This window comes from Camelus bactrianus, chromosome 14 (assembly GCF_048773025.1).
Source record: "Camelus bactrianus isolate YW-2024 breed Bactrian camel chromosome 14, ASM4877302v1, whole genome shotgun sequence".
Classification (NCBI taxonomy): domain Eukaryota; kingdom Metazoa; phylum Chordata; class Mammalia; order Artiodactyla; family Camelidae; genus Camelus; species Camelus bactrianus.
This window is the reverse complement of record NC_133552.1, coordinates 22,430,587-22,574,765: the sequence shown is the minus strand read 5'-3', so window position 1 is coordinate 22,574,765 and position 144,179 is coordinate 22,430,587.

Sequence of the window (144,179 nt, the reverse complement as noted above, 5' to 3'; positions counted from 1 at the left end):
GGGATTACCTCCACTGTGGAGTGCTAGATTGACTGTAAGTGTCACCAAGTGTAAGCTCTAGTACTGTTCACCACAGAACAGGCCAATAAATTAAGAAATGAGGTGTTTGGGAAAGGAATTGTGACTCTATACAGAAAGCCAGCAGACCAAGAAGATGGTGGACTAGTGTCCCAAAGAATCACCCTATCTGAGTTAGAATTCAGGCTTCTTTTATACTAAAAGGGGAGGGAGTGTGGCTGATTGTTGCAAACTTCTTGATGGAAGATTCCTTTGTTCTTGTGGCTGTCCACTTATATCTAGTCACAATGTCCTTATAAACCTCCAATGAGGCAATAGTTATTTTCTGTCTGCAACTTTTTATCTCTATATGAATGGAAAAATAGTAAATCTTTAAAGGTCACAGCCTTGAGAATGGATTATTATGTATATTTCAGGCTACAGCAACATTCTTTTACAAAAGGTGCAGAAACAGCATGACTAAGCATTGGCAACAGAGCACAAGGGTTAGAGCTAAAGCACTAGATTCAATATGGAGTCAGGTTTGTTCTCCTTTGTTAAATGAGTAGGAGCACTTGGTTTCTAAATGGTGCTCCTCATGATTAACAGTAGTATCTCACTATTAGTGTTGAGGAATTTGGTTCATGTCATGAATGAAAATACTCATTCGAACTTGGTGTACATATCATAAATCTATAGCTTTGTCAATGTGTCAAACTATTCTCTGGGTTAATAGTTAACAGTGATTTCTTGAATCTTTTCCCCTAAAGAAAATATCCTCTAAAATATTCTAGGCCAATGACACAATCACCTTAGCAAAAAGGAATATTTTATTTTCACACATTGCTTAAACCTTCTAAGATTTCACATTCTTAAGAATATGCTAAAACTAAAAGTTGATGAAAACACAAAAACATGTTTTTTTTATTTTTTCTTCTTAATGTTATGTTATATATTCAGTGATGTTGGGTTTTGTTTTTGTTTATTTGTTTTCGACCGTTAAGGACAGTTCCATTATTAGGCTTCAGTTCTAAAAATGCAGACCAAGAGAATAAAAGGAATAATAAAGTGCATTATATGCTGAAAGTTGTATTTAAGATTGATTCATTTCTGCTACATATTCCAGGACATCTACTTGTTGTTAAACCACCATGTTTTTGTTTTTTTTCCCCATTCAGTCAACTACCACATATGTAAATCTAGTTCCACCACATTAAAAAGCACATATATTAATGTTAAAGCTTCTCAATACATCAAAAATGCTTCTAAGTGGCTCCCAGCAGACATGTCTCTCTCCAGCTAATGAGTCTTAATGTATGATTTTCTTATACCTCATCTTTCTTTACACATCAGTCTGTTCCTGGCATCTGTCATGCAAACAGTTACAGGGAAACCGCTGGGGCTGTCAAGGAAATGACACCTTCCTCCTTTACCGGAGTTGGAAAATGATGCCCAGATTTTTCTGAAATTCTCCAGGCAAACTATGTCTTTCTTTTAAAACCAGTACCATCTGCCCAGGAAGACATCTGTGAGCCAATTGTCACATAAAAGATTTTAGCTGATTTCTGATGTTCAAGCTTGTTACATTAGGTTATCAAGCTTTTACTTAACTAAATGACTCACCTTTCACACTTCAAATTGAAGATGGGTATTATAGAATATAACCACATGGGTTAATTTTAACCAAGCTGCAGAATGGGAACAGAAGCAGCCTTGACTTATATTTCAAAATGAAGTCAGTCAATATTTGTTTCAATTTACATACTTACATATTTGCATATATATGATTTCTGAATTTTTAAGATTTTTCATTCCAAATGGAAGTTAAAAGCATATAAAAGTATATATTATCAATGTTTACAAATGAGTAGTGGCCATTTTGATGTTTCTTGATTAAATTTATATCAGATACAAATTTAACCAATATAATATAATTAAGTGCAATCTCAATTAAACACTCAGCTGCAGCAAAAAGATCCCCTTTAAATCATTTCTAATTGCATAGCTAATTGTATTCAGCAGGTAGTTCATTAATAAGTGTATTCCTTTTACCCTGGTTCAGTTAGTTAATTCTATTAACCTAATTATTTTCCCTAATTCATCAACTTCTTCAAATATTTATCATCTTAGAGAAGAAATATAAACATAACATGTGTTGCATATGTATATGTGTATAATGTATCTTATATCTAACCCTGTACATTTTTTCACTTAAAATAATTGGTATCATTCTATGTAAATAAATATACACGTATTGGACAAATTTTAATTTTGCCCAGGATTTCACCATATGCATGTGTCACATATGTGACCTCTTTCAGGAACTATTATGAAGTTGTAGTGTTTTTGCTGCTGCTAAAACCATTTGATGGTATATTTTTATAAACGTGCACATTTCTCTTTATTTTTATAACTCTCCAAGTTATGATCATTAAAAGGTAGGATTATTCTGAGGATTTTGATATATGTTATCATGTTACTCTAAGAAATTATAAAATTAAGCCTCCTTCAACATTGCATGAATGTATCCATTTCACTATAAATGTGCCAACATTAAATCTTTTAATTCCTGATAACTGAAAAATGTCATTGTTTAAATTGTTTCTTTGATAACTACTAAGATTTAATGTTGTCTCGTAAGTTTCTAGAACATTCTACCTATTGTTTTGTGGTTTGTGTCCTTTGTTATTATTCCATTAGTGTTGCTCTTTATCTCATTCATTTGCAATAACTGTCCACTCTTTAAATATATAAATCCCTTATATATTACAAAATTTATGAAGATTTTCCAGAGTTCCATTTACTTTTTAGTAAGGTTTATGGTCATTGTTTACTTGCAATGTTTGCCAGTCATTTATATCAAATTATTCTTTGTGGTCTCTGTGACTCTTTATGGTTTGTTATCACTTTTAGAAAATTTCTCCCTGCTTCATTACTATACAAATGTTCAAATCTATATTCCTCTAGAACTTTCATAGTTTTATTTTATGTCTGATCTTCTAATAAATATAATTTAATGACTCTTCCAACTACTTATTTCATCCTTACATATGCTACATTTTTATAAATTGTGCTATGTAAATCTCTATATTATATTATTTTAGGCTATTTGTGTACTCCTGTTTTAGCAACATATTCTTTTATTTCATACATTTAAATCTTTACTAGGGAAAATTATTTTCCCAATATCATCCCAAGTCTATTACTCTTTGTTTTCAAGAATTCTACAATTATTTTCACATGTTTATATTTCAGGTCAATTTTTAAAGGATTTGGTTAAGTTCTTCCAAAAACAAAAAAAGTTTACATCAGTTTTTTACTTGGATGCCATGGAAATCTCTAACCATCTCCTATTATCCATTTTCTTCTTCTTCCTTTTGCAGTAGAAGACCCAAAATTCTAGCTGGATACAGGTTGCCTTACCTTGCAAGTTACTACAGCTGTGTAATTAAACTAGAGGCAGGGTGAATGGAAGTGATGAGTACAACTTCTGAGTCATTTCCTTAAAAAGTGTTGCCCTAGACCATTCAACTTTGAATTGATATTTGAGAGGAAAAAAATTTCTAATTTATTTAAGACACCGCATGACAGGATATTTTTTTATAGCACTTTAGCCCCAAACTTAACAAATAAAATTGTCTTCTGGGATGTTGGGATTCTGACAAAAACCTTGAATATGAAGGATTGCCTTAGCAACTGTTTAATAACTAGAAAGAACACAGATATCATTATAGCCCTGCAAATCCAGTCACCAACTTTATGACAAGGTAAAGCATTTGGCAGAACATCTGCTTGTAATAACCTGGAAGTCAGACTCATGAGAACTGGCTGAGAGAATGTAGAATGTTAGTCTGTGATGACTATTCCTCGTTGCTTTTAGCAATATACAGGGAAAGAGACATTCAGCCCCAAATTGGCCAGTTTGCAAGCGGAGATGGAAAGGAAACAAGCACTACTTAAGGGAGGTTCTGGCTGCCAGTGGCCTGAAATGTAAATTAAATGAATGTCCAGCAGTTTGAAGGCTCAATGAGCTTGAAGTTCCAACTGCTTCTATATGGAAACTGCAAGAAGTAAATTTACTGCCCCAAAGCAGACTGGAAACAAAAATCAGATTAAGAGTGTTGCCTTCCCACCTGAACTCATGGTTACAAATCCCTCAAGAGAGCTCGCAAGATAGGGCAGAGGAATGATTGACTAAGTTCAGAAGCCATCCAGAGATTCAGCAAGTTTAGGAAGTGTAACTTGAAGAGATCTATGTGAATGGTTACTTCACATAAAACTGACTGGAATCAAGCTGACCAGTGACTGCCACATTTTGGAGGAAATTGGATTGCCAAATAAATTATAAGCCCAACCTCAGAAGCCTATGATTTTTCTAGCTCCAAAGCAACTCTCGGGTCATCAGACTTCCACATCTTAGCATCTGCTGAAACAGTAATTACAGGGCCTAATAGGTGAGAGAGAATGCGCAAAGGGCCTCGTAGGGGCTATGAAGGACTGTGGAGAAGGAAGTGTCTTCTATAGAGAAAAATCAGTCTTGGCAAGACAGGATTAACCAAGCAAATCACTCTCTCTGGGGCACGGAGTCTTCTTTCAAGCAGGGTTTGAGATCTTCGACAGACAACTGAATGTTTCCAAAAATCCTTTTTTTCCCCGAATAGTCATTTATGTATTTAGGTGTTCTTGTTCCTAATCTTCTGTGAATCTTGGTCTTTTGATATTATTAGTTCCTTGGGCCCTAGAACTCATTCTTGGAATTAACACAAATAAGAGAGCATTAGACTTTCAGATGTGAACTAGCTGAGAAAGTGGGTGGGAACTTGGGTTAACTTTACCTAAAGTGTGTGTGTGTTGGAGGGCGGAGGGAGGGTTTGTCTGTGGGGCCGAGGTACCCAGACAAAAACTAAAAGGCATTTCTCAGTTTCTACTCTTCCATTCTTTCTTTTAATAAGCCTCACAATTTTAAAATTTGGCCCCAAATTTTTGACACTATACCATTTAACTAGAACTAGTTAACTAGAACTAGTGGGTTCTGTGTGTCCTCCTCTTGAATCTGGTGGACCGTGTCTATGTTCACCAATAGAGTACAATACAGATGACATTAGGTGATTTCCTAAGGCTTCTTAAGGCAATTAATTTTCTGCCTCATTCCTTGGAAAATTCTCTGGTCTACCTTGTTACTGAAATGTATCAGTAAGCCTTTATCAGATAAGCCTTTCTTACTGTGGTAAAAAACACATAATATGAAATCTACCCCCTTAAAAAATGTTTACATATACAGTGCAATATTGTTAGTTATATGGACATAGTTGTATAGAAGATCTCTAGACTTTTTTGTCTGGCAAAGATGAAACTCTATACCCTTTGAACAGCTACCACCATCTCACTTTCTGCTTCCATGAGTTTGACTACTTTAGATACCTCATATAAGGGGAATCATGCCATATTTTGTCCTTCTGTGACTGGCTTATTTCACTTAGCATAATGTCTTTACATGTCATCTATGTAGCATGTGTTAGAACTTCATTCCCTTTTGAGGCTGAATAATATTTCATCATACATATCACATTTTCTTTTTTATTCATCCATGGATGGACATTTAGATTGTTTCTACCTTTTGGTTATTGTGAATAGTGCTTCAATGAACATGGATGAGCAAGTACCTTCTTAAGATTCTGTTTTCAATTATTTTGGATAAATACCCAGAAGTAAAATGGCTGGCTTATAAGGTAGTTTTGTTTTTAGTGTTCTTTTGAGGATGCTTCATTCTGTAGTCCTGATTTAAAAACATATTACAAATCTACATTAATCAAAATAGTGTGGTACCAGCATAAAGATAGATTGGAAAACCAGTGGAAGAAAACAGAGAACCCAGAAAAAAACTCATGCATATATGCTCAAATGATCTTTAGCAAGGGTGTCAAGACTACTAATGAGGAAAGGATAATCTCTTTAACAAATAGTGTTGGGAAAACCGGTTTTCCACATGCAAAAGAATAAGACTGAACCCTTATCTTACAACATTCATAAACATTGACTCAAAATGGATTAAAGACTTAAGACTTGAAACTATAGAACTTCTAGAAGAAAACTCTGACAGTTAATTTTATGTGTCATCTTGGCTGGGCTATGTGATGTCTAGATAGCTAGGAAAACATTATTTCTGGATATGTCTTTGGGGGTGCCTTGAATAGATTAGCATTAGAACCAGTATACTGAGGAAAGGAGATCACCCTCACCAATGCAAGTGGGCATCATCCAATCTGTTGAGGGCCTTCATAGAACAAAACACAGAGGAAGGGCACATTTTTTCTGTGTACTTAAGCTGGGACATCCATGTTTTCCTACTCATGGACTTCTGTACTCCTTGTTCTCAGGTTTTCTGATTCAGATCGGCTTTCCTGGTTCTGTAGTTTGCAGATGGTGTATTTTGGGACTTCCTGACCTCTAGAACCCATGAACTAATTCTTATAATAAATCTCCTCTTAATCTATCTATCTATCTATCATCTATCTATACATCTATCTATCCATCCATTCATCCTATAGGTTATGTTTCTCTAGAGAAACTTAATAGAAAAACAGATGGGAAAAACTTCATAATACTGGTCTTGGCAATGATTATTTTTTTAATATAACACCAAAAGCACAGGCAGCAAGACCAAAAATAGACAAGTAGGACAACAACAAACTAAAACACCTCTGTTCATCAAAGGAAATAGTCAACAGGATAGAAAGATGTCCTAAGGAATGGGAGAAAATATTTGCAAATCATATATATGATAAGAGGCTAATTTCCAAAATGTATAAGGAACTTCCATAACTCAGTAGCAGAACACCAACTAAGCTGATTTAAACATGGACAAAAGGCCTGAATAGACATTTCTCAAAAGAAGTTATACAAGTGGACAATAGGCATATGAAAGATGTTCAGCATCATTAATCAACAGGAAAACGCAAATCAAAACCACAATGAGATATCACATCACATTTGTTAGGATGGCCATTATCAAAAAAACATAAAATAACAAGTGCTGGATGTAGAAGATATGAAGAAACTGGAACCCTTGCGCACTATTGGTGAAAAAGAAAAAATGGTACAGCTGCTGTGAATAAGCCTTTCCTTGACTGACATGTTGATATTGTGTCTCAGGTGTGGGTATTTCTGTGATCGTGGCAAGAATAGACAGCATGTGAAATAGAGCATATCTTTTATCAAGTTTTGTGTGAAAATAAATAAACCAAACTGGATGAAGAAAGGGATTTCAGAGATGTTTTCTTGACTCATGGCCTCAATTAAGATTGGAACCCAAGACTCAGCTAAAGATAAAATATACATTCCTTATTCCTCCTCTGTATTATAGTGAGGACTTTGTGAAGAGAGTCTACAGATGATAATCACATTCAAATATCAACTCTCCTTTCCACGTTTCACTTAAGATTTTCATATGTGCTTAGACTTGATTGACAAATATTTTGCTCTAAATTTTTGCATCTTCATTCACACGATATTTGTCCCTAGCAATTCCTGACATTTCTAATCTCATGTTTGTTAAGTTTTGTTCAACGTCTGGGAAACTTGGCAAAGACAATTTTTTAAAATGCCAGTATATTCTAAATGACAAAAAAAATAAATAAATAAAGCCTAATTCTGGAAGGTTTGAATGAACATATATATAGAATTTTCTGCATCAAGTGCAATTCTGAACAATTTTGATATGTTTCTTAATGTCTTTAGGTATAGAGGTTACTTTAGGTTTTCTGTATGATCTTAAGTCATTTGTCATATATAGTTTTCTCAAAAAGCACCCAGGTCTTTGAATTTTTTTTAACAAATTTAAAAAAATGCTTTTGTTTAGAGAAAAAATCAATAGAAATAACAAATCTTTTAGAAAATGACATTAACATTTTTGGGTATGGCCAAATCTGTAGAAAAAATCATTTAACTCTACATATATATTTAGCCTTTTTTTTGAAGTATAGTTGATTTACAATATTATGTTAGTTTCAGGTGTATGGCAAAGTGATTCTGTTTTATATATACATTTATTTATTCTTTTTCATTATACTTTATTACTACATATGTAATTTTTAATAATTATACATATAATATAGCCTTTACAGGAAATTTTGGGTCTTACTTCTTTTCTATATGCCACAGTCTCTGAGTTTCTCCATATCTGTATCTTTTTGTTGTCAATAGGATCAACTTTGTTGTGTCATTTCAAGTTGTTGTCATCGGATGCTTTAAAATACATTATAAATACATTGCCCTCTATAATATCCCTGACTAATGGATGGTCAATGAGTTGGTCTCATAGTATAAAAAATAAATCATTGACCATGAGACTATTTAAGAAGAGATAAGAAGTTGTGGTATATTTATACAATGGAATACTGCCCAGTGATAAAAAAAGAAAGAATAAAATAATGCCATTTGAAGAAACATGGATGGACCTGGAGATCATCACTCTAAGTGAAGTAAGCCAGAAAGAGAAAGAAAAATACCGTATGATATCGTTCACATGTGGAATCTAAAAAAAAGAAAAGAGAAAAGGAAAAAGAGGGCACTAATGAACTCATCTATAAAACTCATGCACATATAGTGGAGACATAGTAAACAATCTTATGGTTACTGGGGGAAGGGGTTGGGAAGGGATAAATCTGGGAGTTTGAGATTTGCAAATGTTAGCCACTATATATAAAAATAGATAAAAAACAAATTTATTTTGTGTAGCACAGGGAACTACATTCAATATCTTATAATAACCTTTAATGAAAAAGAATGTGAAAATGAATATATGTATATCTATGCATGACTGGGACATTGTGCTGTACATCAGAAATTGACACATTGTAAATGACTATACTTAATTAAAAAAAAAGAAGAGAGTACAGAGTAGCCACCACATTCTTATGTATGTGTAAAGTCATCAGTGTGCTGCTTTTTTTCTCCTCTCAAATTTGAATTCTTTGTGTTCCTCCAGATACCTTCCATGCTTATGGCTATAAATCATTAATCATGCCCTTATAAATTTTCTACCTCTTGATCCATTGCTAAGAGACGATGTTATGCATAGGACTTTTGATGTGGTCTCAGTATTACCCCCTCACCACTTCAAACTGTAAAGGGATTACAGTTCTCACAAAATTTACATTAATATATATCAGAAATACAAGAAATATCAGTGCCATAATTACAAGCAAAAAAATGCACCGAAAGATAATTGTACAACATCTCTGGTTTTTTTCCTTCCAACAATTCTAATAACAATGAAAATTCACTGTTTGTCAATTCCTTTAGAGTTTTTTTTTTTTCAGTAAAACATTAACTAGTATGAGACATTTAATTAACATTAATTTTTCTGCAATCTGCTTCTAAGAATCAGCACCATGTTATCAGAAAACCAACTGAAATTGAGGATTAAGTCAAGGAAAAACACCCTCTGGAGTATGTTCCATGGTAAATGTAGACTCATCCTAACAAATGAAATCTGAACTACCTTGCTTTGCTCATTTTAGAGCTCAATAGTTTGAATCGAAAAGCTTCTGTAGCAAAGGGAAGCAGCCCTGAATAAATGCACCATTTGCCTTTGTTGATTTTTTTTTTTTGTATTTTTACTTTAAACAATACTGAAGAGAAGTTTACTTTAGTCCCCCAGATTTGTTTTCACGGGAACGTTTGCTTTACATATGCAAAAGCATCTCCCTATAGCATTAATATGGCTTATTAATCTTCAAAGAAATGACGCCTTTTTATGCACGATACCAGCCAGGTCTGAAATGAAAGCTTTCAAGTTTGTTGACTCCGGAGCTATTTTGATTCTTTTTTTTTTTTTCCCACGCTGCCGTAAATGACCTTTTTCTGATTTGACACTGGGAATAAAAAAGCAAATTCTGTCAGCATAAGTCACCTGAGGAACAGCATTTGGGCTTGTCTTGCTCAGAATTTTCTAGCACCCTAGACATTCAGAATAACTGAACTTCCTGGAACCCTACCAAGTTATCTATCTCTGACGGTTGCTGTGCTGTAAATTCATACCCAAAACTATTATTTTGTCTGGAATTGCTGCAGCTCCCCAGATAAAATGAGAACTCTTTCACAGATTTTCCTGTCAACTTCAACCTGGAGGTAGGATTTAGGAATGGTGCAGGACTTAGTCTACTGACAGAGAGTGATTTCCTCACCATCTTCCTCAAACTCAGCATTAAAAGAGAGCACACGCATATTCTGGTAATAAGGCTTTGCTGTAACAGGTCCAGAGAGGTTGTCTTTAGGCATTTTCATTTTTTAAAGTCCTGATAAGTTGTCTGGGCAAGGACTCGCAGTGGTTTCTTGTTAAGTAGCCTTCCAGCGTGTGGTCTAGTAATTTGGCAGTTATCGTTCCACAGACTCATTAGCTTATGCTCTAAGTCACTCATTTGCAGATTTAAAATGTTTGAGTTTCTTGGGATGAAAAATAGCTTCTGCGTTATACTTGAGATGGGCCAACATCTCTTTGAACTGATACTTCAAAGGGTCTTGGCGAATGGGTATCACCATTTACTCTCAACCCCAGCTCCATGTAGAGGCTCAAAAACATATCTAGTTTGATCAAATACTTACTTACTGATTAACATGAAGTTTGCTTTGGTTAGAGTATTGAGAACTTTATAAAAAGAGGAAAAGCAGAGCAGAGAAAGGAAAAAAGAGAGATAGGTAATCAACTTTCCCAGACCTGGTACTTCCAGTGCTAAAGATAGGGAAAGTTCTAGGCAAACCAAATGAGCTGGTTACCCTAAGTCTTTTATTTTAATTTATGCTATTTTTATTTTCCCTAGTTTTTTTTTTTTTTTTTTTGAGAGGAGGTAATTAGGTTTATTTATTTATTTTTGATGTAGGTCCTGGGGATTGAACCCAGGACCTCGTGCATGCTAAGCATGCACTCTACCACTGAGCTATACCCTCCCCATCCACATTATTTTTAAATTTATTTTAATTTTCTTTCCTTTTCTTTTAATTGATTTTACTTCATTCTATTTTGTTTTATATTCTTTTATTCCAGGTTTCTTGATGTATGGTTGACAAAAATTGTGTATATTTGAAGTACACAACTTGATGTCTTGATACACTTGTACATTGTGAAATGATTACCACAATCAAGCTAATTAACGTATTCATCACCTCACATGGATATCTTTTTTTTATATTGTATACTTGAATCAGTGACCCTAATTCTGAAGTGTCCTCAAAATGAACTCTAACCCTTCCTATTTAGAGTCCACTTTTAGGAAAAATTGGCATTTGCCTTTTTAACAAAAAATTGCCTAGGATGGAACAAAATAATATTCCTTCTTACCAATTCTGCTAATTAACAAACATTGTTGCAACCTGTTTCTCTTTCTTTGTTGTTTAACTTAAATCTTCTTCAAAAGAATTTTTCAAATGAAGTTGTTGCGAAGCATGTAAAGAACATTCTAGTCTACACTGGTTTAAATTCTAACTGTCCCACATGCCAGTGCATACCCACACTTCAGAATCCAGACTGACTAAGAAAGCATTGGTCATCTCTGTTTATCCTATTAGGTTTCCACTCCACAGTAGAGAAGATATGGAGTTGTTTGAATGTCACTTCAAGAGAAAAAAAAAAAACCTTGGATATTTTGTAGGCTATCAGTTTTGACAGTGAAAAGGAAAAACTTAACCCTCCCTGTTGCTGTTGCCTCAAGGTATACTTGTAGAAAATAAACAAGAATTGTTTCCACAGGTAGAGCTTAGGTAATAAAAAACAAAGCAACATCTGTGTCAAAGGAAATTCTAAGAAAGTTAAGTCTGCGTAGTTTGACCTGAAAACGACCACAGCTTGTTTGAATTACACAGCCACCTGTCACAACTGTGCTCGAAATTCTTCTAAAACAGTAGGAGTTTGTCACATAAATGGGATGTGCAGGATTTAAATGATTGGAGACCAGGAGGCCACTCCAATGAATGTGAATGTTTTCAAAACAGAAGTGACAGGGCTCAGTGTCTCCTAAAGCCATGTAGTACTTCTTGCTGACAGCTGCCCAGATTCCTACAGGGAGATTGAGGATTAAAATGACAGTCTCATCACTGGATTTCTAACAAAGTTAACTTGTACCACTTAATAAGATTAAATTCTTAAAGGCTCACCTTGCAGATACAGAAATCATTTGCCAATGATCCTTACAGATTGCTGAAGCAGTTCTTAGTGTGGGCATAGTAGGTGATCAGCTAGATGGTCTGAAGCATCACCTAAGATATTTCTCTTGAATACATTGATTGTCTTACCATAACCACCAGGAGAGGCTGAAATTCCACAACACATGAACCCATCCCTTGAGGGTTACTTCATCTTATGTCTGTCTTTTAAAATACCTTAGAAAGGTGACAGTCAATGTCTCTGACACTCAGACTGCACTGGCTTAGGAAAGTGCTGGCTTTTTCTTGCTCTCCACTCTCCTTGCTGTCTTCTCAAATACCTCCCTGTTCCTAGGGATGGGGATGATAAAGCTAGTACCTAAGAAGCAGGGCATGAGCAAGGAGGAGGAACTATATAATCAGTTAACTCCATCAGAGAAATCTTTTACATGCTCCATCTCTAACATGACTACTTTCCATAGAGGCACTCTGTACCCCTTATCCAGTCTCCACCTCAGTTCCCTCCCAAACTGGTCACCTCACCCTACAATGTGCTCTACATTGATCTTCTTGACTTGTCTCAGATAACACATATTTCACATTTTATCTTGGTCTAGGCTTTTATTTCCTGACATGCTCTGTGTTTTATTACTTCTTTTACCCCTAAATCCAATTTTTTTCTTTGAAAACCATGCTCATTATCCCCTGTGGTAGTTACTTCTTTTTCAGGGTTTTCATAGCTTTTTCATTATGTTTATTGTTTTACTTTTGATTGTTAAATGTCATAAGTTATCAACTCAGAATATTAAGAAAAACTAATAAGAATACATTGAGTTTTACCACGCACGTTCTCTGTGTATACACAAATGATCTGAAGTCTTCAGTAAATTTACCACACAAGGAAAATCACTGTTTACATTTAGTGTATGTCCTCCCCGCATATATATGTTTTTTTCTCATATGCTCCTTAGCAGACTGTGTCCTGGCTGACAGCAGACCTATCGTCAACACTCATCTGATTCATCTGTGCTTTGAAATGCTTCGTGGCTCACAGAAGTTAAAGCTAGAGGGAGACTTGGGAATCAGAATCCAACTGCTTGTTTTACAGATGAGTAAAGTGAGGACGAGGGATGTTTACGACCTCACCCTAGATCATGCAGCTTGTAAGGAGCAGAGTTAGAACTTGATTCAGATAAAACCAGCGCATTCAGTTGCATAGATGGTGCAATATACAAGGGACCCTGTATATTTACTGAGCTGTGCACCAAGATCCAGGTCTGCATCATCTGGAGAAAGAGGCACAATCTACTTCCAACGTACTTGTGCAGCTTCCAGAGTCAGCGGTAGCAGGAGGTGGTGAGGAAGATGGGAGTGAGAGAGAGAGGGTTTCTAATTCAACTGATTGCTCTGCGGAGGCTAGCAATGGGCCCAAAGCCAGGCTTATTTCTTCCCAAGCTGATGCTTTTTTTTAGGACCCTTAGTTTCTCACTGCGACTGTGTTCCAAATATATTTTTAATAATCACACCCAGTTAGCTATTAAGCTGTAATTTTGTAATATTTGTCTCAATAAGAAATCCCTCCTAAATCCCATGATAATTAATTTCTATAATCCTAGTCTGAAAAGAGGGTATAAGCAATAGTCAAGGAATTGAATTGATTATTGGCGGGCACACTTGAAAAGAAGAATTGACAGTGTGTCAATAATTAGTTCTTCAAATGACTGTCTCTGACAATGATCTTCATATCATCTTCTGAGCATCCTGCAAATTGACCCACACTCTGCAAATATTTGTTTAAATTAATTCCTATACCACATAACAGGAAATGCCAGTGTTCATGTTGACATAAAAGCAACAGTTTTAATTAGTTCTACCTTGTATGAAGAATAATTTTGATCAGCCAACTTAGAATATGAGTAAGGGAAACATTTGTATAAATTGGAGAAAATTACATCCTGGGGGTCAAAAGCTAAGATCTTGCAATTGCCAATCTTTATCCAAGTCTAGAGCCTGCTACTGGATATTTTCTAACTGTGTGGTCCTTAGAAAATTTATCTATAAAATGAAAATGGTAATACCATCTCTTAGATCTTTTCTAAAAGGTAAAAAAAAAAAAAAAACTAATAATGCATAGTGTGTCATATAGCAAACTCAATAATTGTTTGCTATGTTTTGAGTTTCTGTACTCATAATTTAGACATTTTTGTTTTCTTTATAAAATATGACTCTTTATCAGTAACTGGGAGACTTGTTTAATGAAACTCATAAATAACTAAGGATGAATGATCTCTAACAAAGGCTTACTCCAAGAGGTTTTCCTGAAGGTTTCCATTGATACAGGTAATTGATGTAATCTCAGATTCTTTTGATACTTGTGAACTAGAACCTTGATTCAGAAAATAAGAGAAATAGATGTTTGTCTCCCAAATTAAAACTGGGATACCTAACTTGAGATAATTTAAAGTGTTAAAATATAAATACCATCATGAAAATGTTTCAATAACTTTCTGCATCTCAAAATGGAATTAATTACTTATTATCCAGAAAAGCAGTTCAGCCTATTGAAACAGCATTACTAGATCTTTTGTAGAAAGCAAAAACTGTAATAATTTATGGGAGATTTTATTTGAATTTCCGGGAGTTTCAACCAACCACTTCTACGAGCTTAATTACTTTGTGAATAGGCACAAGGATTAATGAGAAGATCAGTGAATGGTAGCAACACCTTTACTGATATAACAAGTTTAGAGGAGGAAACTCCGCAACCCCCCCACCTCCCCTAGCCTAGACTTAGAATGGATGATCCCAAAGCACACTGTCTATAAAACAGGGTTTCTTGGGCTGATGAACAAATCAATACATTGTTACCCTTTCTCTTTAGAGAAGATGTAAGTTTGGAAGGTTAGAGAGTAAACTCAGAAGTATTCAACTGAGTGGGTATATAAAATTCTTGTATGTTCATGACCTGGAATATGCAGCAACCTTTAAAAAGGGAGGATACACTTTAACATTACAGAATGATTCTTGCTAAGTGATGTAAGGAGCAGAACAGTGTTATGAAATGACACCTTTTGTGTGAAATAGGAGGCCTAAAATAATAGAAGTGTATGTAAGCATAAAATATCTCCAAAGGAATATATTTAAAAATGCTAATATTGGTTGTTTCCAAAGACAGGGTATGAGTGCTTGGGGCACCTGTATGGAAGGAGACTTCACTGAGTATCTTTCAAATTTTGAACAATATGACAGTTTTGCTTATTTAAAAACAAATACAATGAAAGTAAAAGTGAAAGCTCTTTTTATACTTTTTCTCAAGCACCATCTTTTTCTGATGTAGCTGCTGCCTATTTATTGCCTCTTCTCTGTTTTCTTCTAAATATATTAGTAAATGGCATATCTCATAGGATTTCTATACCATTACCTTACAGAATAGCAATACCTTCTAGTAAAAATGTCACATTTCATACTGCAGCCTCTGGAAGCTATATATAACCCAAGTATTAATGTTGCATCAACATTTCATATCAGATTCCTGATATTTACCTATACCTTTCAGCCTGGTGTTTTATGAAACCACCTCCTTTTCTGAAGAATCAGAGCCAGGGTCTTCCTAGACCTTGAACTGTGATTTATTTTCTTCTTCCTAGTTTGACCCACTTCTGCATCTTGGAGACTTGCTAACTCTATGCCCTTGAGGATGAGAAAAAATAAATCCTTGCAGGTTCTTGGAATATAAATTACAAGGAAGTGAACAAGATAAGTGTGGTAGAGAAAATTGACTTCCCCTTCCCTGATGTAAGCATTCAGAAGTCTTACCTTTGTTTTTTTCTAACACATGAATCAAAGAATTGAGGAATCGAGGCACTTTTATAACTAGTGTGTTATTTGTTCATTTCACAACAGTTTAGGTAATTATTTTTAATTTTTTCACCAGAGTTCTGTTTAGAATAGGAAATAATAAATTCATCTGACAAGTAAATTCAAATAAATCCCCTATGACATCTGGGAATGTGGGGAAAAGTCCAATTGCTTGTTATCACTCCCCAAAAAAATCATACTTCGAAAATAATATATGCATAATTTAACTTGAATATGTATGGAAATTTTGCAATTTACATCACAAAGATGTGCAGAGCCTTTTCTGATGGTGGTCCTTGACCTGTGGCTCACATTTGTATGCCCTTTAGTGATAGAAATTCACACATGCTAGTTTCGAAAGTATGGTGTTACATCAGAAAGAATACATTACATCAGAAAATAATAGCTACCAGTATCTTATTTAATTTGTAAAGTCTTTAGATATAATTTTCTAATCTGATGAAAACACATGTGAGATAGATACATCAGGTACCATTTACTAAATACCTACTCTGTTAGTTATTTTCCATTTGTTACCTAATCCTCACAATGAATCTGATAAACCAGTATTAGTGTTCTCATTTTATTGACGAAGGAAGTAAAACTACAATAAGTAAGTCACAATTCCAATTTGGAGGATAGGGGAATTTTATTGGCCCACTGGTCACCACAGATAAGGAGTCCACCCCTAGTACAATTAGTTGTAGGAAGTTTGAGATTATTAAGCACATCCCTGCTGCAATAGCTCAGAGATTGACAGGTAGCTTTTAGAAAATGGGAGCAAGCACGGGCTTGGTAGGTGCCACAAAATGTATGCAGTATGTCGTGTAAAGTTACACAGTTGTGAAACATGGTAATCAAAGCCCTACTCTTTCAACTCTGCCTTGAAATCTAAGAGCATCGTAGATTAATATGATTAATACAAACCCTCAGCCTCAAGCAAGAATGTTATGGAGCACCACTCACTGGGCAGATGATGCTCCAACTCAGATTTAATGAGTGAGGGAGAACTTGCCAGCCAGACAAAAGGGACAGCACATGATGCAGACTGGAGAGCATATCAAGGCTACACAATTACTAGAGAGAGATTATGTTCAGTAAGTGCTGAGTTCATGAACGCACCAAACAGTATGGCGCTGCAGAAATACAAGTGTGATTGGAGGAAGGCTGGTGTGTAGAGTAAAGGGAAACATAGGAAGGCGATACTTGACATACGGCTTTCTATGACTAAGGCACCATGTCTGGAGTAGAAGCTGAAGGTCATGGGAGCTATTGTTGGGCTTGAAGCAGGGAAAATAAACATTCAGATTCGTCTTTTTGAAAAGGTATTCTGAAATCAGTGTGGAAATCACATTGCATGGGAGTAAAATAGATACAAAAGTCCATCTGGAAAGTTATTAGACTACTTCAGGCAGGAAGAGTTGAGGATGAGTGAAAGCACTAATAGTGATAAGGAAGAGGGTGACGATGGATACAAAAGCAGAGTTGACAGGGCTGTTAACTTGTATCCTCAAGGGCAGGAAGAAGTTACACTTGCCTCAGAAGCAGCTATTTCCATCATTGTGAATAGAGTAAAGGGGCATGATTAACCCCTTAACAGACTGTAAATCCCTGGTTTTACAAATAAGTTGTTATTTGCAAAGTAGTATCATTGGCATTTGAGAAAGTTGTTTGGGATTTTATACTTGAAATTTATTTTCACCTGATTAGAATGATTGTATTTATGAATTCTGATCAACTTTAACCATGCTGAATTATTCTTATTTTGCTCTCTCCAAAGGTTGAACCTAAAATCATATTCATATTTATTTAAATGAAGAACAAATTTGTCTAAGTTGAATGCTGAAAAATACTAAGTAACTCAGCTGCTTTTGTTCCACAGGATAGATTAAAAAAGGAGGGGAAAGTCTTTCCTAAGGTTGTCTGAGAGAAAAACAACTTCACAGATTAAATCATGCCTTCATTTAGATCTAAGAGGAAAGTTATGATAATTTGTCTCCATGGAGGCAGAGCACATCTCTGGGACTTATGCTTTGTTCGCTTGTTTGCTGGACTTTTTTTCCCATCTGCTCATTTGTTTTCCTTATTTTATTTATCTATCTGCAAATGGATAATTATCCCCTCCCACCCTTTTTGTCCCCTTACTGTGGATGTTCTGTTTTTTGTCAGATTTGTTTTCCCTTGATTGTTTTCTTACTGCAATCATCATGCAAGAGGCTGATACATTTTTCATTTAATTATAATTTTCTTTATCATGCAAATTTCAAGATTAATAATGGCACCAGCAGATAAGAAAAAGTCTCCTCAGAGTTTCTATGGTTTTACCACATAATGACACATTATTTAGACCAAATCACTCAGACTTTTTATGGATACACATTGAAATCATCAGAAATAAGTGAAATTATCATTTTGGTTAAAAATAATCAGTGGGGCAAGCATGAATAGCGAAGTGCCAGGTAGCCATAAAGTGAAGACCAAAATATTCACAATGTTTCAAGGAGATCTACTTCTCTAGTGAATTAAGATGCTAAAATATTATTCAACTTGTTTTATTTCACATCTGAGAAAATGCTCCTCTGTTGTCAAGATATCAATTACCATTAAAATAATAATAATTCTAAAACCTACATTTAATTTTTAAATATTTCAGATATCAAAATTGTAGCTCCTTGGAACTAACAGATCTTTAGTAGGTTTTTTTTTTTGGAAAACCTAGTCTAGTATCCAATGACTCAAATGGAATACTTTAAATGTAGCAATAGAATGATCAATGAACATCATTATTTAATTTTGACAGGAGAATATTTGAAGATCAACTGAAAGAACCAGTTTTTAAACCGTCAAAATTAAGGAAGTTGATATATTAATTTAGGAATGAAAGGAAACTGTCTCTAGGGCTTACCTATATGCTATACCATCCATGCAGGGAATGCAGATGATCATTTATGGAAATTTTCATGGTAGAGACTAACATACAAATTGCAGACACAAGGTATAATGCTATCTTCTAGGAAGTATATTGTGTTAGTTTTCTAATGCTAATGTAACAAATTACCACAAATTCAGGTGACTTAAAAACACAAAATTTACTACCTTACATTTCTACAGGTAAGAAATCCAACAAGGAACTCACAGGACTAAATCAAGTCATGAGCAGGGCTGCATTCCTTCCAGGAGGCTCCATGGAAGAGTACATTTCCTTGTCTTCCCAGCTTCCAGAGGCTGCCCACATTCCTTGGCTCATGGCCCCTTGCCTTCTTTAAAATCAGCAATGATAGGGAGAGACTTTCTCATATAGCATCACATCTGGCCATTTCTGCTTCCCTCTTCTACTTTTAAGGACCCTCGTGATTACCACTGGGCCCACCTGGATAATCCAACATACTCTCCCTACTTAAAGGTAGGCAATTCACAACCTTAATTCTATCTGCCACCTAAATTCCCCTTTGCCATGTGACTTAACAAATTCCCAGATTACAGAGATTAGGACATTGGCATCCTTGGTGGGAGGAGTGTCATTCATTTTATTTGAAACACATATACTTTATGCATTTCTCTAATTGTTAATTTTGTAATTACGTGTAGATTATAAAAAAGGTCATTTAATTTTTGTCAAATTACAAAGCATTTCCAATTGATATAAATTTGGATTTCTTTGAATAAGTAAATGTTATAAGATTAATGGAAATTACCTGTATTCTTTTTTTTAATATTTTTTATTGATTTATAATCATTTTACAATGTGTCAAATTCCAGTGTTCAGCACAATTTTTCAGTCATTCATGGACATATACACACTCATTGTCACATTTTTTTCTCTGTGAGTTACCATAACATTTTGTGTATATTTCCCTGGGCTATACAGTGTAATCTTGTTTATCTACAGCCATACCACCCTGAACGCGCCCGATCTCGTCTGATCTCAGAAGCTAAGCAGGGTCGGGCCTGGTTAGTACTTGGATGGGAGACCTGTAGTCTTAAAATAGTTAATAACATTTACATTCATATAGTCAATGACTTTGTATTTTAATAAATATGTATGGAGGAATGGAATCTTTAAGGCCAACTTCCTTGATGGTTAAACCAAGATTTAAAAATACTGTTTTTTTAGTTAAAAAGTATTTAATGTAGTTGTAGGGTCTGATTTAGAATTTCATGTCCTAAAAGCTATGTCCTATATCACTTCACACCCTTGGAGAAGATGATGTCATGTAGATTAGTATCTTGCTAATCATCTTTTGATTTGGAGCACTCTGGTTTTAATACGAGAAATTTACATGGCTAAGTATGTTTGTGTGTGTGTGCATGTGTGTATGGTAGGTATTTTGTTTTCTTTGAAGTAATTAATAGTTGAAATTGCATCTTCAATACCTAATATCTTTGCAAATATTAAGCAGCATAACTATTTAACTGGGTTATCATGGGACGAGTCTACATTGACAGTGCAATGAGACCTAGAAAAATTGAGACATGCTATAGAACTGTAGCTGTATGATTTTCATTACAGAGATTTTGCTGAGCACATTTTAAGGCTCTTTCCCAGTATTATCTTTATAAAAATTTCTAGGTTTCATTTTGTTAATTTTCAGTGCCAGAGAAAAAGCTTAACCTCTCATTAGTCACTGGTATATTTTTGTTTTGTTGACATTGAATCTTGTGGCTGGCCAAGTTTTCTTCTTTCCTTGGCTGTCAGGGATCAGAGAACCAAATTTGATGTTGACCTCTGTAAGTGGATAAAACATTGTGCTGTGAATCTTTCTGTCCTAATTTATCCTGGTTGTTAAATCTCATTGTCATTTTTTTCTACTTCTTTATTTTTATGTTGTACCATAATACATGTATTTACATGTCACATCAGATGATTTGAAGAATAAATAAACATAACGTATTAAAGCAGTGTATGAATTAAAATATTTTGGTAACTTAGCTGAAGATTTAGAATAAAGGCGAATTAAGTATCCAGATGTTAAATGTTAAGGTTTTTGTCTCAATTAGCCACACAGATTTGCTAAACAATAATTTAGAGTGAGTTTTACTGGAAGCACAGTAGAGATGAAAGGATATAGAAATTCTCTTTCCTATAGAATTCAAGAATTTGATAGTCATAATCATCTGACTTAATATAGTGCATGCATGGAAGTATTAATTATCTTAAATCGATACTTTGGGTGGAATGATCTGATGAATTTCAAAATATTCATCTTTCCTTTATTGTGACTTTTAGCTGACCCTATAATTTTAATATTGTTGAAAATTTCATCATGTGTGTGAAAAATAGATTTTATATTTTATTCTCAGAATATACTTTTTTGACTTTCTAGCAAGTTACACACATTTTTGAAATAATAGGTAAAATCTTATAACAGAATTGGCTGTAAATGAGAGAAATAGACAAATATATATCTGTGGCTTCTCACATATACACCCTTATTACATGAACATTTATCCTGGAGGATGATATTCCAAAGTACGGGCAAGTAGAGGATAAATGACTAACCACAGAGCACTTAAAGACACTCTTTGGTTTAGTAGTTAAACCTTTTCCTTTGGGGAGAACTCTATCTCATTCTCAACTCCATTATTGACTGGTAAATCCACTATTAGCAATGAATCCTGAATAACAGCCTCACTGGGCTTTTGTTGGATACTCACAGGGAAATTAATACCCTCATGTTTTGTCTTCCCAAATTTCTTGATATATAATATGCAGATACTATGTAAAGGGTGCCAAGTTTTTCAAGAAAGATGCTCAATGAGGGAAAATGGGATGTAAAAACATATGATCAAACACAAAAAATATATATTGATGCTGCTATGTGATTGAAATAAATAATTTTCAACCTCTCAGAAGACATTTGTATGATTCCTCAAGGTCAATCAATGTCACAGACAATCTCTTCATAAACTGAAAGGTGATTAGTTTTCTCCATCACTGAATAGGCTTTAAGACTAGAGTATATGCTTATTTTTCCTCTGTTTTATGTACTTTGATTGTATTTTATCAGCATTGATTTAAAAACTAAATTATTTCATATGTTTAATCATATTTAAGAAACTAAGAAACTATTTTTGAGAGCTTTACCAATTACTTCCTCCAAAGATGTCAAAGCCACAACACAATGAAACATGCAACTGAAAACCTTGCTTAGCACATTTTTCTCTTGATGTAAATTGAATGGGCCAAATTTTATGGCCTAATTTGATTTTTCCACGCTCTTCTAGACACAGTCACAGTCTCAAAGGGATTTTCATCACATTGAATTAGTACAAACCAAAGTGCATTAAGTGATAGGCATTGCAGAAGTCCTCCTTCAGATAAAAACAGCATTTTCAATAAAATGCTGTCTACTTTCCTGCCGAGTATGTTCAAAGGGAGACAAATAGTAGGCTTTGGGCATTACACCTTAAGGTCTTAAAGTCAAAAGCTCTACTCTTGTTCAGTGATAGCTTTTAAAATGAAAGAAGAGGGTTCTGGTTTTCAATGACAATTGTCATAGGATATTAGAGGTCCTTGAAAACCCCGAGCTAGTCATCCTTAACTGTCTTTTAACATAATGCAGCTAGCATTAGATCTGATAACTTGGGCTTGTGACTACTGTCACAAGGATTCTTCCTATCCAGATTTCTAAAGCAGGAATACCTACAACCTGGTTAACACAAAGTAGAATTTTTTTTAGTCCACAGTATTAAAATACTAAGCAAAGTTCTGTTTGAAAGGCAACACCAGGAATCACCATGACAGACAGCTAAGTGGAATCTATGTCAGAGATGGGTCAGGTGGCTCAATCTTTACTTTTCATTTTTATATGAAACCTTTCTCATGGTCTGGGATAGGGAATAAATTTCATTTTTCTCATACTGATAATATAATTATGAGTTAATCAGTCTCTCCATTTTCCCAAACAATGCAGGAATCCTAGGTTTTCATTTCCTTCAAAACTATCCTTGCCCACCACCTCTTACTTCCGACTTGTTAATAATGTCATCAAATTAGTACATGAGTGCATGTGTTTGTGAACATACACTTAATAAATTAAATTTGCCAGTATGACTTATTGATACTTTCATGAAGTAATCTCTTTCTAGGTATTTTTTTAAAAATGTTTTTGAGGAAGTGCATTCTTTAGTATTTCTTTAGACTGAAGTCTGTGGTTAGTAAATTTTAGGAATTTTTGTATGCCTGAAGGCATATTTACATCACCTTCATTTTTGAACAGTAGTTGTGGTTAATGAACTTCAGGTTAGAACTTCTTTTTCCTGAGCACTTTGAAGATATTATTTCATATGTCTTACTGCATCTGTTGTTTCTGGTATCATTGTGTTTCTCTTTCATTTGCAGTAATTTACCACCCCATCTGATACCTTTCAACTTTTCATCATTATCTTTGGTGCATTAAGGTTTCATCAAGCTGCGGTTAGGGTGTGGTTTGCCTTTTATCAATAGTGCTATTGAGCTCGTGTCTTGATTATATTCTAAAAATTCTTACTACTTACTTTGTGGAATATAGCATTTTATCCTCACCTTCTCTTTATCCCTTTGGATTTCTTTAAAGGTTTTGGAATATCTGAAACTATTCTCTATTTGCTTCACTTAATTTTATTTCACATTTCTATCTCAGCTCCTAGATAGAAACGTGGTCAAGCAGATAGAAAAATCCCCCTCCCACCCCATATATATAAAAGTGCTGGATGAAATAATTTCAGGATATGGAAGAGAAAGGTAACTCTTCATATTCCAGAAACAAAGTAGAAACATGTAGACAAACCAGTAAGCAAGAGTGATAGCCACAGATCTCACAAGACTAACACAGCAGCTGGTTTTAGTTCTAGGAATTTATTATCTGTATCACATTGCAATTACAAGAAAATTGGAGAATTAAAAGTGGCTCCCTACATTAAAAAGAAAATGTATGTGGAATCTAAAAGAACTGATACAAAGGAACTTATTTATAAAACAGACACAGACTCGCAGACATAGAAAACAAACTATGGTTACCAAAGGGGAAAGGGCAGGGTAAGGATATTAGGAGTTTGGAATTAACAAATACACATTACTATATAGAAAATAAATAAACAAGAATGACCTACTGTATAGCACAGTGAACTATGTTCAGTTTCTTGTAATAACCTATAATGGAAAAGAGTCTGAAAAAAATACATGTATGTATATGTATAACTGAATCGTTGTTTTGTACACCTGAAATTAACATTGTAAACCAACTATACTTTGAAAAAATAAATAAAAAAAATTAAATTAAAAAAAGGAGTCAGGAAAAGATAGTGTTAACCATAGGCAGGAATTGAAAATTTGATTCCAGATAGTCTAAAATTAACACATGTTAAAATAGAGAACTTTTCAAATCTAAGACTGCACAGCTTAGTCACAGAATCTGTGAATATGTTACCTACATGTTGCAAAACTCATGAACTGAGGAACAAGTGTAAAAACAGGTGTATCATCATTGGATAACCATGAAACCATTCACAATTAAGGCTTTTCAAACTGAGTCCTGCCTAAAGACTCCCTGTGGATAACTCCCACAGAGGGAGCTAAGAGACAAACGATAAATCATTTCAGAAAGTAAAAGGCTAAGAAAGACAGTGCACAGATTTAATGAGTTATGGCGTTTGAAATGTAGTGTAACTGTGAAGTTAAAGCCTAAGTTTCTATCATCAAGAGAATCTAAAATTGCAATATTTTATTTATTATTTAACAGTGGTACTGGAGATTGAACTCCAGACCTCATACGTGCTAAGCATGCGTTCTTACCACTGAGCTATACCCACCCCCCCTAAAAATGTAATTCTTTAAATTTCCAAAGTGAGTGACCCATACTAGCAAGAAAATTCTACCATATACTCCTAGAGAGTCCAAGGTTCTCTGCATCTTGTTCCTCAGTGGCGGACACTGGATCACTGTTAGTTGGGGCTCTGTGGTTTTGAGAGGCTCTTTCCTACTAGAGAATATTTGAGGGAATGAAGTTGGCTTTGAGGATAATATAAGTACAGACTTTGGCCATTCAGATTTGTTACTTCGTTAGGAGTACACTTCCCCAAGATAGTTACAGTTTATTGTTGCCCTAATTGCCCTATCTCCCACTTCATCATTTCAGTGATGACCATCTTTCTGCTCTGTAAAATAATAAGCTTATCTGGAAGACAATGCAGTCACTCTGATATTTGAACCAGGGTGGATCCCTTTATTTGGCTGGGAAGTTTTAATAGAAAACTTTTGAGAAAGGTGCTGAGAAAGTCTTAGTTCATAGTGTTTAGAGAACAGGAAAAATTGGATCTAGTTCTGAAGAAGCCCAAAGATTTAGGTTCTGTTTATTGCAATTTCTGCTTAGAACTCCTCCAAATTTTGACTGCGCTTATCTTTGTTATACAATATTTCGCAAAAATAGCAAGGTGCAACCAACTGCAAATTCTGGCTCCTTCTAATCACTTTCCTCTAGACCTACATACAGGCTTTCACTCTGGCATGTGTTCTAACCTCCAAGTTATTGGAGGCAACGTTGTAATTAATTATTCCTATAGCACAACAAGAATGATGTGTTCCAACCTACTATATTTCTTCTTTCCATTCACTATTTGCCCTCTGTCAATGCCGTATATTTTAGATATTTTTCAGGGATCCCTCTTTGAGGTAAAAAATCCCATTTTATTATGGTAAAGGTGAAGTTACTGTAACAAAAAGATCCCAAAGACAGTAACCTGAATAGTAGAAAAGTACATCTCTTTTTCATATGACACGTGAGTATTTCAGTTGGCTAAGGTCTCTGTTCCACACGGTCATCCAGAGACCCAGGTTCTTTGCATTGGGTTTTCCACCATTTGCTAAGGTATTTGCACTTATCTCTTCTGTCAAATAGGGGTCATCTCACTACATCTAGATTGCAGACTGTACTGTCTTAAGAACAAGTTCTAGAAATGTATTTTACTTTAACTGCATTCTGTCAACTGAAACTCAGTTATATGCTTATTCCTAACTGAAAGGAAGGCTGAGACATGTTGTCTCTAGCTGGACAGTCATGTTCCTACTTAAAATCATGGCTTTATCAATAAAAAAGAAGAGGAGAACTGACACCAGGCCCTTGTTAGCTATCTCCCCCAATGATCTAATGAAATGAAACAGTGCTTTAGAAGAAGCATGCTTAAAATGTTGAAATAAGTAAAAGATGATTTTTATATTGAAACAAGTAAAAGAAGATATATACATATACATTTATTTATACTGTTAAATTAAATAAATAGAAGATAACATAATATTGGAAAATTAAGAAACAGGAACACACAATATGAAAAAAAATTAAGTAAAATGATCCAATATGGAAAAAAAAGAAGAATCAAGTAGAAAGCTCATAAGTGTAAATTTTAGACAATTAAATTTTAAAAAGATACTCAATAGAGATGTTATATAAAAATGAGAGTAAAAGAAACACTTATGCAGTGCTTATATTGTCTGCCATTGTTTTAAGTATTTTACATATGCTAACCTAGGAAGTACAGACTAGATCAGAAACAGCTAAAAAGAGATTGGTGAGTTGAAAGTCATTTACAATATAGCAGTAGAGGTAAGAGAGATGGAGAATAAGAAAAAGAATATAAGAGATATAAAAGTAGAATTAAAAGAACAAAGGGGATTGAAAAGGTATTTGAGGAAATCATGACTGAAAACTTCCCAAATCTAAAGAAGGAATCAGATATCCAAGTACAGGAGGCTCAGAGGGTCCCAAACAGGAAGAATCCAAACAGACCCACACCAAGACATATCATAATCAAGATGGCCAGAGTCAAGGATAAAGAAATGATCCTAAAGGCAGCAAGAGAAAAGCAAAGAGTGAGTTACAAGGGAACCCCCATAAGGCTCTCAGCTGATTTCTCTACACAAACACTACAGGCCAGAAGGGAATGGCAAGATATATTCAAGGTCATGAATGAAAAAAGATGGAGCCTAGGATACTCTATCAAGCAAGGCTATCCTTTAGAATAGTAGGAGAGATAAAGAACTTCACAGACAAGCAAAAACTAAAAGAGTTTAGCAACAGTAAACCCATGCTAAAAGAAATATTGACAGGTCTACTCTAAATAGAAAAGAAGCAGGATGCTACAAAAATGAGAAACTCATAACTGGAAAGGCGATAACTACCATGAATTCCAAATAGAATAAACACAAAATTGTAAAAGAAGACATCTAAATCATTAAGAGTGGGAGAGGGACGCAAGAAAATATAGAGTATTTTTTTTTCTTTCTTTTGATTTTAAATTTTTTGTTCTTGGTAGGATGGGTTTGAGATTACATTACTATCTGTTTAGTACAAACAGTTATAGTAATAGGTTAATAGACTAACAAAAAAGGGTAACCACAAGCCAAAAACTTACAAGTGAGTCACAAAAACTAAATAAAATCCAAGATAATACAAAGGAAAATTACCAAACCACAAAAGGAAGAAGAAAGGAACAAAAAGGAACTACCAAATCAACTGCAAAAATAAGTTCAAAATGGAAATAAACACTTCATCTATCATTAATTACTGTAAATGTTAATGGACTAAATGCTCCAGTCAAAAGACATAGAGTGACAGACTGGATAATAAAGCAAGAACCTTCAATATGCTGCATACAAGAAAGCCACTTTATGGAGAAGGACACATATAGATTGAGAGTGAAAGAATGGAAAAGGATATTCCATGCAAATGGAAAAGCCAAAAAAGCAGGTGTAGCAGTACTGATTTCAGACAAAATAGACTTTAAAACATGGGACATAAAGAAAGATAAAGAAGGACATTTTATAATGATTAAAGGATTAATACAAGATGAGGATATTACAGTCATTAATATATATTCACCCAACATAGGGGCACCTAAGTATATAAAACAACTACTAACAGAGATAAGGGGGGAAATTGATGGGAATACAATCATAGTTGGAGATTTTAACACCGCATTAACGTCACTAGGCAGATTTTCCAGACAGAAAATAAATAAGGCAACAGAGAAATTAAATAATACAATAGAAAAATTAGATTTGGTGGATATTTTCAGAGAATTACACCCCCCAAAAATACGATATACATTCTTTTCAAGTGCACATGGAACATTTTCTAGGATTGATCATGTACTTGGGCACAAAAGAAACCTTAACAATTTTGAGAAGATAGAAATTATCTCAAGCATCTTTACTGACCACAATGCCAGGAAACTAGAAATCAACTACAGAGAAACAAAGGAGAAAAAAAAGGAAACCATGGAGATTAAACAACATGCTATTAAAAAACCAGTGGGTCAATGATGAAATCAAAGCTGAAATTAAAAAATACCTTGAGACAACTGAAAATGAAAACACAACCACACAAAACTTATGGCACGCAGCAAAGACAGTGCTAAGAGAAGTTTATAGCGATACAGGCCTTCCTCAAAAAAGAACAATTTCAAATAAACAGTCTAACCCACCAGCTAAAAGAACTAGGAAAAGAAGAGCAAAAACACCCAAAAGTCAGCAGAAGAAAAGAAATAATAAAGATCATGGAGGAAATAAATTAAATAGAGATGTAAAAAAACATAGAAAAAATCAATCAAATCAAAAGCTGATTTTTTGAAAGAGTAAATAACATCAACAAACCTCTGGCCAAACTCAGAAAGAAGAAAAAAGAGAGAGCACAAATAAGCAAAATAAGAAAGGAAAATGGAGAAATTACAACAAATAACATAGAAATACAGAATATCATACAAGAATATTATGAAAAACTATATGGAACCAAACTGGATAATCTAAAGTAGATGGACAAGTTTCTGGAAACATACAGTCCACCAAGACTGATTCAAGAAGAAACTGACCACTTCAACAAACCGATCACTAGAAATGAAATCAAAATAGCAATAAAAAACCTCCCCACAAATAAAAGCCCAGGACCAGATGGCTTCACCAGGGAATTCTACCAAACATACAGAGAAAAACTCATACCAGTCCTTCTCAAACTCTTCCAGAAGACTGAAAAAGAGGCAGTACTCCCAAACTCATTCTATGAGGCCACCATCACCCTGATACCAAAACCAGGCAAAGACACTACCAAAAAAGAGAGTTACAGACCCATATCACTGATGAACATAGATGCAAAAATCCTTACCAAAATACTAGCAAATTGAATCCAACAGCACATAAAAAAGATTATACATCATGACCAAGTGGGGTTCATCCCAGGGACACAAGGATGGTTCAACATACGCAAATCAATGTAATACATCACATCAAAAAGAGAAAGGATAAAAACCACATGATCATCTCAATAGATGCAGAAAAAGCAATTGATAAAATTCAACACACATTTATGATAAAAACTCTCACCAAAGTGGGTATAGAGGGAACATATCTCAATATAATGAAAGCTATATATGACAAACCTACAGCCAGCATAGTACTCAATGGTGAAAAACTCAAAAGTTTCCCACTAAAATCTGGGACAAGACAAGACTGCCCACTAACACCACTCCTATTCAACACAGTCTCGGAAGTCCTAGCCACAGCAATCAGGCAAGAGAGAGAAATAAAAGGGATCCAAATTGGAAAAGAAGAGGTAAAAGTGTCACTATATGCAGATGACATGATATTATATATAGAAAAACCTAAAAGGTCCACACAAAAACTACTAGAAATAATCGAAAGGAAGAAATACAAATGATCCATAGGCACATGAAAAAATGCTCAATATCACTAATTATCAGAGAAATGTAAATCAAAACTACGATGAGGTATCACCTTACACCAGTCAGAATGGCCATCATTCAAAAGACCACAAATGACAAATTATGGAAAGGCTATGGAGAAAAAGGAACCCTCCTACACTGCTGGTGGGAATGCAGTTTGGTGCAGCCACTGTGGAAAACAGTATGGAGATTCCTCAAAAGACTAGGAATAGACTTACCATGTGACCCAGGAACCCCTCTCCTGGGCATATATCCAGAAGGGACCCTACTTCAAAATGACATCTGCACCCCAATGTTCATAGCATCACTATTTACAATAGCCAAGACATGGAAACAGCCTAAATGTCCATCAACAGATGACTGGATAAAGAAGAGGTGGTATGTTTATACAATGGAATACTATTCAGCCATTAAACCCGACAACATAACGCCATTTACAGCAATATGGATGTTCCTGGAGAATGTCATTCTAAGTGAAGTAAGCCAGAAAGAGAAAGAAAAATACCATATGAGATAACTCATATGTGGAATCTAAAGCGAAACAAAACAAAAACAAACAAAAAAAAACAGAAACAGACTCATTGACATAGAATACCAACTTGTGGTTACCAGGGGGACGGAGGGTAGGAAGGGACTGGGATTTCAAAATATAGACTTGATAAACAAGATTGTACTGTGTAGCACAGGCGAATATATACAGAATCTTGTGGTGGCTCACAGTAAAAGAGAATATGACAATGAATATGTATGTTCATGTATAACTGAAAAATTGTGCTCCACACTGGAATTTGACACAACATTGTAAAATGACTATAACTCAATAAAAAAAGTTTATATATAAAAAAATAAAATAAAATAAAGAATATGCAGCTCATTCAAAAAAAAAAAACTGTAGTAACTAGTACTAACAAAAGTGGTATTAAAATCAGTGGTTGGTTGAGGATTTAACTGTGGGCATAGCAGACTATATTTCATGAAGGTAACAAACACCTCTTCCCTAAAAGTTTAAGTAATGTTACTGTCTTCTTGTCTACTTTCCCAACTCCTCTTCAAACTCCTCTCCCTTTTAAATAAGTTTTTTTTAATTGAAGTATAGTCAGTTACAATGTGTCAATTTCTATAAATGTGCATGGAACTCATTCTTCTCTTTGTTTCTCTCCTTTGACAATTTCAACTACTTTTAGCATTTCAGCTGTCACTTTTATGTAAATAATTGCCAAATATACATCTCTAGTCCTAATTTTATTATTGAGTTTCTGATGTGATTTCGAACTTTTCTTCAAGAATTTTCATATATTTTTCCAGTTCACATAAAACCTGTTATGCTGCAAACCAGACTCATTCATTCCCTGAGTAATAAATTTCAGTTGTTCAGGTTTCTTTCTTTCTGTCAAGAGTCACAGAATTCTTCACTTGGTCAGTCATCAAATCTTTCATTCATTCATTCACTTATCAAATATATATTTGATAGCTACACTAAGATAGGCACTGGTAATAAGATGGAAAATGAGGTGGTTAATATTCCTGTATATGCAGCTTAACATTTGTATTGAATAGAACAATACATAGTTCAGATCTCATGTGTTTGACTCTGTATGCATGTATGTGCACGATGTAGAAATACAGCGTATTGTGATGGAGATCACCAGGGACAAACCACAGGGGTTGCCAGGGAAATCTGCTCTTTAAGGAGACTATTTAAACTGGATGTAAGACCAGCCATTACAAGATCCCAGGAAAAGTGTTGGTAGCAGGAGACAAACTCAGCACAACAGTTCTGACACACGAGAGAGCATTTTATGCTGCTCTAAGAAGAGAAAGAATAACTGGAGTGAGAGAAGGATTAGCATAAAATAAGTTGGAAAGATTGGCAAGGTCTGAGGCATGGAAACCTTCATGAGAATTGGGATTTGATTCTAAGTGCAAAGACAAGTCTGCCCTGGAGACAGCAACTTGTGAATCATTATCACCTAAAGCTTGGCAGTAAGTGAAATTGCCTTGGGAGACTATAAATGGGGAATAGTTTAGGACAGAAACCCCATTTTCTTCAACATTTAGTGGTCAAAGTGGAGGCTCTCCCTTGTGAGTGGGGGGATTGAAAGAGTATTCATAAAGACAGAATGATATCGGGGAGAATTTTACAAATAAGGTAACAGTATTTTGAGGAAAAAGAGTCAGTTGAATACGATGCTACTGAAAGAAAGAATTAGGGTAAAGCTAAAAATAAAAAACATTGTCAACTGGAATTGACAAAATAGATGGTCACTGATGACCTGGGCAAAACCACGACTGGAAAAGGGAAGGACCTTTCATTTAAAGGATCCAAATTTTACCTGTAGTAACTATTTATATGGAAATCTTTCTAAAATACGGTATTTTTATTATTTTCTTAAATTAAGAAATCAGCATATTTAATCTTTCTTTAAAGCTTTTTTAAGCTTTGTCAATCATCATTAGGTAAATTATGACTTTTTAAAATATTACTGCAATGTGATGCTTTGGAGGTATGGGGGGGGTGCTGGTTATTCCCACTCCATCTCTAGATGTGGGTGTGTGCATCTGTGTGTACATCTGTGTCTGTGTATATGTGATGGTTGTCTGGTTGGTTGGTTTTTAAAATGTATTGGCTTTTAAGCTTTTTCATTCTCCTCTCTTTATGTTGGGCTACATGGGATACCAAGCATAACTTCTTGCTTTGTGGGCCTAGTTAAATAAATATATGCTTGATTAAAACCAACAAAGACCTGGGGTTCAAGTTCCAGCTAATACGTACATAGCTTTGTGTAATTTACTGAAATAAGAGGTTAAGGCAAGTTGACTTATCAATAAAAATCCCACACCATCTTTTTACAAAATGGTTGTGAGAAGCAAATAAAGCCCATGAAAGCATCATTAAAACCATAAAACACTATGTCATTATAGACACTGGTATTGGTATTATTAGATACTGAATATTGTTAATTCTGGAAACTTCATCTCTTAATTGATTTACTCTTTGTACTCTTCTGAGCTAGAAATTTAGATGAAGATTTTTATTATGAGTAGTCTCAAATAGGAGGAATGGTTTTCAGCTGGAGAAGCTCAGGCTTTGTGTTAAATGCAAAGGTTACTTTGGTCCACACACCCTCTTCTCCTTTGTGACAGTGTTGTTATGTTGTTAAGGCTCCCTCAGTGACATCTGGAGGGGTTACTGTACTCAGCCTTTGATGAATATTAGGTAACAAGATTCACAAAAACGAAAAGCACTTTTGCCTTTCATTGCACTGTTATGTCTTCTCATTTAATTCCAAAGTTAATAACACAATAAAGACAACATAAGCTGTAAGCAGTGGCAGCTATGTTAAAATATCGATTCTCTAATTCAAAATACTCATCTCATGGGCCCAGGAGCTTTATAGTACAGTTTGTTCCTTAAGAAAATAATTGTTCAATATGCTAAAAGAGCAAAATTGAATTATCTAAACAATTGTCAGAGTGCTAAGGATAAGGACAGATTTCGTTCTCCTTGTTTGTTTTATTTGCATAAAATTGTATGTCAATTCTCCTGTGAAATGGATACATTAAGGTATAGAAATCTTATTATAAGCCAACATTTAAATATGAATTTTTATTTTAATTAATTGAAATAAGAATAAACACCTGTTGAATGACCTCCTAAATGTGGAAATGACAACGTAGACCAGCATTACAGCTTAGGGTGTTGTCAAGACAAAGTGCCTTCTTTCTCAGCTTGTGGCCCTTCTTGATTTTGCAGTATGGAAGTATCTTTGAAGATCTGTATCTTTTCAGAGCAAAATCATCGAAGGCTTTATTTTCTAAAATTATTGAAGCTACTTCTCTATCAGCAAGAGTAGCAGGGTTGCAAACGGTAAACTCCAAACTATGGCAATGAGTTTGGAACTATTATTGTAAGTAATATTTTTGGAGGGGAAGTGTGTACATGACAGTACGAACTTTTCCTTTATCTAGGTAAATGTTGCCAAGAGCTCACAACAGCAAGGGCTACAAAGTAATGTGACTCTGTTGTTAGGGAACTAGTACCCTCCCCTAAGGAGAGGCTTTGTTCTTTGTTTTGTTTTTGTTTTCCCTAGGCTACCAAAAGATTCACTTAAAATTACGCTTTGTAATTTTTATCACAACTGAATTATGTGGAAACAGGCTAGAACCATACGGCAATCTATCAAGAAAGTCAAGTTCCTGAAGACAATCGGAATGATGGCCATTCTAATTGCATTCAATGACTAAACACCTCATTGCAGAAAGACTGCCTTATGTGTGAAGAATTTTATCAAAATCACTGACTAGGAGAAACTGTACCCCTCATTTCTCTGTTTTTGTTTGATTTGCTAAACAAAAGAAATACATACAATTGCTGAAGAATATGTAGGGATAATTTCTATTTTTAAAACATCTTAGTTACCCTGAAAGCAAACTATTCAGAAGTTAAGAATATGATACTTCAGAAATAAGTGAAGAAAGATTGTGGAGAGGTGACAATAAAAACTGACTTTATCTTTGTAGTGTTTAATATTGTGTTTATAATGCACTATAAAGTTGCACGACTCTGATATACCCTCTAAGGTTTGACATGTCGTCCATCTTTAAAAACTGTATGGCGGAGGGGAGGGATAGATTAGGAGTTTGGAATTAACAAATACACACTACTATATATAAAACAGGTAAACAACAAGGACCTACTATATAGCACAGGGAAATATATTCAATTTTTTGTAATAACATATAATGCAAGAGAATCTGAATATATACACATATATAACTGACTTGTTTTGTTGTACACCTAAAACTAACATTGTAAATCGACTACACTTCAATAAAAAATAAAATTACAAAAAAAGAATGCAAAAAAATTGTGACATCAAAGCTACAAGTGTTCAAAGGTCTGGGAAAAGCACACACAATTGGTACCATTTACCTTTAATTCACTAGGAAAGATGTGCATTAAAAAAGTATGATAAATACCTGTTAAAGTTGTCTTGTCTTTCTTTTAATCTTGACTTGATAAAATAAATTTACAGATGTGGTTGTTAATTTTCTTATTTAATTGTTTTTACAAGCATCAGTTTTATCTATAGATGTACTGTCTAATGAGGTTTTTATAGAAAATCAGAATACGTATTTGAATTCCCCTAAGGTTAAATGGGGCTTCACAATTCTTGTGGGTCATCATTAATTTTCTTCTCAATATTAAATGTTGCCAATATGAACAGACACATTACTCCCTTTCACTGTAAGGAGGGAAAAATTAAGTCATGAAGAACAATAGTTACTTTTAGAAGATCCGAGTGTGGCAGGTAGAAACCACTTGAAGAACATTTCTGACAGAATTTATATTCAGCCATAGCTCTTTCATTGCTGTATCACTTGAGTAAAAATTTCCCTGAAGCCCTCTTTTTCTTCAAGGATTGGAATGAAACATTTTACAATACTGAAGCAGATTTGCAATTATTTCCCAAATGTAAGGTCAATGTCTAATAAGGTTATTTAGAGAGAGAAAAGAAAGACAAATAGCAAATAATTCATTATTAGTAGAATAAAAGAAGAAACAAACTTAATCATAAATTTCCTTCTTGTCTTAAAATTATAAACTCTTATGAAATATGGAAAATAGTGGAATTAAAATGATAATTGGGTGAATAACTTCAAGGTAAACATTGTTTATGTATAAATTACTTTCCAGACTTGAATTATTTATTTAAAATATGCCAAAGCCTATATAGTCAAAATTTGAAGATGTTTTCTAGATTACAGTAAGATAAATTTGAAACTTTAGATACTTTCATTCTCTAATTCATGTTTACTTCTCTAACAAGCATCTTAGGTATCTATAGCAACACTGTTTACATAAAAGAAAACAGAGCTCTTAAACAGATTAAGTCATTTACTTAAGGCTACAGATTTGCTAACAATATAAACAAGGTAAGAATATTCTAAGGCTTAATCCATTGCTCTTTCTCATGCATCAGATTGACTCAGCCACAATATTCTTCTCCCTCAAAAACTTTTTCATTGAAGATTGAAAGCAACCACTGTGAAGTTTTTGCCTATGCTGTAGTAAAAATGCTGGCAAATCTTATCCTCACAAAACAAGTATGAACTTGAGCAAATTGTCAAAGACAACCATTTTAGTCCTTCGGATACTGAACAAAGGCAAAAAGAAAATGAGTAATGTTCACACACAAAAGGCAGCTAGAACTTTGGTAAGAAAGGTGGGGGTCTGAGTCCTTTCTGTGTGAAGCTGCTCCCATCCCTTTCTGCCCAGCTCCATTGGCCCTGAGAACTGCAAAAATACTCAGCATCGAATGACTTCATCCAAATCCCTGCACTAAAGAACTTGACTCAACTCTAGCGGGACTTCTAGCAGCTTAAGGCCATGTCCCTAGAATGACCCCCACTCTCCTTAAAATTCCTGACTGAGAAAGCTTACAATTATAAATCTATTTTCTGCCTCTTTGAGATGTACATCTTCAGCCATCCAGAAATATCCCCTCAAGAACCTGGGAGCTGTCCATTCAAACTGCAGACATCTAGAGTGATAACTCTTCCTCTCTTACTTCCCAGTCCCTGTGGGAGGGGCAGTGCCTAACTTCTGTGGATGCCTTGCTCCAACTTGCACAACTCCCTCCCGCCATGAAGATTGAGAGGTTTGTTTCTCCTCTGCTTCATGTCAATCACCAAACCCAGATGGACTGGTTAGATGGTCCAATACCCACCCCCAACTTAAAACCCTTCATTGCCTTTCCTTTAGTTCATCCAAGTATTTCAAAGATCTCTTGCTTTTGTTTTGGTGGAATTAAGCTCAGTTCCATACTGAAGTCTCTTTCCTCTACTATAGTAGAATCTGAATAAAATCGGTCCTTGCAGCCTTTAAGTGGGATCTGGCTTTGCTTCTCTTTATCAGCACAGTCAATTTATCAGGGTTGGTTTCTTTTTAACAGCACAGTAGATTGATTCAAGTTAACTCTAAAAACCAGCAGCTTTGCTGACAGAGGAGAGTGAATTGACACGGACCAAAAAAACAAGTATCCATACCCAACAGCCATTGTTAGTGAGAGCAAACCTGGTAGAAAACAAATAGGGCTTCTAGTTGAGGTAAGTGGAAGAGAATCCAAAAACTTGAGAGATATCCAGTTAATGAGACGTCCATAGAAGGTCTAGATAAGTAATATCTACATCACATATACCTGGGTAACTAGGAAACAACAGGTGTGCAAAGTAAAACCTGAGGCAGATATTCAAATTGTCTGAACTTTAGATGCGCTCTCCGACCCACACAACACTGACCTGCAGTTAGACAGTGAGTCTTGAAAGAGTGACATTACAGCCATGCCCAGTCATCGGCTAACCACTAAGCTAGGCACACACAGGAGCAATTCCAAGAAGTCCATGGTTAAACATAAAAATTAGACAAAATTAACATGCACTGATAAGAGATATCGGGGTTGCATATCCCAGGAGGAAAGAATTTGCAGATTAAATAAGGCAACACTAAGTTTAGAAAAACATCAGAATCTAGAGTTTCTAATTTATAATATCTAAAGATCCACTTGTCAATAGAAAATATGAGTGTAAAAATTCGAAAAGTGTGACCCCTCCTTGGAATAACAAAAGCAGTCAATAGGAACTGACTCTGAATGGGAGCAGATTTGAGATTTAATAGACAATGGCTCCAAATCAGCTATAGTTATGGTCAAAGAATCTTTAAAAGTTATGTTTCAAGTATTCAAAACATGATTAAAATTACACAAATATGGAATTTCAATAAAGAAATAGAAACTATAAAAAGAAATCAACTGGAATTTATAGAATTGGAAACTAAAATAATCAAAATTGAAAATATAGTAGATGAGCTTGACAGAAAGCCGAATAGGGGGAAGAATCAGTGAATATGAAGCTGTATCAGTGGAAATTATCCAACTGAAGGACACAGAGGAAAAATGATGGACAACATAATTATTATAAATGCATGAATACCTAATAAAATATGCCAAAATACATGAAGCAAAAAGTGACAGGACTGAAAAGAGAAATAAGGAATGATCAGTTATATTTGGAGATCTCAGTAAGAACCTCTCCATGATTGAAGGGACAACAAAACAATAAATCAGCAATGATATAAAAGATCTTATCAACACTATTACCCAACTTGATCTAACTGACATATACAGAACATTCCATGCACAGACTATCAAATACACATTTATACTAATTACATTATTTCACATGTGTGTAATGGAACACAGAATCCTGTGTTCTGTGTTCTATTCTGATGGATGGCCTCTAAAATTGGAAAAAAATTAATGAAAGTACAACATATGTATGAAATACAGCTAAAATATGGCTTAAAATGGAAATTTAGGGCATTAAACACCTATATAGAAATGAACAAAATTCTCAAATCAGTAACTAAGCTTTTATTTTAAGAAACTGGAAAGATAAGGCCAAATTAAGCCCAAAGCAAGCAGGAGGGGAGAAATATTAAGATTATAGTGGAAATCAAGAAATTGAAAATACCAAAAAAATGGAGAAAATCAATTTAATCAAAAGTTATCTTTTTGAGAAAATCAACAAAATCATAAAAAATTTGCTTGACAAGTGTAAATTTTTTTTTAAAAGATCCAAAACCAGTAATGAAAGAGAGGACATCACTATCAACCTTAAAGAAACTGAGATATTTAAGGAAATATTGTGAACAGTATTATGTCAATAAATTAGAAAACTTAGATGAAATGAACAATTGCCTACAAAGACACCAACTTCCAAAACTAACTCAAGAAGAAAATCTTAAGAGACCCATAACGAGTAAAGAAATAGCGTTAGTGATTGTAAAACTTGCTGGAAAGAAAAACCCAGGCCACATGACTTCATTGGTGAATTCTATTAAATGTTTCAAGAATATACAATAGCAATCTTACACAACTTTTTCAAAAAATACAGGAGGAACACTTCCCAACTCATTCTATGAGACCAATATTACCACATGCTATAGAGTGAATATTTGCGTTTTCCCAAATCTATATGTTAAAACTTAATCCCTAATGTGATGGTACTTGGAAGTGGGACCTTTGGAAGGTGGTTAAGTCATGAGAGTGGAGCCCTCATGAATGGAATTAGTACCCTTATAAAAGAGACCCCAGAGAGTATTTTTGTTCCTTCAGCCATGTGAGGATATATTGAGAAGACAGCTGTCTATGAATCAGTAAATGGGTCCTTGTCAGACACCAAATATATGGATGCCTAGACCATGGGACTTCCCAGCCTTCAGAAATGTGAGAAATGCATGTTTGTTGGTTATAAGCCACCCAATCTATGGTATTCTGCTACAGTAGTATGAAGACATGCTCTGTTGAGGGCAAAATTCTAAAGATGGTCCCTCCCCCCAAATGCCCTACTCTGGTTACTCACATTATAACTTAGGTACTACTATGAAGTAATTTTGAAAATGTTATTCATGTCCCAAGTCAGTTGACGTTAAAATACTCAGAATATCCAGGTAGGCTGGACCTATTCGCATGAACTATTTTAAAGCAGAGTTTTCTCCAGCGGGTAACAGAATTCAGAGAAAAAGCTCCTATTGATCTTGAAGAAGAAATCAAACAGCTATGTTGTCAACTGCAGATGAAAGATGGCAGCCTCCTAGATATTGAGACTGACCCTCAGTTAACAGCCAGCAAGAAAATTGGGAGCTCAGTACTATAACTGCAAGGAAGTAAATTCTGCCAACAATCTTAGAGCTTGGAGGGGACCTGAGACTTGGATGGGGACCTCAGTACTGACAGACCTCTTGATTTCAGCTTGTGAGACTTGCATAGAGGATTTAGCTAACTGTCCTCCTAACACATGAAAATGAGATCATAAATGGGTGTCACATTAAGCCACTAAATTTGCAGTAATCTGTTACGGTGGGAATAGAAAACTAAAACACTCTGACAGCAAAACCAAAGACACCAGTAAAAAAGAAATCTACAGACTAATACCCCTCATGAACATAGATCTTTAATAAAATATTACCAAATCAAATGCAACCTCATATAGAAAGCATTATACACAAGCACCCAGTAGGATTTATCCTTGAAATACAAAGTTGATATGGTATATATGGAGCCATACACCTCCTGCCAGGCCCCTGATATCTTGAAGTCAACCAAGATGAGACATAGAAAGGTCCTGAGCTCCCCTCCTCCCATGGATACTCCAAGTACACCTGGAGGAATTCCCTCTGAAAGAGTTTCAGAAACTACCTGAGTGATTCCTAAACCTCAGATGAATGGGAAAATACCCACATGGAAACATACTGTCACCATAAACTCCAACCCCTCTACACAGTGCCACTCAGTCAAGAGACAACCTCCAACTCCCAGCTTCTCCCTGCAGAGCAAAGGGATTGGACCCCACATTTGATACCCCAACTTTTAAGACTCCTCCCAGAGGGATAGGTTCCCAAAACACCTAGCTCTGAAAGTCAAAAATTCTTGAATTCACATCACTCACAAGAGTATAGCAAAGAGGAGTGATGTAACCAGCATGGTGACATAGGCTGTGCCTGACTTCACTCCCCATCAGGAAAGAAAGAAAACTAACAACCACTGAAGAACAAGACAGCACTGAGAGAATCCTAGCACATGGGAGGGAAGCTGAAGCACTTCCTGGGCCACAGAGACCAAGACAAGGTGCATTAGAAGGGGTAAGAGAAGTGACTGTGCGTGGACCATACTGCCCTTCCCCAAGGCCAGTGCAGAACCACATGGAGAGGTCTCCCCTGAGCCTCCAGTTCCTCCAGTGGGAAAAGAGAGCACAGGGGGTTACCCAGCTTCCTCTCCCTCCTTGTGGGTTGCTTTGTGGGAGCCCCTACTTTGATCTTGCCCCAGGAGGTTGCAGGGAAATCTGCAGGGCTCAACCAATGGGAATCTGACTGTGATGAAGATGGAGGGAGGGGCTTGCAACTACCACCACATGCACCCTGGCAGAGCAAGCTCATACCTGCAGTGCCCAAGCTGTATTCCAAACCAGCAGCTTTGTTCATCTGCAGAACCAAGCTGGGGGCACAATCTGAGCAGGGCACTCAATGAGATGCGGATTCGCCTGATTCAGTTCCTCAGACAAGGAGTTGTGCTGGCCCGAGAGCCTAATTTGCCCACTCCCAGGCAATAAACAAGTGGGACTACATTGAACGATAAAGGCTCTGTATTGCAAAGGAAACCATCAACAAAGTGAAAAGGAAACCTACTGAATGGGAAAAAAAATCTGCAAACGACATATTTGACAAGGAGTTACTAACCAAAATATATCGCAACTCATGCAACTAAACAGCAATAAAACAAATATCCGATCCAAAAATATGCAAAGGATCCAAACAGACATTTTTCTAAATAAATCATACAAATGTTCAACAGGTAAAGGAAATGTGCTCAATATCACTAATCTTCAGGGAAATGCAAATCAAAACCGTCATGAGATATCACCTCATACATGTTAACATGGCTACTATCAAAAAAATAAAAAGAGAGATAAATGCTGGCAGGGTAGTGGAGACAAGGGAATCTTGTGTACCATTGGTGGGAACATAAACTGTTACAACCACTGTAGAAAAAACAGTATGGAAATTCCTCAGGAAATTAGAAGTAGAGCTACTATATGATCCAGCAGTCCCACTTCTAGGTATGTATCTGAAGGAAACCAAATCATCATCTGAAAGAAATGCCTGTACTCCCATGTTCATAGCAGCATAATTCACGGTAGTCAAAGTATGGAAATGATGTAAATGTTTGTTGACAGATCAATAAATAAAGAAGATGTGATATCAAGACACAATGAAATATTTCCAGCCTTAAAAAGAGGAGGAAATCTTGTTAGTTGCAACAGCATGGATGAACCTGGGGAGCATTATACTAAGTGAAATAAGCCAAAGGAAGAAAGACAAATACTGCGTGGCATCACTTATATGTGGAATCTGAAAAAGAATGAAAGTCGAACGCATAGAAACAGTAGAAAAGTGGTTGCCAGGACCTGGGTGGGTGGGAACAACAGGAAGAGGTTGGTAGAGGGTACAAATTGTCATTTATAAGATTAAGCTTTGAGAATCTAGTGTATAACATGATGACCACAGTATTGTAAACTGAAATTTGCTAAGAAAGTAGAACTTGAAGTTTTTCACCAAGGAGGGAAAAAGTTAAATATGTGAGGGGATAGATATGTTCATTAACTCGATGGGGAGAATCCTTTTGTAATGTAAACATGTATCAAATCACAAAATCTTAAAATTTTATTTGTCAATTATACTTCAATAGACTGAAAAATAATTGTTTTAAAAGTGAGTATAACAAACTGAAGATGAAATTCAAAAAGAAGAAAAGGCCTATACACTGAAGAATACAAATATTATTGATAGAAAATGGAGTATTTCAACAAATGATGCGATATCGCATTCTCATCAATGGGAAAATTCAGTACTGTTAAGATGGCAATACCTCCCACAATGAGCTATAGATTCAGTGTAATTCTTATCAAAATTATGTCAAGCTTTATTCACAGAAATTGGTAAATCACTTCTAAAATGTATAGGATCTGGTTCCTACTAACATACCTGCCTCATCTGTGGCCACGCTAACCCAGACCTTCTTACGCTCCTGCCACATTAGCCTTGTAAAGCCCCATCTATGTCTCATACTACTCAAGCTTTTTGTATCTTGTTTCCTTACTCTGGAGTGTTCACCTCCACCTTCACCTAACTACCTTCTCCTCATTGGCCTTTGTGGTGAGCTGGCTTTTCATTAGTAAAGTCTTCCTAGGCCAATCTCCTGTCTCTGCTGTGGGCTCCCTTATTAACCACTTCTCTCTCCTCTGGGGTGCTTATTGCAATCATGCTTATTGCATGCAGTTATACTTAAAAAATTAATTAAAGAAGTTGTTTAATGCCAGTTTCTCCTACTACAATGTAAGCTTCAGAAAGCCTTAAAAATAACTTCCAATTTTCCATCCCCATGTGCTAGGAATTCAGCGGTGCCGTTGGCTGTGCTGAGAAGTTGGTAAGGGGTTTCACTTCAAGTTGGATGTTCGTTATATGGTTTTTGTCCTCGAGATCCTCAGTTCAGTGATGCCTTTCCCTATGTGCACATCCATTTAAGTCCAAGAGTTTATTACTTGGAGAGTACACATACATTTCTTATGTGTTCCATTAGAAAAGGAACATAACTAAAAATGATCTCCATTTATAGTTAACTGTTTAATACCCAGGATGATTTTAATTGACACCAAATTTTAAAAAAACAGAGAGAACATATTATTTTTGGTATAATAAATGCATATGGAAACCAACAGTTTTGTTAGATCAGGAATTTCAAGACATCCTGTACCTATTATAACTAAATGCGATTAGTTTCTCATCGTGAAAAAAAGTAGGAATTTGGAAATAAGAAACTTGGCAGCTACTTACTATATCCCATCTCTGAAATATGTCATATCTTAAAAGTCCTTCCCCATGAGTTTATATGGAGGATGAAGTGGGATAATGTGCTTGAAATTTCTTCATAAACTCTAAAGCACCATTCAGATGTTAGTCATTGTTTGTATGTCCATCATTGAGAGAGGAAATGAAATAATTCTATTTTATGCCCTCAGTGGACATAGACTTGAAACACATTTATAAGACTGTCAATATTTTCCATGGGAGTTCTGCTAGCATAAGGATCATTTTAGAAATAAATTATTAGACCCAGAGTAAATATTTTATTCATAAAGATCATGTGCATATAGCAATTGTCAGTGCGCTTAACTTTCCCACGTAGAAGGGATGGCTGTGCACACCCACAGTGTCACAAATTCAATTATTTTAAGTTTAAAGTGCAAATGAAATCTTTACATGACCCAATGAAATTTCATACACAACCTCACACACACATTCTCTTTAAACTGAATCAAGACTTTTCTTTTCCTCTTTAAGCCAGACAGAGGGTGCTGATGGACCTACCTATAAATTTCAAGTTTCAGTGGCCCTGTGGGACATTTAAACTGCCTGGTTAATGAGGGAGGAGTGCCTCTTAGTGTAGAACCTAATGTTTCTAACTATTAATATTGACTGCCGCATCAGATTGGAGAGTATGGTAGAAACAGCTAAGTTAATCACTTATGCTGTGTCCTTTGAGAACCAGGAAAATTTGTTCTCCAGTCTACCCCAGAAGTGTACTCCAGTGATACGAAGAGAGGCATAAATTTAGAAGTATTATGCCCTCCTTCTCATAAAATGCCAGAGCTGCTTCATTTTTATCTGAGCAATGATGCAAGACCAAGGCACCGGCCAGTCCCAGGGCATAGAGCATCCCTGAAGGAGAAAGCTTCATTTCACATACCTGTGCCCTGCCTCTGACTCGTTATTTAAGAGGCATCCAGCCATTTTGTGTAAATGTTGACGATAAGCTAAGCTTCAGCAGCTATTTGGGGGAAAGAAGATGTAGGTTTGGAAGAGCCCTGATGAATTCAATGAATATCTAACCTGTGAGCAGGAGTATCGGAACTGACAGCAGCAAAATTACAGAATCAGAGAAGCCAGAAACATCAAAGCATGGCTGGATGACATTTTCAGGACCAGGATTTTAAACGATGGCATGGAATCTTCTGCATATCAAATTAGTCATAGGGTCAAACTGCAAGTGAATTCACCTTCTATGTAAAACTTCGGAATTCCCACCGAGAGGACTTGGAAGGCAAACGCATCCCTAGGTGAGTAGTCAGAGCACCTGATTCCTGTATAATTACATGGAATGAGAATTTGATACATGACAGTAATTACCTAGCTGAAGGTGCAATTAGCCATTTGTGACCTCATTCTGAGTGGCAACTAATTAACCCTTAATGTCAAAAATGTCAACCTTCATCAAGACACCAAAGAGAAGTACTACACGTCAGCTAATACTTGTCCAACCTATTAATGGTTGAATCTGTCATTAGAAATGTGAATATATCATTTTTACATCAGCATTTATGTGAAGACATGGAATATGCTTCATTTCTCTTCTTTTGTGGCTACATTTCCTTCTGTTAACCTGGTGTGGGTTAAAGTCTCTTTCTAAAAGAAGAAAAGCTTTCATATGCATATAAAATAATCATCTCTCAGTGAGATAAAACACAGTCAGGAGGTATGTAGAGAACTATAACTTGTCAGTTGCATGTGCTTTCTCATGGTTACAGAAATGGCACTGAATCCAGAAAGATTTTAAACTGTGTCTTATTATCATTATCAGCATCGTTTAAATATTGGCCTTACTGAAATTTGAGTCTTGTACCTGTTGAAGACATAAGAAGCTTCCTCTGGGATGATATGGGGAAGCCTAAAACCATTATCCTTCTCAACTACCAAATACTGGACCATCATTTCATAATTTTTAATAGTCTGTTCTTTCTCCCTGTCATTTATTATCTATAAAAACATAATATTTGAAAATCTACATAATGTCTATGAGTTTGCCTGAAATAAGGAAAGTGTTACACATTTTCTTCACAGTCCTAGGGTTCATAAGAGGAACCTCAAAGACAGTTGCTCAAATAATTAGCATGGACCTCTAGCCATTTGTTCTGAAATAAATACAATCATTAAATAAGACCAGTGTGGCAAATATTTGTATTATAGGTTGAAAACAGAATCTAGCATTGATATTTCATTGTTTTGGCTTCATCCCTGGAAAAAGTGTGATTTCGTGCTGCTGAAATCTTGAAGGGTATTTGATTTGATTCTTCTCTTTCTTCGAGGTTGTTTCAAGGGTCTAAACTTAATCTAGGTAATTTCATTTTTTTTTTTTTTTTTTTTAGCAGGGAACAAAAATGTTTTCTCAAGCACCTTACAAACTCCTGTTTCTGAAGCAGCAGTGCAAGTCAAAGAAAAAGAGCACACATCTAGCAGTATATTCTTTAACATTTACGTGTGACAGAGTTCTGGTGGCTTTACCTAGAAGTTTAGGAAAAGTAACCAATTACAACTGGTTCAAAATAATGATGATGATTTTTATTATTTAAAATAACTCAAGACCTATTTTAGACTTATGAATAAACATAAAAGCAGAGACATATCACTTTAGTTCCCTTTAAAAAATTCTAAAATAAAGTATTTCTTTGTATTTACTAGATTTAGAAAGGTGCTTCTCCCTCTTTCCCTGACGCTACCAGGGCAAGTCTGCATGGATGGACAGCGCCATGTTTTATTCAAGATGAGAAACACCTCTACGGACTCCATAATTTTTCACACCAGGAAGAAGGTAAAGCCTCTTGTAGAGAGACTGAAAACAAGGGGTAAAAACGAAGAACAAAAGTCAACGACTACTTACTGACCAATTAAATGGAAAGCAAAACTGATTTCTTAAATATGAGAGGCAAAGTCAGGTGATTAGGAGACACTCAGCATCCAAGGGATTTGTTCTTATTTTCCATTTGTTTAGACTAGAAATTAACACAGATGGTAAGCCTAGCAACCAAAGTGGAGACTGAACCAGCCATTTCCACGGCTCGTTGTAGCTTCCATGTCCATAGTTCCAAGGCTCGCTGCCTGACCACCCCCCTTTCTGACCCTTTTCAGTGTTGGAGGGTGGCTCCGGGCTCTCTGAATGGGTACGAACCTCTGCCACTCAATGGGTGTGGCTCACCACTTGTTCTAAATTACAGTATTGGGGTTTTTTTTTATTATTATTTAAAACCGTACATTTCCTTGTAAAAGTGTGTTGGCCAAGGGAGAAATCTACATGCCAAACATGCGCCCAAGCAGTTGATTTTGGCTTTTTCTGATTGAATCGCACATCATAAAATCTGTGAAGCTTGTCCATAGTCACACATTTCATATGTGTGAATGTAAGTCATTTTTTCATCAACAAGGTTTTCAGTGTTAGTGTGTTCTATCTGGATGCTTTTTCTAATTGTTAACTGGGTAAATATTTTAAGAATAAAATATTTTGAAACATCTGGCTCAATATTTCAAAACACTAGCTGTGAATTTGTGTTATAGCTGAAAATATTTCAGTTGGAGAAGATAAAACTTTGCTGCTAGTAGGAAAGAATAAATTACTTTTAAGGTAACTGATAATTAAAGTGCTTAGAAGCTATAAGAGCTTGCAAGTGAATTTCCGCATTAGTCCAGTTTGCAAAGTATGTAGCAACATTTCTTAAATTGATCATTTAGCTATCTCTACTCTTTCATTTTAAAAACGAATGCTCATTTTCATTCATGGAATTAAAATTTCTAATTCTGGAAATACAATTTGCACTATTTTATCACATATTTTAGTAAGCAAGGGAACTGGATTTCAAATATAGGTGGCTACAACAATTTCATTTGCAAATCGTTGTAATAAGAGCAACACTTTAAAAGGATGCAAAAATTTATGAATGGGGAAGAAGTCACCCCTATAATTGAAATACAGAATTTGTCATATTGTTTTCCTTCTGAATATCCTGCAGAAACTTACTTTTTCATTACCTATTAGACGAATCGAAGCACCACAGAGACAATTATATGCAAAAACCATAGAGATGTATATGTATATATACATACCCTATCACTAGCTAAGACATTCTCACCCATTACCATATACTTGTTGATATTCATAAGGTAAGAATATTTGCTATCGGAAAATATATCATAATCTTCTTCCAGATGGTCAGAGAAAAGCTTCAAGGAGAAAGTTGGTTTTGAGAAAAATTTTTGTTGAAGATCATCCAGATGGGAAAATATTATTTGCAAACAAGGAATGGAAGAAAATATTTCTAAAGGGATAATGGTGTGCATGTATGTTTGCGTACTTGTGTGCATACACATGTGAGTGTTGGCCTGGAGAGAGTTGGAATACAGAGGTGACATTCAGAATAGACAAATCCATGCAGAGAATAAATGTTTTCCAGGAGCACAAGGTAGAAGAGAGTGGGGGGGGTTGTAATAGATAAGGAGCTTCTTTTTGGCATGATCAAATTTTTAAAAAATTAGGTAGTGGTGACAGTTGCATGACTTCATCAATATACTAAAAACCACTGAATTGTACATTTTGAAAGTATAAACGTGTGTGGTATGTGGATTGAATTTCAGAAAAACCAATGTATATGATTTGTACTGATATGAATACATAATTACATAATTAATAAAGGAGAAGAGAAAGTTCTTCCTACAGTGAAATTTTGATTAATAAGTATAGAAGAAATGATGAAAGTAGAGAATCCCCATTTAGCAAAGACCACAGTATAAAAGTTTCAGAGAATATCATCAAAGATGCTACAATTAATGAGCAAATCTATGATTAGAAACATAATATTTGCACTGGTGAAAGTATCTGCCCACCAAACACACACATCTGAAACCAAAATGAAACATTTTTTCAGTGTGTATAGTAAAGTTCCCTCTTCTCTCATATATGTGTAAAAGGATCCTCTTTGCAGAGTATTTAAAACAACAACAAATTAACATTAAAGCTAGGTCCACTGTATGTCATGGGTAAAGAGGTCATCAGATTTTAACGTTTATCATCTTCCATCAGTTATAAAAATGCTCTTACATGTAATTATTCCTGTCTTACTCTCACTGTAACAGTGCAATTCAGGTTTCTGTTTCATAAGACTTAGTGGTGTTTCTTCACATTTAGGAATCACCACAAACATGATGTTTTCTTGACTAGAGTCTTCTGCTACAAACTGCATGGACATGTGTTCTGCTTAGGCTGAAATGAAATCCAGTAGCCCATCCTCTTAGTTATTTTGAAAGCCCTCAGTCCCAGTTTGAATATTCTATCACGTTCTCTTTTACCAGGATATTTTTACAATTTTTTTTATAATGCAGAAAGAAGACACATTTAAAATACTTTGTGTTAAGTCATCTAGTGTCTATGATATATAGAGGAAAGTGACTTGATTAATCTTATTTTTGATTCCCAATGATTTTTATGAAAGAAAGAAAAGAAAATCTCATACATCAGGTGAAGATTCTCTTTCTCTTGGATGTTTTATTTCATTTGTATGCTTGTTAAAATAATTTTTATTTGAATTTTTATTCCATTTTATAAATAAGCCAGTATACTAATATCCACTTGAAATTTTAATTATAAAAATTAATTTATAATGTAAAAATAATAGCAAAATTTGAATATGGTGCTTAAATCATGCAGTTATGGGCACTTCTGCAATTCAATTGGATTCTATTGAATTTAACTCCATATACTATACATTTAAATGTGTTTTCCAATCTGGTAGATGATAAAGGTAAAATATGAATAGGATATGGCCAAAGTTTTCAGGGATTTGGTAATCTAGTAATGTGCAATATGAAATAACTAACCAAAATACATTTACCCAGTAAGCAGTCAGTGTGGCGGACAGTGTTAGTGATGTGTCATTATTAAGCCTAATTCATAAGCAACAGAGACAGTCCTATCACCGCTTTATCAATGAAACAGCATATAAGTAGGTTCTGGTTACGGCTATTTATTTACTTGAGTAGATATGTGGATGACATACAATAGATAAAACATATTTTTAAGTAAAGAAAAAACATACGTATTCTGACAAATGGCTCACATTTAATTATGAGCATTCTATAGCATTCAAAATGTCTAATGATCGTTACTATAGAGGCATCATTTTTTGGAGGATGCTTTTCCAAATACTAATCATATTTAACAATGTGACTAAATTGTAGCCCAGGGAAGTGTAGCTCAAGGCAAAATGAAAAATATAGGAGGGTAATTAAAAATAAAAAGCAACCAAATGAGATTTGACAGCTTCAGATCTAAATAGAAGCTTCCAAGAAAAAAAATCAGAGCACAAAAGAAAAGCTAGAATTATATATATGTTTATGTTATATATACATAACTAAAACATATACATTTATATATACATCCTATATAAACGTTTGTAGGAGGAGACAATGGGAGGGGAGCATCCATATGTTGCCCAAACTTCTCAGTCTCCTGCATTCCTGTCGCAAGTCACCTCACCAAGCATGTGGCCTCCTCCCCCGCAGTAGGAAACTTCATTCCAGCCTGCTTCTTTATTCACTTATTTTCCAACAAAACCTGCTCTTCCTACCTTTGTAAGGTTGTCCACACATTCTTCTTTTCATGCCTTCAAACCTTCCTTCCCTTTTCCTTTCTCTGATAGCTTATGACTGTATCTCAAATATATTCCTAACAGCTCCCCAGAATGATTCTCTAAGGATTCCAACCAAGAGATTTTTTTAAGTTGCTGATCTCCTATGGAAAGAATTAAATGTAGTTTTTAATTATTTAGTAAATTATATCTATTTTTTGCATTTATTTAATTTCAAGGTAGCTAGGTCTTGTGTTCAAAAATACTTTAAAAATGTTGCAAGAACAGTAAAGATGCCTTATTTATCATATTCTATATAAGCAACATGCTAAGTAATGCAATGTACAAAGATTTGTAAAATGACTGAAATGAGTGAATGAACGGATGAATGAATGGCTGCAAGTGGTTTCAATGTAGAAGTGATGTATTTAAAAACTGATGTATTTATTTGACACCACTAACGCATTACCAAAGCATGAAGAGAGATAACCAGCAGAAATTAGATGGAAACCTAACAATGACCTACTTTATCTCGTGTGACCTATCAGTGCTCTTGGAAATCCTATAGCCTTAGACAGAGCATCACTAAAACCTTAACAAGCAAGCAAGCTTTCAGGCCCCTTATAATTTATTCAATAAGCTGACCTTTATGATAAATTATATTGGGGGAATGCATTCGTCTCAATGTTCAAATATTTATCTTGAACATGCAATGATCATCTAGAGTTTAATGCCACAGAAATAGGTTGTGATCAACTCAACACTTCTCCAATTGTGCTGAGTCACAAAAATGTATGGTGTCCCAACATCAAGCATCAGGCAGGCAATCATTATGACAACATTTTTTACTCATATGATGCTTTCCCGATAGCTTGGTGTTGGGAATGGGAGATTAAGAAAATTAGTACTATGTTAGATAATTTAACTGTTGGTAGGCTGGCAGCCTATAAGAAAATGTAATCTTCAACAGTAAACACATTGTAAGGAAGAACTCTAACCTACTCATTCTCTTGTGTCCATTATGCATTTAGTAAACTTCAACCTGCAACAATACAGTTTTAAAAATAAATGAAGGATTGGAAGGCTAAAGGAATTTAATTTTAAGATTTTTCTTTTCTTTCCTATAGAATAACTTAACAGAATAAGAAAATCTAAGCTATTATATACATTACATATATATGTATATATGAATTTCAAAGGTATAAAAAAGTACTAACAATTTCCTAAAACTCCTAGAAAGTTATTCAATTATTATTTTAATTATTGTTATCAATTTTTAGCTACCAAGCAACCAGAAAATACCACTGTACTAGGAACTCATAATGGTTTATAAAATTAAATAGAATCCTAATACCCAAGACTAGCTACTAACCCTTAACTCATGTAACATTGACAGATTCACTTCATACCTCACCATGTCACAGAAGAGAGGGGAAATAAGATATAACACTGAAGAAAAACAGCATTGCATTTATTTTATTTTGTCCTTCATTTTTTCTAATGAATGCATTTAATGCATAAAATAAGAGAAAATAAAATTAAAGAGTGATTTGATTTATAGAGTGGTCTTTGGAGTCAGTTTTAGCTTTATGTCCCCAATCTGAAATTTACCACTGGGGCAAATTATTTGAATTTGCTAACTTTCAGATCCTCATCTACAAAATGACAGCAATGATAGTACATTATATAGCTGCAATTTTACTGCTTCCTTGCATCGTTTAAGCTCCTCTCTCGTGTGTACTTGTCACACAGTGTGGCTTGGATTGGCCCTCTCCTGGTCCCAAAGATGGGACTGATGGGTCTAAGCCTCTGTAAGTTACCACTACTCCTGTGCCACTGTGATGTTACATGCGATCTAACCCAATAAGCATATGGCATCCCTTGGCCATGGGGGTGTGTGTGTGTATATTTCAGGAGGGTAAAATCAATACGAAGCCTGGTATTGTACAATGGTGTGCAGAGAACCATTACTTCTCTCTTCCTCTGTGGCAGAGGAGGTTAGAGATCTAGCGACTGCTTAAAGCCACCTTCCAAAGCTACTGCGAAGTTAAAGCCCACACAAAAGTAGAATCTAGAGAACCTTATAAAAACAAGGCCAGAGCTCTTATTGACCCAATCAACCTTTGGGCTTTTCCATCTTAGAATCTGCCTTTCAGGTTAGAGCAGTTTGATCTGAGCTTTTCTGTTAGATGAAATCAGAAGCAGCTTAAGTGTCTTAATATGTTTACTGTGTATAAATAGCTTGTTGTAGGAGATACAGTGATTTTCATACTGTAGAAATCCAATTGCTACTAATTTTATAATGAAAAACATAAGTAGTTACGTTTATATGCACTAAGATATTTTTGGAATACTATTATTCTTTGAAAGAATACCCACCAAGTACTGACAGGCATACCTCATTTTATTGGGCTTCACTTTTTTGTGCTTCACAGATACTGCAATTTTCTGCAAAACTGATGGTTTGCAGCAACTTTGCATTGTCAGATAATGTTTAGCATTTTTTAGCAATGCGATATTTTTAATTAAGGTACCTACATTGTTTTCTCAGACATAATGCTATTGCACACTTAATAGACTACAGTGTAGTGTAAACATAACTTTTATATGCACTGAGAAACAAAAAAATCCATGTGACTCACTTTATTGCAGGGGTCTGAAACTGAATCCTCAATATCTCCAAGGTATGACTGTATATGGAATAAAGCTGTTATGCACATCTTTTAAAAATTAATATACATAATATCTAAAATACAATATATTACATTAGACCCATTATATGACTTCTAAAAAGAACTTCACATCCTGTTTAGGACACAGGAAGATCTCACTTGAATAGCATTTTTCTAATTTAGACGTCAAACACCATTGAATCCTAAATCAAGCTAAATCTAATTTTAGTTCACCCATCTTTAGCTGTGATTGGCAGCTATGAGTATCTCAGGAAACCTCCTGCCTAAACACAGAAGGCTTGAAAATGGCCAGTTATAAACTTACCTCTGAAATCACTCAAAAAGAACTCAAACTGGGTAAGCAAAGCATAGAATGAAATTAAATGCATTCCATATAATGATGAAATACAAGATAAAGGGCAGAGGAATGGTGGGAGATATGAAACTTGGCTTTAATTAGAATGGAGCCTTGGGAGTTAAAATGCACTTATTCTGAAGAGATAAATCCAGAGAGTAAAATTTCAATAAGGTACAATCACAACCTTTGCTGAACAGCACACTAGGAGAGCACTTAAGTGGACATGGCCTTATGGCTAACAGATACCTATCACATGCAGAGGACATTTGCATCACACATATTGTCTCCCTGGCATCACTTAAACATCTATAGTAGAAAAATGCATGTACTGAATTGTCTGTGCTTTTGTTGACCATTTCATCTTTGATGAATTGACCAACTCTGTTGACCACCACAGGCTACTGCATAAAGGTAGATTGCTTAGAGATAATAAGTCCCACTATTGGAAACATTTCAGGTAAGGGAATTCCAAGCAAAACTCATGGAAATAGAAATAATACTTGGCATAATAAGTTGAAAATGATCAATAATCTAAATAAATACAGTTCAATTCAATCATATAAAAAGTAGAGTTAGTATGAATGAATGATACTACAGAAGGGAAAAATGGTGTAAGAAACTGATATTCTTGAAATAAATGGAAAAAGTGGAATTTCTTTCAATTTCAAGTTTAACATTTCTTTTGTAGAATCAACACCAACTATGTTCAGAGCAACACTAAAAGCATCATGGGCCTTGGGTTCAGACAGTTCCAAAATTACATCTTGGTCTGCCACTTTCTGGCTCTGTGATAAAACTTCTCTTAGCTTTAGTGTATTCAAGTAAAAACAGAGGTCTCTCTTTTAGGCTTGCTATGAGGATTAAGTAAGAAAATGTGAGTAAAATGGTTTCAAAATAAAAAGTCACTTAATATCTATATAAAATCCTCAGTCATTGAAAAAAGAAAAAAATAATGATTACAGGTTATATCGGTTAGAAAAGTGTTGGTTCCAGCAAGGAACAACCTGAACACTGTAATAGTTGAACACAGAAGTTTATCTCTTATTCATATACAGTCTAGAATGGGTGCTGAGGTTAACAGAGCAGCTCTCCTCTGTACAATTATATGCCAACAAATTGTACAGCCTATAAGTAATAGATTTCTAGAAACATACAATCTTTCAGGACTGAATCATGAAGAAACAGAAAATCTGAATGGAGCCATTACTAATAAGAAGAGTGAAACAGTGATCAAAAAGATCCCAACAACAAAAAGTAAAAAAAAAAAAAAAAAAGGCCCAGATGGCTTTACAGGCAAATTCTACAAAGCACTGAAAGAATATTTAATACTTATCCTCCTCAACGCTTCTGAAAAACTGAAGAGGAGGGAAACTTTCCAAACACATTTTACAAAGCCAGCATTACCCTGATACAAAACCAGAGAAGGATACCACAGGAAAGAAAAGATAATTACAAGCCAATATCCTTGCTAAATATAGACACAAAATTCCTCAACAAAATATAAGCAAGCTGAATGCAACAATACATTAAGAGGATCATACACCACAATCAAGTGAGATTTATTCTAGGGATGCAATGATGGTTCAACATTTGGAAATTAACCAACATGATACATCATATTAGCAAAATGATGGATAAAAATCATATGATTACCTCAATATAGAAAAAGCATTTGACAAAAGTTAATATCCATTTATGATAAAAAAAAAAAACACTCAAAAAGGTGGATATAGTGGCCATATATGATAAACCCATAGGTGACATCATACTCACTGGTGAAACATTGAAAGCTTTTCCTCTAAGATCAGGAAAAGACAAGACAAGACACTCTTACCTCTTTTATTCAACATAGTATTGGAAATTTAACCACAGCAACTAGGCAAGAAAAAGAAATAAAAGGCATCCAAGTTGGAAAGGAAGAAGTAAAACTGTCACTATTTGCAGAGGACATGAAACTTTTTTCTATATATAGTATTCTATATATAGCATCCTAAACTATAAAGTTTTCTATATACAGACATCAACAATAACTGTTAGAATTAATAAATGAACTCAGTAAAGTCACAGGATACAAAAGTAATATACAGAATCTGTAGCATTTCTATATACTAATAACAAACTATCAGAAAGAGAAATTAAGAAAACAATCTCATTTACAATTGTAGCAAAAAGAATAAAATACCTAGAAATATATTTAACCAAATGGGTGAAAAACTCGTACACAGAAATCCATAAGACACTGATATAAGAAATTGAAGATACACAAAAATGCTTATGGAGTGGAAGAATTAGTATTGTTAAAATGCCCATATTATCCAAAGAAATATACAGATTCAGTGCAATCCATATTAAAATGTCAATGGAATATTGTACACAATTAGGACAAACAATTCTAAAATTTGTATATAAGCACAAATGACCTTGAATAGCCAAAACAATCTTGAGAAAGAACAAATTTGAAGGTATTTCAATCCTTGATTTCAAATTATACTACAAAGCTATAGTAATCAAAACAGTGTGGTATTGGCACAGAAACAGATACACAGATCCAGGGAACAGATTTGAGAGCCCAGAAATAAACCCACATATATGGACAATTAATCTATGACAAAGGAGCAAAATTCCAAAAAATGGTTTTGGGAAAACTGGACAGCTACATGTAAAGGAAAGAAACTAGACCACCATGTTAAATCATAAACAAAAATTAACCCAGAATGGGTTAAAGACTTGAATATAAGACCTGAGCCCATAAAATTCCTAGAAGAAAACACCTGCAGTAACCTCAGTAACATCGATCAGTTTTGGCAATGCTTTTGTGGATCTGACTCCAAAGGCAAGGGAAACAAGAGCAAAAATAGACAAATGGAACCATATCAAACTGAAAAGCTTCTGTACAGTGAAGAAAACCATCATCAGAATGAAAAGGTAGCCTCATGAATGGGCGCAGATATTTGCAAATGACATATCCAATAAGGGTTTAGTATCTACAATATACAAAGAACAGAAAACCAAAACAAAGTGATTAACAAGTGGGCAGAAGATCTGAATAGCCATTTTTTCCAAAAAAGACATACAGAAAGACAATAGGCACATGAAAAGATCTAAAACGTCACTAATTATCAAGGAAATACAAATCAAAACCTCAGTGAGATATCACCTCACAGCTGTTAGAATGCCCATTATTAAAAGACAAGGAATAACAAATGCTGGAGAGGATGTGGAGAAAAGGGAACCCTTGTAAAATGTTGGTGGGACTGAAAGTTTGTTATAGCCATTATAGAAAACAGTATAGAGTCCTTGAAAAATTAAGACGAGAACTACCATGTAACTCAGCTATTCCACTTCTGGATATTTAACTGAAGAACACAAAAACACTAATTAGAAAAGATATATGCATCTCTGTGTTTATTGCAGCATTATTTACAATATGGAAACAACTTAAGTATTCAACTGTAAATAATAAAGAAGATGTGGTATATGTATACAGCAGAAAACTACTCAGCCACAAAAATGAATGAAATCTTGCCTTTTGTGACAACATTGATGAAACTTGGGGGTGTTATGCTAAGTGAAATAAGTCTGTTGGAGAGAGAAAAATACCATATGATTTCACACATGTATGGATGTGGAATCTAAAATAAAAATAACAAAATACAACAACGACAAACTCATAGATAGAGAACAGAGTAGTAGTTACCAGAGGGGTAGAGGGCTGTGGGGTGGATGAAATGGGTGAAGGAGGTCAAATGTATTGTGATGGGTGGAACTAGACTTGTGGTGGTGATCACACTGCAGTGTAGACAGATGCCGAATTATAATGCTGTGCAGTTGGAACAGATAATAAATAATAAAATTTAAATTTAAAAAATGAAATTAAAGACAATCAGAAAAACTTAGCAATTGCTACCAGGTTGGTTCTATAATGAACCCTTTCTCTGGCAATGAGAAAGATTTCTTGATTAAATTCAGATACAACCTGCTCCACAGTCCATTGTTTCTCTCTCTCTCATTCTCTCTCTTTATTCATTCATAGCTACCTTGAGGTTGTCAGTGATGTGGATGAGAAAGGAAACCCTTATTATTACTTTTCTTATGCTTGCTACAAGGCTGTCTCTCTTTTTTTCAATCTGAGAGTTCTTCAGAGGCCTTTATTTATCAAGCATCTTTTCACTTTTATTTCTTGATATTTGAGGTCCATTAGTCAATGGCTTTTCCAATGATTTGAGGCTCTTAGTCTCAAGAATGTCACATACTTTTGTATCTCTGTGTGACAATCAACTGCATACTGCCTCAGCCTACCTTTTTTGCAATACTCTGCCAAAAGTTGTAAGTTGTCAATGCACCATAATCTCCTGCATTTTTCCAATCTCCATGCATAGAGCTACAGTCTTGAACAATAATAGTTAGACCATCTTCCAAGTTGTCACACTCATAATTTTAGCAAATATTTTGCCACAGCGTAATATGGGCCACCAGATTTCCACCCTACTATATGTTTATTTACCACCCACTGCATGCAATTGACTGGTAAGCCAATGTAATGCATGTTAATATTTTTACATTTTTATAACAATTTTACCCTATTTCAAACTATTAATATCATTACAATAGTTAGATTTCATTAGCTTCTAACGTTCAGTAGACTCCAAAATTTCAGTGTCTTAATATATCAGAAGTTTCTTTCTTTCTCATTCAGTTGGTGTTGACTCAGGATGATAGGCATTTCTTGCAGTAGAGGAAGGAGAGCAGAACTCACTCTGAACTCAACTTGGCTGAAACAAAAGATGCTTTAAGGATTGGGTGAGGGAGAGATCGCAGGTCATCTGTGTTTGCTAATCAGCTTTACCCAAAGGAAAAATCAACTTTTTCTTATCTTCATCACAGAAGCTAGGTTTATAAGTTAGCAGAAAGCACCTGGCCAAGTCAGCCTCCCATACTCCCACAGAAACTAGGAGATGGTAGCTTTATCTTCCTCTGTGATTACACTTCAGAAGGATGGCCCCTAGGTCCTTGAGGAAGACATTCCTGGGCTGTAAAACTGGCAAGAATCTTTTAAAGAGATTTACACATCAAAGGGATAGAGAAAGAATTTACAATTACAAGTTCTTTAAAGTAAATGCTTTAAGAAAAGGGAGGTCAGAAGCCTAGAGTCTGGAAGAAATCTGTCTAAAGTTCAGTCAAGTTGAAGAGAACTTTGAGACTTTCACAGTCAGTGGTCACTCAGGTCACCAGGGTGATGGCCATTCTACCATCTTTAATACAAATCTTCCAAGGTCACCCTAGAAGGTCAATGGAAAGACAAACAGCATGTAGGAGTTCACTGGAGAGGTTTTCACCATTTCTACTCACATGTCACTGAATACTTACATAAATATTTAATTAGGGCTAATTTAATAAATTCTTATACATAACCACAAAGAAGAATGGGAAATCTAGCTGTGGAACAAAGCCTATAAATGGGGTTTTGATAGCTTACATTCTCTGCCACGTAAAGAAAAGAACAAACCTGTTAAAACATAGAAACGTTTACTCCTCCCTCACATGAAGCAGCACGCAAGCTGAGGGTGGTCATGAGAACTTAGATTAGGAAGGACTACCGAGTGAGAGAAATTTTAACCACAGTCAATTGGATGTACCATGACCACATCAGACCTTTAAAGATAGTGGACTTTAAGAGGGCATTGCAGGAAATCATACGTATTTCAGACTGAGTATCCTAATTTTCAAGGAGAAAAATCAAGTTTAGGTCATTTAAAACTTTTTTTTTTTAATATTAGGTAGGTAATTCAATCTATAAAATGTCTTGGCAAATACCTAGTTAAAACCAATTCGCTAAATCCAAACAAAAGTGGTCCTGGGAAGAAAACTCCAGGAGAGCTGATGGGGAGAGGCCATGGTTTCCTGCTGATTCTGTCAGCACTGGTCACAGGAGCCGCCACCAGAAACAGTGCTGCTGGTGAATATGGATATCATATATCGTTGCTGGCACCTCACTCAATCCTTCATCACCTGCTTCTCTGTGTCATGGGTGACCCACTCAAAACCGGAAGTGGATGCACCTGACTGAGAGTCCATCGCCATTTCCCATGTCAGTTGCAAGGGAGCCTGGGAAAGTGAGTATCTGACATTTTTGGATTTCATAAAAGAAGATGGGTTCTGCCTGATAATGTAAGGGGTTTCACAAATACGACAAATCTGTTTAGATGCTGAGCTGTCAATAATTAATTAAAGAATGGTGGTATTGGCCCAGTCCCATTATCCTGGCTATTTAATCAGATTACGATGGGAAAACAACCTGTGTTTACAGGAAATAATTTGGTGAAATTTTAAAGGAGACAGATAGGAATTTACCTTTTATGCAAAAATAAAATTACTTTATATAAAAAGTAAGACTTTTTGTTGACATATAGTTGATTTACAAAGTGTTAATTTCTGGTGTACAGCATAATGATTCATTTATATATGTGTATGTGTGTATGTGTGTGTGTGTATTCTTTTTCACATTGTTTTTCATTATAGACTATTATAAGATATTGAATAGAGTTCCCTGTGCTTTGTAGGACCTTGTTGTTTATCTGTTTTATATATAGTAGTTAGTATCTGCAAATCCCAAACTCCCAATTTATCCCTCCCCACCCTCTTTCCCCCCTGGGAAATAAGTTTGTTTTCTATGTCTGTGAGTCTGTTTTGTAAATAAGTTCATTTGTGACCTTTTCTTTTCTTTTCTTTTTTATTTAGATACCACATGTAAGTGGTACCATATGGTATTTTTCTTTCTCTTTCTGGCTTACTTCACTTAGTATGACTATCTCCAGGTCCATCCATGTTGCTGCAAATGGCATTATAAAATAAAAAGTTAGACTTTTATTAATTTAAAAATAACAAATAAAGAGCTTATTTTAGAGGGATCTATAGTCTTTCTTCAAGGTGAGTTACTTGTCCATTACAAGGGGTCTGGAATAAAAATTCGGAAGAAAATTATAATGTATTTTCATTCTTAGTGTTTACTTCATTGTTTTAATGGCATAAAATCTCAACCATCAAATTGATGAATGCCAATATTAGCCTCAGATTGTTGAACAAAACCTGACACAGATATCATTTGCTTAAATTCAACAAGACTTGTTTACCTGTTAGATGCAGAAGAAAGTGGGATCAGGTCAGCAGCCTCTTATGAGACGGAGGAAGGTATGAGCTATAGGATCCCAGGGGTCTTAGCAGAGGGCACACAGGTTCAGATAATGACATCTGAGTCAATGAGAATCACCTTGAACTTCCTGGCTGCTCAAATGCTACTCTTCAGGCCCAATCTCCTATCCATAAAGATGGGTCAATCACAGTCAGAGCCTTTCCTGGATAACGGCTGAAGATGTCAGTCCTGGGCAGGTGCACCACATCAGCCTGCAGGGCTATGCAATGCTTGATATAATTACTAGGTTCTTTACATAGAAAAACTAGGCCTGAACAAACTTCCCATCCATCACTTCCAAGCTAACACAGAGCGAACTAAGAACCTTCACAGATTTTCTGCATTAGGACCAGAACAAGGGTGAGTTACATAGAAATGTCTGAGGTTTATGTTAAGAGAGAGGTACTTCAACCAACCATTTCAGAGGTGGAGGGAAGTGGGTAACAAGCTGGTGGGCAAATGAGCAGCTTCAATAAACCAAGCATGTTAAAAACTGATTATAAACATCTAAAACACTATTAAAAGTACTAATATAATGCTTTTGTGTCATAATCTATGTGTTTCAAAATACCTTTGCATAACAAACTCCTGCAAAGGAATTTAGTTAAAATTGAGACCTAAGGAGATAAAATGATTTGTGCAAGGGGAGAACAAAGGAGAGTGTTAGAACAGACATCAGAAGCTGACTCTTCTAATTCCTGAGCTGGTGCACAGTGCACTCTAAAGCAAATCACTTAACATAGATTCCAGATAGGCGATCTGAAAACTCTTAGACAATTTTGAAAAGCATTAGGATCACAAATCTCAGATTAGTCATTAAAGTTGCATTTGATTTATTTACTTAATGGTATAACAAATAAAAATCTCAAGGCCTCCATCTAAGACCCATGAATTAGGACAGAGTTAGAGCTATATCATCCCTCCAAAAAATCTTCTTTGTTACTAAGTGGATGGAACCTCTAGGATCAACAAATGTCATCTATCTAACCAGAGTGGATAGAAAACATACACTGTGCTGATTTTTTAAAACATAAATTTGGATTGCTTTTAGCACATATAGGAAATACTGATGACAATTCTTTCCTGGCAAAACCACTATCTGGAAATTGACTAAAAAGTAAATTTCCCCTAAGCAGCTACCAAATGATTACTAAGCAGTGTTTCAAGTGAAGACTCAATGGAAGATCCAGAGGAAGATATGATTCAAAAAGATGTATGAACCCCAATGTTCACAGCAGCACTATTTATGATAGCCAAGACATGGAAATAACCCAAATGTCCATCGACAGGTGGTTGGATAAAGAAGATGTGGTATATTTATACAATGGAATACTACGCATCCATAAAAAATAATAAAATAATGCCACTTGCAACAACATGGATGGACCTGGAGAATGTCATTCTAAGTGAAGTAAGTCAGAAAGCAAAAGAAAAATGCCATATGATATCACTTATACTTAGAATCTAAAAATGGACACAAATGAACTTGTCTACAAAACAGAAACAGATTCACGGACATAGAGAACAAATTTATGGTTACTGGGGATAACATGGGTGGGAAGGGATAAACTGGGAATTTGAAAATTGCATTTCTTGGGGAGTGATGGAAATGTTAGCTATCTTGACTGTGGTAGTGGTTTCATGGGTGTGTAAAATCATCAAAATTCATCAGTGTACATCTGAAATATGTGTAGATGACTGTACAGGAACCATACCACAATAAAGATATTTTAAAAAAGAAAAAAGAAAAAGACTCAATGGAAGATACTATAAGAAAACTAGCCATTCTTCCATAGGTCAAGATAGTTAAGTTTATCCCTGGAGCCCTCCCACTTTCCCATTAAGTGTCCTGTCCTCCACCTCCTAGACAGTACCTAGATCAATATTCTCAAGTGACTTCAAACTATGGCATTAACCCATAAAACTCAACCATTACCACTCTAGTAGTATCTGTATCTTAGTAACGGGAAGCTATGTAATATCAAAACAAAGAATTCCTAAATTTGTTATGTGAGACCTGGGGAAGTGTCATGGGAAATGCATTTGCTTAAAAAAGGTCATATTTAGCATCCTTCATATTATACAACCTAATAGCCTACTTGCCTACTCATAAAACTATTTCAAATTTGGAAAACAAACAGAAAGTGTGAGCAAAGAACAGAGACAGAAAAATAAGACTTTAAACAGTAAAGTACATTGGCTATATCTTAACATGTTCCATTTTTATTTTAGATTTTAGATAGGTTTTTATAACTTCATTAGATATTTTTACTATTTGATTTTCATATAAATGCTGTGAAGGGAATAAGGAAAGAAACAAATCAGGCATGTGCTAAGCAGGGGTAGGTGGTGGCTCCAGGGGGTAATTATTATTCCCATTTTAGAGCTGATGAAACTGAGACTGAAGTTTGTGTTCAATAAGCTTCTCCTAGAAATTTATTCCCATCTCATATTGAATGCTTTTACATATATTGTCAGTGTAAACCTTCTCAAGAATATTTAAGTTAGGCATTATTATCTCTACATTTTTACTGAAGTGTGTTGATTTACAATGTTATGTTAGTTTCTGGTGTACAACACAGTGATTTTCAGATATATATATATATATATATATATATATATATATATATATATATATTCTTTCAGTACATATATATTCTTTTTCATTATAGGCTATTACAAGATAAAGAATATAGCTCCCCGTGCTATACAGTAGGGCCTTGTTGATTATTTATTTTATATATAGTGGTTAGTTTCTGCAAATCCCATATTTTATGGATGCTACTACAGTTGAGGCAGAAAGATAAAAGACCTCTTTTGAGAACATACCTGGCATACTGGCTCTTATCTCCATTAAAAATTGACTTTCCATAATCCTCTTGCCACCATTTCATGGACCTATAGTCATGCAGTTTGCAGTTTGCAAATGAGTTAAGGAGGGTTTTGAAATCTCCTGGCCTCATAAACTGTGCTCTTTCTACTACACTTTGTCAAAACAATGACAAACATCCCAGTGAAAAAGAGAGATTTAATTGGGCTGCTTGTTTGCAAGAAGCCGAACATCTGGACATTTTAAACCAACTGGCTGGCTAACTGAATTTTTTATATTTCAACTAAATGTGAAAAGTGAGTTTATATCTATTATATATAGAATGATAACAGCAGAGAAAAATATAGCCAAAATAAACAGCAGTCAAGAGCCATTTTTAAGCTGTAGCTGAGAGAGATGAAGAATATGTAGCTAAGATCTAATGTATAATACTTTTAGCCAACATGTTTAATACGTAAATTAACAAACAAAAGGCCATGTAAACGTGTATTACACAAGGTTCGAATGGGTAACCAGTATTTAACTCCGACTCCTATTTCCTTTGTCGGCAACATAATTTCTACCAGAAACAAAAGAGGAGACTCACTAAGGACTAAGCTGTAAGGACAGAGATGAATAAACAAGGGGGAAAAACAGCCTTCAAAAGTAATCCAACTTCTCTCAAGGATTGTTTTCTCATTTTATTTTAATGACTACTTAATCTAGATGAATTAATTTTTCCTTGAAATGGTCCAAAAAGTCAGGATTGAAATAAAAACAACTGGAGGTCAACTAGGGAGTATTTTAAGGGAAGGAAATCTTAATAAATATGACTGATAAAAGGACAATTTCCACAGCCATTGAAGTAAAGCAGGATATGAGAACATTTTAAACAAAATATGTGTTTAGGGCTTTCAGATGACAAATCATCCACATGTACTAAACTGTGTAATAACCAACTCTAGGGTTTATGAGGCCTACTCGCTGTGACTCCAGGGAGCTCCAGGTTTTCCCAAGGGATGCAATGAAACCTCAAAACATTCTGAAGATGAAGTTAATGTTAAGAGATGCAATATGTTGTAATAACATGAAATCACAAAACAAAACAAAGAAACTATGAGAGATAGAATACAAATTCTATCATTTGGCACAGTACTGAATATATAGTGGTTGTCAATTTAAATAAATACTGATGGAGAAGATATTGAAATTCCAAAAACTCTTGGGTACACCTAGGCAGTATCCGGAATACTACATTCTTTTTCATTTGGTACTTATAGGAAAGCTATATTGACTATTTAAAAATATTTTTTACTACAGACTGTTTGCAATATATCATGTTGTCAAGAAAGTAGTGCCCTTATCAGGAAACACGCTGATTAAGAGCACCAAGCTGCTGGAAAGTGAAATCTCTACTGAACATCACAGTAAGTAGAGTAATCCCATAGGACCAATACCATAGAGGTCCTGGGCTTGGACACCAGACAGACCTGACTGCAAATTCTAGACGCACCACAGGTCCATGCTTTTTTAATCTAAGATCCTTCCCTAAAGTAAAATAAAATAAAAAAAGTAAAATAAAATAAAATCCTCCCAAAAATCTGAAAAAGAAGAAAAATTTTCCTTTTCTGAAATACATTTGGTGACAAAATCTAATGTAAATGGATATGAAGTTATTTATAGACTTGACTATGCATTTATTGTGAATATTTATCTATTAATGAGTTTAACTACAGTGTGTGTCCAGACAGTACCAGGGTGTCTTGTAGCATAAAGCATATATCCTGTATCAGCTTTCTGAAAGCTAGACAATTTTGATCCCCTAAATATACTGATTCACAAAGGTCTGTACTAAAGGGCAGGACCTTTCCCTGGGTACTCGTGTCTATGAACACCCTGACCTTGGATAAGCAGCTTTACTTGCCTCTGGGATAATGATACCTTACAGGATGTGGGGAGGATAAACAAGGTCATGTTGAAAAGTGGCTGGGACATACTGTGTATTCATTACATGGTAGCTAATACCAACTGGATGCTAGAAAGTGCAAAGGCCAAGAGTCCTACTTTTCCTCCAAGGACAGAAATTCTACTGTTATTTCTTTAAACTTCCGTATTCAATCACAAGGTCATAGATGAACCTGGCAGATTTCTGGAAATAAACTGGCCAGATTTAACCTGTTTTACTGTTGGAAACATCTCTGAGATTACATATTCAGTGTTATTAGGTAGAATTTATAATGGGAAATACTGTCATCCTGGTATAACAGGGGAGAACACATCTGACTCCATCTTGGATCTGTTCCTTTGGCTGTAACCCTGTGCTCTGTTGCCTGGGCTTAGTCATGCTGGCGCTGCACTTTTTGTAACAGAATGCTTCCTAAAGTATACAGGAAGACCCAATATCTGGGCTCTGACCTTTAAGAGTATAACACTTTTCCATTCATACAGAGATAAAAAGTTGCAGAACAGAAAATAACATTTATCTTGTTGAAGGTTTATAGGAACATTGTGAACTGACCTAGGTGGACGGCAGCAAAAACAAAGGATTTTGTCACCAAGAAGTTTGCAACAACTAACCATACCTCTTACCCTTTTAATATAAAAGGAGCCTGAATTCTGACTTGGGGAAGATGATTCTCCGGGACATTGGTCTGCCATCTTCTCAGTCTGCTGGCTTTTTGAATAAAGTCATTATTCCTTGTCCCAATACCTCATCTCCCAATTTACTGGCCTGTCAATGCAGCAAGCAGAATGAGTTTGGACTCCGGAACGTTGGACCACAATCAACACAGGATAAGTGGTGACATGGAAGGGATGATGTGACCTTTCATGCAGACTTGCTTAACTCTATCTCCTCTGCCTGACATAAAAATCCTTCTCTTCCTTTATAATCCAGTTTAAATAATTCTGAAATCACATCTTGCCCCACAATCCTCAGGAATGTCTCCTTGTAGAGGCTAGAAGAACAAACAAAAAACAAAAACAGGAGAAGCAGCAGCTCAATGTGGCACGGTGGGGTGGCACGAATACTAGAAAATATGGAGAATGAGAAGCACTGGGTCCAAACTATGAAACACTGTTTTACTAGGCTGAGGAGTATCGATTTTCCATCCTGCACTGGGAAATCAACTCAAGATTTAAAGCAGGACCATAATGATGACCTGAGTTAGAGCAGTAGTAGAGGAAAGCAGAGGAGAAAGGATTAATTAGGGAGGCATAAGGACAACAGAATCAATAGAACAAGGGACTGCCTGCATGTGGAGAGAAAAGAGAAGGCTTATTCCAGGTTCTAAGGTTGGGTGACTAGAATCATGTCTACTCTTTTTGAAAAGAATGTAGAAATGAAGAGCTGAATTAATTTGGAAATATACTGAGTTAGGTTTCTTCTTGTTGGATTTTAATTTGTTATCAACTATGGGACTCCATTGATTAAAAAATTTTTTCAGTGACGAAGAGTAATGGCTTTTCAGCTGGTAGTGGTAAATCAGAAATCCCTGGGGAATTTGGAGAGAGAGTGGGGAAATACAGATTCCTGTGCCCCAATTTCAGAGAGTCTAGTGTAAAAATTTGATGAAGTCCCCAGAAATCTATTCAAAACAAACAAACAAACAAAATCCCCAGATAATGCTAATATGCAGTCAAGTGTGGGAAACACAACTAGAATGTCTCTGCCTTTGGCTAGTTAAACATCTCAGAATTTTAGGGGAATTTATAATGAATAAGGTTGCTGAATAATATAAAATTAAATTAACAGCAAAGCTGTGGGTGTCAGTAAAATTCCAGGGTGAGAGCATCATTTTGGAAGAAAAATAAATAGATTTTTCATAACACACATTTAGTTAAGTTTAGTTTTGTTTCCATTATCTTTTTATTTTTAATTTGAAGCAAAAATCTATTTACTTTATCCTTACTTCCCTTTGTAGTCTTAAATACCTAGCTGTCAATGAATGTAGATTTTTATTCAAGATTGTACAAAATAGCTGAAGGCTATTTTTTTCTTCTTCTTCTTCTTCTTCTTTTTTTTTTTTCCTGTTCCACAAAGGGATTGGTTCATTAAACTGTTGTTTTAGTAAAATGCTATTACTTAATATTTATTGGGTACAAACAATATGTTAGGTGCTGACAAACTGTAGTCACTTCACAGCAGATATAATACAGTTTTTTTCACTTCTTATTCATGCCCCAATTTAAATATTCTCATTCCTTCCTTGATAAGCCAAAGAATCCTCTTCTTGTGTTCACTTTAAATTTTTCTGGCCTTGTACCTTATTTATATTTGCCATGAGAAATTTTACGCTTAAAAATATGATGATATGAAAATGGAATTAAACAACCTTTTAATTTCTTGGAATACAAGATGAAATATTAGGGAAAGGAGGGCAATTAGAAAAGGCATTAAGAACAAATTATATTCATTAAATTCCCTGGCATTATTCCAAATGGAAATTCTTTTGATAAGAGACATCAATGTTATTATTACCCAAGAGTGAAGAATAGCAGGATAAATCCAGGGGAAATATTAAGTTTTGAAATGCTGAGACATGTAGAAAGAGGTTAGTTTAAGAAGAAAAATTACTTCTTACACCCTCTGGATGCATCCACTGAGATACCCAAATTTACCAATGCCCTTTACTTTGGAAATTAACCAAGATTCTACCAGGCACCATCCTCTTCTGCTAACAGAAATGAGCCCACAGGGCAAGGAACTTGAAAAGGCTCCCAGCTTTCTAGAAACTCTGACAGGCTCATGACAAGAGCAGTTAAATGCATGAAAGGAGAAAATGACCCATTCTCACCTCAGAGCTATTTCAGGCTTTTCAAGTACACCCAAAATTACATCTATTGATCTTTATTTTCAGGGATAAAAGACACCAGATTTTGGGAACTCCTGAAAATGTGTAGAGTAACTGTAAACAACATCATCTAGACAGAACTTCTTTTAGAACAGAGGTCCTGAAATGGACCAGGAGGTCTTTTCACCTCTGGCAATACAGACAAACAGACAGATAGACACTGCATTACATGGTTGCCACTGGTCATTAGTTTTCTCAGTCAGGGTGACCAAGTGGACGGAGTCCAGTGTTAAGTCCAGGTCACAGTCAAGTCTAAATTTGGCATCTCCTATGACGTTCCTATTAACCTGAGATCCAAAAGTTAACCCAGAGCAGAGGGGCCCAGCTGAGCATAAAGAGCGGGTCCCATCCCCTTTTCCAGGCATGTTGAAGTGTAGAACCTGTTATTTTTTGGCTGAAGGAAGGTCAAGAGTAACCCAAACTGAATTAGAACAGAATGGCATCAGTTTACTAGTTAGACTACAGGACTGGATCTGACACCCTCTGGAGAAGAAAGGGCAAAGAGTAAAGCTGACGGGGCCATACTGATGGCAGGATGACAAAGAACAGCAGGGCACAAATGAGACGAGCATCCTTTTAATTCTGTGCCAAGATCCACAGCAACGATCTGTGGGCTCCCAGAGAACTGACCTTCTCACAGAAGCTGCATCAGTGGCTGTGCTAGAGGCGAGGAGACTCCTTCCAAAAGTTTGAGGGCAGCACCTTATGAAGCTGCCAGAATGGAACAACAGAAAGCAAGATTGTGTGTGATCCCTTGTACATCACCCCTGAGTATTTCTAGACACAGCCAGCTAGATTTAGTGCAAGAAGAGTGATCTTTAGTAAAAGAAATGTGGTAAGAAGTCAGCGAGATAGTTCATTATTACCTAAAGTGGGTAAGACTCAGCACCATTCAGATGATGGAATTTTGTGGATGTCATCTGACAAGGTAATAATAATAATAATAATAATAATAATAATAATAATAATAATAATAATAATAATAATAAATAATTTATTTCTCATTGGTAATATTTAAATAAACCTTTCATTTTGGAATAATTCTAATAAAACAGAGTTCCCATATACCTGTCATGCAGGGTTCCCTAATGTTAACATCTTACAGAACTGCTGTATTTGTTAAAACTAAGAAAATAACATTGGCACATGACTGTTAACTATACTATGGATTTTGTTCAGGTATCACCCACTTTTCCACTAATACCCTTTTATTGTTCAATGATTCAACCCATAGGAGCACATAGAATTTAGATTTTTTTTGAAATTACAGAGTAGTTAAGTAATTTAAAATACATATTGTGTAACTAGTGTACAGGATATAATCTGTGCCTTTTCTACCATCAAATTTCCTACAGTCAAATTGGAAGAATAAGCAAAAAAGAGGAACTCTATCTATACACATACAATGGAATATGACTCAGCCATAAAAAAGAATGAAATAACGTCACTGGCAGCAATATGGATGGACCCAAAGATTATAATACTAAGTGAAGTAATTCAGTCAGAGAAAGACAATTACATGATATCACTTATATGTGAAATCTTTAAAAAATGACACAAACGAACTTATTACAGAGCAGAAAGACACTCACAGACATAGAGAACAAACTTATGGTTACCAGGTGGGGAAGGAGAGGGAGGGATAAATTGGGAGTTTGAGATTGGCAGATACTAACTACTATATATAAAATAGATAAATAACAAGGTCCTACTATATAGCACAGGGAACTATATTCAATACTTGCATTAACCTGTAATGAAAAAGAATATATATATGTATATATTTGTATGTATATCTGAATCACTATGCTGTAACCAGAAACTAGTACAACACTGTAAATAAACTATCCTTCAATGAAAAATGGAAAAAAAAAAATGTCATTCAGCTGTAGACACAAATGCTTTGAAAACCTGCTTTTGTTCATTTTTCTATAAAACATTGTCTTTTTCATCCTCTTATAATTACAAAAACACAAAAAAATCAGTCATTATATGTGGCAGAGGTGGTTCTTAGTAAATTCATAGGTATTGTCATTCCCCAGCCTAGTTTATCTTATGCGTTCTTAGTTTGGATGCATAATCTTGGGGTGCTGATTCTCAACTTTCTATTTTAATGTTTGTATATTCTTTTAATGTTAATAATCTATCACAAATATTTGAAGCTGTAAACCCCTAGGAAATAATAACCTATTACATATCTCCAAGTGACTGATTTAATTCCATACACCAATGGTCCTTCAGTAAAAACTGTTTAAGAGATTCTTCTTTCCTTCAGTAGATTTGGGAAAGAGGTGATCTCTATGCATATAGTTGTGTATAAGTTTTGGAGAGAGAAAAATAGATTAAGTTCTTTGATATTGGGGTTTTTTTTGTCTGTTTTTTAAGGAAGCACAGGGCTGATAATGATGAAATGGAAGAAGAAAGATTCTGAGCTCCTGAAACAATACCTGAATGTTAAATAGAACCTTGAAAATTTTAGTTTAATAAGGGAGCCAACTAACAATGCCTTAATTTCTTCCAGCCTCCCATTAAAATATCAGTGAAGATATCCACATAATGCTTGTAAAGCTATAAACCAAATCATCCCTAAAATGATGTAGTTGGAAATAAAAAAAAACATCCACGTGGACATACACATCTATTTCATGTCTCCAAACATAGCCTCAAAATAACTAAAACCCTTTGTGTATATTTCTTGAAGACTGCCAAGTGCAGACCTCAGTACTTCTCATTTCTCTTTCTTTTGAGCTTTACAGACCATAGCTGTTCTATCTACTTTCAGAAATTTATCTCCTCACCAGAAAGAATTTTACTCGACTGTCAACAACCATAAAGACATCTGAGATTTTACCCTACTTTCAAGCTAGAAAGTTAACCTCCACAGTTTCATGGATGCTGGCAGAAGATATCAGACTTCTGGGTCAAAGACATAGAACAGTTTATTATTCACAGCAATAGCAGTAGCCAAAATGTCCCCATTATTGTGCGAGTTTCCTGAGTCCCAAGTCCAAAGAAGTGATGCAAAAAATGCTAGATAACAAACCAGTGGATCGTACGCTAGGAAAGGATCACTGAACTTAGGAGACAGAAATATTTTATAATGCACATCTGTCCTTTGCTCCGGAGAGAGAGATCATCTTTATCTTACTGCACATTAAACATGCTTTCCCTTTGCTCCACAGGGGACACTGTCTCTGTCCACCAAGGCTATCCACTATCTAAATATTATTTCAAACAGTCTAGAACCAAAAAACAGCCAGTGCCTCACTTACAAGCAAAAATGTGAGCTCCATGGAGAATTGCCTTCTTAAGATAACCTTTGCCAAACATGCTTCTTACTGTTCTCCCCTTCCTCTTTCTTACTAATTCTTAAGTACAAAACTCAGAGCTCTATCTAGCAAGGACAGATTCTCTATGCAGAGCCGTTGGAAGAGAAGAAATGGGTATGAGCCAGAGATCTCCGTGTGTGTGCTCACGAGGTAGGGTGGAATGGTGGTAGTCTGGGATTGCCCATAAACTACAAATTTGTATGTATCATAAAGAAAGAAGACACATCACAGTTGACAAGTAGTTATGAATCTGTTCAGTGGCATCTTGGGAGAATTCTTATTAACTACTTTTATTAACTATAGTTTTGAATAAAGTATGTTTAGAAAAAAAAATTCTTGACCCAATTATCTGCTAAAACAAAAAATAAAGGGGAGTGGATATAACATATTAAATATACCCATATGTTCACCTCTAACCCTGAGACCACACAGCACATCAGAAGGTGCACTGGACAACAGATGTAGACTACATTTGTCCAGTGCTGTGACCCAAGCGAGGGCAGGACCAAATCAAGCTGAAGAACAAAACACTGAATCCAGAACATTTGCTTTAATCTAGAATTTGCCAGCCATTGAGCTATGCTGTCTCTTTGTGTCCTCATATATAAAATAACAGTGATAACAGGATATGTTTCATTGGAATATTGGGAAGATAAAATGGACCAATAAATGTGATGTTTTCTAACCGTACCTGCACAGAATAAATTCTCAAAACACATGAGGTGATTATCTTCTGGGCCAGCCAATGTGATCACAGCACATCACCCCCATTATCCTTGTAAAATCCCACCCACTCCACCCTTACTTTTCCAGTAAATCTTTCTGTATTTATTCTGATATTACAAAATCTCAGTAGATTTGTGTCTTGTGACTCAATCGTCTTGGGAGCTTAGTACCTGGAAAGCATTGAGTATATTGAAAAAGGATAAAATAATATCTGTGATGTCTGGTGGGTTTTAAAGCAATATAACCATCTCTACCTAAAAGAGAAACTTAATTTGTTGTATTTCTTTAAAGATTCGATTCTATTTTTGCAGTAATTTGAGAGTTATATTGTTTAATTTGTACTTCAAACTTTTTAAGGTGGAGTGTTTTAATCGTATAGAAAAGCACAGTTGATGATAGAATGCACCCTCGCCCGGCTTGAACTATAAATAGGACCAAATTTACTTCCTGGGCTGCCATCTCAGTGACTCCCAATCTCAGACCTTCCAGCTATATCTCAAGATGTCCCCCATACTCCAAATTATTTTGAAAGAAATCCCAGACATCCTCATTACTTCTTCTATATATTTTTAAGCATAAGAATCACATGTGTAACCTGATTAATCTCTTTTATAAGCTGATATGAACTATTCTATTTCTCTAGCAAACCACTTCAATATTTAAAATTATATTTCAAAAATAATGGTGTTTGTGTTATTTAATTCATTTCACATTTCTCTATTACATTTTCTATTCTAATGTCATTTCTATTTTTAAACAGCTTCACTGAGTTATAATTTATACACAAAAGCTACTCATTCACTGTATGTAATTTGGTAAATTTGGACATATGCATTCAACCATGAACATACTACCACAATTAAGGTAACAAACATACATCACCTCCAAAAATTTACTTTCATATGGTAAAAATACTTAACATGAGATTTACCCTATTAAAGAAAGTTGTTGTGCACAATAAAGTATTGCTAACTACAGGCACTATGTTGTACAGCTGATGTCTTATTCATCTTGTATAACTGAGACTTTGAACCAGTGAACAACATCTTCCCCATTTCCCCCTGGCACCTACCCTTCTACTCTCTGCTTTTATGAGTCTGATTATTTTAGAGACCTCGTGTAAGTGGAATCATTCAGTGTTTGTCTTTCTGTGACTGGCTTACTTCACTTAGCAGACTGCCTCCCAAGTTTATCCATGCTGTCATGTGTGTCAGGAGTTTTTTCATTTTCAAAGGCTGAATAATATTCCATTGCACATATATATACCACATTTCTTTTTTTTAAACATATTTTATTGAGTTATAATCATTTTACAATGTTGTGTCCATACCACATTTCTTTATCCATTTATCCATCAATAGACATTTAGGTTGTTTCCATATATTATCAGTTATATCTATTACAGAGCTACAATGAACTTGGGAGTGCAGATATCTCTTTGAGATCCGGATTTCAATCCCTTTGGGTATATACCCAGAAGTGAAATTGCTGGACCATACAGTAGTTCTATACTTGATTTTCTGAGGAAACTCCATACTGTTTTCCATACTGGTGGTACTATTTACATCTCATTAACAGCATACAAGGGTTCCATTCTTAATTTCCAAAATAAAAAAAAAAAGAAGCACACAGGATGTAACTGTGACACTGATAATCAACATGAGAAGACAACATGCCATAGAGAAATAGAGCACTACACATTTATGATCTATGAGTAAACACTGTATCATCTCTACTGATGAAAGCACATTCTAGCAAACCTAAGGACAGATAGATGATGCATTAAAAACTATCAAAATAATTCCATAGGGGAATTAAGTGTGTATTGGTAGAAAATAATAAAGTCAGTTAGCTCTGGTTTGGATATAGCTAGAAGAAAGCCATTTAGGAGATTCTTAGAAACACAAAGAATACTCTAAATAATGAATGCTGAGAGCTGTAGTCTTTCATGTTCTTTACTATGGACAAAGAAGAATTAGATTCCGGCCATGCTACTGTCACAAAAAATAAAGAAATTGACATCCAAAGAGCCTCTGCCCAGGAGAATGGAATAAAATAACTAAGAAGTTCAAGGAATCAGTCTATGAACCAAGCATATCTATTCTGGGAAAGGTAGTCTGCCAGGATCCAGGTGCATAGTTGGGGGAGGGAAGTACAAATGGAACTAAAAATATATATGTTTGCAAATGTCAGTTAGAACATGTGACTTAACTTCGACTAATTAAATAGTACCTTAGTAATTTACAAACTATCCCACAAAAGAAATTACAGTTATCCTGAATAGACAAATATTTGGGAGTAGGTGGGTGCAGGTGTTCTGTATAAAACAGTAGCATGTTTAGGACATCTATTTATTGTTATCAGATATATACATAAAGTATGGCCTCAGGAATAGAACATGACACATACTGAACAAATTTACTATCAAAAAGGCAAAATAAAAGTGAGAACTGTATTAGAGAAGGGAATAAAACCAACAATGAAATAATCTATATTTCTGCCAGCTGAGAGATCACATGTTCAAAGCACTGCTTCAGTGATGGGTGGTGCACAACTGAACAGCTCATCGAGAACACAGCAGAAAGAAGAAAGAAAGGAGGACCTTGAGAAAAAAGTGACAGTTCTGGTGAATTTAGAATGATGTTCTAAACTATAAAATATGTGTGTTCCTAAAGGAAAAATGAGAGGAAATGAAAAGGAAGCAATAATCAACCATACAATATGAAATAAGGAAGCACTGAAGAAGAAATTCAAGTCTATAAGATGAAAGATTTCAATATGATTAAAGCAAAGTTTAAAAAATAATCAGTTAGGACATGGCCTTATAAAAATGTCCCAATTAAGAAAAAAATATATATCATGTAAACAAGTAGGAACATCAAATTAACACAAGGATACAAAAAAATTTTTGCTCAAAATTATTACCTAGAATATTAAGTTTTAAAAAGAAAATGTTGTTTCTAGAATTTGATTTTTTTTCACATTTTTGCTTACAGGTATTTTAAATGTAAGTAATATATGCCATGTTAAAAATTCACACTCATCATTAAGAGAGAAAATTAAATTTGAATTTCTTTCTTCACTCTAGTCCCCTGGTCTCTGACCTGAAGATAACCAATAAGAGCAGTTACTTGTGTATCTCCCACTAAAATTGGCACCTACCAATGTCTAAGACAGATAAATAGACAAATTTCATACTTTAATCCATGCTTATATTGCATTTACTATGCACTGAGCACTGTTTTAAACACTTTAAAATTATTATCTCAAACTACATTATTCTGTAGGCACTATTAGGCATTTTTATATAAATTTTAAAACATAGTTTGTTTTACTATATTAGACCATACAGATGTGTCATTATTTTTAATAGTTACATGGCATTTTATGCCCACAGAATTTGTGAGGTCAAGTACTGTAACCTAAAAAGTTATACCTAGCCAGTTTATTTCTGAAGTCAACAGGAAACCTTCTTAAATGTGTGCAACTCAAAAAATGTACCAATTGTATAAATTCTTGAGAAAATTACTCATGTTGGCAGCCAAAAATAGACACCTCAAAATCATGAATACAACGAGGAGGCCGTATTAACAAGAACTAAAGTGAATATTGGCACCAATTAAATTAATGGGATCAATAGATTGATAAAATTATTGCAAATGGCAACATTAATGTTATAAAAATAATAGTAGAATTCGTGATATATTAGCACTTATTTTAATAAGATAATATTTGTTTAATATGATGCTCTTGGCTAAGTTAACAAATCCCCAAATTGGCATACATAGGCATATATATTGTGTAAAGTTATTTATACACAAGGAGGAAGAAAATATTTATTGTTTTAATTTCTGCAATTAATAAAGAAATAGTTTTAAGCATACAATTGAAATATTTGAAATAAAAACAAAAAGAATTAAGGAAAAATACATAAAACACTTAACACTAAACTAAAAGTCTCATGTTAAAGAAGGCTTAAAACAATGGAAACAGAAAGCAAATTCCAAAAATAAAAGAAAAAAGATGACAATGATAATGTTGAAAAAATATTTAAAAAAAGATTTTAATACACTGCTGTTGGGAATATAGTTTGGTGCAGCCATTATGGAAAACAGTCTGAAGATTCCTCAAAAAACTAAACACAGACCTACTATATGATCCAGCAGGAACTCTAATTCAAAAAAATACATGCACCCCAATGTTCATAGTAGCACGATATACAATAGCCAAGACATGGAAACAACCTAAATGTCCACTGGCAGATAACTTGATAAAGAAGTTGTGGTATATTTATACAATAGAATACTACTCAGCCATAAAAAAGAATAAAATAATGCCATTTGCAGCAACATGGATGGACCTAGAGATCATCATTCTAAGTGAAGTAAGCCAGAAAGAGAAAGAAAAATGCCATACGATATCACTCATATGTGGAATCTAAATAAATAAATAAATAACACTATGAACTCATCTACAAGACAGAAACAGACTCATAGACATGGTAAATAATCTTATGGTTACTGGGGAAAGTGCATGGGAAGGTTTAAATTTGAGAGTCTGAGACTTACAAATGTTAGCCACTATATATAAAAATAGATTTTAAGAAAGTTTATTCTGTATAGCACAGGGAACTATGTTCAACTTATTGTAATAACCTTTAATGAAAAAAATGAAAACAAATATATGTATGTTTATGCATGACTGGGACTTTGTGCTGTGTGCCAGAAATTGACACATTGTAATTGACTGTACTTCAATTTTTTAAAAAGGCTATGATATGAATGGGTTAAATTTCTGTAATAATAAAACTTTGATTCTCTTAATTGAACATGAAACAAAATTCTATTGTTATGAGATGTGCAAAATACAAAATTATGCAAAAAATATAAAAATTAAAGCATGTGCAAACCTACATCAGCATAACACAAGTGAAAAAGAAGAGTAACAATATTAATATCAAAGTAGAATTTAAGATATAAATAAATATGAAAAATACTCCTTAAAATGTATAATAACAATCACAAAACTATATGCCCTGAAAACACAGGATTTATATGTATCTTTAGAAACTATTCAAAATGTTAGGCTTAATCAAGAGAAACACAATTCAGATGACATATTTGACAATTATTGGCAGACCATTTAGGACGTGGGATGAGTACACACTTACACTTACATACATGGATCAGAGAATAAATCTATTTTTAAATCTATCTTTAAATGCCCTTAAACCATATATGGTACAAATCTCAATAAATATTTTATGTAGAAATTGTAAAGTACAAGTTTTTTGAATGCTGTGCAATAAATCTATGAATATATGATAAAAAGCTAACTTAACTAAGTGCCTACTACATATGTCAGTCACTGTTCTTGGCACACTTTACAACACAGGTAAACATCCCTCATTAGAAGCTAACATACTTCAATAAATAAAATAAGGAAAATATATAGTTTGTTCAATAAAAATGAGAAATGCAAAGACAGAAAGTCAGGAAAGATGAATAGGAGAGCAATCTTAATGGGGTGATCAGAGATGTTTTCACCAGGGAGATGACATTTAAGTAAAGAAATACCTGAAGGAAGTGGAAGATCATTTCATGAACCAAGAAGACACTAAGTTTATAATCTTCGGGGGAAAACAGAAGTTACCAGAAGTAATTCAAGCAAAGTAAGAAAAATGAAATAAAACATTGGCTATGATAAAAACCAAAAGAAAGGTTGAAAAATGAGTATTTTACAAGTTCTACGTGCAGGTAATTTATAGTTAAAAGAAAGTACCATTGTTATATGTTATTATTACCACCCAAGGAGCACACTGCAAATTAAATATGTGTGTGTGTATGTGTGTGTGTGTGTGTATAAATACACACTATATATATAGTCAAAATATAAGTATTACAATAAAGGAAGAATTATCTAATTCTGCTTGGAACTATTCCAAGTTCACTTCCAGAGAGGTGATACTTCAGCCAAGACTTGAAGTACAGGTAGAAGTTTCCAAAGCAGATAAGGCAGTAGCGTCAATTTAAACAGAGGGTGTTGAAATATGCAAAGACCCAGAGACATGATTAAGCATGTGTGTGTCTAAATGACACATGGCAAAAGTTAGATATGGTGGATGTCAGGTGGGTGTCCCCTACCTAATCTGGAATCTTTTTAGGAATGGAAAGGATGATTTTAGCAAAAGTTCATTTTTCATGCCAGCTATCAGTTTGTATTCTAGGAAGATCTATGGATGTTTGATTGAAGAGAAGGAAAAATAAGGGAAAATGTGGTCAAAGATGCTGGATAAGAGGCTATAGATATTGTCTTATTGAAGATGATGAAGGCATAACCTGAGTAGTATCTAAAAGAATATATTCATTCAAAAAGACTACCAACCTCTGCATGCCTGCATATCCACTTCTACCAGAATTACTGGGATCTCCATGAGCAAATATAGCCACTCCCTCAGATGTTCTTTCTACAGGGAGTCTTCCTTCATCTAGCTATGAGAGAAGGACTTCCAGATGTTCCTCAGCCATTTCCAACATCACCATATTTCATTTGACCTGCTTAATATACATTTGTTTTCCAGTAGTTAAAGGGTAGATTCCTGTACATCAATTTGAATAGGTTTGGACAACTATTTGAGAGGCCACTGACAACCTGGACAACACACTCATTTCTTCCTATTAGCTGAAATATGAGCTCTGGATCTATCTGAAGACATCCATGGAGACTCCCTGGGCCCACGAAATATCTAGTCAAGGAAGACAACCTCATAATGTCAAAATGTCTGTAGTTTTGGAGCGGGAGTGTCCCACTATAATCAAAGACATGCAGGTATGCTTTCGTACTCATGGTTTGTATGTCAATTTACACTGATCACCTCATAATCAATCTTCTCCAGAAGGACCATGCAATGGCCAAAAGACTGTCGTCTGGTAACTGATCACTCAGTTCACATTCTCTTCAACTCTCAACAATCTTTAACCAAGATGTCCCTACACAGTCATTGGGAGGAAATTCTTTAAGATATGTGAAAGTATTCTTCACTAAATAGGGATATTATGTAGGAAATTTAAGAATCAAACAAAGGGTGGAACCAGATAACCTCTAATGTCCCTTCCAACTCTTTGATTATAAGATAAGCTATCTGTCTTCTAAAACAATAAAAACTTTACTCTTGGGCATGGTTGAAAATATATCTCCATATATCACTGCCATAATTTTACAGGAAACAGCAACTGCACAAGCTGTGACCAATTCAACACGCCAAGGGATTTAATGTGATATATGTCCTGACTCATTGAACTAGACTGCTTTATTGCATTCCCCAATATCAGCAGGCTGGTTGTCAAATGCTCAGAGTATGTTAAAGCTACTTTAAGCACAAAGTATTAAAGATGCAGAAGTATGTTAAATGCCTTTGTTTAACCCCTCTTCCTACTTTTTCTCCTACCTGCTTCCTGACCTATGCATGCATTTCTCTCTGCACCCCACCATTTACAAATATTTACTTTACCTCTTGGGCATTTGGTAACAGTTCTTTTAATTTATTTTGTTGTTAGAGTTTCCACTTCTACTCTACATGGGTATTCTTTCTTCCTTTTCAAAAAAATTTTATTTTTATACAAGTTTAAAGGTTACTTTCCATTTACAGTTATTACAAATATTGACTATATTCCCTGTGTTGTACAATACATCCCTGAGTCTATTTTACACCCAATAGTTTATACCTTCCACTCCACGACCCCTTTATTGCAATAAAGGCAATATTCTTGCCTCCTTTTAATGCAAAGTTTATATCTATGCAAGATATACACACATATGATTTGAGATAAGTCAAATAGTTCTCCAAGGCTTAAAATAAAATGTGGCTATTCCCTCTCTTCCTGTTCCTAAGCTGATCTGCACTCCCCAGAAGTAACTGCTTTTAGTTCCTTGGGCTGTTTTTTCCAGTATCTATGTTTATGTTTATAATTAGCATGTTTATTGAGCGACTTCTCTTTTTATTTTATTTTTTTTTTTCATTTTAGGTATTATCTATCGACTTCCTACTATGGAAAATGAGGACCTAACCTTCTTTCTCTCCTCCCTCCTCATACATAAAATTCCTATATCTTATCCTTAAATAAAGTTCTATCTATGTTTATAATATCAGTATTAGCATTCACTACTGCCTTTCTTTGACAATTTTTTTTTTTTTGCTTTGCTTAAAGGTACTCTCTCATTATTACATGTAATTACAATTCTATGTTCATTCCTAAACTCTCAGACATAGGTATAAATCCTGTCTAAATACATTAAAAAACATCAAATACTTCAGCGATCGACTTTCAAATAACCCTGGTTTTAACCCCCTGCACCTTCACTTTTTGAAATAATGGAGTCTTCTCATTCTTTTGGCATGCCGTAGTACGAATCAGCTGGCTTCTGAATCTCCCTTGTCTTCTAACCCTCTCCCGCAACTGACTTTGTTTCCAGTTTTATAAATTTTGTTGCTGTCATCTCTTTTCTCCTTTTTCCTTGCCTTTCTTGATTTAAGCCTTTAAAAAATCCTTTTTAAATGGAAATCTCAAGGTTGATTTTTTTTTAAATTGAAATCTTCTATCTCGTACAAGTCATGCCTCTCCCATGCAATAATTGTCCATTTTCTATTGCAAGTCTTTGACTGGGCATCTTAGACTCCCATTTTCTTACAGCAAAATTCCACTTAACAGTTGCTTGATTTTTCACAGGTTATTAAAATAGGCCAAAAAAAAAAAAAAAAAAAAAAAAGGTGACCACAATAAGGAAAGGTCTTGTTTACAAAAAGAGATGAATGAAATTCAGTGCCAAAAAAGATAATAATTATAGGTAAAATTATCGAGTACTTTTTCCATCGCTGGTACTGTTTTAAGTGATTTATAGATGTTAATTAGTTAATTCACCTGTTCCTCACTGCCATCCCAAAATATCAGGATTTTCATTGCTTTTTCTTTTCAGTTTAATAAAAATGATTGTTTGCAGTCACTATTATTGGAACTGAGACATTCTGTTACTGGACCATAGGTTATTTTACATGTTAATTTTTACATGAAGACAGACAGAACCAGAGATCTCAGTTTTTCTGCCTGAGTTTAAAAAAAAACAAAAAAACAAAAACTTTTTCCTAGAGACCCCAAGTAGATCATTTACATCTCAAAGGCATAGAAAGAGAAATGCAAATTCCTCCAAGGGTTTATACAAAACCCAATCATCTTGGCTATTTTCAGGGATTTTTTTCCCCCAGTTCCCAAATATCCACTTCAGTTTAAAGAAATAACAGTAATAGACAATTTTATATATCTATCTATCTTTATAACAGTAATAGACAATTTATATAAATATATATATATATATCTTTTGCTTAGATGCACATACCTCACTTTCAGCAAAACTAGGAAGAGAGAACAGAATTTGGACTCAGGTACCAAGACACACACACACACACACACACACGCTTACATGCCCAAAATAAAAGCCAAATTGCAAAAGACACACTTTGGTATAATAGCAGAGCCATTAAGGCCTTATTCTCCAGATGGCAGGGAGTACTGAGGTCACACAGTGTTACAGTAAAAATATCATTTTCTTTCATAGCTGAAGATCTCCCATTTTTGCAAAATATACTCTAGGAGGACTACATATAAGATGAAACAGAGCTCTGATCATCCATACTTAATTATTAACAGCCAATGTTATCAAATATCAAGCAAACAACAATTCAAAACAGTCTCTCAGGGTCATAGTTCCCTAGCCCCAAAAGGGAGATTCCTAACCAGTACCCCACCAATCCAAAAGGGGAGAAGTCCAGCCAGTGCCCCATGAGAGATGAAGCTGAATGAAAGGCCAAGGCTAGAAGGGGAAAATCCCAACCAATGCTCTGCCAGAGGTGAGGTCAATGCAACAGGGAAGGACCCACTGGTGTCATCACATGCAAGTCCCATTACTCAAAGATATCTCAACCAACAAATGAAAGTTCTGACACACATACAAATGACAAAACATTGTCCCACAAACAAAAGATCAAACATGAAGTAGCCCCAAAATTCCACTTCCACTCCCAGGAGACCTCCAAACAGATAGGCCCAGCTCTCAAAAGAGAACGATCCCAGAGTGGCTCTCAATGAGCCCAGAATGGCTCACTCCCTGTGAAGGAAGGAGCCCAGATGGAGTGGGTAGAATTTTCCCATCCTGTGAAAACTGGAGTGGCTCACCCCAAAACCATACACACAAAAACACAAATGACAAATAAGCTGTGTTTGCACAGACAGATGATCAGAGGAGGTGTCATCTAAAAATTCCACTTGCACTCCCAGATGGAGGCCTTCAAACAGTTGGGCCTAACTCCTGAAAGAGAATGGACCCAGAGTGGCTTGAGATAAGCCCAGAGCAGCTTCCTTCCCAGTAGGAATGAGCCCAGGTGGAGGGGAGAGAATCCCCAGCCTGCGACAGCTGGAGTGACTCACCTCCAGGCAACACCAAACGTGGACCATAGCTCTGGAAATTTCTAGACTCCGCACAGCCTCGTGCTGTGGGGCAGACAGCGCCCATCAGGGAGAGTCCCTCTCAGTTCCCTGAGCAAAGTGAGCTCCAGTGCCTGCTGGGACCCAGGGAAGGGTTGCCTCCAGCTGGGGTCGACCTTCCGCAGGCACAGACTCCTGTGCTGGCTCGCCAAAATTGTTACCGAAGGTAGGTTCATGTGCCCACTGCACCATGAAGCCAAACAAACTGAAAACTGAGTTTGGAGCAGAGAAAGGTTTACTGCAGGGCCCAGCAAGGAGGACAGAGCGGCTCAGACCCAAGAAAACCCCAAATTCCCTGGAGGGTTTCAGCAAAGAGTATTTAAAGGCCAGTGGGAATGGGTAGGGGGGAAGGTCACAGGGTATGTGATCAGCTCATGCACAATTCTATGACTGGTTGATGTTGTGTGAACTGGGCAGTCAGGTCAACACTATCAATCCCTAGGGGCCAAAAGGTCTGGGGGCCACATGCTCTGGATCATCATGTAGTTAATTTATTTCCTTTGGCGGTGGTTTTTAGAGTCTGAAAAACACAGGAAATATACATGAGATACTATTATCTGGGGACTTCAGAAAAGAGCTATGGCAGAGGATATGGAGGAGGGGTCTGACCCTGGAAGGCCCCAGAGGGTCCTGCTCAATTACAGTATAACCTGCATGTCTTCAGCAAACATATTTGATTGCTTTCCCCTTTTTAAGTTCAGTTTTATCCCCACTGCCTAATATTGTGCCTTTCTACATAGACCTCAATAACAAATTGTTTATCCAATAATGACCAATCACTTTGCAATATCAGCTGCTTCCACTGCTTGACCATTTTTCAAAGATGGACTATCCATTTTTAAGAAAATAGTCATGATGAAGTGAGAGTAGTTTAGTAAAATAAAATCCTCTCCTTCCTCTTCAATACATTTTCATATTAAGTCTTCTGGAATTTCTGCCTGTTATAAGTCTAGGTTTAGGTTTTTCCATCCACTTATTGTCTTCATTTTACAGGAAGAGGGGAAAAAAGTCTTTTTGCTACTAAAGAAGTCAAGGTATTCTTCTATCTGAAATTATTTTGATCTGTTCTCTAAGATTCTTGAAGTAAGGGAAGAGTAAGGAGAAAAAATATTTTACAAAAATATGACTGAGAAGAGCTTTGTACCCTGCAAAAGTTATTTAAAGTTCCAAGTAGCTCTTCCCTAACAAAAACCCACCAGGCAAATGACTCCTTTTCCTGTGCGCCAATCTGACTGCATAAGAACAAAATTTTGCACTTACTAATGTTTAAGGGAAAAAGTCATCCTCACTTGGCTTTCCTGGTTAACCAATTGTCACTGTTCTACAGTCTTGTAAACAAGCAGATGAGACCACTGGGATTCATTTTAGAGATCATTAGAAAAGAGCTGAGATGGACTCCTTGAAATTTTAAAGTCAATACTTAATCAAGAGAACACATGCCGAGAGATAGACCAGTATTTTCATCTGACAAACTAAACATCAGTTCCAGGAGCATTATTGTAAAACAGAGTTGATTCTTTAACTCCCAGCACACACACAGACAAAAATTCAGCACTGGAGTCTAATTTGATTTCCTTATCAGGCAATTAGGATATTATTAAAAATTCACGGCAGGGTCAGTCTCTTGTTGATTTGCATAATTAAGTTAACTTCTCTCAGTTAAATTAAGGGAGTTTTTATTCATTTCTAGGACAGACTTTTGAGGATGGGGAGGATTTTTTTTTCCACACCATAAACCAAGTTATCCACGGCTATACACACACACAAACACACACACACACACACATTTTTTTTACTTTTAATCCTTCATAAATTTTAAGCTGTCAGATTCTGGCAAGAGTTGCCCAATTCTTTCCATTCCCTTCTCTGCTCACTCACTCTCTCAGAAATGTCTGTAAATAAATAGTTATTCCTTAATACATGCTGAAACATACTTAGTGCTTTCCGAGGAGGCACTTGCTTGTCACCAAAGACGAGGAATAAACACTACTGAAAACCAAACCTCATGAGGTTTATAGGGTTGGTTTAGATAAGAAAGCAAAAAAGTCTTGTCCAGATTGTATTTAAATATCTGGAGTCCCCAAAGCTCGGCTGAAGTCTTCCTCTTTGGGTTTTTCAGTGAATACTTTGCTTGAAGAGAAGAGTTTCATTGTCGAAGTCTGGGGCTCCTGATTTGAGTCTTAGACCCAGAAAATTTTTTAATGGTTAAATTTAGTGATTCTAGAACAGTATAGTGGAAGAAAAAGTTCTCCTTGACCCTCTTAGGGTTCTTGGCAGGGTCTGAAAATTAATCTGACAAAGACAGATTAACAGGAGAAAAACACTACAAATTTATGTACTATTTAGACATATCCAGCAGGCTTCACAAGAGAATAAAGACCTGAAGAAGTAACCAGAGCAAGAAGCTTGTTGCCTTTTAGACAAAGAAACAATAAATTTGTAAAGTCTCTTTACAAGGATGTACAGGGAGGGTACCATGGGAGATTTCCACAGGGGAGACTTATCTCCTGCTTTCAGAGAAGAGGGGCTATAGTGGGGGCAATGGTGAGGAGGTCAGAGTGACCTTCTTGCTTCTGCTTTTTCTGAAACTTCTTTAGCTTAAGATATTTAAGATGCCCAGATGATCCAGAGGGAGCTCAAATTCAAAAAGATACATGCACCCCAACGTTCATAGTAGCACTGTTTACAATAGCCAAGACACAGAAGAAATCTTAATGTCCACTGGCAGATGATTGGATAAAGAAGTTGTGTTATATTTATACAATGGAATACTACTCAGCCACGAAAAAGAATAAAATAATGCCATTTGCAGCAACATGGATGGACCCGGAGATCATCATTCTAAGTGAAGTAAGCCAGAAAGAGAAAGAAAAATACCATATGATATCACTCATATGTAGAATCTTGAAAAGAAAAGAAAAGAAAAAAAAAAAAGAAGACACTAGTGAACTCATCTACAAAACAGAAACAGACTCACAGACATAGTAAACAAACTTATGGTTACCAGGGGAGGAAAAGGGGTTGGAAGGATTACATTGAGAATTCGAGATTTGCAAATATTAACTACTATATATAAAATAGATAAAAAATGAATTTCTTCTGTATAGCACAGGGAACTATATTCAATATCTTGTAGCAATTTATAATGAAAAAGAACATGAAAACGAGTATGTGTGTGTATATGTATGACTGAAGCATTATGCTGTACACCAGAAATTGACACAATTGTAATACTTCAATTAAATACAATACTTCAATTTAAGAAAAAAGTGCCCAGATGCCAAATTTTGGGGTACTATATCCTGAATCTTATCAATAGGTTTTGTTTTTTTTTTTTCAGTATATTCTTCTTGCTTATTATCCAGTGTTTACTGAGCACCAGGCAATATGAAAGACAATGGGGTCAAAAAGTACATTGTCTATTAGCCAACTAAATGAAATAGATTATATATTTAATAAAGAGTACCTGGATCCAAGATGTGCCTCTCTTGGGGATAATAAGTGAGATGGAGCATTTGCAAGGAGTGATTGTTATTTCGGTGTTACTGTGTAAAACATTTAATCTTTATGTCTAAACTGTCCAAACCACCTTCAATTCACCTCTAGGGGGAAAAAAAGATACAAAGAAACCTATTAACAGCAATGCTCAGTGTTTAACATAATTTCTGTGTAAAACTTTATCTCTGCTAAGATGCAGGGCAAAATTTCATGCGTTCCTAGTACTAAGCACATAGTAGGCAGTGCATCAGTGTGGAGGAAAGAAGAAAGGAAGTCTGTACATTCCTGATGACAAATTTATTTACTTTTTTTTAGGACTCACAAAATTAGTGTATAAATTATTCATTATTTGAAATGAAAAAGATTTGCTCAATGCTAGTCAACTAATGGAAAGAGAGAGTAAAATTATGTTTTTTAAAAATACAGTATGCTTCCATATTTACCTGACTACATGATTCATCTTCAGAAATAGCTTCATAAAATTAACACCCACTTTCCCAAGGTCCAGATTTACATTCAGACTCCAGGAACCATAACTAACATGACATGTAATATTGACTGTAAATAATTATGGCGATTGATTGTGTGATTTGTTTCAGAATCCTGGAACCAAATAATTTTTCGGGGTTGCTAAGTAGGACACACTTATAACCTCTATTTATTTTCATTCTTTACCTATGTGCTTCCATTTTCAACTTTGAAGACAGAAGTTTCTCAATTTGATAGACTCGCAATGTAAACAATTAGCCAACATTTACAGAATATTTAGAAAGAAGTATTTGTGGGGGGACGGTAGAGGAAAAGCAGCCCTGCTCAGAATTTATAACCAAGAACACTGAACATTATCATTAAAAATGCTTCATTATTACTCGAAATTGGTCATTTTTGTCCTTTCGTGTTTCCATTACAGGGGAGATTTTTCCACAAGATAAAATAAGGACAGAAAGAATTTTTGATGAAAAGTCAGGGCACACACACCTTAAAGGTGCTCTTGGAAGAATGCTCACTTGAACAGGCAGGGAGTAAATGATTGACACTCTGCATAAGGGCTTTGAAAGTCAAGGCTTTGACGTGTCATTTGTTAGAAACCCTATTATAATAACTGACAGCCATACCCAGCAGATGCACCATAGAGATGTTGTGCCAATTTCTTCCCCAAGAAACATTAAATATTGTGAATTTTAATACGGAATATTCAGCAGCAGAAACCAGTGCTGCTATTTCTTGTTGACAAGGTAAGGACTAAGCATCATGCACAAAATTCTAAAAGGTTTAAAGGTTACAAGTGATGAAAATCATATCAAAGAGTTACAAGAGATCCACTAAGCCAGGCGATTTGAAAAGTGGACAGAATGAAAGATTTAAAAGCCCAGAGACTCCTTTTATGTATAAGAACTTCTGTTTGAGGGACAAACCTTGAAATCAGCATTTGGAATTTACATAAGACTACTGGCTAATGCCAGACATTTTATGAGACAAGATTACGGGTGACTTAGGAATGGACACATGTTTAATATTCTCAATTCACTGCTTAAAATGAGAGATTGGCTTATTATTCAGACTCCAGAAGGTAGCAGCCAAGAAAAAATAAGTAATCTCTTTCCTACTCGCTGAGGGTAAAAAGAATGACCACGGAGAAGAGAGGAGACTGGAGTCAATATCTGTAAAGGAGAGTTAGGCAGCCACGCGATTTATCGCCGCTCCCATTTCTAAACTTTGAAAGTATCCTGTATGTACACAATTTGCATGGCTATGGAAAGGAAGGGTTTGAGAAAACAGTAAGTACATGCTCCTGACCACTAATCCTCCTGTTAAAGGGGCAAGAATGGGCACGCAGACAAGAGCTGAAGAGTCAGAAGAGGACTGTGATTTTCTGCATGTGCCAGGCACGCATGTAAAGGTGAGCTTATTGGAACACACACCTGTCTTCCTCTGCTTGTTCCATCTGCTCTAGCTAGGATACCAAGAACAGCATTTGGCACTCTATAGGCGCCCAGTAAGAATTTGTTGAATGAGTGAATGTAGGACTTTGTTAAAAAGTGATATGACTGCTTTCCATGGCATAATTCAGTCATACTTCTGTTTATTGATCAGGAAACAGAGTCACGTGGTAATTGGGTGACTGTTGGGACACGTCGGGATGTCACACTCAGCTAAGCCTTGCCCCCTACTTTCTCTTTTTCTCTCTCTGAAAGGCTTCTCCACCCCACCCCTTGGTTTATATATCAGATCATAAATTCTGATTTAATATTAATCTCCTTTTGCTGATAGTCAGGCGTGGAATGAGTATTTGTGAGGTCAGCCATTTCCGTTTCCTAAGACCGCAGGAACGTTAAAAGGTAGAAATAGCTCTTGCCCATCTGATAGCAGCAATTTAAATCGATACCGTGGATATTGGGAGGAGGGAATTTCCTGAGGATGACAGCTAGCCTCTGATCTAATTGCAACGCATTTTTAAATGCTTCACTGTGGTTTTCGCCTAATGGCTTATGGAAGCCATTATGCTCCGCATAAGAATCCTTAGATATTGGCACCTGGAATGCAAGCCTAGAAGGCATGTCTCCTATTGATTAACTAAAGAATTAATTAATCCAAAGAGCCTGTGTTCTTTTACCAAAGATCTACGTGTCTCAGTCTTGGATGGTGTGTTTTTTGAGGCGGCGAGGATGGGAGGAGACAGACAATGAATGTCTGAAAACATAAAGATCGATATAAAAATTCACCTTTTTGTTTTCTGCAAAATGTAACCCATAAAATCAGGAGCATAACCTCTTTGCTGTGAGACTGTTAAAGGTGATTTTGAGAACTTTATTAGTAGTCCTCGTGCTCCTCCCATCTGCATGTAACTTCTCCATTAGGGAATTACCTTACAATACCCCTAATTAATGCTAATTTATGCCCATTTAGTGACCATAAAAATGTGTCACCAAATTTTAATTGCATGGGGAGGGTAGATGGATGAAAGTACTAAAGAATTAGTGTGTCATTTCCTAAAGAGACCTTTAGGAACGATAAGGACCATCTGCCTTGTCAATCTTCATACTCTGGAGACAACACTACACCTTATGAGCCAATGATAAATAAAATTGTCCGCCGTCGCAATGAGGGTAAATGTTGCCCTTCTTCATTATTTGTGTCAAACCAGGATAGATGGAACTTTTAGAGAGACAGCTTGTTGCGAATGCTGACTGTTCGTTTTAAAATTAACTTTTACAGGTAGCAAAGCATTTTTATAGAACAAAGGTGACATCTATTATCCACGAAGGTCTCAAGAGTATATTTTTCATAGGTTGTTAATTAAATAGTTCAGAAGGCGGTTTTTGAAATGTACCAGGTGACTTCTTTATTTATGTATGCCCCAGATTCCCAATATTCATGTACTTAAGTGAGAATTTCATGTCAGTAGGTTTTGCAGACCGCAGCAATGCTATTTCTAGATATATCCTCAACTTTCCTTTATATTTAATGTTCTTGGCTTCACTAGCAACTGACTTCGATGCATAAGGAAGCACACCGGCTGTTCCAAGCTTCAAGGAGATCCAGCAGGCAATGAAATGCATCTTTGATTCCTTGTGTCTAGGAAGGAGACTGGTACATGCTAGGGGCTCACTACATATTTGCTTCAGTGAATGAATGGAAATGGATGGACGATTTCAACCATCTGCCAGCGTGGTCTCTATTCTTTGTTAACAGTTCCTGACCATGTGTCAGTTCTTTCTCCCAGCCTTCTCTAAATTCAGGAAGAAAAAAAAAAAAAAACTCAATGACTATGTTCAAAGTAATGACAACTACACCCAAGACCCTGACAGAAACTCCTATTAGGTTATGCCAGGTTAATAACATGATTGCTGAAAACTCTGGTACTCCCACCACCAAACTCTTTTTAACTGGAAGGATTCCAGGTTATTCAGAAGCTCTCCAGGCTTCAGCTGTTCGCAGGGGACCAGTAACCTCTCCACGTATGGCCACGGAGCCCGCTTTCCCAGGTAGAACTGTTCCTGAAATGCTCTTTTCTGTGCCTCCTTGATACAGCCACTGCTGGCAGCGACTGGGCTCAGAGCCCTGGGTGAGGAAAGGGCTGGATGCTTCTTTCACCTGGGTCCCCATCCAGGATGACCACAGCCACCGTAGGCGAGCCTGTGTCCCTAGATCCTGGGATGTTGCCCTGAGAGGCAGAACTGGTGTTCTGATGACTAGGGAAGCACTGTGCTAAAGCTAGTGCTTGTTTGTGCTGAGGTCTGGTTAATCTCCCAGAAGCTGAACCGGGAAGCGACTTTCACAGATGCTCAACCAGGCATGGATTCCCAGAGTAAGAAGACAGAGGCCAGGGCAGCAAGGGAACTTTGATGGGGAGATCTGCAAAGAGTGATTCAGAATGACAAAATATTTATAAAAATCAGCTAAAAGGAGTATGCCCACTATGAGAACAATTTTGTCAAAAAATAATATATGTGTGCAAATGTATATAACTCCTTTCTATGTCTATAGCATTTAAAAATATGCATCCAACTTATAGAATGGTTATTTCTGGGTCCTAGGAATACAGATACATTTTACTTCTTAATATATTTCTGAAGTATTTTATTTTACAAACACCAAGTATAAAATGATCCCTGCAAGAAAGTTACCACTTTGAATACCACTAATAATAATTTAAAAAAAAAAAAACATATACTTGATGACTAAGAGGTTCAGTGATCTGTGGTGGTGATTTCTGTACATTTATGATTTCAGAATATGCAAGTCTTTATTTGGAGGATAAGGAAAATAAACCCCTTTATTCCCCTCTGATCATCTTAACATTCAGAAAATACAAATATTTTAAATGATGCAAGTAGGGAAAAGAAAAGAGACTGAATTTCACTATGTAGTGTCTTTGTGTCACTTTAGAAACACTAGCATTTTATCAAATCAGTCATCTAATATGCATTTACATTCATGTTATTTCTAAAACTCTGCCCTAGTTTGGAAAACTTTCTTTAAAACCTTCAATCAGTGCCTGCGTTAACCTAGTACTTGGAATACCAAATCCTATTGACAACACTGTTAAAACAGGAACGCTTGTGAAAGACAAAGGGCAAATTCTGCAATTTTCCCCGAGTCTCCAAAAACGAATGTCTCTTCCTTGAGTTCTTTGACAACTGGGCATTTATAAAACGTGCTCTCTTTTCCAGGCATTCAGTTCTTTAAACAAACCGGTACCATCAACTCTGTATAAGAATGAGATTAGAACTATTTCCTCCTTATTTTAAGGAGAATCTTTTTTTTTTTTTCTTAAGAGTTGAAGGTATAAAAGGCACAATTTACCATCAGGGGTTTTAAGGCCATTTAGTCCATTGAATCGATTCCCATGTGACTCTAGGGCTGTATCAAAGGGATGACAGAAGCAGAAAACGAAAAAGGTGAAACAAAACAGCAGCAAGGGAATTTCAAAAATAGAAAAGGAAAACAAAAGGAAGAGTTTTGCTCCCCCTTTTAACCAAATTCCCTTGGGAACTGTCTTTAATGCTCTGGAAGGTCTTAGGAAGGAAGAAAGGTTATCTTATTGGCATCAGAAATATTATCCAGGGGATTTTATTACAGGAAAAGTGACAAGGAAGCCCCAGTCCTCTGTCTGGCTCAGGGTCACCTTTGTCTGTGATGGGGCAGAAAGATAAACACATGGCATTTCAAACTATTATTAGTTAAGGATGCAAGTAGAGCCCGGGACTTAAAAAATAAACGTCATCCTTAATTGAGTAACAGGAATATTTAGAGGACATTTCCCTAATTGGTCGCTTCCATGAAAAATATATTTTTGCCCGGAAAAATGTACTTGTGTTCAGTGCTTACATTCATTCTTTCTTTTCCAGCACAAGGTCAGTTTTATACAGACAATATATTGTTTCTCATAAAAATGAAATGGCCCTTCTTCATACGTGCAGGCGATAATTAAAATACATCAAGAGTGTGGCAGTGAACTTTAAGACATTCAGAACACTGACTGCCAGTAACAACGCTAATCGACCCGGAGAGAAACTGACAACTAGAATCTGACTTATAGACTGTGCTGGGACCCATGGAAAAGCATATGGAGTAAAGGAATGCGAGGCAATCTGAGCCATGGAACTGAGACATGCAGATAACCCACAGTTATCTGGGCAGGAACTGCATTCGTGGAAATTGTTTATGGCGCTTAAAGGATTATTTAGGCAATTGGTGCCTCCCAATAACATTGGTTATAACCCAGAGTCATGAAGGCTATATTGATGAATTAATATCACAAAATGGGCTGATAAGCACTAAAGATATTTTATTTATGGTTGTGAATACTCTGAAATTTGCTTTTTGGCTTGCTTGGAATGAAAGGACACACCACTGAGTCTGTGAGGCTGGGGAAATCCAGCCCATGATAAGGAAACTTAAAAAAAAAAAAAAAAGATGAAAGGACCCATCTCAAGATAAAGCAAGGCTATTTGTATGCAAACATGGGTTTTCACCTGGTCATGTATAAAATTCTCTATGGAGTGGAGATGGATGAAGGAAAATTAGGAGACAGTTAATAGAATGCCAACAGCCCAAAGAGACGAGTGGAAGACTCTATTAGAGATTAGGTATATGCTATTGCAAACAAAACACATTTAAATGAGGCAGCACAGGCAGATATTAGAAAGCAAACTGGTTAACAGCTGAGAGCCAGTTGCTAAGGGACGTTTACATGGTTAACTATTCTGAACTTTCGCTCTCTCTCATACACACACACACATATTTACACACATACAAATCAAAATTAATTACCATCTTGTCCTTCAAGTTATTGTTGTTGGGAATAGGGAATGTAATCTCTAGAAAATAGAAAAAAAAAAAAAAGAAGAAGAAAGACAAGGTGAAAACAGTAAGATTCTAAGAATGTATTAAAGCCCTGATCATAGATACTTCTCTAAATAAAACTTGAAAGCCTGATAAAGTTCATTTTCAGTTATCACAATCATTTCAACTCTTGATCATGGACATAGTTAGAGGGGGTCCAAAATGTTTTAATTTTTTTCATTAGATTTTAGCATGCACTCTGTGTTTACATATAAAAAAAAGAGAGAGAAAAATCCTGATGATAAATATGCTTCAAGAACAGGTCACCTGGACTTAAAAAGAGCATGGAAAGTATTTACTTTTATTACCAAAGCTTTCTGCAATTTTGTAAAAGAAAGCAAAATAGTCACTTCTTGGATTACGATTGAACAACAGGCGAGGAAGACTTACCTCTTTTCTTTCTCTGGCTTTTTTTGGGAAAGGTGTTATAGGTTCACATTTCTGAGATGTTTTCCTACTAAGAGATAGGCAGGTAAGAGTAAGGCAGAAAGGTTGTAGAAGTAAACAATGATTGAGGCAGAACAGATGATACAGTTGTCAATCCAAAAAAGTATCTTTGAACACCCACTAAGTACCAGCGACAAAAGAGATTAAAAAAAAAAAAAAAAAAAAAACCACTGTTTAGGTTCTCAAGAAAACTACAAACCTGCTAAAGGGATAAGAAAAGCATGTAAACCATATGGGAAAGAAAGTAAGGTAGGCTCAACAAATAGGTTCAGATAGCAAATCTGGGATGTGCCTTGCAAAATAAGATTTCAATAGGTAGAGTCAGAAAGAAGAGAATTATGGCCACGAGGATAGTATAGTTTGCAGGAAGCAAATGAGAAATGACGGTAATATTTGAAAGTCCAGTGGGATATATATATATGTATAGGGAATATAAAGAGGCAATGTAAGACAGAAAAAAACAGCCTCAAAACTCTTCCAGGAGACTTGATCAGACAGAGAATGCATATGGTAAACATTAGTTTTGCTTTTCTCATAATTTTCTGACTGCTTCTTTTCAATCCCATTACTGGGCTGTTATTTTTCTGATGTTCCCCATCCATGACCTAATATTTGAGACATTAATATGGACTAATTAATATGGACTAATCTCCTTTGCATATAATGCCAAAAATCATTGACACCTTCATGACTTTTGAATGTGTTTCTCAAGCTCAAACATCTGAACCCTTCTGCTAAACTCCAGATCTGTGTTTCCAACTACTTTATGGGTTATTCATCTCAAATATCCCTTAAAGCATCTCTAAATCAACATGTTGCCATTTTCTTCTTCCTTACATTTTGTAAATGACACTATCATTTTCCTGTTATGAAGGCAGTTTCCCTGTTAAGCCCTGAAGAAAACCAACCTGATACAAGAGTAGCCTGGGACCATTTGTTAAGCACAGAGGACCATTTTGTGAATCTTGCAATTCCTTCCTATTCTCATAGGGGATTACACCAGTGACCATCCATCAAGGGAAGCTCTTTGGTACACTGAGCGGTGGCCCTTAGAGAGGTTGCTGCAAAGAACTCAGCAAGTGGCAAAAAAATATTGATCATATTATTTAGTTAATTTCTCGGGTACAAAATTTGACACGTGAGAAAAGCATTAGAATATGAAGCCAGTGACAATGTTCGACGTGCAAAAGGCACTAAAAGACAGGCAGCGAAAGGAGGGTGACTGAGTTACATTAAGGTGATGCACTGGGGCAAAGGTAAAGCCATTCTTGTGGCTCCTTTTTACATCTTTAAGTAAATCACAGTGCATGGCATTCAGCAGCGACTGAATAGTTTAGTGCTGACTTTTTTGTTCTGCATGAGACTATAGCTCCTAGAACTTCTGAATGTCTGGGTCTATGCATCTGAGAGTAATAAGTATCTGGAGCAACTGAGACAAGATAAGAGGTGAGAACTAATCAGAGCCTGGAATAGTGTAAAAAACCAAAAGGAAGGGTACATGTGAGAGAAAAAATGAAGGATAGAATCTCCAACATATACATGATATAGTTAAAGGAAAATTAAAAGTTGGTTCCAAGTGATCAAGCTTGAATATCCTGAGAAAAGTGCTAAATCCTCAATGACATTACATAAGTTTAGAGGAGGAGCTGTTTTGGAGAGGATGTGGATGAGTTCGATTTTGGAAGTTGAGGCTGGAAACAGTTTTAGAGAGTATTTCTCATGAATGAATGAAATATTAATTAAATGAGAGTATTCTCTATGATATTTATTGTTTAAGTATCATGCATAAAGTATGATAAGAAATACAATAATTAAAAATTATATAATGTCATTTTTATTTAATGATATATAAAAGTATATATTGTATTTCATCTAATTTTCTGTATGTTCCCAAGTAGAGAATATGGGATTACTATTTGTGAAATAAATTGAAATATTGTTATTAATTCCACATCACAGAATTATTCTCTCTGATAAATATAGTTTTCTGATTGACTCCTATATTGCAATGCCCTCCCATGTAGCTACATTTTCTTATCTAGACATTAACAATTAACATTTTCAGCTTAATTGATCACCAAGATCCAAAGTCCTTATTTCCTAAAATGAATGGTTGAATTCATTCTATAATTTGCTGAAAGAAACTCATATTTACTTTTTATTGATCTGTTACCACATTAGAAATATTTTCAATAATCACAATTGTGAGTCATTTTATCAAGTATATGCCCATCCTGAAACCAGTTTCAGGAAAGAGTTTAAAATGGAAACAAACAAAAAAAGTGAGTCTTGCATTGGAAGTCCTAGCCACAGCAATCAGGCAAGAGAGAGAAATAAAAGGGATCCAAATTGGAAAAGAAGAGGTAAAAGTATCACTATATGCTGATGACATGTTACTATACATAGAAAACCCTAAAAGGTCCACACAAAAACTACTAGAACTAATCGAAGAATTCAGCAAGGTAGCAGGTTACAAGATTAACGTTCAAAAATCAGTTGCATTTCTTTACACTAACAATGAATCAACAGAAAAAGAAAGTAAAGAAACAATCCCCTTTAAAATAGCACCCAAAGTAATAAAATACCTAGGAGTAAATCTAACCAAGAAAGTGAAAGAATTATACACGGAAAACTATAAACCATTGAAGGAAATTAAAGAAGACTTTAAAAAATGGAAGGATAGCCCATGATCATGGATTGGAAGAATCAATATTGCTAAAATGGTCACACAGCCCAAGGCAATCTACAGATTTAATGCAATCCCTATCAAATTACCCAGGACATATTTCACAGAACTAGAACAAATCATAATAAAATTTATATGGAACCATCAAAGACCAAGAATTGCCAAAGCATTACTGAAGAAAAAGAAGGAGGCTGGAGGAATAACTCTCCCAGACTTCAGACAATACTACAGAGCTACAGTCATCAAGACAGCATGATACTGGTACAAAAACAGACATTTAGACCAATGGAACAGAATAGAGAGTCCAGAAATGAACCCACAAACTTTTGGTCAACTAATCTTTGACAAAGGAGGCAAGAATATACAATGGAATAAAGGCAGTCTCTTCAGCAAATGGTGTTGGGAAAACTGGACAGCAGCATGTAAACCCATGAAGCTAGAACACTCCCTTACACCATACACAAAAGTCAACTCAAAATGGATCAAAGACTTAAACATAAGACAAGATACAATATACCTCCTAGAAGAAAATATAGGCAAAACATTATCTGACATACATCTCAAAAATGTTCTCCTAGAACAGTCCACCCAAGTAACAGAAATAAAAGCAAGAATAAGCAAATGGGACCTAATGAAACTTACAAGCTTCTGCACAGCAAAGGAAACCATAAGTAAAACAAAATGTCAACCTACGGAATGGTAGAAAAATTTTGCGAATGAAACCGACAAAGGCTTGATCTCCAGAATATATAAGCAGCTCATATCACTTAATAAGAAGAAAACAAACAACTCAATCCAAAAATGGGCAGAAGACCTAAACAAGCAATTCTCCTAGGAAGAAATACAAATGATCAATAGGCACATGAAAAAATGCTCAATATCACTAGTTATCAGAGAAATGCAAATCAAAACTACCATGAAGTTATCACCTCACACCAGTCAGAATGGTCATCATTCAAAAGTCCATGAACAATAAATGCTGGAGAGTGTGTGGAGAAAAGGGAACCCTCTAACACTGCTGGTGGGAATGCAGTTTGGTGCAGCCACTGTGGAAAACAGTATGGAGATTCCTCAAAAGACTAGGAATAGAATTACCGTATGACCCAGGAATCCTGCTCCTGGGCATATATCCAGAAGGAACCCTACTTCAGGATGACACCTGCACCCCAATGTTCATAGCAGCACTATTTACAATAGCCAAGACATGGAAACAGCCTAAATGTCCATCAACAGATGACTGGATAAAGAAGAGGTGGTATATTTATACAATGGAATACTATTCAGCCATAAAAACCGACAACATAACGCCATTTGCAGCAACATGGATGTTCCTGGAGAATGTCATTCTAAGTGAAGTAAGCCAGAAAGAGAAAGAAAAATACCATATGAGATCGCTCATATGTGGAATCTGAAAAAAAAAAAAACATAAATACAAATCAGAAATAGACTCATAGACATAGAATACAAACTTGTGATTGCCAAAGTGGCAGGTGGTGGGAAGGGACAAATTGGGATTTCAAAATGTAGACTAGATAAACAAAGTTATACGGTATAGCACAGGGAAATATATACAAGACCTTATGGTAGCTCACAGAGAAAAAAATGTGACAATGAATGTATGTATGTTTATGTATAACTGAAAAATTGTGCTCTTCACTGGAATTTGACAAAACATTGTAAAATGATTATAACTCAATAAAAAATGTTTAAAAAAAAGAAACTAGATCTTGGATTGTTCAGAGGACAAATGCCTATTATAAACACTAGCATGATTCAGTGCCCAACTTCAATATAGCAGCAACTTTTCCTTTTGGAAAGGAAATAAAAGTGGTCTCCTGTGCAGCGTATCTGCACTTACAATGGAAGTAACATCTAGGTCCTCAGATTTCCAATGGGAAAGGGGGCTCAACTCTGAGCTCAAATCAAAGACTCAACAAATACACAAGGGCATAAATCATCATGAGTGAACATCAAGAGGAGAAAACTGATTAAAAGTCTCAAGAAATTACTCAAGAAGATACTGACATTCCTAGAAATCATCTCATGTGATGATTACATCTAAAAGCATGAAAATTAAAATATGAATTCACAAAAAGATCAAACACAAAGAAGTCCAGAAAAGAACAGGCAGAATGAAAGAGAACAGAACAGAATCCTGAACATAACAGTAGTGACATTAAAATATTCAGTGGATAGGATAAACAGCAGACATGGGTAATGAGAGAATTAGTTCATTGCTGTTGGCTGTTTCTGTAAAACACTGAAGATGGAGACCAAAAAAAAAAAAAAAAATGCTGAAACTAGAGCAGGTTAAAAAACATTTTTTTAGAAATGATTCAGAGTTCAGCAGAGACATGAATATAGGAAATATACATTTTTTAAAAGAGAGAGACATGGAGAACAGAATGAGACCAGAAACAGAATTAAGGTTAAGGTTAGCCCAACCTATAGGTGAAAGAAAATACATATGACACAGGAGACTTTGCAGATCGCTTGGGACAATTCCATAGATGATACTGGGACAAGTTATATTCACATGGGGAAAATAAAATTATACACACTACCTCAAACTATACAAGATAACAGTCAACAAAATCTTAGTGAGCAATTACCATGGCCCAGGCACTGACCGATTATTAGACATTCAGCAATCATAGGTACAGTATTTCCTTTCATAAATATATGAAGCCCATGTCTCTCTCTCTTGTCCTATTTGGATTATTGAACCATCCTTCTAGATGGTATTTCTCTTTCCAGTGTGGCTCTCTTTAATCTCCACAATCCTTCCAAAATAATCTTTCTCTAATGTAAATCTGATTATGTGCTTCTTGCTTTAATGACTTTTATTCTCTTTGGAATAAAATAAACACTCCATCGCTTGGCATGCCAAGAGCTTTCTCATCTCTGCTGATCCTCCAGTTTGCTGATGTACCATTAAAATGTGCACCTAAATGTCTTGAGGATTCTATTTTCAGCTCCCTGAACCCAACGATCTCATATTCTCTCATTCCACCACGCATCTGATTATATCCCTTCTTCCCTGTCAAGAGACATCCTGCCACGTCTGGCTCTGTCCTCCTGAGAATTTTTTTCTCATCCTTTTTATTTATTTCTTTTTTTCTAGTCAAGTGAAGCAGTGGGAGTGGAGAAGGAACAAAGAAATCTATAACTGGCTGTGATCAATTAATTGTAAACACCACTGCATTAAGACCAGCCTTTCTCATCCTTTTTAGACTCAGAGTGAGTGTTTTCTCTTCTGTGAAGTAAGCAGGGACTTCTTTCTCTCACTTTCTGAACAGCTTTCTGTCATAGCAATTAAACATGCATCTCTAGTGTTTGCTTACTTTTATATCTCCCCACTGAAATATAAGCTCATCGAGGAAGTTGTGTACAAACCTGTTGTTTAGAAAAATGCTTACACATTTTTAGTGGAATTAAAAAAAAAAAAACAAACAGCAAAAAACCCACCTAAATCAAAACCAAATTTAAGGTATGAACTGATTCTTCTTGAAATGATTCTAAATCATAACCATTCTGGATTTGTTGCATAATATCATACTACAGAAAACTACAGGAACATTAAGTCCAACATAGCAGAATAGTAGTATGACATCTTTGACTTTGATTTTGGTCATGTGACTTGCTTTGGCCAGCAGGTGTTAGCAGAGACACCTCCATCAAGGACACGGCGGAATGTGCTGGAATAGCAGGTGTTGCCTTCCTGTGCTTCTTCTGTAACCATGAGAAGAAAATGTCCTGGCCAGCCCACTCGTGGTTTTTTGTATTTGCTTGTTTTTGTCCTTTGAAAATGCAATGCATAGATATAATTCCTTGCAGGTAATAGGATTCTGATTAAAAGGCTCTACTGAACTGTGACTTATCTCCCTGCTTGGAATTTGCAAATGCTAATGAACTTACATATTTTTCTCATGTGCCTCACAGACATCCAGTTCACTTTGTTCCCACCTGATTTCCAGAAAAAAGCCATAGTCTGATCCCGTGGTCCTAATGTAGGGCTTATTTACTTAGCCAGAAATGTTCATCTCTGGCAGTCACACATAAATCCCAAACCCAAGCTGTGCCAATCAAGATTCTAACTCAGAGGTAGACTATGCCTCTGAGACCAGCACCAGATTTGCTTTTTTATTGAGCACAGTTCTAACAGAAGCCACTGGAATCCATCTGTGCAGAACTGAAAAAGTTTGTCTGACTCACAGGTGCAACCTAAAAAAAAAGACAGCCCTGAGTGAAAAAAAAAAAAAATGAAGTCACAGCAAGAAAGGTGTCTACTCGGGTGACTCAAAAATCTCAAATATCATAAAAAGTAAATCAAAGAGCCATAACGGGATTTCTGGAGACATCAGGGCTTCAGCGATTTGGCAGCTCCGTTTATTAGAGTGATAATGAGGCCATGCTTTAGGGTCCTGAGCGGACGGACCGCTTACTTTGGCTGTGCTCCGAGGCCAAGGATTTCACCCCTGACCCCAATCAGTAGCCGTGAAACATTTGCTGTCTGTCAGTTACCATGGGACCTGGTTGAAACAGTTTGGACGGAGCAAGGGAAATCCATCACTGCCCACTGCAAAAATAGGTCAAGGTACAGATTCTATCGATGGAGCGTGGGAGAGGTAGAGTAGACTCATCTCAGGAAAAGACAAACAATGTTGTAAAGCTGAAAGATTTACCAACTGTCAGTTTTTCCCTCACGTTCTCTGTTAATGTTGCTTCATGTCATCAGCCATTAGCTGAAAGAGGGCAAAGGTTCATTTATGGTCGGGGTTACTTGGCCTCCTTAACCAGGGTCGGATGGGTCCTAGGGTCCGACCAGCCCATAGGAAGAAAATAATCCTTTTTAATAGGCAATAAGTATACATTCCTGGAAACAATTCTAGCAACACTGCCAAAACTACATTTGAGATCACCAGCTGAGTGAAAAGTCATTATGTGGAAGAAGCACAGAGAAATAGTTTTTTTTTTAATTTACTTTATAAAAATGCTGGACTTTAATTATTGATATTTCACTGTGGCCTTAGTAACTAAGTTTCCTAATGAAAGGGGACATATCCAATATATATGGACATATAATCCATATGCAAAATCTCAGAAATGGCTGTTTAGTAGAAAATGCTCTATTAGTGTGGATGTTATAATGAGAAATGTTAGTAAAAATGAGAAAGATATTTATTTCATATATCAAACATTTATATGCACATTCTAACTATTCTTCTACTTTGCTAATTTTATGCATAATTCCATAAATAAACCATTACCTGGGCAAAATATAATCTTTCATTCAATAAATGAGGCTAAGTGTGAAGTAAAACATGATGTAATCAGGAAGTACCACTTGGTAACTTCTGAAAACATTCATTGCTCCTTACAAAACCAGCAGTTCTATGCATGAGACTTAAGTGAAAAAATGAATTTATGCTAGGAATTCATGATTTTGCACAGACTTTTTTTTAAGGTATCCAACAAAACAATACTGAAAAAAAAAAAAAAAGAAAGGAGAGAGTGAAAGAGAGAAATCGGAGAAAGTGTAAGAGTTTTAACAGCAGTGAGGATAGAGAACTCAAATTATTTTCTCGGTCTTCCTCCAGAGTGGTCCTGGCCTGAAAAGTCACCCAAATCTAGAACGAAACCCTAAACCAAGGGGATATCCACACACACATTCAAGTGGGCAACACACATTTTCAATCATTCAATGCGTCAAGTGCCCCTAAGGAAGGTGGGCCATCGAGGAGGGAAATACAATGGGTATAAATGAGCATTATCAAGTTTCCTAATTATTAGCAGATATGAAATGAAGAATTAACTCATAATTATGAATTAGGAAATGAAGATAGAATTCTAGAATAATATAGAAACAAATAATAGTTATCAAAGAATAAATAAACATTATCATGAGCAACAAATAGACACTTGAAAAATGTTTTAACAAATCCCTAATGGGCCTGTTTAGGTCAAAGAGACCTGTACCAGGAGAATATAGAGCAGGTAATCATTAGAAACATATTTATGTGTCATAGTTATGATTTACCTTATTCTTTACCATCCTAACCTGCTTGATTTTAATGAGAGCAAAGTGATGACACAGAAACAAATTAGTCAAGAAACATTTTCATCATTAGAAAATGACAACTTCCATGTACCAGTGTGGACATTTAGTAAATGCCAGTTATGCCATATATATGCCATATGAACCTGAAAAAGAAAGGAGATTTTTTAAAAAAATCAGTAAACATAGGAAAAGACATAAAGTTTTCATTCTATATGAAAATGAGAAATGTTTAAGTAGATTGAATAATATAATTGTCTAAGTAATTATCTCCATAGACTGATAACTTACATGCAAATAAATTAACAAAAATACCCAAATAAAATTGAGGATACACTCAAAACAATTATAGAAAGAAAATGAAAGCTATTAACATAAAGGAAGAAAAATAGCTTCTCAATCAGAAAACAATAAACTTCTAATGATAAAACACATATATATGGCACTTAAACCTCCAAATAAAAAGAATTGAGAATTCCAGGAAAGTGTATTTGAAGTTAGAGACATGATAATATAAATACAGAACAATTGTATAAAAGGGAAATACGTAAAGGTAGAATTATAGTGTCATTTTCTACGCATGTTCAATGGAAAAATTTTATTCACATTTTGAGAATAGATTTTCATAAGAATATAAGACCAGCTCATTAAAAATTCTGTGGAACAAGTTGAAAAGGTATAACTTTTTACTGTAAAATAGCCATTATTCACATCGTTAATATAAAAGAGCATTATGAAGATAAAAGAAGAATGAAAAGGAACAATTTTGAGGCTTGTTCTCTTTTCTCATTGATCCATGCAGCCAAGCAATGACTTGGGCAGATATTTTTTCATCCCCTTTACATTATATATTTTCAGTTCTATAGAAAGAAGTACAGTACCTTGACCTTCCTCACAGGACTTTTGTGAAGACAAAGTTGGGAGTATCATTTACTGCACCTGTTTTCAAAGTTTCTAAGGTCACAGGTGGCTCTGTGCTGTCTTCCTGCCTCCCAGGTGATTGACTCCTAGGAAATCTGCCTGCTTCCCCTCCCAGAAATACGCCTCCCCTAAATGTTGCTCTCACCAAGGGGGACTCAGTTTCGGAGAGGGTTATGAACATAGCCATATCCTGCTCCAGGTTGAATGAGCCCCGTATGAGCAGAGTTGAAATTTATTCTGGAAAGACAGGAATTAAAGTCTGGGCTAGAGATTGTGGACACTAAGATACCCTTTAATGAATCCAGAAAGAAGGAGTCAAACCAGTTGAGTGCTGCTAAAAACAGGCATGAAAGAGGAATTACTCATTCAGCAGTTTTAGGATAAAAAATATTATCTGCCTAAGGATATCATAGCAGCATATCTATACAAATTCAGAAAACCAAATTGTTTGGCTTCATTATATATGATTTCTCTAAATCCAATGAAAGTAACCACTTTTTTTTTATTCTATACCTTATAGTTCTCTTGCTCACTCTGTCCTTTTGGAGAATATTAAAACACGATTCGTTCTCCTTCAATTTGCGTGGAGATGAGATGAGATAGAAGTGCCACAGAGCTGACAGGTCATACTTTAAATTAAGTTTCCCAAATAAGAATTTAATCTAGTTTCAATAAAAGAGTTATTAACCACTTTTAATTAGGAAAAGCAGGTCTGAATCTGGGGTACTTTCTTCAGCTCCCAATGCAAGGACTGATCATTGGTCACTGATGATATCAGTGCTTGTCTTCAAAGGGCTGTGATGCTGAGGTCCACCAAACAAATCCCAGGGGAAAGGAGAGTGTTGAAATGGACAGTTCTGGGGCTAGTCTTCAGATCTCAATTTGACTTGATTTGCAAAGGCCTTATCGTGGTGTCAATACACAGAGAGTTTCTTTCTAAATTGAGTAAAACTTTTGTCAGTCGCTAAGTAAGGCTGATTGGACAACTCATGTCTAATGAAATATACAAGTTCATGATCATTGCAAGAAAGAAAGCTGTATTTACTAAGTACATCCATGTACATTAGCAGGCTAGCAGTTTTACAATTTCTTCATTTTATTTTTCATCCAATTTGTTTGATATCCAGTAACAAGGAGTTTTGCTCTTATTTGTCAGATTACAAATCAATGGCAGATTGAAGCATAAATGGGGTCATGTGACCACAGGCACCATACACGCCTCTCAAAGACTAATAAAATACAAAAATGGGAAAGAACATGTATCAGTGCTGCAAATTTCGAAGGCTATTAGATAGCACTCACATTTCATACACCTTAAGGCATTTCTGCCGGATTAGGTACTGATTGAATTGAAGTAAGGATAAAAGAGACAACTTGTTTCATTAAAAAGCTTAGAAAGTTAGTAGAAGGAATCTTGATAAAGCCTCACAGCCACTTCCTTAACTTGAAAGGGAGAGAACAGACGAAGATCACGGAGAGACGGTAGTATGATGCTAAGACTTCATTTTAGGGAGTTTGTATAAAATGAACACAAAGTCACATGTCAGAGCTGCTGCTTAAAGTGACAGAATACCAGTTTGGGTAGGGTGGTCTTCAGATCAGCTGGGTAACACAAAGTCTACGTCTTCAAAATTCATTTCGATTAGGTGGGGCTACAAGTAGAAGAAAATCTTCAGAGTCTTGATGTCTTTCCAGCATGGGTGATTGCAACACTTGGAAGCAAGCAAGCAGTGTAAATCATCAGACCTGTGAAAAGATATAAGGTACAGGGTCCCCTTGAAGAATCAGAAGTATCAAGAGAAACGTCACTCTGAAATAGATGTTCTGCATAATGTTCTAAAAAATAATGGCTTTGGAGTTTCAAGCATTTTGCACAGTCCCAGTGAAATATTGATCTAAAATCAGGAAAGAATATTTAAAGATGAAAGTCATGGTTGTGAATCAAACTATATTAGAGAGAATGAGAAACATATGGAATACTGCATAAGTGAAAGAGGGAACTGAATAGCATACTCAAGGAATTCACCCAGAACTCTGAGAGATACGTGAACTTATGAAAAAGAAGATGGTCAGATGTGATAGATCCAGGATTTAAAAATTACTAATAATTGGAATTCTAGAGCATTTAAACACTAAAAACAGAGGAAAATAGAATTAAAGAAAATATAAACACACTCACAAAACTTTCCAGAGTTGAAGAAATAACTGAATCTACAGACAAATTGAAAGGTTTTACTCAGTATCAATGGAAATTGATAAAGAGATCACTATATATCAAGATGAAAATTTAGAATTTCAACAATAGAAAATCATACAAAAATCCAAGAAAAGGAATTTAAAGGTACATCAGACATTTTTAAAGCGATACGTTTACTTTAAATGTTTCAAAATGTATGACGATATTAGAGAAAAGTCTACAGGAAGGACTTTTCAGGAAGGAAGAATACATTTTTTATCAGGAATTCTCTAGTTGTCTTTACGTGTGAAAGCTAGATCAAGATAGCCATCAGGATAGTCATAGATATCAAGAAATAGCAAAAAAAAAAAAAAAAAGCACCCATTTTTATGTTCAAAATATACTTAGAGACTGAACAATTAACTAAAACAAAGATGAAAAGAACAGGAAAGTACAGATATAAGACCATGATGACAGCCAATGAAGAAATCCTGGAAATATTAGTTGCATTTTTTAAGCACTGCTATTATGGTGATAAATGACTGCAAGTTAAAAAGCAAAACTTGACCTGGGTTATGTAATATGCAACAGTCATAAAACTTCATAACCACAGTCTGGGTCTAAATGTAAATTAGATCAGTAAAAACTATAAAGTGAGGAGGGAAAGTGGGAAGAAATTAAACACTTAAAATTTTTAACAGAAGAATAAACATACAGGCAGTTGTTTATATTTGGAAAAAAAGATGTCTGTCTAAACATTTGCAGACAATCACTAATAGAAAAAAAGTAGCTATTTACCTTCCAGATCAGTAGATTAAAAGGACAAAAATATGAGGAAGTGAGAGAAATCATAGGGGACAAGCATATCTGTCGCCCTAATAACGCTAAATTAATTCTAAAACTATAATAAAAACACAGATTCTCAGAATGAGGAAGAACTTCAACATTCCACAGTATACTCTAGACAAAATGCATACAAAAAATAAAGTGGCAAATAAAGGGCAATTTGCAAAACAAATCATGTACCTGAATACTTACCACCATGTAACTGACAATAGCAAAATTCTCCATACAATATTAATAAATCTATAGGACCTTGTTAAATAACTTAAGACATGTCCATCTGAAAGGATATTATTTTGGGCATACTATTGAGATATAAGAAAGTGTTAAAAAAAATGTCAGGAAGTCAGCTTACAGAATGTCAGATTGCTTTTAGCATTACACACGTTTCTACATGTCCAGAGTTTTATCTAGCTGGGAGGAATATGGGTGATTTCATTGTTTTTTATATTCTCAATGTTCTGAAATATATTTAGACTGCGGCTTATTTTAGTAATAAGGAAAAAAGTAAAGGAGAGATAAACACATGAACCTTGCCCATCCCAGAAAGTGTGGAAATTCCTGGTTAAGTTTTCCATAATGAGCTGTGGCGCATCTCCTCCGATAAGTGCAGCTTCAAACAGAACAAATATTAAGGTTTTATTTATAGGTTTGTAAGTTCCAGTCTCATTTTCTCTCTTTTTCGTTAATGTTATATTCAGCCACTAAAAGTGAAGGAAATTGAATAAAGGCAAATTTGAAATATGCAATGGCTCACACAGAATAGTTTAAGAACCACCTTAGAAATTGCTTTGCATAAATATAATACCCAACACTTAATTGTCTCTTGCCTCTTAATGTGCAGCTCACACTATTAAAGCCAATTGCTTTCTATATCCCTTATAAAACACAGATGTCACTTTCTCCTCTCCAGAAACTAACCTGATAGACACTTTCTCACTTCAGAAACTTCTGCTTATGTCTTTCTTTAAAGATCCCTCTTCTTAAACCATAGACAACACTTGCCACAGAGTAGAAATAATAAGAATCACAGCACCAACTAAATCTAAACAATCAAAACTGGTCCATCCATACTAAATCGCTCTCTTTACATTATTCAAAACACACAGAAGGAGATGGGAAGAGATAACGCAGATTAGGTACATCCAGTGAAATAAATGAAAAACCTTTTCTTTTGCCTAAAGCAATTCTGGGAATTAATAGGATCATTTTTTGTGAAAGCCCAGAATGACATGAAACAGCCATCAGATGATAGTTTTCTAGGGAAGTTAACCATTTTTTTTTTATTGAAGTACAGTCAGTTTATAATGTTGTGTCAATTTCTGTTGTGCAGCGTAATGTTTCAGTCATACATATACATACATATATTCGTTTTCATATTCTTTTTCATTATAGGTTACTACAAGATATAGTTCCCTTTAAATGACAGCAATCTTTCGTGAAATTAGAATGATCAACATGTGTATTAATTGTTATTTTTTTCCTTTTCTTTAATTGTATAACTTTAAAACACAGGTCACCACACTTTCAGTTCACAGCATGCGACTTTTTCTTTGTTTTCCGTTATTTTTCAGTTTCATCCCATTTTCTCTTCTTTGATGAAAACTAATCAAATCTATTTTAGCTATTACTTTAAATATGCTTGCATCTCTGTATAACATGGAGTGTTGTGCATTTTTAATTTATTCTTTCTTATATTCTCTTATTCATTTTTTCTTATATTTGTCATTCTCTAGTAAGTGTTTTCATTGAAACTATATTTCTAAGCTCTATTCAAATTTCTGTAATTTAAAAATTTGCTTTCAACTACTACATATTATTCCACATGTTACTAGAGTATACATTATTTGTAGACATCTCTGATTCCTAACTCCTAGAAGTCAGAGACAATGCAAAGGTGAAAATAATCATATCTATCTTTCAGACATGGGAGAATTATAAATATATAAGGAATTATAAAATGTATGAAATGTAATTATGTGTGTGTATATATATATATATAGTCATATGCACATACCTGGGAGAAGGACTGCTGGGTCATTAGAAAGAGACATTTTTCATTCCAGTAAATACTGACACATCACTTTGGAGTATGCTGATAATAACGTGCTGTCACAAAGAGGGCTGTTGAGTTTTCTTCTTTCTACATCCTTGAAAATAAATGCTAAGACTTTTCTTTCTACCTTTTGTGACCCTGAAGGAGATAAGAGATTGTTTGGTTTGCATTTCTTTCATCATTAGTAAGTGTGAGCGCATTTTCATAGAGTCACCAGCCTTTGAGCTCCTCTTCTGTGGACTCGTAGCTCTATTCATAGCCCTTTCCACATTTTACTGGTATTCTAGTTACTGTATTTTTGGCTCGTCAGAGTTCCCTACAAATTCTAGCTATCAACCTGTTTTAGACACAGCAAATACTTTATTATAGTATATCACGCATCTGTAAACTTAATGAAGCAAACATTTTTAAATTTGGATGCGTCATTTTTAAACTTGGTTTGTGCTTTCTGAGTCTTGTTAGAGAAGAGTCTTTAACCCTATTTTGTAAGAAAAAGCTTTGCCACTTTCTTCAATTAGCTTTATTGGTATACATTTTTTGGGGGGGGGGTGAGGGAAGGTAATTAGGTTTCTTTATTTTTGGACAAGGTACTGGGGCTTGAGCCTAGGACCTCATGCATGCTAAGCATGTGCTCTACCACTTGAGCTGTACCCTCCCCCTTGACTGGTTTACTATAGTCTATTTGATGCCCACCTTTGTATATGGTAAAGTAGGAGTTAAGCTTTCTTTATTCCCCATGTGATAATACAGCTTTCCAGATATCATCTATTAAATAAATAACCTTTCCTCCACTTTGCAGCATCACTATATTTCCACTTTCTGTACATATGCAGCTCTATCTTTGAGATCTATATTCTGTGATATTGGTTGGTTCATATGTCACCATGCCAACACAATACTAATTTTGATTACAATGACTTTGTAATGTATCTTACGATCTAGTAAGAGAAGTTCCACTCTCTTTGTTCTTTTAAAAACATGCCCTAGCTCATTGTGGGTCTTTATTAAGCCCCAAATTGTAGAATGACTTGTTGAGTGCTTCGAAAAATCCAGTTGGATCCCTTTACCATATGTAATTCTTCAAGTCTTCCTGTTCCTCCAAATGCTGACATTCTGATGATCAGAATATCTAGTTTTTACCCCCAAAATACTAACTTAAGATATCTGGTATGTCAGCAAATTTCCATTAGGCACTGAAACTGACCATAAGTATAAAAGGGTGTCCCTGAGGAGTTTATGAATTGTGTCCTTGTCTGTGTTTGCTCCTAGCCTGGCAACCTGGAAGTGGAGTCCCCCATGAGGTAGGCAGGATGCATAATAAGAGCTACAGTCTGTAATGAACTATCTCACATCTGCATGCCACAGATTCTCAGACTCAGATCCCAGGCAGAGGAATTCTCATTTGCCCCCACTATCATTCCATATCTAATTCTGCATTTTCTTTGTCTACATGCTGCTTGCTATTCTGTTACTCAGATCTATGTCAGATTGAGCAACTGTACTTGCAAGGTTAAAACAAATTCACTCACAGAGCTCAACTGAAAAGGAAGGAGTGAAGCAACAAGGAAGGAAAACCTTGCCTTCTAGGAGGTGGAGCAAGAAATGAGAAAGTGAGAATCCACAGTTTTTCTGGCTACCTGACCTCTCCCTCTCTTGCTTGTTCTAAGGTATTCCATTCATTTTTTCCATCCCCTCTTTTCTCATATGTGTTAGTCTTCTAAGAAGGTCATCTTAGGCCAAATTCTCTATGGGGTAAATTCTCTCAAGAATCTCTCAAGAATGGATTCCAAATTAGACTGAAGCATACCAAACAGAGGCAAGCCTCTTCTCATGGTCTGGGCAGAGAAGATGCTTGTTCAGACAGAAAAATGGACTGATAGTCTGTCCATTCACAACAAAAAATAATAAATGGCAAAAATGGTAAGAGGTCTAGAAATAAAAAGTGTGCTTTAAAACAAAACATTAGATATTTTTTTTCTTGTTGAGATTACTACTATTTACAGATATCTTCTCAATGTTAAGAAGCTTAAAAGCATGATTTAAATTCTAACTTAATTGTAAATTTGTCCTAAGATATAGAATAATTCCATTTCATTGCCTTCAATTGACTGTTCTACTCCTTTCTTTATGGTTGCATATACCACGCTCTATCTATTGTGTAGTACTTTGTAAAACAAAGGCACATTATATAAATGTGAGAAGTCATTATCATGTACTTACTATGCAAGACTGTACAATGCCCAGAGCAGTGAAGGGAAGGGAATTCTCTGTACAGAGCAATTTTTTTTTTTTTTGCATGTTGCTGATACATTTCTCAAATCACAATTATTTCCATGGTAACAGTCTGCGATATCGAAGAGACAGCCACTGTCTTCTAAGATCCAGCAGAAAAAATAATTTTGTCTCTGAATGCAAAAGCTTATTAGTTAATCACAAATATTGTCAATAATTAGCAATAACAGCAAGGGGAATTCAATTACAGGCAAAGCAAATTGCTTTTTATTTAAATGTTCTCTTTTTAATGCATCCCAGTGTGAAAGTCCCTCTTTAAATTAGTGAAAGCATGTGTATTCTCAATACCTCCACCGGGGGGTTGTAGGAATGTATGTAGTCTCGCTCTTCGGTTGAGTATTTAGAGGCTTAGGACAAAACTGTGCTGCTGTTGGTATTTTGTAATGACAGATATCGACAGTAATTTAGATAATTAAGTGTATTCCAGCTTTATTTCAGTTTTCTCCAGTTGTAAAATTCTGGTCTGCTAGCTTAATATATTCATGTTTATGTGAATCTAAATATAATTATAACCACTCCATAGTCATTACCAAAACAGGTTGGGACATCTATATTTCATTTTCAGATGCTTATTTTTAACCTTATGGAAAGGTCCGACAACTGTTCTACTGGAAAAGAGCAAAGAGGACTCATCTCATCTTAGTTCCTGTCAGTTGGGTTTAATTTTTGCAGTAGGTGTCATTTTAGCCAAGAGTACAAATGTGAAAAATTTATGAACAGGAACCATGGCATCTGGAGGAAGAACCCGAGATGTCCTCTCTTCAGTAACTTCATTAAAGAGATGGGAATAAAAAGAATTCAATTTGGGCATCCTGGGGAAATTTGCCTTGAGGTCAAAGTTTATCAACTGGTAAGAGTTCATTTATACCCCTTTTCTTCTTTTCTCTAAAAAGAGGTCAGATTCTTAAAAATGACTTCTGCCCACTGATTTGTAACTTGGCACAGAAGCTTAGGATATGCAAATTAGATCACGAGCAGGGCTGAGAAAATCGAAGTATGGGGAAATATAAACTATGAGCGACTTTTTCTTCTGAGGTGTAAACTCCAGTATACCCATTCTAGCTGACTTAATCTATGTGGATATTAGGAATTGGATTCTGGCTACAATGCAGGCAATTTTTAGTAATGTTAACTATAAGCAGTTTGGTGATTTTTAAATATTTAACTTTTTATCCTTTGCTTTATTATATATTGTTTTTGTCTCAAGAATTGCTATACCTTCAAGGATAGAAACTGTGGCTGAAAATTAACACATTACCTAACTTAGAGTACACTGCGTACAGCAAGAGATGAAGGTGACAGATTAAAGACGGTTGGAAATATTGATACTCTTCCTATTGACAGGTAGAGTCTAATGCCTCTCTTCCTGAATCTGAGCTTGAATTTGTGACTCGTGTGACTAATAAAACACTACAGAAGTCATGTTCTGGAACTTATGAATCTATGTCAAAAGAAGTCTTGCAGCTTCTGCCCAAGCCTTTTGAAACATACACTCTGGGAATTGTGAGCTTCCAAGTAACAAGTTACTTACCCTGAGACCACAGTACTGGAAAAGACCATTTGTGAGACCTGCCGTCGATGGCCCCAGCTGAGCCCAGGCTTCAACCTATCCCTGCCAAGGTGTCAGATGCTTGAGTGAAGCCACCTTGGGCATTCCAAGCCAGTCCATCCACCACATAAATCCAACCATGTTATGCTGGTTGGTGCCATGTGAAGTAGAAAAATATGCCATCTGACTTCTAACAGAATTCTTGACCCACAAAATCTGTACAGATAATAAAATGGTTGATGTTCCAGGGCTTTTAGTTGCAGAGTAGTTGGTTATGCAGCAATAGATAAACCAAAATAAGATTTTTTTAGAGACTGTAAAATGTTTATTCTACTGACCAGCTAGAAACCAATTCTTGTCTTCTACTACTACATATATATGTAAATTTAACCTACCTAATGATTACCCAGTCGTTTTTTCTTCTTCAGCACCATCCTTGTCATTGACATCCTATATTTGACTTTGTTTTCATTCTAAAAGTTATTTTCAGATAAAGTTAATAATGATCTTTTTGCAGGCAAATGAGTGTTTTGAAGTCACACAAAGGTCCTTTACTATATATCTTCGAAAGTCATGTAAAATACTACATTTACATGCTACAAAGTTATAAATTTGTTAATAGCAGAAAACTGATGGTAATACACTTTTTCAAATTGACACAATATTGTAAACTAACTATACTTCACTTTCTGGTGTACAGCATAATGTTTCAGTCATACATATACATATATTGCTTTTCATATTCTTTTTCATTATAGGTTACTGCAAGATATTGAATATAGCTCCCTGTGCTACACAGTAGGAATTTGTTGTTTATTTTATATATAGTAGTATGTATCTGCAAATATTGAAATCCCAGTTTATCCCTTCCCACCACCTTCCCCCAGTAAATAAGTTTGTTTTCTATGTCTGTGAGTCTGTTTCTGTTTTGTAAATAATTTCACTTGTGCCATTTTTTTAGATTCCACATATATAAGTGATATCATATGCTACTTTTCTTTCTCTTTCTGGCTCACTTTGCATAGTATGACAATCTCCATAGTAGGTCCACCCATGTTGCTGCTAATGGCATTATTTTATTCTTGTTTATGGCTGAGTAGTATTCCATTGTGTGTGTGTGTGTGTGTGTGTGTGTGTGTGTGTGTACACATATATACCACAACTTCTTTATCCAGTCATCTGTTGATGGACATTTAGGATGTTTCCATGTCTTGGCTATTGTAAATAGTGCTGCTGTGAACATTGGGTGCATGTACCTTCTCAAATTAAAGTTTCCTCCAGATACATGCCCAGGAGTGGGATTGCTGGATCACATGGTAAGTCTATTTGTAGTTTTTAAACTTTGTTATGGAGGAATAGCGGGCTCAATTTTTTTGAGACAATCCATTATTATATGTAAAATATTATCAAATATCAGGAACATAAAAAGCACAGTATAGTTTATATTTGAAATCAAGGAAGAAAATATTTTGAAATCATGAAAAGAAAAAATTTCATCAATCAGAAGCAAAATGTCTAACTGTAAGCTAGCAGACAGTCCCTCCTTAAGAAGGTAAATAGAAGGCTGAGTGGTGCTTTCATCACCAGCACAGCACCTAGCACATAATTCCACATAAATATTTGCCAAATTAATGAATTAGAGGCTGAAGGATTTCTAGACAGAAGGGAAAATATATTTAAATGAACCATGATAAGACCTTTTGAGAGGCACAGGGGATTCAGAACTGGTATCAAGAGGGCTGGTAAACAAGAAAACATACACAGAAAGCAAACAAAAGCAGAAGAAATTCAACATAATCCATACCTTACTAAGAGAGAAATAGTTTTTCCCAGGGAAGATATATACCTGCTATATAAGAAGCAGCATCCTGCATTCCACATTTTTTTTTTAAAAAAAGTAAAGTGAACATAGACAGTCAGAATGCAGTAGGAAAAAAGAGAACTTGGAGGAAATCAAAATCTCAGTTTCTCCACTTTCTCAACTTTTGACAAGTAACTAAACTTAGAGATTCAGTTTTATTATGAAGAAACATTTCTTATTAATTAATCATCTAGCACCTACCTGAGATATACTATGTAGGCACCCAAGAAATATTACTTTGAGATAAACTTCTTTTTTTGTCCTCAAGATGTTAAATTGAAAAATTGTCTCTAACTTTTCAAGTCACATTCAATTCTCTTTTTCAGCTTATTCAGGTGGAATAGAAAGAAGATTAAAAATAACACCAGCACTTATCTGTTATGCATTTCTATCTTTATTAGTGGAAGTATGGTTAATGTTTTCTTCTCTTTTTTCAATTGAAGATTATGACTTTGGAAAATAATGGCATGCATGCTAAGTAATCATATCTAGAAATGAATCAAAGATTCCAGAAAAAAGCTTTTATTGAATAACAGAAATGAGGAAGACTATTTTGAGACAGTAGTAGAGTATCAAGAAATAGGGTAAAATAAGATGTAAGTTCAACAGATGTAATTTAGAAACAAGCATCATAGAAGTATTGCCCAGCAATTCTTAGATTAAAAACAATGAAATGGGAATGATATTTATGGCCTTACATATCTGAATACCATTGAGTAAAAATGGTCATAGCTAATGTTGATCGAGCATTTACATACAGTTACTCCTTAAAATCGTTATTTACTTAAAAATTTAATTCTCAGAGCAACTCTAGGAAGTGGGTACCATTGTTATCTCCAGCCTTCAAAAGGGGAAAGGTACTATGCCACTTGGATTCAATGACTTCTCCAAAGTGTTCAACTAATGAAAAGTGGAGATACTAATGAAGTTGAAAATTTCACATGAGGAAGTAAAAATGTCCTAGAGATATCATCTCTTCCCGTTGATACAGAATAGTATACAAAAATGTCAAAGTAGATGATTCAAAAGAATCAGATTACAAGGAACCAGTGAGAAAGCAGCTCTCTGATCAAACATACATTGCATGTTTTTCATGAATTTACTTGACCCCCCCCCATCTCATTTCTAAGTTCTGTTGGAGTCACACACCAATTCTAGCCTGCCAAATGTTGCCTAGAGTTAATAGTGATGCAATCCACCAACATAATCGTCAATATTTGTTAGTTGTCTATGTGGAATCAGTCTCCCCCACTCCTAGCTAGTGTGTCCAAGTTTTTCCTTCTAAAATGACCCACTTCCTATTCTCAGCCATGTGACGGATAGGTGAAAGGGATCAAATTCTTAGTCATACATAATCTGGTTCGGGAAGAAACATGTGATACAAGTCTGGCTAATTGGAAGAAAGACACTCATGCTGGCAGGTTCTAAGAAGCTTCCTCTCTCTTTTGTGAACTCTACTGGAAAAATAATTTCCTCTTCCCAAGATGGCTTATTGCATGGGTGTAACAATGTAGGGGTGTAGCAACCATTAGTGCTACCATGAGGAAGCAGATGGAGAACCTAGATGACAGAAGAGGAAAAGCAACAAGGAACTGCAGGTGAAATGCGTTAAGACTGCAAATCTCTGGATCAGATCACGCCAGAAGCCAAGTCTAACTGTTTTTTTCAGTGTGCAAGTCATTAAAGTTACTTTTAAAATTTAAACTAGATTCGATATGACACAATCTCATAGAATAAGATTTCTTAACCTCCGCACTGTTGACACTGGCCCAGTTAAATCTGTTGACTGCCTTGAGCACAGCAGGATGCTTAGCAGAATCCCTGGCTTCTACTTTCTAGATGCCAATAGAACATCTCCAGTCATGACAGTTAACGATGTCTTCACACATTGCCAAGTGTTCCCTGCAGGGCAAAACTGCCTTCTGTTGAGAATCACTAATACAGGGCATGAATAGACATTTTAGGGCACCTTCCCACCAACCATTTTCTCTCTTCAACTATCTTGATTATCCTTCATGCCTTCTCACGTTCCCTGCTGTGATGCCTAGACAAGGCCATGTAAGCCCATTTTTTGGCCATGTTATTTGTTTGGAGGCTGGAAAATGATGACAGTTGGGATGATGAATTTCAGCAAAGGTTTGTGTTTACATCTAGAGAAACAAACACTTCCTTTATCTTCTGAAAACAAGTAATTCTACTAGATTTGTAGAACTATGCAGTCCTGGGAATCACTGCAAAACCCTTGAAACCATGTTGAGAAGGCAGCCTGTAGACTACAGCTGACACAAATCAGAATAGGGAGACAAACCGAAAAACAAGTTTTTGACCAGCTCTGATGCAGTTGACTCAAACCAACTCTGAATTCTTCTAGTGTCATAAGTGAATATATTCCTTTTATTGATAAACTTGTCTGAATTGTTGTTATTTACCACCTGTGTGCCCTATCTCATTCAAAGAATTTGCTTTGTCTTAGGATGTTAAAAAAAAAATTCAGACAAATGAACAGAGTTCAGCTAGTGCCGATAGAAGTTTCTATAATGGTGGGAATGTTCCATATACACACATGTGCTATGCAATACGGCGGCCATGGGTACCTGTGGCCGTTGAGCACTTCAGAGTTGGATAGTGTGACTGAGGAACTGAGTATATTATCATTATTATTATTAAGGTAAGAAGACATAACATGAGACCTACCCTCTTAACAAATTTTTAAGTGTACAATTCAATATTGCTAACTATAAGCACAAAGTCGTTCAGCAGAACTCTAGAACTTAATCATCTTACATAAAATGAAACTTTATATCTGTTCAATACCTAGTCTCTATGTCTCCCTCCCTCCAGCCCCTGACAACCACCATCCTCCTCTCTGTTTCTATGTTTTGACAATTTTGACTATTTCTGTGCCATAAAAGCTGAATTTTTACTATTATTTAACTTAATTTAAATTTAAATAGTTCCAGGTTAGTAGTGGTTGCTGCACTGGACAGCAGAGATCTAGAATAAATAAATGACAATAAAACCTGGCCATGTGTTCAGAGCTCTGGTTAACAACAAGCCCCAGCCTACAGTGATGATTAGTGGAGATGAGGCTCTTAGCAAAATAAACAAACCAAATATAAGACTTGAAACTGAACTGTGGGATGGACCAAACCAATAAATAGGGCAATTTGGCAACTACCAGTGTTCAGAGAGTTCCAAAGCTGCCATGTTGCTCTGAAGGCTGCCTAGAGCAGATACAGAATTTCAATTTGCACAAATCCAAAGCAGAGTCTACCCGGATTTATACTTAGCAAAGTGATGAGCATGCGGATTAGAAGGTCTTGGGTCAGGTGCCCAGTCACGTATGGTCAGGCCAGTGGCTGACGTAATTGTATTCATGACAACACTTGTCTACAATCTCCTCAGTGGCCTTACAGGCATTAATAACTATAAATAGTCTTATCTTTCAGTTTGGATTTCCTCAGCCATGTAACGTATGTTACGATCCTCTCTCCTCCAATAAATAGAGAGGAAAAGTCTTAAGCAAGTGTTATTCCTCCTGCATCAGGACAGCCTCGAGAAATCACAATAAGTGACCATGAATTTTCCCCGTTAGCCTCAAAACTCCTCTTCTTTCTCTTTTAGCCCCCTTTTCATCTCCCCAGGAAACAATTCTAGAAATACTTAGATCAATTTCAAAATGCCATGCTTGTTACTTTATTTAAATAGTTACCTTTTATGGGGCAGGCTGCCAGAGACAGACCCAGCCTGCATCTGTGCAGGTAACCCAATCTTTCTGTCTTTATTCCAAAATGTGAAGTGCACACTTGAAATGAAAACATTGCTGGAGAAATCCACGAGCAACCAGTCACCTGTGCGTCTTTAGGGTGACAAGTGTGGTTCTATACTTGGATTGCAAAATAGTTAACAACTGTGGAGCAGAGACTTTCTCAGAACTTCCCACTTAAGGAATTCTCCAAGGCAGAGCTGTTTCAAAAGCTCAGAAACCAGAGGAATCAGTGGGTGCTTCTCGCTCTGCGTGTTTTCAGCTACAAGAGCCTCAGTACCATGGGGTTTTGCCAGAGAGCCTGAACAGTAAACCCAGTGGGAAGGCAGCTAGATGGCAGGGGTTTGGGGGTTGCCAACAGAGGGGGTACAGTATCAACTGTGAAACTCAGTGCTTTGAAAAAAAAGAGTTGCAAAACAAAGAGCACTTTAAGCAGCCTGCAAGTTCCGAATACCACGCCTTGTGATGCTTTTCTCTGGTACTTTTCTGCCCGTGGCATCACTTATGTAAAATCTGAACATTCAAAAATCTGTAGTTTATGAAACAAACCAAATGAGGGGCAGCATTTCTGGGTTTATGTTAAACACTGTTCCCTCTTTGAGGAAAGAAGAGGCAATGAAACAAACTTGAAATAGTCTGAATTTATAATCAGCTGTGTCTTCAATGCCTTACTAAAGTGTGTGCTACAATTACCTTTTTTACAAAAATGGCCAGAAGAAAGAAATATTAATATCACTGAGGGGAAAAAAGTATTAGAGTTTGCCCAGCATTGTTGGAACATTTGGAGAGACCATGAACAAATATTCAGGCTAGGGAGACATCTGCCAAGGTAAAGGTCTTTCAGTGAAAAGGGCACTGGAAAATTCTGTCTGGAGTATCATACTTTGCCAAATGAAAGTATCAGAAGTGAAAATAAAATGTATCAAAATATTGATGGTTGGTTTAGGGGGATGGGGGAGGATTAAAGGAGAGGAAAATTATGTGTCTATCTGGGCATCCAAATAGAAATAAAATTCTCAAAAACTGAACCTACTTAAAATTATCCATTTTACTAACTATAAGTCTATAAAATGAATGAATAATTTAATAGGGAGAGACAAGAGAGGCTACGAGCTGCCTGCAGAAGTAAATTCCAAGCTTGAGCTAAGTGTTCTTTCCAGACTATTCTCTTTGGAAGTATTTCTTGCCAAAAGTGTGCTCCCAGGCTCACCTCAGGTGTTGCATTAACATTCTGAAAGCTTTTACCTAAACCAATAAATGAAACTCCCTGATTAGTTACAAGCCCTGTAGACACAATAACTTTACCCATTAATTAACAAAGGAACAAGGGAAAGGAAGGAGAGAGTGTAGGGCAAGAAATCTTGCCATTTCTATTAAGTCTTAGGATAACAACAACAACAAAAATAAAAATGAATGATTTATAGCCATTTGGTTTCTGGGCAATTAATTTTGTTGAAATAGCTAGATTTTGGATTTAAATAACATATAAACTAGCTGATCAGTAATCTGTATATATATATGGACGTGTGTGTGTGTGTGTTTGTAATTTTTCACACATACCCACTCAGAATGCTTACTGATAAGTATAAATATTTATGACACATTTGCAAATTCTGTTTAAGTAAACATTTTTATGGAGAGTTTCTCTTCAAAAATTATGGTACTGAAACTTTTAGAAGATGACAAATATATTTCCTGATAGAAACCAAGTGCACATCTGCTAATAAGATGAAAGGCCATCGTGATGATTTCCCTTTCTACTCAGAGATTAACGTGATGGGTGGATGTTAAAGATACAGAGGCTATGTGGCAAGGAAATGGTTATTAGCTCCACCAGAAATATCAGATACGAGTAAGTTTTCCTTTACAAACAACCAATCTATTTGGATAGGAAAATGTCACATTGAAACCCAAAAGCACCTGGAGTGAGGATAGAGAAATAATTGGCTGCAGAAATTCCAGATGAATTTCAAAGAAAGAAATCAGCCCATAACAAGAGTGGTACTAAAGAGTCTGATACTACAAATATGCAGAGGTTGTACGCTGGCATATTTGAGAAGATGTAGAAACCAGTACTTTCTACACCTAATGTGATTTTAATATAAACCATATGTTTGCTCTCTGTATATCGAATCACCAAATTTAAAACCATAAATTCCATCTATGCTAGCCTGCTTATTTTTTCTTCAGAAGATGACATTGTTTCTTAAGAATTGTTCAACTGACTTCCCTAGCAATCAGAAATTAAAATTGAATATATTGACTTCTGATTTTAATATGTAACTATGGAGTTATCAAAATTTACACAATAATCAGGGATGTCCAAGTGAATATTATATCCAAATACAAAAATGAACAAATACATTCATTTAGAAAAGTTTCATTAAAAATCTTGACTAAAAATCAAGACATTATCTATGGTAGTATCATCAGAAACAACCTGTGAAAATGGAGACTTTTCAATCAGTTAAGGAGCAATCTCCAAGGTGGTTTGTTTACCCTGCAAACTCATGTTCCTTGGGCTAAGTGATTTAGAAGCTATCATAGAATTATTAAAAGCTGTCTCTGTATTTAAGGGTTTCCTATTAGAAGACTAAATTACATGATAAACATCTGAAACTAACTGCAAAGACAAAGTTGTTAAGGAAAAGAGTAAACATGAATGGACTGGGATTCTACCAGAACACTTGATGAAGAAATAGAAATAGAGTGTGCCTGAAAAGATGGGGCTTCTGTAACAAGTACCTAAGTGTTGACGGTGGGATATCCAACATTGGAATAAAGGAAAATAAATTAACTTCTGATGGTTCATCTTAAAGGTACAAATCTAGAAATTGCAATGAGATGGAATGATTTCTGCAAGACCAAAATGTGTTTGAAGTTACTGATTTTAAAGAGAGGATATATTTTCTTTAGCAGAGGCATAGATTGCTAAGGAACCCTAGAAAAGACATCATCAGAGGAAAATGGCAGAGTGCGTGTCCTTGATTCCCAGGGCTAGAAGCCAAGATGTTCAGAGGCTATGAAATACATGATCCATTCCACTTCCCATTGTCGGATTCCCTTCTTGCTCTACAAGCTTACACACAAGAAAATATGATAGACATTAAAAATCAGGACAGCATAAAAGTTAAGCATTGTCTCTGAAAACAGCCATTCAAACCCAACCTGGATCCAACACTTACTACCTTTATGGTTGGTATAAGATACTTTAACTTGTTGTGACTCAGTTTCCATATCTATAAAATGGGCCTGATAATAGTGTTAGGTAGTTAGATAAGTGGGGGGCACTGGTCAGATAAGGTGGAGGATGGTCCAAAAGATGGTGGTATGCCTGCCTTTAGCATAAAGGGGGTTTACTTCCTCTAAATGAGTGCCAGCAAAAATCCAGTTAGAACCTGACAGCCGCAAATGCGCAGTAGTGACAAGGGTGGAAGTGGACATGACCCAGTGCTCATTGCAATATAATAGGCATTTTGGCTTAGCCCCCACTCCATGGGTTTTTCTGTGTGCATCATGGGTAAGGACATGCACAAAAGAGGATGAGAATGACCTTAAGCACTCCAGGGGCAAGAGTGGCCAATCAACCTCTAAGCAAGGGCATAAGAGAAGGGGTGAACAAAGATCACTGCTATCTGCCCTGGGATCAGCCCACCTCCCGTTCTTGGAGGTGTACTTTCCCTTTGCTAAATAAAATCTTTAACATCTTTCACTACACAATGCTTCCATCTCCTGTCTGAATTCTTATCTCTTGGGGAAGACAAGAACTGGGTTTTTTATTTTTCCTTCCCCTTTTGCAGTAACAATAGTGGCTAATTCATAGAAAATTAGGTGGAGAAGTAAGTGGATGTAACACACTTAGAGGAATGACAATTACAGAGTAAGCACTCAGAAATATGTATTATAACAAGAAGTCATTTATACAGCCCCTGTGACCGTGGTTACCAGGAGAAATTAGCAAATGAACTTCTCATGTGTAGCTTATGTCACTTCAGACAAAGTAATGGCATGAAATGACTACCATGAAGTGCTACAATTCTAGTCGGGGTGACAAGAGTTCCTACTGCCAATAAGTGGGCCAGTTGTTGTAATTTCTGTCCCAAATGTGTTATGTTAATAAGATTTCACTTCCTGGAGACTGCTCATCCTTGGGCTTGAACAAGAGTTGGGCAAAAGGCCGTCATAGCAGAGGCTCTATCTTGTTATAGTTCTTCGAAATTTTTTTGAAGTGCAGTTCTATGAAATACTACTCTCATGGAATGCTATAAAAATAAGGTCCCCTTGCCCAAAAATGTTGGAAAATGCTGCATGCCACAGCCTCCTCTAGGCTTTCATAGAAATCTCAGTCCCAGTCTTATCCTCTAAAACATAGCTAGCTCTTCATTGATTCTTTTCAGCAAGGATGCTACTTCAAAAACTGGGCTTATCATTTAATAGTTTATTGCCTTCTAAGTAAAATCAGTGATGATAAATAAGCTGGATCAAAATATGGGAAAATAAATGCAGCATATCTTTTCTTTATAGGACCTTAATGCAGGACTTCATAATTTTTGCTAGTGTAACATCCCTTAGTGGTCTCTGTTTCTATTTTAAACTTACTTCTAAATTATGCTTCACACTTCTGTAAATTATAGCCTTCTGAAAAAGAAAATAATAGAACCACCCATCAATTTAAAATTGTTTATTTAAAAGGTAAGTGGGTTCCAATTTATGTGGTGTTATGAACTGAATGTTTGTGTCCTCTCAAAATTCGTATGTTGAAGCCCAAATTCCCAGTATGGCTGTATTTAGAGATGGGGTCTCTAAGATTAAATGAGCTCGTAAGTGTAGGGCCCTGATCCACTAGGATTAGTGTCCTTATAAGGAGAAAGACCAGTGGGATGCTAATGTGTGTGTGTCCAATCATACTCTCTCCCTCAATCTTTTTGTTTCCCTCTTCCTTTGCATCTGTATCAAGGAAAGGTCATGTGAGGATGTAGCAAGAAGGCAGCTGTCTGCAAACCAGGAAAAGGGCTCTCACCAGAAATCAAATTAGCTGGAATCTCGATCTTATACTTCTAGACTCCAGAACTGTGAGAAAGAAATTTCTATTTTTTAAGTCTCCCAGTGCATGGCATTTTGTTATAGCAGTTGGAGCTGACTAATACACATGCCAATGGAAACTGATTCTCTTGTGGCTGCCTGGTGCCCTGTGCTATAAGGCTCAGCAGGACATGATACAAAAGTCTATGAGCAATATCAGGGAATGGTGGTATATGTACCATGTGGCTGGCTTATGGCTTATGGTATATATTTGAAATTCTTTAGCATAGTCTCTTTGGCCCTCCATGACTTGGTCCCAACATACTGTGGGCTGGCAGAACATCCTAAAGAAAAGTGTCACACTGAGTTGATTAGTTCTCTTTACAATCATGAGATATCACCTTATACTCATTAGGATGGTTACAATTAAAAAATAGAAAATAACAAGTGTTGGCAAGAATATAGAGACACTAAAACACTTTCACACTGTAGGTGGGATCATAAAATGGTGCAACTGTATAAAAAATGGTATGGAAGTTTCTTTAAAAATTAAAAATAAAACTACCATATGATCCAGCAATCACACTTCTGGATATATACCCAAAAGAATTAAAAGCAGTGTCTCTAAGAGATATTTGTACACACGTTTTTAACAGTATGATTCACAATAGCCAAGATATGGAAGCAACCCAGGTGTCCATCAATAGATAAATGAATAAACAAAATCTGGTATATACACACAATGGAGTATTATTCAGCCATGAGAAAGAAGGAAATACCACCATTTACTATGACATGGATGAATCTTAAGGATATTATGCTAAGTGAATTAAGCCAGTTACAAAAAGACTTTTAGTATGTGTCCATTTATATAAGATATTTAAAATAGTCAAAGTCATAGAAATACAAAATGGTAGTTACAAAATCTGGCAAGAGTGTGAAAAGGGGAGTTCCTTTTTTTACTGACTTTCAGATTTGCAAGATAAAAAATTCCAGTGATCTGGTTCACAACAACAATGTGAATATATTTAACACTACTTAATTGTATACTTCAAAAATGATTCAGATGGTAAAAATTTTTGTGTTTTTTAAACATAATACAAAAATTAACATCCTACCTAGTATCTAGAGCTGTAGTCTCCAAAATATTTTTCTCTTTCACCTCTCATGTGCATACATAATATGTATATATATATATATATATAATACACATATATTCATAATTATATTCATGTATAATTATGATTAGGTATAATACACACAGTATAAGGGTCATACTTAGTGAATATAAATCCATATTTTCAAAAGCATTCTTGATCATTTTAATTTTCCAAATTTTGGCCGTGTATCAGACCTAATAAAATCATCATTTTATTTATTTTGTAATGTGACTTACAAAGAATTCATACTAAAATTTTTGAAAGTGTCACTCATTTCCTTATTGGTTCCTTGTGCTTGTATGATTAATACTATGTCAATTTTGAAGTTTTATTTGCATGAGTATTTTAAGGCACTTTCTCATTGTGTGAGGTGAATTTATCAAAACTAAATAATATCATCTATGAATCCACTCAAATAGTCACATGTAACTTGCCTTGGGCAGCAACACAATCCAAGTAAGTGGACAAGTAAGTGGAGAGGTCCAGTCACTCCACTCTGCAAAATTCACTCATTTTCTGCAGGTTCTTTCCATCACTATACGTGGCAGATGAATAACTGACCTAAGGACCTTTGAAGACGCTGGAGTTAATCAAATATTTAAAGTGCAAAAGCTTAATTTGTTTCATATCTTTAGGTGGCAATGAAGATACATTATTTCAACATTTCCTCCCTGTGCAAGATGGAGGCCCACTTATTTTATTTATTTTTTAAATCTCAAACAGTTAAAGACATTTTTAGGCTAGGCTCATAGTTTCTTTAACAATATTGCACCTGGAAACAATGAGTGAGCTTCTTATTTATGTGACCCCTATCAGTTTTACATGTTAGTAACCACCCAAAGTTCTTCCCCAGACATAGTTTCCATATCTGCTTTTCCTTTGCTCTAAAACACCCTCCCCCATCATACCCTCTGCTTTTTCAACTTAATGTCTGAGACTTTGAAATGGAACAGTTAGTATGGATGAGGTGGCAGCACCCTTAATCTGATCTTCGCTGCAAAATTAAATCTTCCTTCGATGGAGAAATCTTAGTAGGTGTTTGTCTCTCAAAAGCACTTTTAATTGTATCTCCCTCTTAAAACCATTTTTAAGCATCCAGAAACAATAGCATTGCCAACCCGGTCAGACCTTTGATATCTGAACTCCTCCCTTTCCCCCTAGTCTCTGCATAAAACCACCCGATTCTTGCTAAACATATTTTTTATAAACAAATTTGCATAAGGCAGCCTATAATAGCCAACATATCTTAAAACTTTGGCTTTTACCACTTGCTTCCTCAAGCTATATACTTGGAGGTATGTGGTTTACATTCCCATGTGGTATGTAAACCACATACCCCATTTCTCATGGGAGACTTTAACCAAATGTTTTAAAAGTAGGTAACACGAACCTTAAGCTTCTTAGCCTCTTTGCCAGCTCAGATGTCTTCTAATCGCCAAATCAATGCCATGCATTAAACAGAACTCCACTTCAGTGTACCCATTTCTGTATTAGAGTAATGTTAGCTGCTGTAACAAATAAGCCCCACTCCCAGTGGCTAACGTCAACAGAAATTTGTATCTTACACTAATTATATTAGGTGGTGGGTCAAGTTTGCAGACGGAAATACCAGCTCCACACCATCACTAAGAGAGCCAGGCTTCTTGAAACTAATAGTTCTACTCTTGGAATCCTTTCCACTCAGCTGGAAGAAAGTGGTTACTTACAGATATTTGATAAGGACCAGGCTTAATATGGGTACATGTCAGTTTTACTCCCAAACAATAGACACATTAACTGCAAGGGACACTGAAAAATGTAGTCTAGCTGAGTGACCAGAAGAAAAGGCCAACAGTTTAGAAAGCAACCAGTCTCTTCAACACATGGATGACTGAAATAGTCCCCAGACTGGTTCCCTGCTTTTACCTCTGCCCTCCTATACAGTTGACTCTTGTGCAACGCTGGGATTAGAGGGTCTGGCCCTCTGCATAGTCCAAAATCTGCATATAACTTTTAGTGGGTCCTCCCTATCAGCGGTTCTGCATCCAAGGGTTCAACCCAGATCACATAGCCCTGGAACATTTACTATTGAAAAAAATCCGCATATAAATGAACCTCTGCAGTTCCAACCCCTGCTGTTCAAGGGTCAACAGTACTTCTGTTCTCGATACAGTAGCCAACAAATTCCTTTACATATGTCAAATCTTCAAAATCCCACAATAACATCCCATTCTAATTGCAGTACAGGCAGTTACTATAATGGCCTTATAGGACTTCACATATCATTGTCCTCCTCTGTATCAGTCTTCTGCTCCAGCACACATGTTCTTAAATGTCCTCAAACAGGACGGGTGCAGCCTGGTCTTAGGATGTTTGCACTGGCTACTCCCTCTGCTTTGAGGACTCTTCCTTTAAACATCTGCATGAGCAAATTCCTTATTTCCTTTAATTTTCCCCAAATATCATTATTTCAATGAGACCTATGTCCTCCAATGCCCCACAGCTAATAACCTCAGAACTCCAGAATTTAATATACCTGCTGTGGCAGTCATTAGCACCATGTAGCAAATGGTTTCTGTTCTCCCCACTGCAAGGCAATAGGCAGAAGTATACTTTCTGGTTGGTCCTCATGTTGGGATGGGACCACATGATGAATTTTTGCCATTAACCTGTAATAGAAGCAAGATGTGGTCTTTCCTGGCCAGAGTATTTAACTGCCGGGCTGGAACACTGTGGGCTCTCTTTCCTCTGGCATGGTATTGGCATGATTTAAAGCATAATCCTTCTAGCCTTTCTAACTTATAGACTGCCTATGCATTAAATAACTACTACCTACTCTCTGTTTTTCATGGCAGGAATGTAAGATTAAGAGTCAGGGATCTTGATCTGTTTCATTCATTACTACACCCAAAGTCCTCAAAATAATGTCTGTTATATAATAGGTGTGCACTGACTACTTATCAAATTGATAAATGAATAAAAGTGAGTCCCAAAACTATATTCTATTTAATGAAGATTTTTTTTTTTAAAAAAGCACATGGAATGGGCAAGAAAAGGCCCCAAGAAATAGTTGGTGACAAAGAAGAAGTAAAGCATAAAAAGTCAGTCTAATATGGAATACACACACATATGCACATACACACTATATAGATAAAAAATATACAAATATATTATTAAAAATGGAAATAAATACATTCATATACTTAAACATACTTGCATGTGCAATGATTTGTCTATAGGTGTTTTACTATTCTAATTTTACTAAATTCTAAATGATTAATGCATAATATCGGTATACACCTGAGTTTGAGACTTAATTGTCTCCAAATATTGTCTCCGCTTCTCCCTTCCAGTAAAGGGATTCCTCTAGCTTTAGTTGCACACCTGCATACAATATTTCTCAGTTCCTGTTGTAGTTTGATTTAACCACGTGCCTAAATTTAGCCAATGGGATATGAGAAGAAGCAATGGATGGGACTTTGAGATCATCTCCTTAAAGAAATTTGCCTGAATATACTAAAAATATTGAGCTTTAAAAAAAAGAAAGAAAGAAATTTTCCCAGGACTCCCTGTATCCCGCCTTACCGCAGGTGAGAAATACAAACACTGGAGCAGCTGGTTGAAATTGACAGAGTTGCCCTGCCATCCCCGGTCGATTACCCTCAGGACTGTGACAGGAGAGGGAAATCAATTTCTAGCTTATTTTGCTTACTGTATTTTACAGTCTCTTTTTTACAGCACCTTAGCTGTTGCTCCAGATACCACTGAACCCAAGTAGGAGGTGATCACTAAATTGGCTTATGCTACTTCCTTGTTTAATATAAAGGCATAAAGATATTTTGCCCTTTTCTTCCTCATTATATGTATTTCTAAAGATCCAATCACAAAGTGACTCTCCCTTTTCCGAAGAATAATATTGATTCAAAATAAAACAAAATCACCACAATTTTTTAAAATTTTGCCTTATTATCAAGCAGATGTAGTAGTTAAAACATATGAATGATGGCATAAACTGATATGCATTTTCTTGGCAACAGATCTTCAACAGTTGACACAAAAATGTTTGGGCCAAATTTGATATGTAGGGAAATACGTAATGAAGAAATTAGAAATTAACACTGTACTCACGTTCTCTTCATCAACACTCAGTACAAAAATAATGTCTGTACAGATAAAAATATGATACTTCCTTCATCACCAAACAGCAACTTTTCAAGCAATGGTGTTAGTTTTACTTAAAATATATCCTTTGTTATACTTCAGTACACATGGGAAAATGCATGTGGGGAATGTTCTGTAATGGCATAGCCAATCCATATTTGGTATGATTATATTAGTAAATCTTTATTTTAGATCGATCTGGCACAAGTTATTTTCACTTGAATAGGACAGGATGTGATTCAATTGGTTCTGTTCTAAAAATGTATAGCATAATTTATTTTCTGAACTCTGTCTATAATGATTTGCATTCCATTGTCCCTGCTGTTCCCTGACACGTAGCATAATATAATTATATCCCTCTAGTTTTGTTCTATTTCTTTTCTTACCTCCTCTTAATTACCCCTTTTGTACCCGTGGTCTATGGTCTCTGTGTCTCTAATACATAGAGGTACTAATTTCACAACCCCCAAGGCTTGTCAGGTTAAAGATTAATGAGCAGACTATACCCAGAGGCTTCGGAAAGGTTAAGCATAATTACAAATGGGTATTTTATGCAATGCTGGAGATGTGCAAGCTGTTTTTTTAAAAAGGGCAAGAAAAAAGGTAATGAAACTTATGGGATTCATGTCAACTATTGTATCTCAAAAAAAGGTCTTGTTAAAATGAGAAATTAACATGCTAACTGAAAGGGATTGTTAAATTCTACCCTTTGTTTTATCCGTGATTAAAAGACACACACATACCCGCACAAAAACATATGGTAGAAATTAAGTACAATCACAAGCCTGTATATCACTGACTTTTAATTTTACCTTTTTCTTTCTTTATTATGAAAAGATACTTTTTCATATTTAGAGTTAAAAGGAAAAGTTATGGTTTTAAATAAATACAAGAGCTGAGCATTGCTATTAGGAAAATTAAATAGCATTCAAAGAGGGAATATGTAGTTTCCACTTGAAATTTTATAACTTATCATGTAAACAGCTACTTCTTGTGGAAAAAATAACTTAAAGCTTCTTTAGAGGTTCAGTTACACCATTATTGTAAAATATAAGCTGAGCATCTGGCCATCCCAGCACCACAGGGATAGTATTAGGATTATAGTAATTAAAAGAAATCCAGTCAGTGTTTTACTAATTATAAAGTGTTACCAGGGTTAAAACATTTGTGTTTAGAAGTCAGAAAACTGTTGACCTAATCGGAGATGCTTTTCCCAAAAATGTTTCAGAACAAAGGAATATGATGAAATTAACTTTGCTCAAAATGAAAAAAAAAAATGACAATATTGATCTCCAAATGTTGAGCTAAGGAGTGAGGATTTTGGGGTAGCAAAGAGATTAGGCATTAATAGTGTTCATTAATTTCCTTTCAGAGGATTCAAGCTCCTACTAAGGGCAGCCTTCTGCACTTGTCAACTGGATTTCTCCACTTGTTCTGTTCGGTAATTATATAGGTGGGGGGCACCGGACAGATAAGTGGAGGAGATGGAGGATGGTCCAGAAGACCATGTTATGCCTGCCTCCAGCATAAAGGGACTTTACTTCTTCTAAACAAGTGCCAGCAAAAAAATGGTTAGAACCCAACAGCCAAGACTGTGTGGTAGCAGAAAGGACTTAAGCAGACATGACCCAGTGCTCACTGTATTATAATTTAACATTGCGGTTTAGCCTCATCCCCATGGGTTTTTCTGTGTACATCATGGATAAGGACATGTGCAAAGGGGCTAAACAGGACTAAGCACTCCAGGGACAAGAGTCATCCTTCAATCAAGAGATCACCTCTAAGGGAGGGTATAAGAGAAAGGGGAGACCAAAACCTTCACTTCGCCTCCCTTGGATCAGCCCACCTCCCATTCTTGTTGGTGTACTTTTCCTTTTTTTAAATAAATCTTTAAAAAGTTTTCACTACACATTGCTCCATCTCCCAAATGTAAACTTGTATTTCAGGTGTGACAAGAATCAAGGTCTTTACCTTTTGGGGTAACATCTTCACCAATGATGTCACAGTCGTAGTCTCTCATACTTGCATCAACATTTTTCTCTCTCCATTGAATAATTTCCACTAACATCTATACATAAATTTTTAAAATTTCATTTAAAAGGGGGAAAATCTCACTTTCTTGACTCTGTTACATTTCTATCTGCCACCCCATTTTCCTCATTTTCTTTATAGCAAAATCCCTTGAAATATTTGTCTACTTCTCCTGTTTCTAATTCCTTTCTTCTCACTCTTTTTTAAAATTCATTCCAATTCAGGCTTTCAAACCACTCCAATTAACTGAAATGGCTATTGTCAAGGTTATCAATGATCTTCCTAAATCCGGTGTACAATCTCCAGCCTCCTCTTCCATCACTGATACTTGGCACTGGTACACATTGGCAGCAGCATTTAGCATATACTGCCAGCCCTCTGTACTTACAGGTTTCACACCCATGGGTTCAACTAATCTCCAATCAAAAATATTTGGGGGAGAAGAGTCTAGAAAATTCCAAAAAGCAAAACTTAAATTTGTCTCATTCTCTGGCAACTATTTACATAGCATTTATATTGTATTAGGTATTATGAGTAATCTAGGGATGATTTAAAGTATAGGAGAGGATGTGCAGAGATTCCATGCAAATCTACGCCATTTTATAAGAGACTCGACTATTCTCAGATTTTGGTATCCATGGAACTCCTTCATGGATACAGAGGGAGGACAGTAATTCCTTCCTTCTGGATAAAATTTTTTCCCTTGACATCCAGGACATCCACAGGTAACTGGTTTTACACCTACCTCTCTTGTTGCTCCATCCCATTCTCCGTGCTACCTCCTGATATTTCTGAACGCTTAAAGTTTAGGAAAAGGCCCAAGACCATTCTTGAACATCTTCTCTCATCTTTCAGAATTCTTTCCTTTGGTGAGTTAATCCAGTCTCATGGTTTTAAATGTCATTTCTATGCTGATGACTGATAGACCAGAATTTTTACTGCTGACCAAATATCCATGTTCTCTTTTCCATGACCCAGACCCCTTCTAATTTGTTGGGTCCACTGGATTGGCTGTCACCAATGGGTAATGTCTATCTCTTCCAGGCAGTGTTTAAGAGCTGGTGTGAGACCCTCCCGGATGTGATGAAGGTGATACTTGATGAAGGCTTCATATCCAAACAGTGGAATCCTGAGATGAAATCAGCTTAGATGTCTGAGTCAAGTGCTTAGAAATGACCTCCTCTGGGAAGGTGTTTGGATACAGCAGACCTCAAATGAGCAAGAAATAAAACTATTTTGCTTTAAGTATAGGGTCAACAAACTTTTTCTGTAAAAAGATAGATGATAAATATTTTAAGCTTGCAGACCACATCATCTCTGTTACAACTACTCCATTCTGCCAGTGTAGTGAGAGAACAGACATAGACATAGTATACATGAATGCGAGTGTAGCTGTGTCTCAATAAAACCTCATTCACAAAAATGGATGGTGCGCTGGATTTGGCTTATGGATCAATGTTTGCTGACTCCTTCTTTAAGCCATTGAGAATTTGATATACAGATTATGTGGTCCATACAGATTAACATCACTTTCAAATTGATGTCTGCATTCCAGGCCTCCAAACACACAGATGATTGACATAGGTTCCTAATCGCTCCTTTTTTTAATTTTACCTTATTCCCAACCCCGAAGGCCAGGATCATAGAATCAAAAGATAAATCAGATCATGTTATTCTTTTGCTTAAAATTACTGATACTTTTCTATCTATTTAGTAAAAGTTCCCTTTCAAAAATAGAATAAGATAATGAGCTATATATAACCACAACATTTACAAGGATTTGCCCCCTCACATCACCTTAGTGACCTCCTTTACTAATACTGTCCCATCTTTCATATTTTTCCAGCCATATTTGCCTCACAAAACACCATTCAATGTTAGTACTTTTTACATTTCCTTTTCCTATATATTCCTAGGGAACTCTTCTCCAGACACTTGCATTACTCCTTTACCTTCATCACATCTTTCCATAAATCATCTGCTCTCCATGTGGTCTTTCTCAGTGGCCTTGTTTTAAATTGTATATCATCCACTAACCACTTTCCACCCACCTCCCTTCCTAATTTATTTATTGCTCACCATAATACTATGCCCATCTATGATAATATGAGTATGATATAAGGGCCTTACTTATTTCATGTATTGAGAATCTCCTCACACTAGAATGTACCCTCCATAAAGTCAGAGGTTTCCCCCCAAATCTACAGTAGTGCCTATATATGGTAGGTGCTCCAGATACATTTTTTGAATGGATAGCATCTATCATGAAAGGCCATTGTTAAGGTCCTAAGAAGGGTGTTGTTTCTCTTCAATTCCATTTGTATTAAACTGACTTAGGGATGATTTGTGTCTCAGCCTGGATCTCCTAGAACAGAGACTTAGGGAAGGAATTGTGAAAACACAATACTTAATTTGGAAGACTAAATCTTCAGTAAGAACGAGGGAAGAATCCAATGAATGAGAACATTACAAGAAACAATGTAAAGTGATACATTACCATGCTCACCATTGCTTCACAACGGACTGCTGGGACCCCAGAAGGCTGCTTCAGGGAGGTTGCTTCATGGGGCATTTTGCTCAGGGACATGGAATATCTCTTGAAAATCCGAATGGGGAAACCCTACTTAGGATCTTTCTGTTAGAGGAAGAAAGGAGAGAAAATTGATCTATTCTGCTCACTGCTATCTCGTGTTCCCCATTGATCAAAGTTAGCTGCCTGGGGATTTAACACCCTTGAACTACATGTTTGCATTATTTGGCTTTTCTGCAACTGCTTGGAAAGCCAGATCCTAAACCTCATGGTGTGGTGTTTTATCTAAGATTGTTAGTATTTCAAAGAGCCAAAGATATGAGTCTGGCTGGCCTCAGGCAGAGAAACTGTGTGGTGACATACAGGGTTGGGAGGTCAGGGTAGCTACCGAGAAGGAGTAAGAGGCTGAGTATGCATAAGTTGAGGAGCCAGAGAAAATTTGAAATGGTACCTAAGTTGTGGTTTCTATAACCCAGTTTCTAAATTGGCCACATCCATATATCATGGCCACAATTACTATATGCACTTCTTAAAAAAAAAAAAAATGGAGGGGTGTGATTAGGTCTATTTATTTAATTATTTTTTTAATGGTGGTACTGTGGATTGAATCCAGGACCTCATGCATGCTAAGCAAGCGCTCTACCACTTGAGGTATACCCTCCCCCCTCTATGCACTTCTTTTTTGCAGGGAAATACACATACTGATTTTGTTTTCTTCCTTTTTATTAGCAATGTAATGTTAATTTGTGACTAGATTAGGTAACTGCCTAAACTAAATGCTTAATTTTGAATAACAAATTATTAGAAAAGACATGTTAGAAGTGTAAGAGAAAATGTTGTGTGTTTAGAACCTTGATAGAGGAAAATGGGGCACAGGAGGCTGGCCATGTCCCAGGTCCCAGGGGAGTCCCTGGGATGTGCCTTGCCAAGTGAGGGTCCTTGGCTTCACAAAGGAAACAATTCAAGAGCGAGTGATAGTAAAGCGAAGGCAGATTTATTCAGAGATACACACTCCATAGACAGAGTGCAGGCCATCTCAGAAGGCCAGAGAGCCACAGAGCTATTGTGGGGTGTGGAGTTGTTAGCTTTTATGGGTTAGGTAACCTCACATGCTAACAAGTGGGAGGATTATTTCAACTACTTCAGGGAAGGAGCAAGGATTCCCAGGAATTGGGCCATCACTCACTTTTTGACCTTTTATGGTCAGCCTTGAAACTGTCATGGCACCCTTGGGAGTGCCACTTAGCGTGCTAATATACTACAATGAGCATGTAATGAAGCTCGAGGTCTGCTGGGAGTTGAATCTTCCACCATCTTGGTGTTAATTGCTGTGTCATTCTTTTAATGGTTGTGCCCTGCCCCCTTCCCTCCTGTCTCAATCCGACCTGTGGAGAAATCCCACAACACTTGAAAACTGACTGGCACAAGCTGCTCTATCAAAGGCTGAGTTGTGAATTGTGAAGGTGTGATCAGGTAGATAGTGAACAACCATAATCTATTACCAGCTACTCAGGGGTTAGATAGTCATCAACCCAATGTCAACTCTCTGTCCTCCCGGAGAAGGTTCAGGTTGGGTTCTCACAACCATGGTGCTGGGACTGAAGCTCAGTGATGAGTATCACTGAGTTCTTCAAAGCAATAGTTCTCCACAACTTTCAATAGCTATACCTATTCAACAAGCAAAAATCTTCCTAATACCCTTTGCTTCTGAATTAAAAACATAATATTTTAGGGATCTATGGAGATTTAGTCTCCCTGTGTTTCAGTCATGCCTCAGAAATGATCTCTCCATTGTTGACAGAGGAAGACATCCTAAGCTTAAATCTGCAAATCTATTTAGCAAACTCAATACCAACGCTAGACATTCACGATCTTTGGGCAGCAAATGGAGAGCTTTACACCACCGAGGGCTACTTTGCGTAGCCTGGCAAGGGCAATGATTAAGTGTTCATGACACTCTCCCATAGTTTCAAAGTTAGTTATTAAATTGGAGCATATCATCTAAATTTTATATTTTAATGACAAAGCTATTTAGAAACAAAAATTAGAACTTCTTGCAAGTAACATAGTGTCTTCCCATGTCTTATTAAAAATGATGCGACGGCCATCATTTTGCTACTCTGTTACTTCATTTACTTTATGGTTTTTTAAGTAACACTACGATAAAGAGAAATGAGTAATAAAATAGTTAAGGCTTAGAAACCTTGACCCACTTATAGCCAGGTCAGAGTGCATTTACCAAGACTTTCTTACTGAGGAGCCTTTAATGCAAATGATATCTACAAAACTAACAACCTTGGAGCAGAAATCAATCAAGAAACTGTTTCTAAAGACTTGTATATTTCCTGTCCCTTGGTTAATTTTTATTTCCTGGTTTGGCTATGGGTTAGGATCTTTGCTGGTGTTTTCCTGGGAATATTGCCACTAATGAAAAGCTCTTTCAATTTAACAGTTTTAGAGATATAGCAAGATTTTGTCCATTAAAAAGAGGTATTTTCCTATTTGTATGGAATAAACTAATGACTGAAAAAGGAATATGACAAACTCAAAATGAGAACAGAATACAGTCTTCAAAAAGAGAGGAAGAAGAAGAAAGCCTGAAGAGGTGAGACGTGACCATTGGTACAGTTTGGGTGCATACCGTACATTGGAAGATCACGTTCAAGCCATGGCTTAGCAGAAGAGTGTACATGTCAGCATTCATTAGTCATTTACATATGTTATCTTCTGTGACCCTCCAAACAACCTAATTGGTATTATTTTCTGCATTATTACACACAAAAAAAATAAGATTCAGCAGGGTTTGGAAACTTGTCCCAAATCACACACATCAATAGTTGTTAAACTTCTGAGTGTAGCAGAATCATTTGCAGAGGTATTAAAAATTTAAGTACCATTGTTCTACCCCTATTAGCTTCCAGTTAAGTATTTAGGCTGCAGTTTTTATAAACTCTTCACTGTTTACTCCGGGTGTGAGAAACACTGACCTGGACAGCAAGTAGCAAATCCAGAATTCAAATTTATTTTCCTATTTCCACAAAAGAAGTAAGTTGCACCCCAAAACCAGTGTTTGACAGGAAATAAAATAGAGTTTATAATAACCAGTGTCTTTTCTTTACTGCTCATTTGAACATTGACTTTAGATATGTCATTAATTAGCCTTGGACATCAGAACGTGTTTCCTTCAAAGGAAGGAGGAAGTTTGCTCTGAGCACTTATTTTAGGATTAGATTCTACATATACACTAACCATATGAATTAATTTGGTTACTGCTTTGCTATATATTTCAGTTCAAGTAGTTCCAAAGTTTTGTCTGGTAGCAATACTGGAGATAAATAGAAAATGTGGCTAAGGTTTTGTCCAGAGAAGTAAGAACTGCCACAGATGTGATTACTTGCTCTAAGGAGACTTACAGGAGCTGAAGCTTTGAGGTTTTATGGTGTTACCTATTCCCGCACTGCACATTTGAATTCTGTAGCACACAGATTTAGAAGCATGGATAACCATCAATACTAATGCGTGGATGCGCTTTGGTCAAGTAAATTCTGCTATCTGAGGGCTTTCTTTTCTCAGTAATTATTTATTAAATTGCAATAATTCTTTCCCTTTTTCAGATGTGAGTTTTTTCAAAACATCAAAGCACTTAACCTCCTAATCCCCAAATTGGTCAAGCTGAATTTGCAAGTTTAAGTAGGTTTGGCTTGGCAAAGATCAATCAATAAATAAAATAAGAATGGACTCAGCTTGCATTTCTGTACTTTTTGTACTATGCTGAAAGAGAAATATTCTAAATTATTTTTATTAAGAAGCAATTCTTTTAGTCTTTCTTTGAGTCAAAGACCATGATTATGGAGTTCAGTTTTGCACTGACTTCCTATTCGAATAAGCATTTATTGGACACACTATTAACAAGTTTTTCTATTAGGTATTTTGAGTCTTTCACATATGAACAAGAAGTTACCCACCCAGTCCTCAGAAAGTTTGCAACACACTGCTTTAGATGAATTTAGCAGAAAAGCAATAACAAAAAATTCACTGAAAGATAAATGTAAACACTATCTGACAAAAATTTATAACATGGATCTAAGACAACCAATACACCCATTTCATCATCAGAGACCAGAGCTGAGGCCAGTCAAGATATTGGTTGAGGAAAGATCAGAGATAATGGAGGAACAGGGACAAACCAAGGGGCAAACCTAGAGACCAGAGCCAAGAAAACAGGTAAAAAATTTGAGGTCAGGAAAAAAATAAGGGACAAAAGAAAATGGTGAGCAAGGAATGTATACAAGTACAAAAAGTAGAAAAGAATACTGACCATAAAGAAAAACAGATCTATTTTTATGCAATATGATACAAGATCTTACTTCTAAAATGTGAGTGCATGAGAAACGGATATTCAAAGAGGCTGCACTGACAATCCTCCCAGAAAATAAAGCTGAAAAATATCCCACTTATTTGAAAAATTACTAATTCAATGAAGCAATCATTTGCAGTTGATGGTTGTAAATTGGCTTGCTTTCACAATTTAGCATCACAACTGGGATCTAGTTCTGTCCTGTCAATAACTATCAAAAGTGCGCATCACAACTTCTCTGAATTTCAGGTTTCTGAAACCAGGCAAGGATAGGATGGAAGTAGATTGGGGTGAGGAGGAGAGATTTCAGGTCTGAGATTCTGCCACATGGTAACACATAGACCGATGGTAAGGGTAGAATAGGAAGAGACTAGAGAAAATTATAAGGGCCTCTGTACAAAGCATAGGACAGGGAGACAGAGAATGTAGCTGTTTTGTGCTACCTCATCAGGAAGCAAAATTTAAATCAGTGATATATCAGGACTCTTAAAGGTTTAGGGGGAAATGCAAAGAGAAAGGCATGGCATGACTCAAAGAGACAAAACATAGAGGCAATAGCAGTGCTGAATTTGGCTTAAGAAGAGAAAAGCTACTAGGAAGTGGAAGGAAAAAAGTGGAGATTCAAAGAGTGAGCATGAGATGCACATCTTCTTGTTGGGGGCTACTTACGTTTTCTTTTTCACCTGATCATCTCTGTGATTTAGGGTGGCCCTGGTGTCACCTCTTCTACTTCAAATCTGTGGCTCCCAAAGCCAATCAACCAAGACTTCCACCAGCCTTTCTAAATCCATCTCAACACAGGCAGCTGTAACCAATACAAAAATATGGGCAGGAAAGTTGAACTCTATTTTCTAGTCTTACTTTTGAGATATTAAGCTGGTAAAGGAGGTAAAATGGAGCCAGAGGTGTATCACTGGACTGGGGACTCAGGGAATAAAAGGAAGTAAAAGATGAGTCCCACTGCAGAGGCTTTGCCCCTGCAGTACGAGACAGGTAAGGGGCGGGCGCCCAACAGAACCTCGTGAGACGGAGAGTGTTCAAAGGGAAAAGGAGAAAGATGATGTAAGAAGCAGATGCGAGGGGCAATGTGATTAGGGCTTGCTGAACTGAAGTACGAGCACAGCATATTTAATGGGACTGGATCTTATGGTAAGTGAAAGAGTCAAACGGACTGGAAAAGGAGTAAAGGCACTTTAGATGGAAGTAAACATATGATCAAAGGTGGAAATGAGCTACTGTGTGTACAGAGTGAAGCCAGTAAACTCTGAGAACACTCTTCCGAATGGGAAAGGGGGGCACTATGACTTTGCCTCACAAGGAGGAGCTGGCTTATTATGGGATGCCCCACAGTCTCTCCCTGTCCTCCCAGGGCTTGACTGCCTTCCCTTCTCATCATCACAGTGAGGAGGAGGAGCTGAGTTCCTGTTTCAATCACCTGAAAAATTGGGGAGACACAAAAGAGCCAGCCTAAGTCAAAAGGGCAAGAAGAATGCACACAAAGGGAAGGCCAGCGCATAACTCCGGAGTCTTCATGGAAGGATAAGTTTGCAACATTCGTGCTTGAGAAGCATAAAACCTACACAGTGATGCTTCAGGAAAATAATCCCACACTGTGCAAAAAAGTAATGCAAGGGCATTTTGGAGAGCGACAGTGTTTTGGTCCTGGTTTTGAATTTAATCCTCACAATGGGTATGAAGCCCATGGCTGGTTCCTTCCACCACTGACATTGGAGACAAACTCATTATGTTCAATGACTCAAGTCCTTCCATCCTCACTGTACAGAAAGGAAAAGAGGGCTTCTCCACATCTAAGTGAGGGCTTGCCATCTGAAAGCCTTCACATCCGGCAGGTACAGAAGCAACTTCCATCCTCACTTGAATCAAATCCTCAGGCCTCACTGAGGCTACCTCTGGATAATTCTGGCATATTAAAGTCCAGAGAAAGTATAACTGGTGCTATAGTTTCTAATTAATTTTAATCTCCATACTTGAGTTTGCTTTGTTGTCAAGCTACAGAACAAAAATATAGAAACAAATAGCAACTATAATTGATTCACTGGCTAAGGTGGGTATTGATGATGCTCAAATGTCAGTGTCCTAAACTTATTTTTATCATCTACCTTTTGTTTGGGAAATGCAGTGAGGAAGAAAAGCAGTTCTCTATGGTTGTACGTGATGCTTCTAACATGGGTGATCTGGCTTCAAAAGGTTTATAATGACAGATGTGAAGCGAGCTGCCCTAATACTGATCATCCCCAAGGAGATAAACTCTAACTGGTTTCCTCAGGGTGGAAAATGAAAAAGTGGGACTGAATGCTATTTGCTAAAGCAAGGTCACCAGGATTGAACAGCAATTTCGGATGCATAACAGTCAAACAGAGACATTCACTCCTTGGTTGTCTGTAAATTAAGTATTACATTTGTAAGATACTGTTTTTAATTCACAGCTTTAATATAATTGTGTTTACTCAATTGGAGTTGTTGGACAGTGTAATTTCTGAGTTCTAATCTTTTTTTTTTTAAAGGCAGAGCTAGCATTGATTGTCCTCATTAAAGTTTGAACAGGAGCTATAAAAACAGCGTGATGAAGCTATACATTGGCTTAAGAAGAAAAAAGGGGAAATGATGAAAGCAGGCAATGGAACAGGAAAAAAAGCTTTCGTTTCCATACCTGTTCTAAGCACCCTCTTGGGATATTTGCCATGGGTAAAAGGACCTTGCAAAATGAACATGTGATAAGGTAAGGCATGGAAAGTTGCTGACAGCCAGAAGGATTTTTCCTAAATATTCCAAAGGCAACATCAGGGAGAGCGGAGGTTGCTAGGGGTCTGCACGCAGGAGAGGTGTTAGGGTAAACATGGAGGGGAAGGGTCACAAAAGTTAAGAAACCACGAAGAAAAGCCAGAAGGGAAAACAAGGGCTGGCATCTGGAAAGAAACTGAGGACGGTGAAATAAATTTCAATTCAAAAGCTTTTCTTCTTTATCTCTCTCTTGAAACTTTTCAATTTTATTTTATTACGACCTGATGATTTGCTCTTCTTCGCCTTAAAAAATCAAACAGAATGAGCAAGGAAAATAAAAACTGTGGTCATCTATTGTGTTCCTATGTAATTAGTCATAGGACAAGTTGATAGTCTAGGATGAATGGAATATTTCAGCTAATAATAACTTTGGGGTCTCATGGACATTTAATGGCCTTTGGAAAGAAATACTACTCAAGCCTCGAATTCCAGCTGAACTCTGCGTGCTATTAGGGCAGGAGAACTTAGACCAGATGAGTCCTTTTCACAAGCACACACCATGCTGTGTGGATCCAACTGTGGAAACAGTTTGCCCATCTTATCTTCAGAAACACATAGTCGGTGTTCAGCCAATAATGAATGTCAAAATAATACTTAGCTTCCCTTTGGGTGATTCAAAGGGCTCTGGTCGGAAAATAGGCATAACCTTTCTGCTATGTTTCTCATTAACGGTCCTTCAAACTGAGAGAGGTATTTTCAGAAGATTGTTTGCTGGTGCTGAAAGATCAGGGAGAAACGAACAGTGTGAAAAGAACTGAGGTGGACAAAATCATTACGAGTGATGTACAGCGCGGATGAAAATCAAAGTCCGGTCTTGGCGCTGGGACCGGCATAGGAGTGAGTCTGTGCAAAACGTCTATTACTACGTTAGGCTTGATAAGTGCTATGGCACTTCTGAGTCTCCCTCTGCAAAATGAAGATTTACATAAAATGAGTTGTATAGGTTTCCCCTTTGCCCCTCTATCCAAGCAAACTTCCAGCCCTAACTTGAGACCATAAAGAAAAAAGCCCTGAAGTCCCAGATCTGAAGGGGGATGGGAAATGGACAAGCCTTGTATGGACATTTGGGTGAAGTACTAAAAAGAAAAGCCACCTACTGCAAGGGCGAAGCTGGCAAATACAGCTCCCATTCCATGCATATTTGACTTCCCTCCTAGACAAAGAAAAATGCTGGTAGAGAGACAGTTATAACAAAAATATCTCGTTAAGGAAGATGGATGCCATTCCAGAGATGAAACATCACTTTGCGTCTGGGAAAAAGAGAGTGAGTATTAAATGACAGGCAAACGTGAAACAAACAGGGTGGAGACCCCTTAAGAGAGAAATGAAATCTGGGCCAGCATGGGAGAAAACAAAGACTAGCCTCAGATAGTTGGGGTGGGACAGAACCGAGGCAATGAGAGAATGACTTAGCAAAATCTTGAAAAAGTGTTTTTCCCCAGTGCCCCGTGAAGGGGTAATTTAAAACAAGCTGTTAGTGATGATAAAACAAGGCTTTACAGAGGAGAATACATTTCACTGAACCCGCTGGATTCTTTGTTCCAAGAAAATGTTTAAAGAGTGTTTTCCTATAGATTCCCCTTTCTCCTTTATTACTGGACTCTTGTTGTTTTATACTGAATTTAATGGGTTCTAGTTTTATTGTAACGCTGTTTTTTCTTTTCTTAATTGTAAATGACCCGAAATTCTTTCTGGGAAACAGCAGGGTATAAATTAATTTACAATAAATTTTTAAAATACTGTCCAATCTTGGTACTCCCTAGGTTTTTCAAGCTTGAGCAAATAGAGATGAAAAATATATATTATTTAAAAGTATAGTACATATTTATATTAATATACTTATATTATTTATAATATAAAATATACAAATATAATTAATATTATATATTACTAATTGTATTTATATGTTTTGCATTTATATATGTATATATAAATATTTATATTTAATATAAATATATACTTTAATTTTGTATTATTCATATGTATTATGTATAATATATATATGTATCTTATGACAGGAAAAGAATAGATGCATAACTCACTTAACAAAAAAGATTAGTTTCACGAGTTAGTTGCTTATTTATAGTTACCGTCTTCACTTGAAACTTACTTTGAGGGAATACTTACAATGCACTCTAGTAGAAATAAAAACTAGAAGGGATTTGCAAGGATTCAGATTCTCAGAATGAGAATGAAAAACAATAAGGTAACAATTTCATAATTAGAGCAAAAAAACAGAGATGCTGAGTCAAAAGTTGTCTTCATGTCAGTGAAATAAAACCCACGTATGCTAAAAATGTCACTAACTATGTCTATTCTTCAGAAGCTTGTAGTATGAAGCAGTTTCTTTACTATGGACATTATATAGAGGAGACTGCATTTTGTTTTGCCAAAGCAAACCACATTTGTGAGGAAAAGAAAATGTGTTAAAAAAAAAAAAGTGCTGTGAAAAGGAGAGACTAACCCTGTTATAGCACTTACCCTGTGAGTTCCCTAAAAGCCAAACAGTTCAATATACATTTACTCAATAAATCCCTCAACTGTCTTTTGAGGAAAGTTCTAAGAGGTCGTGTTGTTTGTTCCAGGCTGTGCACCTTATCAGTGGCAGAACCAGGATTCAAACTCTGGGTACGTGATTCAAGCACTCACCTTCACCATAAAATACACCAAAGAAATGAGCCAAAAGGGGAAAAGGGGGAAACCAAACAGTCTTCCTGTTCTAACTTTGTCTAATAAATTGAATGGAAAAGCTTATGAAGAAAACAGTGTTGAGAAGATTATGAGTGATCTGTTAGTGTCTCCCTATTGCTGTAGAAAAAAATATGAATCCTTAGTTTGACATCTGGGGCAACTTGGGATCTAGCCTCACTTACTGACAGTGCTCTTATAGCTTGTTCTCAAGCAATTCTGAAATATTTTCTCTCTTGTCTTGGTGAATTTCCATTGTCTGTTCCCTGTGACAGGAACTCTTCCCCACACACCATCCCTACCACCTTTTGGCCTGGCTAGAAGAAATCCTTCAAAATCCAACTTAACCCTATTTTGTGAAGTCGTGTCTGACTAAACTCAGGTCTGAGTTAGGTATCCCTCCATTCTGTTTCCATGGCCTCTCACATTATCATTTTCCACTTACTTTTTCTACCACTAAAATTTAAGTTTTTTCAAACAGGAATGGTATCTTTCATCTGTTTCTCTCTGCACTAAGCAGATTGATTAATGAATAGATCTGCACTAAGCAGATTGATTAATGAATAGATGAATGACAGACTTTAAGTAGGGAATACATGCAACACATATAATAATTATCAAATTTTGAAAAGAAATAGAAAACCAAGAGAAGGTGAATAAAACAGCCACATTTGACTTGTTCTTGAAATACTGTTTCTCACTTCACAAAGGATTTGAACATCTTACAAAAGTGTTTATTACAAAAGATGAAATATATAGTTTAAGGAGTCTTTACAAAGGGGAAATAATCACATCCTGGGTTGAATAAGCACACTAATAAAGCATTCCATATTGTATGATAGAAGCACTGGGGATGAGAGTCCACAAATACAGTTCTTAGTGACCAAAGCATGATCTGTTACCAGATTCACAGGAACCATAATATGAAATCAAATCAGTTTTTCAGCAGAAGCAGAGCCGTTCATGATTGGTACACCTGAGGGAAATATCTTCCTTTGGTTTCTCATAAAAAGGACTCTGTGTGATAAAAAGCTCAATGTTTCCCATGCTCCTTTACACTTTCTATAATAATGCATTTCACATAGCTGTTTCAAATTAAATTTTTTCATGTAGGTCAATGACCTAGCACTAAAGCATAATTCAGTAAAAGTAAACCTAAGAGAGGTCAAAATAATCCTATCCAACACAGCATAATAGACCTCTGATGGCTGGACTTGATCCAAAGGTAACGTTCAGGACAGCCAGAAGAGCATATGTTGCATGGCCTTCAGGAAATTCTCTATAAATATTATATCTCCTAATGGGCATTTAATAACAATCTGACAGCAGGAATTTCAAGATTATATTACTTGGCAAGAATCTAGTGAAGAGAACTTCTGTTCCTCTGATCAAAGCACATTTATATGCTTTGCCAACCAATTGAGAAAAGTAAATATAAAATAAGGAATCTAATGAAGATTTATTCCTGAGTGCCAACCATTTTAGAGAAGTACACCTTAAGTTTTAAATTTTTTTTCCCTTAGAAATTAATCTTGGATCTACAACAGGAAATGGATAATTGGGCAATTGATGGCAAAAGTTCTAGGACAAAGCATCATCCATGTTACTTGACCCTGAAAGTTTCTTAAAGTTAGTGTTATCAATAAACAACCATAATCTTAAAGAAAAAAAAAATGTGTCTGTCTATGTTTCAATAAAATCTACATGGGATTTCTAATGAAAAAAAAAGTCTATCTTCCTGGTATAACCTCCAAGATGAATGAATTGCAAACTTTTTGGGAATTTTGTCTATTTAGGAATTATGTTTGAAAAGAGTACTTGTAAAATGAAATGATTTTTATTTTAAAGCATCTGAATTCTAGCCCATTATCAGTAAGGATATAGAAAGTGATGAAAGATTATCTCCTAACACTGAGAACATTGGGGATGTGCAGTTCCTTTGGGGAAAATCAGTAACTCCAGTTCAGTTTTATGATGAAAGTAATAGCTATAGCTTTTAGAAGCAAAGGACATGTACCTTGGGGAATGTCTACTTAAGGATGGTGAAAGAGATGTGATGGGGGTTTAGCAGAGCACCAGTGCTGTTTGCTACATCTGGATTATTATTACTGTCTCACAGATGTGGAAACAATTTGAGAAACTTCTGTAAAATTTACATGACTTTAAGTGGCAGTACCAGGACCAGAACTTAAGTGCAGTGAAAATTTATTGA